This window comes from Phodopus roborovskii, unplaced genomic scaffold (assembly GCF_943737965.1).
Source record: "Phodopus roborovskii unplaced genomic scaffold, PHOROB, whole genome shotgun sequence".
NCBI lineage: Eukaryota > Metazoa > Chordata > Mammalia > Rodentia > Cricetidae > Phodopus > Phodopus roborovskii.
The window spans coordinates 6,760,124-6,861,538 of NW_026125397.1; the positions used below are offsets into that span (position 1 = coordinate 6,760,124).

At 40.3% G+C, this 101,415-nt stretch overlaps 1 protein-coding gene across 1 annotated transcript; it reads right to left on the minus strand.

The window, feature by feature from the left end:
* Positions 1-5,935: 5,935 nt before the first annotated feature.
* On the minus strand, positions 5,936-77,495 carry Enpp3 (ectonucleotide pyrophosphatase/phosphodiesterase 3). The gene is made up of 25 exons (XM_051175398.1): positions 77,290-77,495; positions 73,194-73,269; positions 65,984-66,106; positions 64,690-64,815; positions 60,625-60,685; positions 55,550-55,647; positions 47,650-47,729; positions 45,096-45,215; positions 44,495-44,604; positions 42,311-42,376; positions 40,656-40,728; positions 37,304-37,412; positions 33,483-33,611; positions 33,089-33,120; positions 30,263-30,390; positions 29,816-29,882; positions 28,020-28,107; positions 23,755-23,933; positions 22,236-22,287; positions 20,590-20,744; positions 12,090-12,225; positions 11,269-11,346; positions 9,734-9,866; positions 7,686-7,842; positions 5,936-6,196 (listed from the first exon to the last, which is right to left on the minus strand). The coding sequence occupies exons 1-25, from the start codon at positions 77,365-77,367 to the stop codon at positions 6,026-6,028; spliced, it is 2,625 nt and encodes an 874-aa protein (XP_051031355.1). The 5' UTR covers positions 77,368-77,495; the 3' UTR covers positions 5,936-6,025.
* Between the last annotated feature and the right edge of the window lie 23,920 nt (positions 77,496-101,415).

The following is a 101,415-nucleotide window of genomic DNA, read 5'->3' on the forward strand; positions in this document are numbered from 1 at the left end:
GAGGGGGCTGAGCCATGGTCACTTAGGAAACCACACTGTCTCTCAGGGTTATGTAGAAAAAACTAGACTGTGTTAATGCTAAACACTAAAGCCCTGTGTGCACATGTAACAGCCAATGACATCTGAACAAGGACCATGGGACAGTTAGCAGTAACGTGTCGTTTCTTGGGTTTGACACTTTACTCTAGGCACTTAAGATGTGAACACTGGAGAAGCCAGGCCAAGGACAACCTGGGTCTTTGAACTATTTTTTTTTAACTTCTTGTCAACGTACAACAATTTTAATAATACATCTTTGAAAATTCCAGAAGACATTTAAAAATCTTCCCAGAAGTGTCCATCACACCAAAGAAATAATATTAAAAATTTAGCTTGCCTCACTTCTGGTATATTTTTATGTCCCTAAGTACTATGCCTACCGCACTTTATTGAAAATGAATGTTTTTATATAAGATATTCTGATCATGTTTTTTCCCTCCCCCAATACCTCCCAGATCCTCCAAGCCTTCCAACATTGGTCATTTAGATCCCTTAGTGCCCAAAATACAAAAGATTAAATAAACACTAAAAGAAGCAATGAATGCAATGAACTTCTGAATCGGCTAGACATGGCCTGAGGGACTGAATGAGGCAGGCGACCCCAGACAGGAAGCGGAGTGAGACAGACAGCACAGACTTTGTGGATGGATTTCCTCACGTCAGGTGAAGATGCCAGTCTAAATTGCTGTTCTTGAGTTGTGCGAGTTCTGTTTACACACTGCGAGAGACTGAAAGCAGAACCCCAGGGGACAGCTGATGGAATCCTTGAAGAACAAGCATGTTTTCCAGCTGTGGCCAGATCACCTGAAACACTTAGCTGGATTGACTGCCATGTCCAGTTTGTCTGAGCCACTGTGCAAATGTTCGATTTTGTTTTTAATATGTTTGAGTGGCAGGATTAGTCTGGAGATGATTATTTTCTGTCTGTGAATGTGGGGGATTAAATTATCCTTAAAATTTAAGGATATACCAGGGAGTAGGGATTGTCATTGACACTGGCCAGAGCTAAAGCTCAGGGCAACCACAAACAGGATGGAGGATGCTTTTAGTGTGACTGACTCACCCTGCAGGAAATAAGGGAGTCAAACTTCCATATCGGAGGCAACAAGCACCAGGCACAGTCCACAGATCTGCTGACACTGTGCCTAACTCAAGTAGAAGCATTTTTCTGGTTACTACCGGGAGTTTCATATGCCACCAAGAACGCATAACGCTACCTTGTGGCACCCGCTCAGTATTTAGTAACTTATTCCCTGTGAAGTAGGCACTGAGCAACCACCTTTCACCTAAAGGAGAAAACTCAGTTGTAGAATACAAGGAGTCTGCATGGGACACACCAGCAGGGAGACAGAATTTAGCCCCATTCTACTGTCTATAACTTAAGGATGAAATCATAGCCTCTACCCCAGCAGTTCTCCATTTGTTGGAAGTGACCCCTTCACAGTTACTGTCTAAAACCACAGGAAAACACAGACGTTTACATTGCAGTTCACAACAGTAGCAAAACTGCAGCAATGTAAGTTTATGGTTGGGGTGCGGTCACCACAACATGAGGAAGTGTATTATAGGGTTGCAGCGTTAGGAAGGATGAGAACCACTGCTCTGGACACCTCTGTCTGATGATACCCAAGTGAGGATGACATGTGGATAAGGTTTTAGAAGAATATCAGCAACAAGTAGAGCACATACCATATTAGAGAAACAAACAGAAGAATTCATTGCAGTAATCACTAGGCAAATTTCCCTAACTTAAAAAAATAAACTAATTGCTTTAGAGTACTTCATGGCTTCCACACATTGCTGTTATAGACAGTTCAGCAATGTACTGGCCTCCCAGACTTCTAATCCTATGAACCTTAATTTGCACATTAAGAAATATAAAAATACCAGGATAAAGGAGTTCCTTTAACTCCACATTCAGTGGCATACTTCACTAGTTGTTATCCCAGCTACATTCATCCTGTGGGTTTGGGATGAGTCTAAATTGCCCCGATGCTCTGTCATTGAAGGGCTGAGGTTTGCTGCTGTCTGGGTGTTTATCCAAATCCTAGGCCCCTGAGTGAGGGAGTGATTGTGGTCCACCAGGGACACAGTGTAAAAAGGAAGTCATTTCCTCCAAGAGCCTTGTTTGTGTTTTTGACAACTGTTTCAGTTTATCATCCATTTCCATTCCCATACCCAACCCTCCGAAAGTAAACAGACGACAAGTCATGGTGATGTAGGGGTGTGGGTGGAAGAGGAGGGAAGAAAGAGATTTCCCCAGAGCAAGAGGACATTTCAGGGAACCAAAATTTAATTTGGAAATAAACTCAAGTGCCCAAACCAGAGAGAGCTGACATGATCAGCCCAGGTTGTAAGCACAAACATCGCCCCCAGAAACTCCATTTGCTGGTACAGAATGGTCAGACACTCACGAATGGGCACTTTTACATTAGTGGCTAAAGATGAACTTCTCCATGTGAACAGACACACCTCTTTAGCCCATGTGTCCTCTTCTGTTACTCAGCCACACACAGCGGGGAAGGTGGTCTCTACTGGGCCAGAAAATGGCAGTTATATCTGATTCTTTGTGGGAAAACAGACTCTTCTTTTCTTCTCAAACTATGACACTGAAAACCCTCCCTGCTGGAAGTGGTTTTGTTTCTTGTTTTTGTTTTTTTTAGGATACAATTTCACTAAGAAAATACATTTTCAAAACTTGAACTAAATTTAGAAAATGAGCCAACTTTGAGAGTTTCTCTTCCTTCCAACTCTGTTCCCAAGACCTTAGCTGGCCTCTTTGTGTTAGGAAGAGCACTCTCTACAATGATAATTCATTTTAATTCTTGATTTGGTAAAATTGGAGTTCACAGAAATATCCCTTTTACATATGCCTATTTATCAAACTACACGTAACCCCAACTACCAGTACCCCAAAGTCTGTCCATTCCATCATAGGCATGTCAGCTGTGTTAAATACCCATCTATGAGAAAAGGCTCACAAATCATCTTTGATGCCAATTCTAAGTGGTCTGAACCTTCTCCTGGCTGCCACAGGTCCAGGTATGCAAGTGGTACACCGATACATGCACACCCAGGCCAAAAAAAAAAAAAAAAATCGCAAAATAAAACTTTTAAGCCTTTTGAAATTTGTTTGATTACATATTTCACTGGCAACAGAAAGAAAATGAACAGCCACGTTGCCGGAGATGACAGAATTCTATTATAAAAATAAATTATTTTTTTGCACCACAACCATGCCATTTGCCATGAGCCATCAACCACACATGTCGTTTACTGAAATGTCACACAGCAGTTACTTTGCTCACTTCAGAAATTTCCATTTCCTGATAGAAAGGGCTTTCTTTTGTTTTCCCGTATTTTAAATGAGCATACATTGATTATGTAGCAGACATTATTGTGGAATTTTGTGCATGTCCACAATGTATTTTGGGCGTATTTACTCCATTACCCTATTCCTTTTCCACCCCCTCTGACTGATCTCTTCCTCCTCCAACCAGGTCCTTGTTCCTTCTATGTCCTTTTCTTTTTAAGAAACAGATTTCTAAATCTTCAATACACATTTTCCTAGAAATAAGAAATTGCCTGGGGCAAAAATTGCATCTGACCTATAGCAACACAAATGGACATTTCCCCAAATCCCATATTTAAGAACTAAGTTTCAAAGGAGAGTTATGCCAAAAAGGTCATGGGTCAATAGGCTTTAATCATTATATACATTGATTGAGAAGATTACATATGAGTTTAATATTTATACATGTAAATGTATAATTAATTTGTTATTTAATACATAATAAATATTTATATATTGTATGGGTGGTCTTATAAAATAGTTACTACTTTTAAAATGAAAATTTCCATTTTTGGTTGGGTTGAAAGCCATGTTTCAGTGAACTCAGAACTGAAAACAAAAAGCCTGATAAAATCTGTAACAAATGCTCTAGTTTTATTTAAAAATGTAGATATACATATTACCCATTTTAAGGAACTAACCTAGAAAATACACTTCCACAAACATAAAACTTTGTATTTGTAATGTTATTCATTGCTGCATCTTCATAATTATATTGGGAACAACCTAAACATACTATGTATAGGATCTCAATAGTCTCCACACATAACGGCACACATTATAAAGGAAAAATGTTGTGTTTACTTAATAGATGTCTGTAACCACCAACTCAACCAAGTGAGCCATGTGGCTCAATAACAACCATACAAATCAACACTGTGTATTTCTGCCAAGTATCAAGTGCTGAGGACAAATGCTACCAGTGTAATGTCACTGCTCAATGTGGAAAGCAGGAGACTAATCATGAGGAAATGCCACACAAATACTCATGGACAGGAGGCCAGGATTCTTCAAAACTATCAATGCTCTCTGTTAAAATCTGAGAAATGAATGCATGCACTTTTTTTTTCTTCCTTCCTTTCTTTCTTTCTTTCGAGACAGGTAACCTCAAACAGAAGAGAATGTTTAGTGCAGTGAATGAATCTGCTTCAGACTCTGGACCAGAAAAGAAACTATTATGAATGATATCATCTAGTTGTAAAATTTCATAGTCAATAAAGTATATGTCAGTTCAATCTTGACATTAAATTTCCTGGTTGATTGTGTTAGTACCCTTGATCTTAGGAAATATGCACTGAAAGATTGGCAATAAATGGATCAGATGACTGCAATGAACTTTCATAAGTTTATTTTAATATATTTATATGATATATATACACTCATCTATAGTGCAAATGTTCACAATTGGTGAAGCTCAAATGAAGGCTACACAAGAGTGCTTTATGCTAGTTTTTCAACTTTCCATGTATTTAATAGTCTTTCTAAATAAAAGTTTTATTTCAGCTAACTTTAATGTTTATATTTTTGGATATAAAATGTATTCATTCTTTCAGAATAGTATTTCTCCAGTGTTTCTTTTTTCTGTCCTTTTCTTTGTTTCATTTTTATTTATTTATTTTTTTCTTCTTCCTCTGCCAGTGCTGGAGACTGAGCCTGGAATCTTGCAAATGCTAGGAAAGCAAGCTCCCATCACGGAGCTTCAGCCCAGCTTTACATATTTCTAAGGTTTTTCTTTTGTTGCTTAAGAGACAAGTTCTCACTATATAGCCTTGGCAGGGTTTGGAATTCACTATACAGACCAGGATGACCACAAAGTCAGAAATTCTCCTGCTTCTGCATCCCAAGTGCAGGTTAAATGTAGGCCATGCTGGTCTACATGTTTCTTTATGACAAATAATGAGTTACAAAAGGAAGGTACAGCTCTACATAATCTCTAGGTGGATCTCCAGGTGGAACCAAGATTAACTAACTTTTCTCAGACTGGCCTTCATTTCTAAGTGAAGCACTCACCAGTTTAGCCATCAGCTGAGACTCTTATAGGCAAACTGAGTTTCCAGGGCTACACACAGTTTAGGGTTGTAAATGTTCAGCACTTATCTCCAAATAGAGAGGGATCTAAAGTCCAGAAATTATCATCTATATTGGAGCCATGTTGGAACAGTGGAAATGGAAGGGATTGTGTCTACGCATAGAATCTCATCATGTTGCTGGACACAAGGAAGGAATTTCCCGTTTGAGCCTTGTCTCTCACTGAATAACATTTTGTACTAGGGCTGGGAAGATGGCTCAGTGTTTAAGAGCACATGCAATTCTTGAAAGGGACCCAGGATCCCTTCCCATCACCCACACCAACAGGTCACGACCACCTGTAACTTCAGCTCTAGGGGACACAATGCTCTCTTCTGGCCTCCTTGGGCACCAGCACACATGTATATACGGGGCGTGGGGGGATGGTAAATAAAATTATATTCAAAATGATGTTCTAACAACTGTTTATAGAAATGAAAAAGATTACAATGAAAATATGCAATAGGAGTCTAAGGATTAAGGAAAAATAGAAAATTTTATTTTATGACTTTTTGATTTTTTGATAGAGAATGTCCTCATTTTTGTCAAATTGCTTTATACATTCATTCAAATAATGGTTTCAAACGTGGGTAAATATGTCTTCAGTTGCAAAATTTCTGAGACAGGCTGTGCTTTTTCCTGATAAAAGTCAAGGCCGGTAAGGAGTTCTACGTCACGGACCCGGGCAATGTGTGCTTTAAACCTGTCTTCCACCCAAAGGTCTTCTGTTTTGTTTCCCTGAAAAATGAAACACAGGACTATTTTCCACACAACGTACCTTTTCCTTGGCATGAAGATATTTTATTACTTAGGTATCCTTTTGTAACTTTTTTTATGGCCATGATTGTTCATCAGCTCATACCCACAGTGTACATGCCGCAGTCACGTTTGTGCACGTGTGGCATACATGTTAATGTGTGTACATGTGTGCACATGCATGTGGAGACCAGATGTTGATATTGTGTTTCTTCATCAGTCGTTCCCCCCATTATTCTTTAGGGTCACTCACTGAACCTGGAACTCATGGCTTGGTTGCTCTGGCTGGCCCCAAGCTCCAGGGATCTTCTTGCTTCTGCCTTCTAGTGTTAGGATTGCATGTGTACAACACACCTTCCAGCTTTTTAGGCAGGTGGTGAAGATCTGAACTCAGGTCCTCAAGCTTGCCTGGAAAGTGCTTTATCAACTGAGCTTTTCCCCTAGCCCCTAGATGCAATATTTTTAAAGAAATGATTATAGGTGCTGTTGTTTTGTCCTTAGGTTCAGAGCTAACATTACTAACTTACATGAGTCAATGTGGGTCTAAACAGCTCTTTACCTGTTAATACATAGCAGTATATGGTACACAGCATTGCTTTGTGTTTTCAAACTTACACCAAGGGCACTGAATGTTCTCTCTTCCAGTTATTTCTCATTCACACAAGGTTTATAATTTATCCATAATGTTGTGTCCAGATCTAAATGGGCCATTTGTTTTAGCTGAAATCTCTGGTGTTTTTTCATCATAACTTAATGCAGCTTTTCAAAATTACCAAGCTGACAGGAATGGGTAATTTCACTGTTATGACTAAAACTGTGGTGAATAACTTGGAATGTTCTCCTTGTGTTTAAGAGCATAGATTGGAGCATATGTAAATGGAGTCATTAAATTATTAAACATATGTAATTATAACTCTACAAAATATCTTTAAGTATAACATTCCTTAAAATGTTTATGCCAGTTTACAATCTTGTGAAATAGCATTAATTGGTTCTTGTTTTTTAAACCATCACATTAGTGTCTTATAATTATCATTATAAATATCTCACCATTTCCTCCCCTTACCTCCCTCATCCCCCCCCCTCTCTCTCTCTCTCTGTGTGTGTGTGTGTGTGTGTGTTTAACACTTCATGCTTCAAGGTTTCAAGTACTGGAATTTTTATTTACATACTCATATAGGGAAACATTAATTTAATGTAATCTATAGTGTAAAATTTCAATGCTTGTATCCATAGTAAAAAATGAGTTATAATACCCTAGTGAGTATCACAGACACACACACACACACAGACCATCATATATAAATACTAAATACTTTTGATACATACTGATTCATGTTTGATATTAATTCTATAGATCATAATCTATAGACAAGAAAACTCTATCCACGAAAACTAAAACAGCCCAAATGAAATAGATGTGAGTAATCATTTTCATTTTCTGGGCCCAGACTCTCCCAGGCATACTCACAGGGCAGCTTTCCATGTTGGTGGGTCGGTGAGGGATGATGAAAGGCAGGACGTCCAGCCACCCAGGGCAGTCCTGGGGCGTGTAGGCTTTGTCTTTACAACTTGTCAGCACCACAAAGTAGTGTGTTGGGATAGGAACATCAGTGTTGGCTACATGTCTGAAAACATAAATTAAAATGAGTCGTCATCATAACAAATGTCATATATATGAAAATGCCAAGGGGAAGTCCCGCAAAAAGGAATAAGTGAACAGCAAAGATTGCATGGAAAGTGTAGTTCTATCTTATATGTCTTCCACTTCAGTTAACCAGAAATTCCTAGTTGAATAGCAAAATCCTAGAATACAAGGGATCTGCCTTCTGTGTTTCCCAAGTCTCAGGCCTCATGAGTCAGAGGGGTGCCTCCTAATGGGGTAGGCGCTGGGAACAAAGGATCCCACCCGAGGCTGTGCTCTTCCACTGCATGTGAGGAGTCATCTGCCCCTGTCGGACTCGTATTTAATCATCTTGAACATGGAGGTGTCCACAGGGCTCACCTGGAGGTAAATTCAGATAACTGGTGGTGCACCAGTGTCCTTTTCGGTAACAAATATCTTTTAAAGTTTTGAGTGAAAAATAAGGGTAACCTGTTAGTTGAGCCACTAGAAGAAATGTGGGACCTGGGATAGACAGCAACACATCCCTAATTCAGAGTTAGACTGTCTAAGTTCTGCCTTTTCCAACTTAGTAGGTAAAGAATCTACTGCAAAAGTTCTTAATCTCTCAGCCCTGGCTTCCTCATTTCTAACGATGGGCTATGGGAACTTAACATCAAGTTGTTTTGTAGATCAAGCAAAACTGTGTATGCAAATGCTTAGAAAAGTACCTCCTATGTAGTAAAGAGCTCTCAAGATATCTGTTAGACTATTTCAATGAGAATACTTGATGTTAGCAAATGATGAGAAGCAGAATCAACTAAACCGTGAAACGCCAAGTCAGGCATGGTGGCACATGCCTATAACTCAGCACTCAGGAGACAGAAGCAAGGGGAGCTCAAGTACAACCTCTGTAACATAAAGAGTTCAAGGCCAGCCTGGGTTGCATGTGGCCTTTCTCAAAATCAAACCAATAGAAAGCAGTGAAATGAAAGGCTAAGAAACAGCATAGGGGCTGGCTCCATGCTTAGTCTGAGTTTTACTTTATCGGAAGGCATAAGTAGAAGCCAAGCTTTCAAGATCTGGGCTGGGATGTTGCAGACATTCAGTTTTGTTTTATTTGTTTGGTTGGTTTTTGTTTGGTTTTTATTTGTTTATTTTATTTTATTTTATTTTATTTGAGACAGAGTTTCTCTGTGTAACCATCCTGGTTATCCTGGAACTTGACTTGTAGACTAGGCTGGCCTTGAACTCACTGAGAGCTGCCTACCTCTGCCTCCCACGTGCTGGGATTAAAGGTGTGCGCCACCACCACCTGGCTGCAGTCCTTCAGTTTTATCCTTAACGACATTTTGATAATAAAAGGAGCAATGGATGAGACTTCTCTCTGAAACAGTTGAATGCTAACAGACACTGAAGTACAGTAGCAACTCCTAAGAGTCTACTATAACTGGGGTTAGTATGAAGGTGTATAGTTTGGTTTCTCTGGTTTTCTACTGAAATCTATTTACATCCTCTATTGGAAAATACTTTTGTGGATTGCCCACTGAATCTGTGAAATTTTAGTAAGGTAAACTTAGTCTTTACTTGATTTTTTTCTCAATTATAGTTGGTTGGAATCTTTATTTATTGATATTACTCTGATTCTCTATATCTCTTTCAGAAAATCTTGTCTTGGGCCAATAAAAATTTTTATTAATCTTTTCCTGGAAACTTTCGCAGAAGCAATTAGTTTAAATTTTGGCCATATGTTTTTGGGTTGGGGGAGAGTTGATAAATATTTAAGGAATTTAAGTTGAAAATTGGCAGCAATTATGTATAAACAATGTTATATAGAGATTATACAGTACCTAAAGTATTGAGATTTTTTTCCCTTGCAATACTTTATTGCTAAATCAAAAAGTCAAATTACTTACTGTGTAATTTCATCTGGAGCATCAAAATGGCCATCATAATTATAATCAAATATTGGTCCACTAACCACATTCACTCCATTTCTTTCCATGGCATATTTTATAAGGATAACCTCATGGAAGTAGTCCCACATTTCTAAAAAGAAATGAAAGAATGAAGTGTGGGTATCCAGGCATCCGTACTGCCCTGTCCTTGGGGTCCTGACAGGATACGCCCTCAGCTGCAGCCACTAAGAGCACCACCTGTGCACATTCACTGTGTTCCCTTATAAAGGGCCCCGCCCCCTCCTTGTGTCTTTCTCTCTCCCCTCTTTCCTCTTTCCTCCTGCTCCTGTCTCCTGAGGTCGGTTTCCCTCCTTCCCTTCCCCCCCCCACTTTTTTGGGGGGGTCTCTTTTTTATTATTATTATTATTTCTTATTTTACATATTGATTCCAGTTCCCTCTCCTCCCCTCCCTCCATGCCCCCCAACCCCTCTCATCCCACCCACCCCCCCACTCCAGAGGAAGGGTGATGCCTTCCAGGAGGGGTCAACAAAATCTGTCAAGTCATTTGGAGTAGGGTCTAGGCCCTCCCTCCTGCCTCTAGGCTAAGGGAGTGTCCCTCCATGGGGAATATACTCCCAAAGTCCTTTCGAGCACCAGTGCTGATCCCTTTCCCTAATAAAAATAAAACCCTCCACTTGAACCCTGCCACATGGTGTCTTTTCTTAAATTACAACATAAGGTATTTTAAAATATCTACTTCTCTTGAACATTTACTAGTGTTTTCTATTGTTGATGCATTTAAATAGCATCACATTCCACTTCAGTAACTAACACTGGTGACTGCATGATTCTACAAGGTAGTTCATGCAGCAGAAACAAGCAGCCATATTGATAATAACTCTTTATTTCTTTAGTTTTAGACTTGAAATTAGAGCAAAACATGTCTTCAAATACCTTCAACTGTGAAACAATAGTCAGAACACACATGCTGCCTTGTTATGCCATCACCGTGGAACATATTTGCATTACTTATATGAACATTAGTAAAATTCAGCTTTATAAATAGCTCTTAACAGTTAAGAGATTAAAAACAGAATTTAAAAAAATCATCAAATTCTAGCAGCAAGTCAAAATTGCAGTTAGTTGAAATTATATCAAGAGTTTTGCACCTGTATTTAAACTAACAGAATAAAATGATTCAAGATCAGTAACAACTTGTAGTAATAAAACATAGGTTCAGTTTGGCATTCCAAGGAGTTATGTTATTAGTTTAAGGTTAATATGTATGTAACAACAAGTCTGTAATCCCAGCTACTCTATGGGATCAGGAAAAAATATATATATAACAAGGTCAAGGCCTGCCTGAAGTACAAAGTGAGTTCAAGGTCAGTCTAGTGAACTTATCAAGACCCTATTCCAAAATGAAGCCTAACAATGGACTGAGCACACAGGTCAGGGCAGAGTTATGTGTGAAGACAGCGTGCTTGTCCAGTGCATGTGAGACCCTGAGCGTAACAGCCACTATGGGGGACTGCAGAGACTTGGCACTTACTTTTGAATTCTTCATACATCGGAACCAAGTTACTTGTAATTAAAGCATCATACTGACTCTCAGAATTTCCTTTGATTGCTGTAAAACAAATGTACATATACTTTACTGCAGGGTTTCAGTTGACTCGGCCTTTGCTTTCATTAAGCCTCTTTCTACTAGAAGTCTCCAAATCTCCAAAGGAAGAATCTATTAGAGTCACATGCCAAAAGCAAACCCATTCCCAGAAACTGAAATAGTTGAAATTCTCATGGATATATGAAAATGACATTCCTTGACAAATGGGGGGGAAAAAATGAAAGACTCGAGTTTTAGAAAAATTCCACTGGTTTTCATGTGACTCCAGGAGAGACCCTATCTTTAAAAAAACAAAACAAACAAACAAACAGTTTGAGATTCATTTGGCTGATTAATGTATAGACCGAAGCTCACAGACTAAGCACCAAGCAGACAGGCCAGGGTCCAGCCCCAGTTCTTTGCACCAAGAAGCAGTTGCATTCTCTGCAAGGACCTGAGCTCAGGCAGGATGCCAGAGATAACGCTGTCTTAGATGATTGTGTCACTTTCCCAACACCCTTCAGTTGTAAAATTAAACTTAAACCTGCTGAACCCTCCAAACATCTGGGCCTGATTAGAAGTTCCACAGAAACATTTATTAATCTTTAAGGAAGCTGTTATACCACTGCTGGCCAGCCCGTGACCGCCGAAGCCGCTTAGGCAGCCCAAGCAGGTCATTTGGGTGGGGAATATATGCTTAAAACACACACCACATCCAGCTGATTGAGGGCTTTCTAGCTGTCGCTCTAAAAAAGAGTTTCACTAACCAGGAGGATAGAGGAAGCCATGGGTGATATTCTTGTCTGCTAAATAGAAGGAACACTTTTGGCTCTCAGAAGGAGCAACCCTGACATCAGCCCGCAGACAGTCTGGGACAGTGGGAGGAAGGGATGATGTGTCTCCCTGTTGAAAGAGAAAAAAGGAGAAGAAAAATTACACCCACAGTTGTGGCTCACCCATTGCCTTATTGGGTTTACGACTTCCCTAGTCTGTTTTTCATTTACCCTCTTCCTATTTTCTTAGTGAATCAGGTCGACGCCAGCAGCGGGAATGGATGTATTCGGCTATGTGTTCTTGTGTGGTTCCCTTCTGGTTAGGGAACACTGGGAGGACAAATCAAACATGCCTTAGAAAAGGACATTTGCAGAATCAATCCTGAACAAAGGAAGCATGGGAACTATTGCTGAAAAACAAAATCTTTTTCAGGATTGAACTTTTCTGTAGGGATATGTAGTACATGCAAATGAGAGGTGGGTGGAAAGCGTTGGGGCAGGAGGGATGGCTCAGTGGTTAACACTGGCTGCCCTTCAGTTCAGTTCCCAGCATCCACATGGCAGCTCACAACTGTCTGTAACTTCAGTTCCAGGCAATTTGACACTCTCTTCTGGCCTTGTGGGCACAGGCAGACAGTTGGCGTACGTACATATATACATGTAGATAAGAATTCGATACGTTATTTCTAAACTGGGCAAGAAGTTATAATTAGCCTACAAATAGTTATAGCTATATAAACATATAATATATAAATATGTTTATATATTATACATAACAACGTGTTCTAACACACATAACATACACGACTATATATATATGTGTGTGTGTGTATATATATATATATATATATATATATATATATATATATATATGGGGGGAATCTCAAGTATGCCTGGTTGGTCTTAAACTTGCTATTTAGCCAAGGATGACTTTTAATTCTTGATCCCCATACCTCTACCTTTCAAGGTATTACAGGCATGTTCTACCAAGTCTTATTTATATGGTGGTGGAGAATGAACCTGGAGTTTAACCCTGCTGGACAAGCACTCTCACAACTGAACTTCATCCCCAGCCTCCAAACATCCTTATTTTTGGAGTAAAATCGGTTTGCAAAATAAATCACAAAATAGATTTAAAAGGTATAATTTCCCTTTTAATCACATTTAAAGAATAATGCTGGCCCTCATGCGCAGGACTCTTCTGCAAATGTGACTGATGCTGGAGCTCCACAAGCACCATAATGATGTGTTATGTGGTTACATTTGATGAGCACATACCCATAAATAAATAAAAATGTAATACTGTTTATTCTGTACCATATTTGGTGGACATTTTCCTAAAATAAAATACTTGAGATAATACATTTTAAAAAATTATAATAAATAAAATATATAAATATAATATAAAATAAATAAATAAATAAATAAAAATAATATACTGTTTATTCTGTACTATATTTGGTGGACATTTTCCTAAAATAAAATACTTGAGATAATACATTTTAAAAAATTATGCTGTTTGCCCTGTTTCTTATTCACTGTGCTGTGCTTTCAGGAAATGTTAGCTATGAGTCAGCATTGGAAATGCTGGCACACTGCAATGCTTCAGTAAGAAAGCACTTCCCAGGAGCTCAGTACAGTTCTCATCTTGATTAAACATATACTATTATCTTTGCTGCTTTCTTCTAAAGCTCATGAAGAAACATTAATAATGAAGACACAGTAGAGATTACAAGAAGCATTCAGAAGTTGGATAAAAACAGGGTGGAACTTCCTTTAAAAGCAAACAACTAAAAGCCTGATCTACCGTATCTGGGACTCTCGTCTACTACTAGGTGTTTGCCTAAAGTGCTCCTAGACAATGCATCACTGAAGAGTTAAATGCCGGTGTTTACTGCAGTATGATTCACTAGAACTGTGCAGAGGCAGAGAGAAAGAAAACATGCTACATATGCACCATGGAATTTACTCAGTCATAAAGAAGAACAAAGAGATGCTGTTGTGAGAAAAGTAGATGCAACAAGAGATGATTATATTAAGCAAATTCTGACAGTCTCTAAAAGGCAAATAGTGTATGTTTTCTCTTATGTATAGCTGTTAGATTTATATAAATACGTAAAATTATGCATGTATTGACCTGTCAGATCTACATGACCCCAACTGGATGGCATTCCCCTACATATGGAATTGGGGTGGGGGGATGGGAGGGGAGGGTGGTTAGAGTGCATGTGAGAGGGCAGAGAGGGAGGGAGGGAAGGAGGGAGGGAGGGATGGAGGGAGGGAGGAAGGGAGGGAAGGAGAGGGAACTGGGATCGACATGTAAAATAATAAATTAAATTTAAAAAAATGCTTTGACTCCAAAATTTAAGTTGAAGGACAAGTTACTGGGGAAAAGGATTTCTATTTTTGTTTCCACAGAAAATGAAAAGATGTGGATTCCTTCCAGACTAATGTGGTTTGATCACGCCAGACTGCCTGAAACAGAGTACCAGGTGATCCTACATTCAAAACAGCTGGACAAAACAGCTCTACAGACTACAGCCAGGATATCTGAATCTTCTTCGAATCCCCCATGACAGCACCCCTTACCAGCAGGAAGTAGTTTGGAAAGAACCACGCCCAAATTCCCAAATATTGTGTATAAATGTTTGTTTTCATTTAATTGGACTTTGTTATATAAAATAAAATAAAATAATAAAATAAAATAAAATAAAATATGCATGTATATATGATGTGAAAGGAAAGACCAACCTATCTAGCCAGTGGTTCTTAACCTGTGGGTCACATATCAAATATTTATATTACAATTCATACCAGTAGCAAAATTAGTAATGAAGTAGCAATGAAATAATTTTATGGCTGGGGGTCACCACAACGTGAGGATCTGTATTAAAGGGTCTCAGCATCCGGAAGGTTGAGATGCACTGACCTGGGGGATGAAAGGACTAACGGGATGGGGGAGACGCGAGGAGGTGGGTGAAGATGTTCTGTAAATAGTGTCTGTGTGTGTGTGTGTGTCTGTGTGTGTTTGTGTGTGTGTGTGTGTGTGTGTGTGTGTGTGAAAATGTTCTTGTGAGCACAGTACCATGTACAGTGACTATGCAAAGTGAAAATTTAAATGTGATAAAGAGAAAATAAAATACATAGATGTTAGAAAGCAGATAAACAGGAACCAGGCAGAAAAGCAGAAAGGGCCAGTGAAAACTAAAAACCAACAACCTATGCTCTGGGGAAGCACAGAATCACCGCAGGAGTTCGGAAGGGTGGAATTTGAAGTCCCCTAAAAACAGAGGAAAATGGAAGCCTGACTGAATGCAAGAGGAGAGCTTAAAAATATATGAAGTGGGGGATACAAATAGAACACTTCCCTTCTGGGCAGCTTAGAGTGCAGACTACCATAGTAAAGGGCCTGGTGTTCATACAGCAACGGGCAGACATGTGTATGAATAAGAACAAGATGAAACTCTGCTTAACCTATAATAGGACCCAATCCCCATTCCATTACCCCACACAGACTGTAGATCACACACATGGGTGGGTTAGATCACAAATGTCCTTTCTTCGGAAAAAAGTTAGTCTGATAATACAACTTAATATTTACAGTTGGAAGTACATGACAAGATGGTTGCTCTTCTTTTTAAGCAAACTGTGGAGTCCTGTGAGTTAGAAAGCATCATCCGCATAGTTCAGTGCCTTATACCTAAAAAGTAAGTCCACAGACAAGAAATATCCAAAAGATATTTGGTGAAGGGCAGAAAGAGGAATCGAGAAGGTAATATAGAAAGCAGAAGAAAACCTGGAGACAGGTATGGGGATATATAGCATCTATATGCTAAAAAATGAAAGTAAACATAATATGATCTAAAAGATGATGTTGAAGATATGTCTCATATCTTCACATATAAAGATATGGCCCATTAATATAATATTCTGTAAATTTAGAGAGGAAAAAAATCCTTTAAAATTCAAAAACCTGCTAAACTACCAAACAAGTATAAAGTCAGAATAAAAACATTTTGAGATATGTATAGTGTCCTAATTGGATCACCTTAGGCTAGGGATATAATCCATTAAGTTGTGGGGTGTTTGTCTAGCATGCTGTGGGTTCAGTTCCTATCATCTCACAAAACTGTATGTGCAAGCACAGGCCTGTAATCCCATCATTCAGGGGGTGAAGACAAACAGGAGGACAAGAAGTCTGGGGTAACTCTGGGCTACATGAGACTCACTATCAAGAAAAAAGTGTGCCTTTTATTCTTCCTTTCTAAGAAAGCAGAAAGAAGCAGACTGAGACATGGGAAGATGTTTGGCTAAATGCAGTAAATTAACAATCACCTTTTTGGGGAAAAAAAAAAACCTACTTTAAGGTCTGGAAAACTCATTTATTTCAAAAGCATCAGAAAATGTTCTAAATGACCATTTCCTCCACTTGGCAATAAGAAGACACATGGCTGTGTTGGGAACTGGGACAACCTTGAGTGAGCCAGCCAGCTCCATAAACACCTGGGACATTGTGAGATTGTGAGATTTTAGATAGGTTACACATTACATGATTATATTTTAACACCTCCCATGGTTACTAAGTTTTTCTTTTGAATAAAGCTATTAGCATGCAATTCCCCAAAACTGCAATCATGACAATGTTGAGGAGGGAAGGCCATTGTGATGCAGAAGGGGACTGGAGCTTAAAATGTGTGCCCAAGTGTTTACCGAACCATCAGAGTCGGGTATGGATAGGATGGCTGATGCTCAAAAGTGTTAAAACATCGTCATACACTTCCTGCTAACTGAATATTTTCAGACTGATTTTCATATATCAATCTTGAAGCTACAAAAGGCCATTCATTAAGACTGGGAATAACAGGACACAGCCTGGTTTCTGAAGGTAAGATGAGGCAAGACACAGCCCAGTCCTAGAAGACAGCAGGGGTTCAATCATGCCCTCCCAGCGAGTCATGTCCTATGAAAAGAGATGGTGATGAGTCCCTCCTACCACTCACCATCTCCACCTCGTCCCTGCCCAGCACCCCTGCAAAGCTTCAACCCCACATCTTTCCAGAGACCCTGAGATGTTTGAACTCCAAAGAGAAGCAGGAAAAGCAATAAAGAAAATGCTGTCAGAGACTGAGAAAATACAGACCTCCCATCTCTCAAAATCCTTCAAGAAAAGTAAAAATGAGCTTGGAAAACAGAGATGATTTTTCTTTCCATTCTGGTGTGGGGACCGAACAGATCTTGATCAGCAAGTAAAAATAGTTCCACTAAAGTGATAGATGTCCATTACCCGTGGGCTCCTCACAAAAACTATAATGTGTCTTGTGGTAAAGTCAACAACTGCACACAGCTGGTTGCCTGATTGTATAATTTATTTTTCTATGGAAAAATGACTTGTAGTTCAAAAGAAGTCTGGGACATGCATTGGCCCTAGTTACTTAAAAACTTACAAACATGATTAGGTCATAATTTATAGAACCCATATAACCCAAGAGGGCCTTTTCAATAGTTCCTACTCAGAGATAGGGAGTTGGGACTTGGAACAAGTGTGAAGTCCTGAGTTCTGATCCCAACAACTCACACAAAGCCCAGCACTGTAGTACATGTCTACAATCCCAGGACCCCTGCAGCAAGATGGGGAGGTGGCAGGAGAGACTCTGGAAGCTTGAGGTCCAGCTCTCCTCTCTTACTCAGCCACAGACAACATTGGCTCTGTCTCAAATAAGGCAGAAGGTGAGGACCAATATATAAGTTTGCCCTTTGATCTCCACACATGTTTCCACACTTACATATGAACATACAGACACACACACACATACACACATACACATCACAAGAGAGAGAGAAAAAGAGAGAGTTTTTAACAGTCCCAATGATGTGGGAGATGTGTATACATACTATGTAATATATATATTTTGTCCGTATATATGTATATTTAATTGGACTTTGTTATATAAAATAAAATAAAAGAATATATATATATACATACATATATATAATATAGAATGATAGTATTTTTCAATATTACCTTTTTAATCAATAAAAGGTTCAATTTCATACTAAATTAATGCAGTATATCCTTTAAACAACCTCCATGATTCTTGCTTTATTTTCATCATTTTGTTTTGTTTTTGTTTTTATCTAGTTAGAAAAGTAACTCAGAGCTTACGACTGAGTAGGCCCAGAAACAACATTCGAGTTAACCCTGACCAGATTTAATGCCCCAGAAGTTGTTGTGGGAGGCCCATGATTCCAAGTCACAATTCCTCCCCCAAAACTCTTCTGTGATAACAACCAAAATAACAACACCCACCAAAACCACAGAAAAACAAAGACACCATAAAACTTAAAGACAAACCAATTGTACCCATGCTCCAAAAGCGCTTATTTGAAGCCTGATTTCTCAGACACAGAGCTGATCCCCGACATTTTATGTGAAGCTCCAAACATCCTCCTGTGTAATTTTCTTCAACCACAACACACAGACAGAGTAATTTCCGAATTAGAAAGCAGAAAATTGCTGGAATCCCATCCGGTCACGTGGAGGGGAAACACACAAGCACCTCTGTGGGGTCGGAGAATGGACAGGGCCTTTTGGTAACAAACTCTTAGCTTTAGACTATAACAAAGGCCAGCACTAATCACCTAGCATGAGCCCAGGTACAATCTCTCTGCCTTTGACATCCTCCACTGCTCTAGTAAATTCAGGGATGCCAGAAGGCAAGGAGAAGCGTCAAAAAACTCCAGCAAGTCCTGCCTGTCTGGACTTTTCATGGCCAGGGACTGGGTAAGAAGACTGACCTTGAACATTCTGGCCCTCTCAAAAGCAAACACAAACTAGAGATTATTTTAAGGAACACTGAAGAAAAACACAAACACCTGGATAGCATGCCCATTAAGAGAGTAATGGGGCCACCAGCCTACATAGGAACTCGGGTAACAGTATAATATTTACCACACTGGGAAACAAACATTAGCATCCTGTTAGCAATGGTCACAACTGTATCATTCACTGTTGGTTGTGAAGCTGCCTTTCAGGACCCAGACAGCTTTAATTGGTAGTAGAAAAAAATAGGCTTATTTTTCTGCAAATTCTCTTACTTGGACCAAAAAAGAGTAGGTAAACTAGATGCAGCCAGTTATGTCCTCTTTGTAAAAGGAAGTGGTACCCTTAGCAAGAGCAGGGATAGAGTATTTTCTACACACACACACACACACACACACACCCTGATTGCTTCCTGGCTATTTTTTCACTTAACCCTTAGCAAGAGCAGGGATAGAGTATTTTACACACACACACACACACACACACACACACACACACACACACACACACACACACCCCCTGATTGCTTCCTGGCTATTTTTTCACCCTTCTGCTTGGTGGTATAGCTTTGTCCTTAGAGTGTTGAGAATAATTCACCTAATACATTGCATCTATTCCCAGATGGTGCTGTTGTCCTGTAGACTTGAAATAAAACCCTCCCTTCTCCTAAAAGAGATCATGGTTGGATTTGGGGCAGACTTTGATTTCCTCTACAGTTCCCTGGTTGCTGATATTGAATGACTCGAATCATTTTTTACTGTGTATTTAATAAGCCATTTGCCAATCTCTAGTCTATGTATAGGGGTTAGTTATCTGTCTTAGACCCTAATTACTACTTGTGATACTCATAACTTGTTTCTATACCTAATGCAAATGTATTGTCCCATCTATATTTTCCTTTCCACACATGTTAGCATGGATATAGCCTAATTAAATTCCCTTGTAATTTTGTTAATTATTACTTCCCAAAGCCCCAAGCTCATAAAAATATAAGTAAAAAATATGGATTTGCTATTTGTATTTAGGCCTGTAAGTCAGTCAGGAAGTTAGCTTTGTATATAGTATGAGGCAGGGATTTTAATGGGTACCTAACTATCCCAGCACCATTTGAAGGATTGGGAGTTTGCCAATAGTGGATAGGGAAGGAGATTTATACAAGCAGGTTTTCTAAAGACACCTGTGACACAAAACTTAAGGTACATATCATGTTCTAGGGCACTAGATCCTTCAAGGGACGTTAGATAGCATTTACATTGTGCCTTTCACAGCTCTCCCACATAGGAAAATGCTTACTAAATAATCAAAGAAACAAAGAGTCCTTTATAAGTCATCATCACCTCCAAGGTGCACCTGGCACCTACTCCAGGGAGAACGGGCAGATGGTGTGACCACCCTTTTGCTTCTGTTTGAAACATCCTTCTCTCCCTCCTTACCAGTCAGCAAACTGGCCTAAACTGTTATTTCTAATTTCTCCAGGTACAACACAATGTCTTCCTTTTCTGTATCCACATGCCACCTATAAGGGCCTTTGTGTCATAACTGCAGCATTTCCTTATAAGTGACAGGGCGTCAGTACTCATTTTGTGAACTCTTCAGCAAAACAGAATTCAGCCCTAACAGCGTCCAGAGCTAGAATCTTCCCACCATGCACTGATCACCAGGCTCAATGCTTACCGGCTTGGGAAGTGTGTATGAGCTCCACATGGCCATCTTCATAGCCTTGCTAAATCCACTGATGTATTCCCTGTGGTAAAGGAGACAGTGCTCCTTGTTCTTCTGAGTCACCCTGGGCCTTCCAAATGGTACATTGACTTTCACTGTTGCTGAGACTAAAATAAAAATGACATAAAACATTTGTGACATCAACAAAATGGCACAGTGATTACCACTCTCCAATTGTGGATTATACAGCAGGTAATTGGATTAATATTTTACAGCAACCATATGAGATAGGTTATCATCTCATTATGCCTATCACAAAAGTAAAGTTCAGACAAGTAATTGAGCAAACCCAGGGGCTCAGCAGAGGCCTGAAGCCTGCCTTCTTTAGCTCCTTCTTGTTGAAGAGCTCACAAGATAAAGGTTAAGAGAAAACGAGACTCTAAACCAAAAGTGCATGTTTTGCTGGGCAGATAATCCACCTCAATAACTGTCACACTCATGGTGACGTCCTGTCCCCCAGGGGGATAGTGTTTGGAGCTGAAGCCTTTAGGTGGTGATTTAGGTCATGAAGTGTAACCCTCAAAAAGGAGATTTGACACTCAAAGGTGAGACCATGGAGTGATGTGTTATCCATTCCCACTGTGTGAGGTTAGGACCAGGAAGCAGGGCCTGGGCTGACATGGAATCTACTGGCACCTTGACTTTGAATTTTATTTCTAGACCTTAGTGAAGCAAATTTTTGTTGTTAAGTCAGCTTGTTTACAGTGTTTTAACATCCTGTATGGCTGAAGAGAGTTTACTTATTTATTTATTCATTTATTTCTGTGTCTGTGCTTATATGTTGCCATATAACTCAGCCATTAACAGCTTAACAATATCTAGAAAACTTACAATTGAACTGTACATATGCAATATCTAGAAAATTTATAGTTGAACAATATCTAGAAAACTTATCATCCACCCCTGGATAATATACCACAATAACTATTCTGATGGCATGTATATCATTATCAAGTATTATGTCATTCAAAAATGGTTTAAAGTTTATGCAGGGATATGCTGAAGTCACATGCACATACCACACCACTGTCTATAGGGAGTCGGCATCCTCAGATCCAGGGTACCCACAAGGGGTCCAAAAACAATCCCCTATAAAGACTAGGGATGATTGTATCCCTAATTTATAAATGATGTAACTGAGGTACCATGAGTTTAATACTTACACAATAATACATAATAGTAATTTGAATGGAGAAGGCACTTGTAAATTCTCTGCATGGGCTTTAAAAATAATCTTTACAACAATGTGAGGTAGGTAATTACTGTATATGAAGACACAGAGGCACAAGAAAATTAGATTTGCCCCAGGCTAGACAGTAGGGAAGCTGCAAAGCTCAGGTGCAAACAGCGTTTTAACCTGATCACATCTTAGAAAGGCAACAGAATACACGGATAGGGCACAGCCATATCAAGGATGCTCCTGGGGACTCCAGGCTAGCTACCCTGGCATTAGAATTATATGTTTGTTTGCCTGCTTCTCTTGTATATTGTTCATAAAATCTACATTCAAAGGTCTTTGTGAGTTTAGTTTGGAAAACCTTCAAAGGGCAATGTTGTGTATTGTCAGCTCTAAGTATTTACAGTTCCCCCTGACTTACTGTCTCCTTCGGTGAGATTTAGCATTTGATTGACATGTTCTACATGAGCATCCTGTAAGAAAGATAAGAGAGAGATTGGGGAATAAGTCAGCGTGTTAAGGATGAGAGGGAGAAACAGGATGGAGGGGATAAATCAGCGTTTTAAAGAATAACCACGAATAGTTCTGCAGTGATGGCACAGGGTGTTTTACTACTGAATAAAGAAGCCAGACTAAGTTGTGATTACTTTCTATTGTGTTGCCACTCAGAAACACAGAGGTATTTGTGTGTGTGTGTGTGTGTGTGTGTGTGTGTGTGTGTGTGTGTGTGTGTGTGTGGGCATCTGTGCGTGTTTGCAAAGATATAGTTAATGGGAAGAAGTATCTTGATAACAGCTGGGATTAAGTTGGGATTTGGATTCTGATTCAGCAAGCCTGGGGGTTGGCCTGAGATCCCATGTGCCTTTCCAACTTAGAAGAGATGCATAGGCTAGTTCTGAGGCCACATTTTGAACAGCAGAGGCATTCTTTACAGAGAGGGTCTCTGCAGTTACAGGCAGATAGACTAGGCTTGCAAGACCTTAAATGGTAGTAAACCTGACTTCTTTTAAGCTCCTTTATCTCTAAACTATGGAACAAATTACCCATTTATATTATTAATGACTTTTCATGGCAGTTTCAGTGACGCTATCTGGAACAGGAGTAGGAAAACACCATCTGAAGATACATACATACATACACACACACACACACACAGAGAGAGAGAGAGAGAGAGAGAGAGAGAGAGAGAGAGAGAGAGAGAGAGAGAGAGAGAGAACTTCACACTGGAATCTTTCCCCATTTTTGAGAAATTTTTATTGGACTTCTATCCTTTAACATCTTCACCCATAGCAATGAGGAACAAGCCCTACCCATACCACTTATATTTTAGGTTACTCTTCTGGTTCCTGTCCTTGGGTCCCCTCCTAGTAGTGAAATTTTATTTTATCAACACTGTCCTGGGATCTGAAGCCTAACTTCTGGACTCAGCCCAGAGCCCAATCTATTTAAAAAAGACCATCTCAGTATATACTGTCTGTTTTCCCAGTGTTCAACTGCTTCCTAATAGCTGCTTCAACAGCACCACTGTTGAAAAAAGTGTCACACAGAACACATCCTGCTTAGTGTTTCAAAGCCAGATTACAATCCTGCTCCCATTGGTCTAAGTGGCTGAGGAGAGCATCTGATTCTTAAACTGTAAGAAAATGGTTTGCAAGGGAACTCAAGAGAGTGCCATGATTACTATTTTGGATGTCTAAAGTGAGTTAATATATATATATATATATATATATATATATGATATATATAATATATAACATAACAATAAAATGTAAAATGATACTGTCTAGTTCACTGAGCATGCTCACATACTTAACCTTATAGAGCATCCACTAAGACAAAGGTCAGAGAAACAACAGACAGCTACCCAGTGAACAGCCAAGCCAGAATGCAAACTCAATGGCCCTTTTACATTCTCATAAAGACATGAAACTGTTACTTACAGACTGTAGCACCCTGCATAAGCAGCCCAGTGCATCTTCAGGCAATGCAGTAGTAAAGCCACAGGCAGAAGGTGTAGACAACTCTCTTGCATGGGATGGCTCATAAAACGGTGCCTTCAGAAGATGGTTTAGACTACCATGTGTACCATTGTTTGGTGCTGGTTGAATGTGTAGAAGATCTGTTTTTAAAAAGTAAGAATAATAAGTTCAAATTAGCTTGGACATGGAAGGTAACAACTCCTTTGGGGGGGGTATGCAGGGACACTCAGAGTTTAATGCCTGTTATAAAGTCTGTTGCTGTGTAGCTCCATTTTGCAGATATGACTTAGACTGACCTCCATTCCCCAAAGCCTTCAGCCTCTTGCCTGTTTACACTGATGCACTATGGTAACCTCCATGAACTTCTATTCCTCTAAAGAAGAATGTCATTTTGTCCCTTACACATGCCATGAGTGTTAGGTACTGAAAATTATACTCCTTGTTGTTTGTTTATACTTTATTTGTTTGCTTGTTGTTTGTTGTTGTTATTTGTTGTTGTTGTTGAGACAGACTTGCTGTATAGCCCTGGCTGACTTGGAACTGGCTGTATAGACCAGGCTGGCCTAGAATTCAGAAATCCACCTGCCTCTGCCTCCCTAGTGCTGGGATTAGAGGTATGTCCCACCATGCTTGACCAAGGATGATGTTCTCAGGGAAGGAGAAATGGCTGCTGTTGCAGAAGACCCTAGTTTAATTTCCAGACTCTGTATGGCAGTTCCCAGCTGCCTGTGACCCTACTTCCTGGGGACCCAACCTCTAGCCTCTGCAGGTTCCTGTACATACATGGTGCCCAAACATTCATGTAGGTGCACATATATACACATAAAGAAAATTTTTAAAAAACTTTTTAAAAAGTTATACTATTAATAAAAACATGTTTCTGGCAGTTAATTTGAAATCTTACAGTCTATATAATTACAAAAACTTCTTTAAGGCTGAATATTTTTTTAAACTTAAAATAGAGGCCAGTGAGATGGCTCAGTAGGCAAAGGTACTTGCTGCCAAGCCTTATGATTTGAGTTGGATCCCCAGGACCCATGTGACTCCTGTAAGTTGTCATTTGGCTTCCACAGGTGCTCTGTATCACACACAGGTGCATATGAGTACACACACACACACACACACACACTTAGCATAATAAAATAATTAAACTAGCAAATTTTGTTCTCTTTTAGTGAACTTTCTATTTGTCTTGTAAAAACAAATCATATAATATTTTATATGCATTGTCATTTTAGAAGCTGAATGATAACAGGGTCATTTGAAACTGGGCCTAACTATCTCTTTTTGGTGGAGAAGATCTTCTTCTGGTCTAGTTAATTAGCTTTGGTGAGACAGATGCCAGCAAACCACTTTTCCCTGGGGTACTGGGCAGGTATTTATATTGTCAAAGCTGTTGAACTCTATTAAAATATCATCTTTAGGGTTAATAATAAATTCTTTGTTTTCCTCTAAATGAGCAAAGACAGCTAGCAGCTGTTGGATTGTCTCTTGCTGTCCTGCCTGCTTGGAGTGAAAGGACGCCACTTAACGAATGCTTTTATGGCAACACCAGTTATTCCAAACACTTGACAGATGCCTTCCTGCTGAAGACTGTAGAGGATGTCCGCGGCCCCTGAAGGCCGAGCGGCAGCCATGTTTCCAATCCTTCCTAATGAACTTTTGCATCGTCACAATCCACTAGGAACTGTAGTTGGTCCTGCAGTCATTGCCACCTGGTCACAGAGGCACCACCTCTCTTCCTATCTAGCTGTGACTGGGACTACAATTGGTAAGAAGCACAAGTCTGGAAAACTGTGATTGGTGCTAGGAGACAAAGCTGTGATTGGCCCAACAAATGGGTGTGTCTGGTCCAAACAGGTTGCAGTTCACTCCGTGAGTGGGCTGGAAGGTTATCTCCCGCACCGCCTCCCCTGATGCTGCAGTATAAGCCCTCCACCCCCAAGGCTTGTCTTGCTTGAGTTGTCCTTTTGACCTATTGTCAGTATTGCAGACTGCGCTTCTAGCACATAGAAAACAGCCACAGGGACAATGGCGGAGACAGCTGAAGAAGGCAGAAGCAATGGTGTCCAGCCTCCTGAGTGACCTGGCTAGATGCCCCACACAGTCCCGGCAGAGGCAGCTACCCAGAGTAGTCTGGCGCCAACCAAGCTGAGGAAACAGCCTGGGCAGAGATAAAAAGCCATGGGAAGAGGAAAAAGATACACATGGTGAGAAAGTGGACAGTCAATACTGGCGAAGGATAAACAGCTATATGGAGTCAGAGAACAGAATAAGTGGACTTGGGCCACCAAACGTGTTCCAAAGGGCTGCCAAAAACTCACAAACCCCTGGCTGCCAAGGGCCAAGAAGGCCTGATACACAAGACCTGCATGAGGACCGAACACTAGAGGGCGCCACTTGACTGCTGCAGTTGATGCTGCCACTCCTGCTCACCAAACTGGTAGAACTAGATAGAAACAAGTTTTGAGAAGCCACAGAGTGCTTGAAGAGCTCCTTCCTGTCTACCCAGGCCTTCTATCCGGGTAGAGCAAAGGACCAGCAGACAACTGCAGGCAACTAACACTCAGGGTGATGGCAAAAAACAAAGTCCATTATGGGACCCTCAGAACAAAAAGCACATATCTCCTGGAATGTGTAAGATCACACCAGCACTCAGATTTCTGACCCTTGTCTCTCTGGCCTGCCCCTCTCTCTTCCTAAAAGCTCTTTGTACCCCAAATATGGGATGGGGTCTCGTATGTCTTTTTCAGAGCCAGTTTGAGTGAGCATGCTCCCTTCCACAAACTTCTTCAACATGGTTTTGTTTGTTTTCCACAAACATCTTCAACATGGTTTTATTTGTTTGTTTTTCACGAACTTCTTCAACATGGTTTCGTTTTGGTTTGGCTTTTTTTCTGTAGATTCCTCAGATTCCTGTGACAATCTGCCACCTAAGACCTCCTCAAGTCCTGTCCAGTTCCTTCTGATCACCCCAACAAAGCCAGCATCCCTGACCCAAGCCCAGCTTTGGGAACCAAGAATTTAAATTGTTAAAACTGTGACAAATAAGGCTGTTTTAAGGTTTTGGACATTTATGTATGTGTCTACTTAGTTACTTTATTTATTTATTGTGATGCGGGAGGGGCATGCATTTGGGGATCAGAAGACAGCTTGTGGGAAGCAGTTCTCTCCTTCCACCATGGCTGTCCCAGGACTGAACTCAGAAGGCACCTCTACCTGCTGTGCCACCTCGACAGCCCCCACCTTGTGTTTAAATAGAGACTTTTGTCCTCCTAAGTCACATTCAGTTATGACAAGCCAACAGCAAGATTAAGGAAAACAATAGTCAATCTGTCCATGCCCACCTGACAGTGAAATCGCAGCCCCTCCCTCCTCATACGGTCTAAGCCAATGACCTGTTGATATGGTAGACTAAGGCAAGTAAGTAGAAGGAGATTTGGTTCCTAAAACACTGATTCTTTATAGTCTTTTTTTTTTTTTTAACACTAATTAGTGTAATAACAAGTGTCTTGCAAAATGAGACTTTATTACCCCTTTTAGTTCCAGATGTGTTTTCCTTTTAGCTGAATTTGTGTGTATATGTATGTATGCATGTGTGTGTATGTGTGTGTGTGTGTGTGTTTGTATATGTAAATAAGGGTGAAGGTGTCAATGTATGTGTGTTCATGTAGAAACCAAAAACTGATATCAGGTTTCTCCTTCAACCTCTTTAAACTTTACTTTTTGAGACATGGTCTCTCAGTGAGGCTGAGTCAGTTGGCCAGACTGGCTGGCAAGTGAGACCCAGGGATCTGGCTGAGTCTGTTCTATCAGTAACTACGATGAACCACTTTACCCCAGGTGCTGAGGACCTGAATTCAAGTCTCAATGCTTATACAACAAGAAGTTTCCTGACTAACATATCTCTGAGGACTCAGGTATGTTTACCTTTTCAAAAATTAGAATTGTTATTTCATTTTTCTAATTTTTAAAAAACTTATCATTTAGTCATTAAAATATTAAAAAGAAAAAATTTGCCTTCCTAAGATACAAAATTTATCATTATTTGTAAAACAAGAGGAGTTACTTAAGTAACCAAAACTCTGAACAAGAAATTCTCCTTATCTTTCCAGTTCCCATCTTCTTAACACAGAGCAGGCTGCCTTCAATTTATCCCCAATTTCAAATCAGAAATATATTACAAATACTCCACCCTTGCTGTGATCTGACTTAAACATACTCACCACACAGTAGATTATAGACTTCAATATTTTCAAATGGTTCGATTTCAATGTTCTCTTTAAAGCTGGGTCCGTGAGCCAAAAAGATCGCCTACATGGTAAGAGTTACGTTATTACTAGATGACGTCTAACTCACAAGTGTAGAAAGAGACAAACGTACTTTTGTTTATGCTGTGAAGATGTGGCTTTGCCAAGGCACCTTCTGATTGGTTTAATAAAGAGCTAAGTGGCCAATAGCTAGGCAGGGAAAGGTTAGACAGGACTTCTGGGGACAGAGAGGACTATCAGAAGGAGAAAGGAGGAATGAGCCTGGCCTACAGAATGGGATAATATAAGAGCCACATGGTAGAATGTGGATAATGCAAATACGGGTTAATTTAAGTAATAAGAGCTAATTGAAAACCAGTCTCAGCTGAAGGCCAAGCTTTCTTAATTAAAAAGTCTCTGTGTCATTATTTGGGAGCTGGCTGTCAGGACAGAGAAAGACTCATTACCTGTTTTCTTCTGAGACAACCCCCTATTTGTTCCTTAGGCCTCTGTAAGAATTTCTTTTTAGGGATGAGAAATGTTTTTTAAAACAGTTTCCACCTGTGGTGTGTGCAATTGCACTCAACTGTGAGTCGGGCTGTATTTACACTGCTTTACCCTGCTTCCCCAGCTCCTCACACGCAACACATCAGGAGGAAGCAAGCGACAGTAGGAAGCCTATTGTCAGCATATTTCTTGGACATTTAGAAGGTAGAACATTGGTCTTAGCACACTATACGCTCTTCCTATTTCTTGCATGTCGGTGCTCAAAGATTGCAATGCATGAGGATTTGGAAATGCTGGCCCTTTCGGAGCTAAACACTTGCACAAATTTCTAAACCTGCCTCTTCTCTGACACCTCTTCATGTACTTGTGGGGTAGAGGGGGCTAAATGTTTCCTATTCGTATTTAATTAATTAAATAATTCACATTTATACCATTATTTAAGGTCACAAACAAGTAAAGCGACAAACACAGAATTCTTTTCGATTCGTGGAATACCCCAGTTTTTCTAAGGGAGGAGAATCGGGTTGCAGGGACCACAAGTTCGGTGTGGTTTTGCCACGGAGGAGTGTGAGCCGGGCTTTCTCAGGCTCTCCTTCCCTGGGCCTCAGACCTGTACATACTCCTCAGTGTCCCCCACTGCTCTGTCCTTTTGCTTGTGATTGCTTCCTCAAGTTTCCTCACAGAGATGTCCTGCACGAGTCCATGCTTTCTCTGTATTTGAACTCAACCCCCAAGTGCAGCGCCTTGACCTCTGTGTTTTAAACTGTTTCTGTGCCCGAGACTCGGGTTTTATTTCCAGCACAGACTGTTGAATCACCTCTCATTGCACATTTACTATGCACTTCAGACTTGCATGCCCAGCTTTTCTCCTGCTTCCTCCTTCCCAGCCAACAGCAAGCATGGTCAAACACCTTCCGGTAGTTTGCCAAGGCTCTCTTGTCCCCAAAAAATGATGAACGCCCCAAAGTAGGGCTCCCACACTGGTTACTTCTTCTGCATGGGGCACTTGCTGTTCCCTCAATACTGGACAACATTGTGTCATCTTGGAGTCTCTGCTCAAATGTCACCTGGGCACCTCCAGCTCTTTCAGTCTAGATTAAGCTGCATCCCACCCTCAAAGAAACCTACCCCAAACCTTACCCTGCTCTACTTTTCCTGTGTGCACAACAGCACTTCACCTGCCATGGCAAAGCACACATTCCTCCTGTATGAGTTACTTCTCATCTCACTGTCCATTTGTTTCTATTTAAAAGTTGCAGTGTTACCTCCATGCTCTTAAACTCGTTGTTGTAGCCGTGTGTCCCTCCTCCACAGCTTGAACTTGACGTGCTCCTGTGGAGAGGTGACACCATTATACACTCGTCTGTATTTGTTCTCCGGCTCATTTACTCGGAGATAAGGCAGCTAACCATCCCAGTGGTCACTCTCAGCCCGGATGATGAGAGCCTTTACTCATGTGTCAGGGTGGAAATGTGCTGTCACTCAAAACCTCCACAGCACTTGTAAGCAGTTTCAACCTCCATCTTTTGATCTGTATTATGAAAACTAAGACCCTAAGAGCAACCCTGTACCAGAAATATCAGCAACCAGGAAGTGCTGGGTAACATGAAAGGGCCAAAGCCTTGTGAGTGTTTGGAGAAGTTAACCCCTAGCAGGAGAGGAGCACTAAAGGAATACAGGGCCAAAGGTTTCTGCTGGGGGTAGACACAGACCTCATAGCCAGCCACTGTCGATCCACCATGAGATGAGCTTTGTCGATCCTGACATTTTTGGCATAGTGCAGTCGTTTCGGCAAGTCAGGAGTCAAGTAGGGTTTGAAATGTTGATCCGGTTTCCGGCACTGAAAAAAAAAATGGGGGGCGGTTTGAGCGTTTCTCCGTTGTGACAGGTCAAATCTGCAGACTAACTTTTAAAACTTCAATTTAAACTGGGTGGTGGTGGCTCACACCTTTAATCCCAGGCAAAGACAAGCAGGTATTTGTGAGTTCGAGGCCAGCTTGGTCTGCAAAGTGAGTTCCAGGACAGAGAAAACCTGTCTAACTCCTGTTACACAGAAAAGCCCTGTCTAAACCTTAAGTTTTTAGCAATTTTTAGAGGTGGCTTTGGTGCTGGAGTAATGGCTTCAGCAGTGAGAGCACTTGCTGTGTCTGCCAAAGACCCAGGTTCAGTTCCCAGCTCCTTCATGGTGGCTCACAACCACCTATATCTCCAGTTCCTAGGACCCCAATACCTCTTCTGACTTCCTCAGGATCCTATAAGCACATGGACACATAAACCCATTCAGGCAAACATACACAAACATTTTTTAAAAAGTCTTTTCTAAGTGGCTTTAATATTAGCTAATAAACGAGGAATATTAACCCTATTATCCCAAGGCCAAATATAACAATCATGTTATAGTTATCATTATCACAATCATTATATTGAAATTTAAATTTTAAGAAAATGTTTAAACTTTTTCTTAAATTTTTATTCTTCAGTACTGATCTTATGATACCACAAATTTCTCCTTCCTTTTTTGACAGTAAGTTATGTGTAGATTTATAGTGACAAGTTCATTTTTTTTGAGTCTAAATTATATATGTTAGTAGATATGGACACAAATACACATGTTAATTTAATTGTACCCAAAAATCCTATTAAAATTGACTCATCTGATCTTTTTAACAACTATTTCCTTAGCGCTCAAGTCACTTAAGTAGCATTTGAGACTAAAGACACTCTTCTATTTGTGAAAGGTTCATAGGTTCATCACAAATTAATAAAATTTTATTAAACAATTGTTTGATAATCACTACTTTAAAACCTTAAAGATGAAAATTACATTAGTGTCTGTTCATGCAAAGAAAAAAGGAAGAATTGAGAAACAGAATTACAAAGAAACTTTCATAAACTGAGAAACAAAATGGGAAAAAGTAAACATATAAGTAAGACTATGAAGAAATGAAACTTCCTTTCTTATTCTCGTGTATTTTGAACCATAGTATCTCATCTTACTTATCCAGCTTGTGTCACTATTATCTCTTAGGCAATTGCAGAAGAAACATGAGAACAAAGGAAAGAGGAAAGTGGCGGCTCGCTAATGACCCCAAGCATTGCAAACATGGTGCCAGCAGGGTGTGCTCTTTCTCCTCCCCTCTCCCTTGCTGAACTTGCTAGATTACATTACTAAAGCTAGCCTCCAAGGTCCATTGCCTCATCTGGCCCCCAACTCATTCCTGAGACTGAACACCAAGGTCCAGCCATTAAAATTCATTGTTTGCTACATTGGCTAACCTGTCCGATCAGGACTTAACCAACTCACACTAGCAAAGACTTGTTTGTCCTTTTCTCCTTAAGAAAGATCCAGATGCAGCCCCCCTCCCCTCTTCCCGCTTGCCCCTCTGGGGTAATAAACCTCCTTGAAGCTGAGAATTTGGTGTCTGGGTGTGTTCTGCACCGACCCCGGGGCCCCTTACCAAAAGAAAGTATTTATTGGACAACTCTGCCAGGTATTTGTTTGTTCTGTTGTTGTTTTGGTTTTGTTTGACTATTTCAGTATCTTTCTAGACTTCTTACTATCTACCTCGGTATTTTTGTCGCTCCCTGGCAGGCACACAACAATGCTGAGTACAGCTCCCCACAAGACAACAGAGCACGCCTCTGAGATCCGCAGGTAACTGACTGATCACTCGTTTCCTCAAGATGTGCAGTTGGGGTAAATCCGGAGAAGATGGGTTAGCCTAAGTCGGCTTCTAATAAAGCACCTGGTTATTCTTTGTGTTTCAGAATTTGGTGCATAGACATCAGATTTAAGACTAAAACGTGTCTCTCATCATCATTAGCACAGTGTGGAGGTTCCAGTTCAGGTCTGCTTGAGACTGCGCTACTGCATTTTTCCAGGAATAACAAACCTCTTGGAGAACCAAAGCTCTGTTCCCCCACGCTATGTAGTTCCACACCTAACCTGCATGTGTGATGCCGTAGAGAAGGACCTCAAAGCATGAGCTCCTCAACCCTTTGCGCCTCTCGGATATTAGAGACGTGTTCCTCTTCCACAGCAGAACTTCAACTGCAAATAGATCATTAAGTAATAGAACGCAAAAAAAAAAAAAAAAAAAAAAAAAAAAAAAAAAAAAAAAAAAACAAGCGTACTTAGAGAGGCCTGAAGTAATTTGGAAGCCCTAGGCCTTGCAGTTTGAGCACTGCATTATGTAGTTCACCGGTAGGGGGCGAAGTTGATTATCAGTGCTAAAGGTTTCTGTGCTAGCATCGCTTTGAATTTGCAAGAGGTTCCAGATGACTTTAACCACTGTGTATTTTTACTCAGTGTTTCTTTATCCTCAGTAGTTTGTATTCCATCATCCCGGCTTTGTTCTGACTGCTGCTTACAGTGCATACTTGAAACAATTTAGCGTCATTTGTTTCATTAATAAACAATAAATCCCATACAATAGGTATGTATCTGTGGCCTAATTTTTACAGCAGTAGCAGCATCAACAACAACAATATATCTTAGACACATAAACATATCATAAAAACTTCTAAAAGGGACTTACACTGAGGTTCCTGACAATTTCTTCAGAATTAACTGTTTCAAAACAAAAGGATAAATCACATTACACATAAATCACTGCCAAAGAATGCACACAACTATAGCAAATTTGACACGCACATTTATTTATCAATAACTGTGATTTAGAAAAATTAGTTAAAAAATTCTTAAATCAAAACATCACTTTAGAAATGAAGGCTGGAGTACAATCTGTTTTGACCCAACAGTGTGAGCCAGCGAGCACCATAGATCATGTAGACTAACTACACTTAAACGTGGAGATTTCTCACATGCTTTTGTGTGGTTTTCCCCAAAAGACACAAAGCAGCCCATAGTCTCAACGGGATGCCAGAACCTGGTAACTACAGTTACTCCTGGAACATTTCCTTCATACTTACAGGTGAAAAAGTCCTGAGGGATGTTACGCGACCTGATGCGAGGGGCAGGTCCTTGGTACATATAGAAGTTTATTTGAGGGAAATAATCTGTCATGTATTCTACCTTGTCACAGTAGGTCTGGTCCATCCCTAAAATAAAAGAAAAACTGCATTGGCCGTGTATGTAAATGGTAACAATTGTCTGTCTTCGGAATGTCAAATACAGGTTTCAAACGCAAGTAAGGTGAGGACTTGTACAACGTATTCAATTATTATTCTGCAAATGTCAGAGTTTGAAATGGGAGGCACTGTGTAGGAAAACTCAGGAATAGAGACTCGGTGGGAAAAAATAAGTAAATCATTTGTTTAGTGCAGATGGATTAAAGGACTGAAAGGACTTGCTTTAGAAGGTACATTTGAAGTTCAGTTAGATACCATGTTCTCTAGAACCCACTGTTAATGAGTATTTGTTTTTACTTTTTTTTTTTTTTTTTTTTTTGGTTTTGTTTTTATGGGAAGATTCTTAAGACTGCACACAAATTTTAATTTTAACATCTTCCTTTAATAAGATTCTCATGACAATTCTTCCTGTAGTTTCAAGTCAGCAGGCAAAGATATAGGAAACCACTTTGGAAGCTTTAAGTGCATATTACAGTGGGAGTTGGTGGGGCATGGAGGTGGTTTTATGGTGAGTGCATTGGTGTGCAGGAAGAGGGGTCTGCTTCCTGTCCTAATGAGCACAAACAAACTCAAGAGTTAACCTGGAGCTGGGAAACAAGAGGAGACAGGGCTCTGAAATACAAGACTAATGCTTACACACAGAGTGGCCACATAGTTTAAGAAATACAAGGAGCTCAGTAAGACTTCCCTGTGCAGTAAGTGCAGCAGCCATTAAACACAGCCAGCTGTGGCAAAGAAATCATGACTAAAAGGCAGCCTGGAACCCTTTTAGACTAGTAACAACTGGCCCACATCTCTGATAACTACTATCAACTCTACTTGACTTTACTTCTCAGAAAATAAAGCATATGGACTGACTTGGCTGTGGGCCCAGGCTGGCAGGAAAGTGCTAGCAACAAAATGGCACCCGCAACGTGGGTACTAAGAACATGCACTTAAAACACTTGACAAAAGCTTAAAAAGGGATTTTAAAAACAAAAGAACAGAGACAAGCAAGGCTTCTTGGCAGCAGCATTTTTCTCGGGTGGGCTCTATTTTGTTAGAGACAAGCAGAGATTTGCGTGGCTGCTTTCTTGACTGGGCATAAGTGGCAAACCCTGTTAACAACTTAATGGTGTGTATGAGAGCTAGCAATGGTAGTGAACACGTCTCCAAGCTGGCAGCATGCTGCTGGATGGTAGCACAGACCGAGGCAGTGAGCACGGATCTCAGTGCTGGTGGTAAAATTACTCCTGCCATATTGGAAAGCCAGCCACAAAAACAACCACCTCTTTAATTTTAACAATGTTGTTTTTAACAGATAAAAGACTCATGGCCAGAAAAAGATAAAGATTTACAGTAAAGGCACATTAAGATAAAAACCTCTGAAGGTTTAGAGTGTGTTTTAAAATATACTTAGGCTTGGGAGAGAAACAGAAACAGGATAAACTGACTTTAAAAAAGAAAAAGAAAGAGAGTAGCTAGGTGTGGTGGCTCACGCCTTTAATTCCAGCACTTGGGGGGGGGGGCAGAAGCAAGCAGATCTCTGTGATTTCAAGGCCAGCCTTGTGTACAGAGTGAATTCCAGGGCAGCCAAAGTTACACAGAGAAACCATCTCAAAAAATGAAAAAATAAAAATAAAAGAAATAGAGTAATAAAAAAGCTACCTAAAGATGGGAAATACACAGAGTCTGGATACTGTATTTTATTGTGTTGTCTTTGAATTGCTCAATTGCTAAGGAACGAACAACAACTGCTAAAACACACTTGATTATCAATGCTGCTGAATTAATCTAACTTATATATTTTAAAAGGGTTTTGACTTCAAATTTTAAGTCTAAGGACAGGTTACTGGGGAAAAGAATTTCTATTTTTGTTTCCACAGAAAATGAGAAGCTGTGGATTCCTTCCATATTAACATGGTTTAAGTAAGACCCCCCTGAAGCAGTGTTCCAGGTAATCCAACATTCAAAACAGCTGGGACAAGGCAGCCTTGCAGACTACAGCCAGCATTTCCTATGGTATTACAGTGTCCCTACCCAGCAGGAAGCAGTTTGAAAAGAACAATGCCCAAATTCACAAATATTGTCTATAAATGTTTGTTTTCATTTAATTGGAGTTGGTTATAAATGGTTAATGATCACAACCAATCTCTTTTTAAAGGTAAAAAGGAGATTGTGGTATAGAAATGAATACTTTGTTTTGGAATGGATTTTCATTTATTGATACAAATTTAAGGTCAATTTTGTGATAAATATATTTCTCCTCTTGTTTAAGTATTGTGTTTATATAGCCCATTAACGATGTAACATATAATTAAGTACAAATTACAGATAGTTACCTATGATAGTCAAAGCTTATAGTTAGGTTGGTTAGATTTTCTAGATATATACAGATATGTTTCAATTGGATATTCTTCAAACCTTTCAAAGACCTACAGAATATGACATTTATTTAGGGTTTTTCTTAAAAGTGAAGCACAACTGCTCCTGGTAACACCAACTGTGTCAGAAAGGAAAATGGACATCGGAGAAACTCATTATGGAGTTTACTCTCAATATGGCAAGACTAACCTTTTGGGCAAGAAACTGCTCTTGTCTGGACTGTTTGACTTTATGCTGTATAAACTGGACATGCAGGACCCACAGAAAATGACTGCTGATACAAGATGAACATTTGCTACAGGGTTCCTGCTTCATGAAAGAGTCTGCCAGATAGTCTACAGGACACAGAGGAAAAAGTGGCTGACAAACTGCCAATACAGGTGGACAGTTTAAAGTTTCCTGTTTTGCTGAGGGAGTCTCCAGACACCCTATGGCCTATAGGCTGAAAATGGAACATTACAGAAGAACTTCAGGTGACTGACCAGGTGAGTTGTCTCTGTCATTTCTAGAGTTTATATATTATCCTTCTGTGGTCTTTGATGGAGTTGAAGACAGATGGTTATGGTTATAGCTTTCCTTAGTTAGGATTAAAGATAAGTTACATATAAGACTTTGGACTCACAAAGATAGGATAGATGATAGAACATTTTCTTTTATTCCTGATGATGTTAATGGACTAAATGTTGTTAACTATAGTTCTTATTTGATAACTGTTTTGCTATATATTTTACTGTGTTAAAGTTAAAACCCTTCTTTTATTTTAGACAGAAAAGAGATGATAGGAGATGTCATTCTGTAAATATGTTTCTCTTATTGGTTAATGAATAAAGCCTAGTTGGCCTATAGGAAAGCAAGATAGGTGGGACTAGGAAACTAGGAGAACTGGGGGATTTAGTAGAGGAGGCGCAAGATGTAGGACGTAAGGTAAGACCACGTGGAAACACTTAGATTGATAGAAATGAGTTAATATTTAAGACAGAACTAGACAATAAAAAATGCTAGTAACTGGCCAATATTTTCATAATTAATATAGTGTCTCTGTATATTACCTTGAGGCTGATGTGGCTGTGGGATCAGGCTGTAGGGAACATGTTCATAATAAAATGGACAGATATCAGAACTATTAAATAATTAAGGTAGAAATTTTATACCTCTTTCCATGATCTACATAAAATTCATTTACTTTCTCAATAGCATCTACATCTGGAAATCCAGATTTAAAATAGCACCACCATTTTTATTGTTGGAGGGATAAGATGTAGTCAGTGATAAAATATAATTTTAATAAAAGGACATACCATGATCAGCCAGAAGGATTATATTGACACAGTTGTGTAAATTCCTCTGCTTCAGACCCTCCATCAACATTCCAAAGGCACCATCAACTAACTGCAAGGCTTGAATTACCTGAAAAGAATTTTTTTTTTAGAGTTAAAGTTGCCATTTTATGTTGTCTCAGCAACTGAATAATTACCCAATCAAGCAAAAAAAATTAAGCATATTTTCTTCTCTAAAATTGTTGGGACTTGAAATACAACCCCAGAGACAGTACCTGTGTCACCACAGTTACCAAATGCAAGTTCTGTCACTTTCTATAAATAGCAACAACAAAGTTGAATCACGTTTCCTATAAAGAAAGTCTGACTAAAGGCTTATAAGGTATGAAAGAATATTGAATATCAACAAATACCATTCAGCTACAGATGTTTTCATAAGTGGTACGAATCTTCATATTCCTAAAAGAACCAAAGGGTTGCAAACATTTTGAAGGGTAATATAACAGTGATAACCAGACTGTTAAAAGGGAATATAGTTCATAACCCAGTAATTCTATTTCTATGTAAACATTACATGCAAAGAAACTCATCATGTTGTTGACTTGTAGTTATAATTCTAGGAAAAATTTTATGCACAAATTTTATGATGCACATGCTACAGTCCTTACAAGGTCTCTCTCTCTGTCTGTCTGTCTGTCTCTCTCTCTCTCTCTCTCTCTCTCTCTCTCTCTCTGTGTGTGTGTGTGTGTGTGTGTGTGTGTGTGTGTGTGTGTTGCTGCAGATCAGACACAAACATGCTAAGCAAGCTGAACTACTCTCCCTACCCATAAAAGAACAAAGGCATACGCAAGTGCTCACAACACCATATTAAACATTAACAAAAGAAAATCAAATTGTAAACTTGGTTATTCATATTACATAACCCTGGTTTTGTATGTAAGCATCTCACCCTTTCTAAGTAAAAACAAATGAATAGGAAACTAAAAGAAATGCATGAAGTCACATCAACAATGCTTGCTTTTGACCAGTGAATTGAATTGGGATTCATTTTCATTTAATTGTTTATAGTCTTTTTTTTAACTTTATATAATTTACTTTATATAATTTTTTTTTACTTTATCAAAATAGTACAATGCAGTGACATAAAGTTTAATGAAATTTCTAAGTTGTCACTTTTCAGTATTCTTAGTGAAAAGGGAAGTATTATAGTAATAGATTGTGGAAATGTGTTTTGTCTCTCATACTATTACAACAATTAGTCTTTGTTTTCTTCTTTAGAGAGAGTATTTCACAAATCCGACAGAGTTAAAGACATTAGCTAATTCTCACATAAAATCCTCACAGAAAACACTCATGGATGTGGAATGTCCTCTTGTAAAGACTTAGCATGTTCATGGGCCCACAGTTGCTAAGAGGCAAAAATACTGGAACCAGCCCATGATCTGTCTTATACCAATCTATCACCAACTCCAAGATGCTCATCTGACTCAGTCTCAAGGGGTTTACAGTCTACTTTTTCTGTCACTGTCCCAGATCCCAGTGTCCCTTTCCATGTCACCATCCTATCCACATCCCCCACGCACACCAAGAGCCAGTTATCATTCTGTGACCTCTCCTAGCCCTTGCTACATTGTCGCCACTGGACTTCCCACAGTCTTGATATCACTTGTGCCTGTATCCATCCCCCTTTAAGGTTGATATGAGCTGTTGCAGGGCAGGAGCCATATATCCCAACTCATCACATGTCTGCTAACTCCCCTTGGCATCTTTTAAGAATCTATACTCTGTAGAAGGAAAAAGTGGGCAGATCTTCTAATGCGGTTGGTTTTAATGTCATCTTGGCACAAATTAAAATAGTCTGAATAGGAAGTCTTGCCTGAGGAACTGTCCTGACCGATGTGGAAAGGCCCACCTCGACAGTGGGCAGCTCTTGCAAGCTGATTTGCCCTGTTGTTGCTTCTCACTTTCTAGGTTCTCAATTCCTGACTGAGAACACTGAGGCATCTCGCCTTATGGACTGAGGAGCTGACTGCGGTGGCTCCCTAGCAAGAAACAGCCATTCTGGAATTATTCCAGTTACTAAGGAACCGAGCTTCCAGGACAAAACAATTCCTGTGTGGTTTGGATGTCATTACTTTTGTAAAGCCCACTTAATAAATGATTTTTGGATGTGTGTGTGTGTGTGTGTGTGTGTGTGTGTCCATCCCCTTGATTCTGTTCCTCTAGAGAACCCTGACAGAGCCCTCTTCCAGGAAGCCACAATCCCACCCACATCACTGGAACAGGGCCTCTGCATAGAGACCGCTGAGAATCAGGGTTTCTTCATTTGCAGCACATCCCGTGATTACTCCGAGAGCTTAAACTCCATACTTTTAAAACTAGAGCACAGACAGTTAATGGTATCCAATCTAAGTCAAATGCAGAGGTGGATACATGCAGGACAGCGTTCCTCCTCAAATGATTTATCTTATCAAATGTGTAGCAGCAATCATAGAGAACGGTTAAACTAGGGAACAAACAGAAGGAAGGTTTTGGATTTAGTGAGTTATTCACCCCTCAGATACACCAGAGTAAGTGTAAAATGCTTCATTCTCCAGGATGGTACCAGAAGGCTAAACAGGCCCCCGGGTTGTGAGAACTGAGCAGGGCCTTGCATTAGGAGCCATTTTGGATTAATAGGAGAAAAGTAAAAGAACCTCACTGGTAAATAGCAAAGGAAGAGGCCCAAGCAAACATGCTCACATTCCCATAGGGCACCTTACTCCTGGAAGCTCTGAAAGCTTCACATAATGGCCAAAACCACAGAGGTTCAGTGGGGTTTAGAAAGCACTATGGCTTTGTTCATTGAGAATAGACTGTAAGTACAATAGCCATGTGGAAAAATTGTATGAGAATGGTCTAGCTAATGAAGAACTTGTCATTAGCAGCCACTCCAGTGGTACCTAGGGCTCTGAGAGGAATCAGTCCCAGAGGTGCTTGTGAGGAGCTATGAGTGACGGGGTATGAGAGACAGCTGGGGCACACCGCAAGAGTCGGGCAAGTGACTTCGCTTGAAATGTCCACATTACAGTGCTGAGTATCTGGCTTTGAGTTCTCAGTATGTGAATTAACAATGCCACGCCAAAGTCTCCATCAGATTGTCAATCAAAAGGATTAAGAAATGATTAACCAGGCAGTTATCTTTCCAGAACTTTCAACTATTTCACTATTAAACTAAAATGTTGACTTTAGGCTTTTGAGCATTTGATCTTGTGTGTTTCTTCAATGTGTGTGTTCACTAGAGGTTTTAAGAATCCAGTCTTATTTTGTAGGTTAGGGCTGAATGAGTCTCCATTTGTTTAGAAACAAAAATCAAGCAAACAAAACCACTTACTCCAGCACTGACTGGTCCACTCTTATGCCCTGCAGAATCAGGTTCTTCCACATAGATGGTATAAAAACTGGGTCTAGGGGTAAAATCGAGAGAAAGGAAGACATTAACCATGGGATTAACCAAGACATTAAGCCTAGGGATGGTTTTTAGCATCTTGTAGTTCATGAACATGCTGGCTCTTTCACTCTGTGAGGCCCTCATCCAGATGAGTGGATGCACTTGGTTTGAGTAGAGCTGAGTCTTCTAATGAGAAGTAAACAATTCTTTCCCAGAATAAGCACTATTGTGGCTTAGTTGTGAAAACATACCTGGCTCTTGTAAGACCTCTCTCAATGTGCCTAGCCCTTTCTACTTCCTGGTGTCTGGCCTTTGGTGACTCTCTGTTCTATGCCTAGTTTCTTTGTCAGCATCTGGTTTCTGATGGAATGGTTTCTGTTTACCTGGTGCTCCCTTTCTTATGCCCTGACTCCAGTCTGTGGCCTGGGCCTTGCACCTGCCCTTCAAGCTCCTGAAGTCTATCCTCAGAGACAGGTGCAAGAGTCTCTAACATTTCTGACTCCGCTCGATCTTTGTATATCTGCCTCTGCTTTTGGGGATTGACTCTATCTACCTTTATTGAAAACGTCAACAAGCCCCCTCTCCAAACACTTGTTCTCAGCAATAATTCTTGAAAAGTGCTCATTATAAAGCAACGCCAATAGCTAGTATAGTGACACATACCCGTGTCAACTCCAAACACATGTGTCACCTCAAAGAGTCATGATAAAAGAGCTTATTGTGAAGCCAAATATTTGTGACCATGGCCTCAGGGCATAGATTTAGTTTACCTCACATTCTACATTCCAAAAGGGAAGCAGTCTCATGAAGTTCATACAGTATCAGAACTGAGAAAGCCGTGGATCAAGACATTTTCAAACACATTGGTGAGAACACCAAAGACATGGGTTACAGCAAAAATGGAAACAACTCTGCTATCAATTCTAGAAGCTACTGATCACATTCTTAGCCCATCGATTGGTAGAAACTGGAGTCTTGTTAAGTTAATATATTCCAAAGGTTTTTTTTTTTTTTTTTTTTCATGTGAGTAGCCGGATGTTAGGTCTGACAAAGATATGGACAAGGAGTGGCAATTTATAGGGCTATGTCTAGCTTAAAATAAATTGTAATTTGGTTCTAGACATCTCCAAATCTTCATAATCATTGATGTGCTAATGAATTAATCAGTCTTAGAGAAGGTTCTTGTTGGAAAGGATAATTTCTTTCTAGAACATCTGCTCATATCTGTAATCTCAGCACTCAATAAGTAGAGGCAGGAGGATTTCAAGAAGTTCAAGGGAGCCTTATCTATATAGTGAGTTTCGGACTAGCAAATACCTACACCAATCAAAATACCAGAAGGGGTTAGAAGGAGGAAAAGGAGGAGGAGGCAAGAGGAAGGAGGGAAAAAGACAGACAACAAGCAAGAAAGAAGGAAGGGAGGGAGGGAAGGAGGGAGGGAAGGAGGGAGGGAGAGGCAGAGGGCAGGAGGGAGGAAGGAAAGGAAGAAAGAAAGAAGGACAGACAGGGAATTCCAAGGTTTTGATAAATCAACAGTGACGGTACAGAAAGGCCCAGCTTCACCCATATGTGCATCACAATGGACCACAAAGGAGTACCTTTCAGCTTTGGGCAGATCCAGCCATTTTAACAATGTAGAGATCCTTCTTTCATATGGTACCGAACTGGAATAAAAAGTTTTGAAAATGTAATCAGATAATTGCAATATATTCTCCCTTAGGGAGGGGAGTTAATACCTTCAGGCATTCATTCTTAGAGCATGAGAACATTGAAAGGGTGTGACATACTCAAAGGGCCCCATTGTCAGGGCTCAGTTCAGTAAGACTTTCAACAAACTCTGTAAGCAAGACAGATTTCTTACTTTCCTCCTTACTCATTTCCCCTATAATTTTCCACAACTAAAATGAAAACCATCCATTACCAATAATTAATTCTATAAACCATTGTTTATTTATGCATTCACACTTATTGGTTGTCTATTGGCAGACAGTATACATGCACTTGAAATAGAATTTAATCAGTGAGTGGGGGAGGGGTCCTTGAAGACTTTATCTTCAGTGGACACAGTGTGAGGATTGGTTTTATGTGTCAACTTGTCACTTAGAATCACTTGAGTGGGATATCAATTAAGGAACTGTCTATACCAAGGTGGTCTGTAATTACATCTTGTCTTGATTGTGGATTGATGTAAGAGGGCCCAGACACTGTAGGTGGTACTATCCCTAGGCAGATGGATTAAAAAAGTTAGCTAAGCATGAGCCTGTGGGCAAAGCAGCAAGCAGCATCCCTCCATGGTTTCTGCTTCAAAGCTCTTGTTTGGGTGCCTGCCCCGACTTCCCTCAATGGTGGACTGTGAAGTGGAAGTATAAGAAAAAATAAACCTTTTCCTGTTGTAGGCTGGCTTTGGTCATAGTGTTGCTTATCACAGCAGCAGAGAAGAAGCTAGAATACATAAGAATCCATTGAAACTGATTCAAAACAGTGTCTGTGGCCACCTCTCTTCAATACTGCTCTTACCAGCTCTCCTAGAATAATCAGGAATATACAGAGTGTGCATAGAAAGAAGGGTCTGAACAAGATCTAAATGTCTTTCTGTGAATGTCACATTAGTGCCTTTCTGGCTACAACTCTTTCAATGCGGCCTTTGCACACTCCCTTTGAACATGATGCCTTTGAAGCTATATACAGAACATGCGCACAGAAAGCCATTGAAATTGTTGATGCAAAACAGTGCTGTTGTTGGACTTGTACTTTAAGGGAACCAATCTGACTGATGAATGAGAATGTATTGGGGGATAAGAAGCAGAAGGGTATCTGGAAATGATCTCCCAGGATGCAGGCAAGGAGATGGAAGCCCAAAGCAGAGTGATAATAAAAGATTGTCAGATCGCATAGTCTGTGAAGTAGAGTCAGAAACATGGACTGACTGACTGGACAAGGGATATAAGGAACAGAAACAACGGCTCAAACATCTTGGGCCTCAATAACTGCAAGCAGAGAATTATGACCACAATTAAGACAAAATGGGGCCAGACTGCAACTCAGTGGTAAAGTGTAGGTTTAACATGCATGTGACCCAGGATTCGGTTACTAACACTGAAAAGAAAAAGAAAGGGAACAATGGAATGGGGATATGGTCATTACTTTTAATTGTCATCCTAGAATCACCTGGAAAGAAATATTAATGAAGGATTCACTACATCATTAACTACATCATTGACTACATTGATTGATGGGAGGAAATTGAAACCAATGTGGATAACACTGGCAGGAACTCCTGAACTCTGTAAGGATGGAGAAACTGAGCTCAGCACAAGCAAGCAGGTGAGCATGGATGCATTCTTCCTCTCCCAGCTCTTGACTATGGCTATGACGCTACCAGCTGTCTCATGCTCCTGCCTTCTGTGACAGATTTTAACCCAGAAATGTGAGCGTAAGTAAACCCCTTTCTCCCATCATTGATTTCTGTCAGGATAAGCAACAAAACGGCAAGAAAGAGAAAGCTACATCAGATAAGGTGCCTGCCAGTGAGCCACATGACCTGGGTTCAATCTCTGGAGCCCATATGATAAAAGAAGACAACTAATTCTTGAAATGTATTCCCTAATTTCCACAGGCACACTTGAACACAAAACACACACACACACACACACACACACACACACACACACACACACACCAAACAAACAAGTGGGAAGAAAATCTTTAAGACAAATAAATAAACGAGAAAGACAATCCTACAGATCTCTGCCTAGATGCTTATCTGGAGACACTTTGACTACCTGCTGTAATTCTTGTATATGGTAGGGTAGGAGCCGTTGATAGCCACATCTGATCCTGGCCAGTAGTAGGCAGCAGCTTTTAAACCTTGATATATTGCCGTTAGCCAAATCTATAAAGAGTGAAAGCCAATGGGATAACTGTTTAGGTACAAACACTATATAACTTACTGTTAAAAAACTATTTTGACCAACAATTTGTTCACAATCATTACATTTTTTTCTTTACAGTAACTTAAAATTTATAATCAGTCAATCTGCCTCAAAGATAGAACATGTAGTAAGGTAGTTAAAAGTTCATTATTTCTCTCACACAGATAAGATTGCATAATTCTTCACCTCTGAAGGAACTGTAAAACAGCATGGGGAAATAGATATCTTTCTGAGAAGGTTGAGTTTGGTATGATGTTACAATACCCACATTTTACATAAACAACTATACATTTTTTTAAAAATTCAAATGGTAATAATCAACAGTAATAATCAACATCTTCAGTCACTAGAAAGTACATGGGTGTTGAGAAACTCAGGGTAAACTGAGTAGACACAGCGAGTCTCATGGGGAAAAGAGAGGCTTGGAGACCAGGTGGAGAATGGTACATACCGGCTGCCCACTCCACCAGGCGGGATTGTTTTTCTCTACTGAAGAAAGTGAAAAATTCTTGTTGAAGTACACATCATACATGTTATTGTCAATGATGCCGTGTGATTCTGGATACAAGCCCTACATTTTTATTAGAAAAATAAGATTATGAAGACGTGTACTTTAGTAACTAAGGCAGGTTGTAATAGCAACATATCTGAACTCGTACCTGGGAAGGGTATCATACTTTTCAATGTAAAAGTCAAGCCCCAAAACTAAATATCAGGAAGATACACGGATCCTTATCCTATAAGCCTGTTTCTTGGCTTCAGTGGCAAATTAATGACATCCAGCAGATGGTTTACATTGATACCTGTGGTTTCGCTGTTAAATGTTCCACAAAGGCTCAGTTGTTTCAACATTTGGCTCCTGGTTCATAGTACTATTCTGGAAGGCTGCAAAACCTTTAAAAGGCACAGTGTTGATGGAAGAAGTGGGAAGTGGGTCGTTGGGTATGGTTCTGGAGGTGTGTGCTTATTTACATATTTATTATCTGTGTATGTGCATGTGTGTGTGTGTGTGTGTGTGTGTGTGTGTGTGTGTGTGTGTGTGTGTTGTGGTTATATGAACTGGCCACTGCAAGCATGAAGAAGTAAGAGGACAATTTACAGGGGTCAAGTTCTCTCCTGTCATCGGGAGGATCTTTGCCATTGGCCATGCCAGAGGAGCAGTGAGTGGCAACTCAAGTTCCAGGTGTCAGCCACCAGAAGGAAAATCTCTGATGGGCCAATCTCATTGTGTCAAGGCCACAGAACTGCAGCCCTCAGAATGTCTTTTGCTTCTGCTCTGCCTTTACATGTTTGCTGCAGCGATCTTTCTCTGGTATCTAGCATGGTGTGAGTGGATGTGGGGAGACCTCCACTGTCTGTAATTTAATGTGTTTATCTATTGGAAACATCCTGTTCTACTGGCCGTTTTTAATCTGCTGATTGTTGAAAAAGATGACCTCTCCCTAATCTGCTGTCTAATTTGATAATAATAATGTAGCTAGCCTATGTAGAATTTTGATGAATAAAAATAAATACAAGGTTATATTTCACAGCTAAGGCCTGTGAGTTCCACCTTAGGAGCTGCTAGGGTTAATGATTAAGGAGAGCGCCTGAGTCCAGGAGCCAGGCTGGCTCTGATTCTCTTCATGCTGAAAAGAGGCAGTCAGGTGCCATTAGCTAAAACAAAGCTTCAAAAAACTTCTGGAGAAAACTGATTCTACAGATATGTCCAGAGACCTACAAGGATGACCCCAACTAACAATCTGAGCAACAGAGGAAAGGCTTCCCTGATAATGAGATTGATAACTAATTTATATGCCATTATAGAGGCTTCATCTAGTAGCTGATGGAAACAGAAGCAGACACCCACAGCTAAACACTGAGCTGAACTCCTGGAATCCAGTTGCAGAGAGGGAGGAATGATAAGAAAATGAGTCAATACCAGGTTACAGAAACCCACAGAGACAGCTGACCTGAACAAGGGGGAGCTCATGGACCGCCCCCCCCCCAAGACTGATAGCTGGGAATCCAGCATTGGACCGACTCTGACCTCCTGAACATGGGTCTCAGTTAAAAGGTGGCCCAGAAAACAAACTAAAGTTCACAAGGACACATAGCTGAGCTGTCTGGCTCATTAGACTAGGGTCAAAAGTACAAAATGGCTTGATTGTTGCTAGCTCTCCTTGCTAGGTTTGGTTAATGACCAAAGGTGATGATTAATTCCTTATATCCATTTCTGCCTTTATTCTCCTGATATAAAAATCTAGGTGGTTGCACACCTTTAATCCCAGCACTCAGGAAGTAGAAGCAGGCAGATCTCTGTGAGTATAAGGCCAGCCTAGTCTACAGAGCTAGTTCCAGGACAGGCTCAAAAGCAATACAGAGAAACCCTGTCTCAGAAAACAAAACAAAACAAAAAAACAAAAACAAAAAATAACAAAAACAAACAAACAAGCAAACAAAAACCTATTGATGAGTGGGTTGTACCCTAAAGATTTAAAGAGAGCTGACTGATTATTTTTTATATATAAAAGTTTAGTTTTGTGATTCCATGATTCCTTCAAGGTTCCTCATAAGATTACCTTTTTAAAGTGTCACTAGAATGAGTCCATTTATGAAACAAAATTCTATCAAGTAAAAATCATGAAAAAATCCAAAGAGAATAAAATTTTCCACATAGAGTGCCTGTGCTTATATATTGCCTACTGTTCCCAACAGACCTTCAGTTAAGTAAAGGGCAATCAAAAAGTCCAGGAGAATGATATTTCTCACAGGACAGAGATTGCCGTGGTCGCGCAAAGGTAAGCTAACCTAATGCTAGGTATTTTTGGTTGAGAATGGCTCATAGCACTCTATTGGCCTCACACTGAACCATGCCTTTCCGGCCTGAATTCAGTCACGTACAATTACACACGAACTTATGAAGTACATGGCACAAGCTTGCCCAGTTCTTGCTCAATATTTCTGTGTAATATAGTCAGTTTCCTGTCCATGGCATCAACTTTCCACTAAGGCCAAGCACTTACCGTGACAATAGTGTAGTGATTTGGGAAGGTTTTGGTAGGATACATTGCTCTCATGTATTTAGAGTGAATTCCACATGTTTCTGCAAGAAAATATAGTCAGAAATTAGAGAGTCATTTCTTTCTCAGAAATATTTTGGATAACTAAGCTCCAATATGATCCTATAAGATCAGAAAACTGAAAAGTGGGTTAAAGATCGAAAGAGGTTGGAATTCTGACTCCAAATCTTTGTCCATTACTAAAAAAAAAAAGTTCACTTTTAGGAGATGAGTGGGATCTTTTGTGGGAGGAGCCAGGTGGCTTTGCAAGGCCATGTGGTTTCTGCTACAGCAGCCAAGCTCTGAGTTTGGCTCCGTAGGTAATCCACGCACAAATGAGTGCGGTCACAGTACAATAAATGTTATTGGTGGCCATCAAAATTTGTTTCATACAATTTTACATGCTGAAAGATTTCTTCATCTCTTTTAAATCATTTAAAAAGTTTTTTTTTAAGCTATTGTTAGCCTTTGTCAGACAAAATGAAGTAAAGCTGATTGACCATAATTTAACTCAGGAGCCCCAGATACTGCCCTTTAAGATACTAAACTATTCTCTACCGGCATGGCTTTCATTGGCTTCCTCTCTTTATATCTTTGGTCATTACAGCAACTATTTCCACACAGCATTTATCTCACAACTGACAGTTTCCGTATTTATAATAATCATCATAGATAGCAAAGGTCGTCAGACCTGTCTACACACCTGAAAAAGGCATTTGAAGTGTACAGCTGCAAACACCCATGCCACAAAGTCATGTTTGCAAAACATGAGTTCATTCTACTGCTTACTATTTTGGGGGCAGTTTCCATCTGATCTGTGAAGTGTCCAGTAAGCTGTTTTTCACTAAGTGTGGCGTTAATTGTGTTCCCATTGTTCTTCTGCTTGTGAGAGGGGGGGGTAAGCATTGAGGGAGAACATTGCTATTTCCTTTACAGCAGCATAGCACATGGAATGCTTCCATACCAAGTGTCGTGACCTCTCCTAAAAGCCAGAGCTCCCATCACAGATTCTATTTAAGTTAAAACACAAAGTGAAATTGGTTGGTGGCCAAAATGCCACATGCTCTGCAGCTGAGAACAATGTTCTTCCAAACAGACACGAGCTTGGACTGCTTTCCAGCCTTTGTCTGGTGTTCTTTTTGATAGGATCCAGAATGTTCCCCCTTCAGAATATCCTGGGGACCCACCCATATTGAGTCCACTGTGTGGGGCCCTTGATGGGAAGGTATCACCTCTGTAGGACGTTATAAATTGGGTAGTCATGAAGTTCTATGGTAAAATGAGATCTAATCTACTTTCATCATTAAAAGATGACATGAGAGAAAAACTTTATTCCATGAGCAGAAAAGTAGACTCAGTTCCCATTTTTATTTCCTTAGAACATGGGTGGGGCGACTCGAGTTTCTAAATGCTTATAGATGCTGTCTATAAATGAACTGTAGTTAAACTGCCACCACCCTGGTTACAATGTCCCAAACAGGACACATCTGTGTCCTTCAGACCCAGGCTATGGCTTTACATCATGTTTTATAACCAGGACTCTAGAGGACAGGTTGCAGAAAGAATGACCTCCTAGCAGTGTTTTTCCTGAATGGAAATTATAATCCAATTGAATGCTTCTCAAAGGACATGATGGGTTGCTTCCACAAGGAAAGAAAAGCTCTTGGGGCAAGGTTTGATTTGACTATGTACTTACTAATATTGCTTAAAAATATTACTTGTGCACATAATTTACTTACAAAAACATTTCCAGAGAAACAAAGTTTTAGGGATGGGGAGATGGCTCAGTTAGCTGCATGAGCAAGAGAAACTGAGTCTGGACCTGCAGCACCCACATAAAAAGCTGGGCATGGCCATGCACACCATTAACTCCAAGCCTGGGGAGGCAGAGACAGGTAGATCCTTGGAAGTCATAGGCCCATTATTCCTGGTGAACTGACATGCTCTAGGATCAGCCAGAGATCCTCTCTCAGAAATTAAGATAGAATTCCACTGAGGAAAATGACTGATTCAACTTCTGGCTTCTGCATACAAAAGCACACATTATACATCTGCATATACAAGCACACAAGCACTTATACCATTCACAAGAAAGAAAAGAAAAATTCTAAATAAAAACAATCCAAAAATGTAAGCAGGGTCATTACCTATAACTAGACTTACAGTGTTTACAACTATCAGGGCAGAAAATTAAATGAAGAACAGACTAAGTCAAGGAATGGGCAGATTGGATCTTTAAAGCAGTCTTGATAAAATATTATTTTTGTGTCATATATGTATGCCACAAACTGATGGCATACAGACATCTTAGCAGCACTCACAAACTCAAGACATGTGCCTTCCATTTTTCACAGATCTTGTACTCACTGGAGAAACTAGTCAAATGGGCTAACCTATGTCTTATCCAGAGCTCAGTGGACTCCTGTAAGCTCTGTAGGGTGTTGATCTCCCAGTGGTTGCAAGTGTGTGTCCAAGCCCATAGCACAGGGAGAAGGCAAGATTAAAGAGTGAGTGATGCTAGAAACTTGAAAGAGTAGGATGTTCTGCTCCTCTCTATTACACCACAGGCACAGTCATGCAGTAGCAACTGAATCATTCTCCCGTGTGAGAACTCCAGAAGGACCGGCTCCTGAAGGGCAGGCAAAGGCTGGCAGAACCACCTGGTAACTGCTGTAATTGCTTCTCACTCAACATGGTACCATATCCCATATGATCCATTTGGAACCTCTAGGTTCCAGCTCCCCCCAGGGAGGAAGACAATTAGACCCACAAACTTCCCAGTTAAAATCCAAGTGGCAAGGTTCTGTCTCACCTTATTTGAAGAACTGGGGTGACTTATATTTCTCCAGGGATCAAAGAGGACAAGAAGGATTGAGCTAGTGTACACATTCACCCCAACTCCTCACTCTGCCTTAGCCCAGAGAGAGTAAGGAGTGAACCCCAGTTCAGAACTTCCCCCTGGATTATGTTCAATCACTTATCTCTTTCAGGGTGTCCTCAAAGGAATGGTTTCTGTTTGCCCATTGTCTTAGTTACTTTTCCTGACACTAAAATAAAATACCCCCTACCAAAGCAGCTTAAGGAAAAAGGGGTTTGCTTTGGCTCACAGCCTTTTGTTGTGGGGAATTCAAACCAGCAAGAACTTGAGGTGGTTGGCCTCGCTGTATCCAAAGTTAGGAAACAGAATAGTGAATGCTTGTGCTTGGCTCTGTTTTTTGTTTGTTCGTTTTTTGTTTTTTGTTTTGTTTTTTCCCCCTTCAATCTGCATTTCAGGGTTCTACCTCAGAGAATGGTTCTACCCCTTTTGTGTATATGTTTCCACATCAACTAACCTGCTCAAGAGACTCCCCACAAGCCACCCCAAAGGCCCATCTCCCAGATGGTTCTAAACCTCATGAAGATAACAACTGAGATTCATCATCAAACCTGCACTGGAACACCAGTCTACTAACCTGGAAGCCAGTGAGAGCAAAGACGATGGATTCTTCTAGAACACTAATTAGCAAGCTGCCATTCCCTTATCACAAGGAAAACATGCAAAAATACGGGATTTCATCTTATTTTTCTGGGGTCTGAAAGAGTTAAAGAAATGCTTGATAATGATGAAACTGTTTTGGTTTTGCTTGTTTTTATGGGACCTCATATATATTTGATATTGACACATCCTCTAAAGGCAAAGAAATAAACTGAAACTAACATGAGGATTTGAGAAGCCTCTAGCGATATGAACAGGCTAATTGTTAAATTTCTTATATACAAGGCCAATAGACTATGACTAAAGGAAGTGACTGTCTTATCCAATTATAGACATCAATACAGTCTATATTATTAGTAAATAAAGACAGTAAGGAAATAAGTTCAAGACAATGCAACAGGACAAATTTTCAGAAGCTGACTGTAAGGAATCAGCAAAGTATGATTTGCTAACCTTTTGCAAAGATGTGCATTATTGATACATGTACAAAAGCAGAATTTTAGAAAAGACATAGACAGTATTCAAATTTACCAAACAGAAATCTTGCAACCAAACAATGCAATGACTGTAGTGAAATTTTCACTAGAGAACTACAAACTCAGACTAGATCTAGAAGAAATGGCCAGAAACTTGAGGATTTCACAGGAAATTATTCATACAGAAGAACAAAATTTAAAAAATAATGACAAAGAGAAAATAAAGATAAACTGTCTTACAATACATAATTAAGAGGACCAATATACACACCATGGGATTTCCATAGAAGGAAGAGAAAGAGAAGGAACTAAGAAGTTTATTCAAAGAAATAAAGGCCAACACACCCAAACCTGGGAAAGAGTACATATATCCAATTACAAAACACCTATAGAAACCCAGAAGACAGGAATCCAAAAGGCCACACCATTACATGTCACAATAAAATTATCAAAGGATAAACAAATTGAAAGCACCAGAGGAAAAGTGACTTAGCACTCCCAGGGAACACCTGTAGGACTGTAAGTAGTTTTGTTTTGTTTTATTTCAGAATAAAATCAGAAGTGAGTAGAATAATGAATTCAAAGTACTAAAAGAAAAAGAGTAAAAACCTACTAAACAAGAACACTCTATATAGAAAAAATTCTCTGTGCAAAGATGAAGAACAGAGGAAATGAGATAAAGAACAAAGGAGAGAGAGAGAGAGCCAGGTTTCCAGACAAACTGAGTTCATTAGACTAGACTTGCCTTGGAAAGAATGCTGAGATTCCATCACATGAAAAGGTAAGAGAGCATGGGCAGAGGTAAACATGTAGACAAATACAGAATATCTTAATTCTATGCAAGTAGCAGGTAAAGCATATTTAATGCCAACATAAAAGGTAAAACAAAATAATAACTAACTAAATGATAAAATGATAGATATATACTATGTGTAGGTATACAATATGATATATATTGTGTGTTGAGGGGAAAATGTAGAGTTTGGACACATTTAAAATTGGTGGTTATAATAATATGATAAAAAGTATGACCAGGTGGTGGTGACACATGCCTTTACTCCCAGCACTTGAGAGGTAGAGGCAGGCGGATCTCAGTAAGTCTGAGGCCAACCTGGTCTACAAAGTGAGTTTCAGGACATCCAGAACTGTTACACCGAGAAACCCTGTCTCAAAAAAAAACCTTCAAAAAAATGTATAAATTTCCATAGTAACCACAAAGAATATATGTACAGAAATTATACAAAGTAAAATGAAAAAAAAAAAAAACCAAAGCAGATTGTAAAAATTCAGCACCAAAGTCAACAAAAGAGGGGAAAGGAAAGAATAGAATGAATGTCGGGCAGAAAGCAATGAGTAAAATGGAAATAAGGAATCTTTTCATATCAATGTTCATGTGAAATGTATACACCCAATAAAAGATGGAATGTGGTGAATATATTAAAAACAAACAAACAAGTGTATGTTAACTACAAAACTCAGCATACGAACTATGGAAAAGGCTATCAAATTGTGAACCAGTTTACACAAAATTTGCTGTGTAAAATGAGTGTTTTAGAGGTCCCCTGTAAACATTGTGCTCACAGACAACATTGTCTCATTGGATGGTAGATAGAGTGCCAACTGTTTATCAAAGTACAGCAGAAGGCAGAGAGCAAGTGGCCTGTTGCAGAGAATTGTCTGTAAATGCCAGCCAATTTGAGTCCCCCAAAAATTCAACAAAAGGAAACTGCTGAATTTTTACTGTCTACCAGACACCTGTAGTGTTATTTTAGCCTCAGTTTCCCATCTAACTTTCCAACCCAAGGCAGGTCCATTCCAACTCACTGGAAAAGTTCCCAGTCTTGTCTCTAGCCATTCTATAGCCTTCCACGCTAATATGAAGTAATGTCATAAGCCCATTACAGTATGAGTCTGGATGCCATATCCTCATCCACTTAGTAGTTATTGATATGACACACTGCTGTGTGGTTTGAGTTCATGCTCGGTTTCTATAAGCATTAGTTCAACCTCAGCAGCTTGATGGGATGCTAGGGAGGGGGACTTGGACTTCCTATTTCATCTGAAGGTTACCATAATGTTGACCCTATTTCATTATATCTGCTCTTAATCCATAGTTGGCTTTCTGTCAGTGTGACCAAAACCTGGTTAAACAACAAGAAAAATCAGGATTTAGTTTGGCTTGTGTTCTACGAGGATTCAGTGTGCAGCCCTTGGCTACTGGGTTCTGTGAGAGAGCAGAACACACAAGAACGTGTACTGAGGAAATTCTATTTCTCCTGTCAGGAAAGAAGTGGCAAGGAAGGGGCAAGAAGTAGCCAGAAACAATACTCCAAGGACATGCTGGATTACTTCTTCCAGCTAAGCTCCAAACTTTTTGCAAAAGTTTCCAAACATCTTGTAACAAAGCCATCAGCTGAGACCCAAGTGTTCAAAACACAGGCCTGTGGGGGAGTGGTTCATCAGATCCAAACCATAATACTCCAGTTCCCTAGAAACTAACAAGGGGGGGGTGTGTTGGCAGAGTTAAGAAGTAAAGTCTTCATGCATAGACTATCAAGATGGACTAAGTATGTGACAAACTGTATTTAAAGTAGAAACCAGAAATCTCTGGTTGAAATCTTACACACACACACACACACACACACACACACACACACACACACACACACTTTGCCATTTCTGCTTCTCAGTGGGATGAGAAAACCAACTCCACTTGAAAAGACTTTCAGTTCAGCCTTCTATTAATTCCCTGTTGAACACGTACCCATATTATCATATAGATTCAGATAATGAGGTAAAAACTGAGAGGTGTCGGTCAACTTTCCAGACCCAAGTAGCTCAGCAGAGAGTGGCAAGCTCTGCACATGGAAAATTCTCAGTCTCTTTGCCAAAGATCTGTCTGAATGTGGGGAAGCTGAAGGCTTGAGGCTGCTGTGTTGCAGAGAGAGGCAGGCTGCCTCTCCATATTAACTGAAGAAATCATCAACTCTTGTCTTCTCATTTTACCAGCAAGGAAACAGAGGCTCAGAACATTTAATCTGCTTACTCAGACTTAGAAAGCCATTTCCTAATAATTTGAAGAAAAACCCAAACAAGAAACCAATAGAATTGTGACTATATTGGAGAATTAGGGAGATAAAAGAAAGTCTGGGAAAAAGAAACGAAGGACAGGAATTGCTGAGCAGTGAATGCTGAGTCTTGGAGATTGCTCTCAGGCTGTGACCTCGGGCACTCAGTTTTTATTTATTGTTATTGTGTTGAGTTTTGTGAGGGCCAAGTACCCTAACTCAGAAGCATAGTGCTGTGATAATAAGAACTTAGAACCCTGCAGTGAGCTGACAGCAATACAACCTGCCAGAGGATGGCCATCTTACAGAGAAACATACGATTGTTGCAAGGGAAAGGTGTACCTGCCTGAAGGTTCGTATCCATGAATGGTGGAGCTGGTTCCTACTCAGCCTAATACCAGAACTGGAGATGGGAGCCTGAACACTGGAGGTTCTGGTGAAGGATTAACAGATGCCAGATCTACCCAGCAGCCCAGGCTCCTTCAAGCTTTCGTCTTCCTGAGCAAATCACAGCCACTGAGACTCGGAACTGAGTTCTGACAAACATCAGGTTTGAGTTGTATTAGATAATGGATTTCCGTGGTTCAGAAATTACCTTCAAACATGGAACACACCCAACTAAACATAATGATGGCATCCTACTTAGAAAAAGGCAGGGAGAACTGACACGTAGGGAAAAAATTTCCCTAGTGAAAATATATAGATCACAGGGGTAAATCCCTGAAGTCTTGAGAGGACCCGGGCCTGAGATGAACCAGTGATGCTGCTAGAGGGGAAGTCCTCCTCCAGACACAGGGTGAGTGGGTGGCTGTGTCATCTGCACTCAGTCAGCTCTCAGGACTTACTCAGTTTGTTGATATTCGGCATGAGAGTACTCCATGTTTGTAAATACTCAGCTCTGAAGCCGTCCATGGAAAACAAGATGACCGGTGGCAGGTCAAACCTGAAAATGGAAAACAGAAACTCTACCCATGGTCTCGTACTACCTACCATTCTCTCCATTAGAAAACAGAAAATAAAGAAGACAATGGTCCCGAGTCAAGCAACAGTCTCTGAATTTCAACCACCTTCTCGATGTTCCCATGAAATAGATTTGATAACTATTTTGTGATGTGTTTCTCACTCTAAAGTTTCATTCTTTGACTTTGTGCTCATATCTTAGGATATTAACAGGTAGCCCCAAATTTTAAAGCCTTTCTACCCCAGTATTTGCCATAAAAGGATAAACACCAATTTTGGAGTTATAGCCATAAGCTGTATTTTCAAAATTTGTTATTTATCTTCACTTTTTGACTTTTGCTTACATGATACACATGTCTTGCATAACTTCAAACATTTTTGCTAGCTAAATTCTGCCATGTAGCCATCACTGAGATCAATAAACAGAACATCAATAATGGCCCAGATTCCTTCTCACTGACCTCAGCAAACCCCATCTCCAACCAGGATAAGCAGTTCCTTGATTTTTAGGAACAATTGTTCCCACTTCAGTACTGAATTTATATATAAATTGAATCATACAGTATATATTGTGTGGCCTATACTCCCTTTTGCTTGGCCTTCATCATTTTTGAAAGTAATCAGTCTTGAGACTTAAAATAAAAAAAGCATCCCTTGTAACTTGTGTTTAGTTTTCATGCATGAATGAATCACAACACATTCCTTTCTCTGTTGACAGGCATTTGGACGTTTTGAATGTGGGTTTGTCATGAACAGCAACTATGAACACAGATTTGTTTTTCACAAGAGTGCTTGAAGAATGGGTACTATGCCAGGCAGAGGCAGGAGAACATCTTGAGTTCAAGGCCAGTCTACAAAGTGAGTTCCAGGAAAGCGATGGCTGTAGAAGAGAAATCTTGTCTCAAAAATGAGAGAGAGGGAGAGAGAGACAGAGACAGAGAAAGACAGAGACAGAGAGAGACACACAGAGATACACACACAGAGAGAGAGAGGTATGGCAAAGCAAGTTTCACCTCTGTGCTCAGTTATATATCCCATTGCTTTTAGCAAAAACATGCTATTTTTTTTTTTAAAAAAAATTGACTAGAGTAAATCCTTAAAATTCTGATAAATTACCCAAATATGACTGAAAACAAAAGTCCTCCATATGACTGAGTCAAGCTAAAACTTGTGTGGCCATCACTTTCATATTGTAGAATTATGAAGGGGATCTAGAAAAACAGTTTGTATGGTTGCTTAGAATATTTATTTACTGCAGAATAAATAACAGATTTTTGTCTAAGCCATTGTGTAGATGCTGAATTGAAAGGTATAAAGGAGTCCCAGGAAATGAAATCCAGAGGTGGCGTGCAATGGCCAAGGGCTGGTTCCCTTTACAGAGTCAAGCACACAGAAGACCAGATTCAGTCTCTATGAGATGAGGACAGGCTTTCTAGGAGGTGTGACTGCTGAATGACCAGTAGAGATCATACAAGAGAATGGGACAAATGTCCAACTGGAGCAGTACGCTGCACATGTGCCTAGAGAGAGCTGATACCTACAAACACGCTTGAGTCTCAAAAGCATTGTGCTAAGCCAGGGGAACCGAATATGAGAGGATATAAAGCATGGTTCCATTAATGGGGAAAAGTAAATCAGGGCTCCATGGCAAAAGAGACCAGAAGCCTTTAGAGGAGAGCCTGAGAAGGGACATGAGGCGTTTTATTGTGGTGGGAAAATATCTGATGTCTTGTAAGTGTTCTGACTGCTAGTGACTGAGACTTGTGAGTTTCCAAGTTTTATTGTATCATATACTTAAAACAGGAGCATATAGGAAGCATGTCTTGACTAGTAAATAAAAATGAAAAACTGGGACTGTTTGAACTGCGATATGTAGAAAACACATACATTAAAAAAAAAAAAGATGTTGGGGGCACACACCTTTAACCCCAGCACTCGGGGATGGGGGCAGACAGACCTCTGTGAGTTCATGGCCAGCCTGGTCTACAGAATTATGTCCAGGACAGCCAGGGCTACACAGAGAAACCCTGTCTCAAAAACAAACAAACAAACAAAAATACGGGTTAGAGAGATGGCTTAGCAGCTTAGAGTGCATACTATCCTTCAGAGGGTCTGAATTCAGTTCCCAGCATCCATGACAGATGATACATAAGTAATTCCAGCTGCAGGAATCCAATATCATCCTCCAGTTTTTATAGCCACTGTAGTCATGTGCATGTATCCCCATACAGCACATACCCATATGCATGATTACAAATTAAAAATAAGTATTTTTTAAAAATAAAGTGGCACGGTCGTTATATTAGAAAATATATGGGCACCAAACTTGGGTGTTCTAAGAGGGCAGCAAGCACTATTGATCCCTGAGCCATCTCCCCGGCCCAATATTAATATTCATCTTTATGGATAAAGCTCCAACAAGTGCCGAGTGCAAAACCCCATGGGCAAAACCAGCACTCAAGCTTTGTTGTCCATCCGTGCTGTTCTTCTAGAGGCTGCTGAAGAGGGCTGTTGAATCTAAGAGTTGGCATAAGCCAAATAGTGTGTCATAGAGCCAGACATGTTGCCTCTCAATGAGGGTTTCCCTAAATTTAACCAAGAGAAGGGAGATTAATCAGTTACATGGCCAAAGTAAAAGGATGATTTGTCCTGAATGTAGGGAAGGTGTTGTTGTTTTGGTAGATGGATATGCTGTGTCTATCAGATTGTCTTCTAAGTTGCTTTGATTATGTTGTTTATAGAAAAGGACTGTAATCAATTTGGGTCAGAGAACTATCCTTTGCAGTGGTCAGTGGTTAATTCAGAGACTTGTAACTGGTCAAAATGATGACAGAAAATTTTTAAATGCTTAGTCACAAATGAGATGTGTGTGTCACCCACTCGAAGGCTCAGGAAACATTGTGAAAAGGGGGACAGATAGGACATAAAAACCACATGAGGGTGTGAGAGGTGTGTGTGCGTGCGTGCGTGTGTCTGTGTCTGTGTGATACATGTAATACTGACTTTCCAGAAACGACTGTTGCAATCTTGAACTCACTATAGCCATGATTATCTTCACAAAATCTCCACATGACCCTGGTGTGGAATGGGGAACTGCTTACAAGCCCTCATTCCTTCCCCAAGCATATCTGCAGATAATGGTTGATGGGGAAGGAGAGATTTTCTTGAGTGCTGTAGACATGATGAAGTGCACACGCTCTTGTGAACTAACTCCCACCCACACCCTTACAAAACAGCCCCAATCAAACGCAATGGGTCACATCCATGCACACAAAAGACCTGAAAGTGGGTTGAGGGAAGCCAGTTGGGGAGAAAAGAGGGGTTAACAGGAGTGAAAGAGACTAGAGAGAGGGTGAAGGTGTGTGAATACTGAGGGGAAACCTATAGTTGTCCTGGCAGGGAAACAAACCTCAAAGAGGTCCACCTACCTGCCAGTCAACCTGTATCAGACTTGGGGAGACTGATACCAATCGGTTCATTGTCAGCATATTTAAAGCACAGTACAATTAAGAACAAAAATTTCCAGGTAACACTCATTCCAGATACACAATAAAGTTTAAGGCGTGACGACTTAGAATCTCCTTCACAAAATGCGTGTGACCATGAGGGTGGGTTCTATGGCTAAAAAGCCTAGACTCCAGTGTGGTCCCTGACTGACAGCACATAGACGTCAGAGGCCGTGAAGAGCTTATGACATCTCCACTAAGGATGGGGTCTGTTAACTGGGAACTAGGGAGGGATAGAGTCCCCTCTGTGTCTACCATTCCTGGTTTCCCTAGTGATCTACCGTCAAAAAGAGCTTTGTGGCCCCCCAACAGAATACAATCAAAATACATTATGTATATGTACGAAAATGTCAAAGTGGAATCCATTATTACAGATAACTAACATACTTGATAAATATTTTATAAACTTAACTCAGATACTATCCTTGTCTCCTCTGTATTTCTGTGTTCTTTAATGTACATATAAATTAAAAATACTCTGCTCTCTTCTTTGTACCAATGAAGCCTTTCAAACTTCTATTTTTCTTTTCTGCTAAAAGTTGTGGGTTCTTATCCAAGACCCTGGTCTTTACAGGCTAAAATCTGTCATGTCAGACCTTTTATTTCCAAGATCTGTCTCAAGAGCTGTGATTTAATGCGATGCAGTTTTTTAGAGAAAGACATCACACTCTAGGTTGCTCCAAGTGATCCCACTGCCTCAGTTTCCCAAGCAAATGGGACTGCTAATACTGGCATACCACAGTGTCCGGCTCCACACATACTGTTTTTTAATAAAATGACACTATGTTTAAAATGCTGATTCTTCATAAATCCAGCTATTGTTTTCTTCTTTTGCCACCCTTCTGCCAGCCCCAACTGCTGGGCCCAGAAAATGTAGGGTAGGGGACAAAGGAAGGAAGGGAAGCTCACCCTGAATGCAAGGTGATAAGGGGCATGTCTCTAGGCATCACCGAAGTCCTGGGAGCAATGGCCATACACATGGGAGGAGAAGCGTGGTGGATGGACTTCCTTAACAAAGGTCCTCCTGTCACAGTGGACCTTTCTTTCCATGAAGCTCGTCTCCTCCCTTCATTTGGAAGATTGTTTCTTGTAAGGATGTTAATTGACTGAAAACAGTCCTGGCAGGAGTAAATTTAGTCTGAATTTCATTCTTGCCCATAGGACCCTGGGAATGTGATTACATGCCAGCAAATATGTTTAAGTTACTGTGTGGCATCAATAGTAAAATAGTTATTGTATTATAAGAAAATAATACATTAATGTGTCAACAGCAAAGCAAGCAAACGTCTGTTGTGTGTGGGTGCACAAGGGGTCCAAACTTCTGTTAACGATTATATTTTGAGATGAACGTGTGGAAAGTCTACTTAGCCTCGCTGTCAAGGCTATGTGTTTGTTACTAAAGGCCATGTGTTTGTTACTAAAGGAGACTAAGTAATCATACCATTCCTGCTTACCCTTCTGGACACTGGGGCTCCTGGGGTGTGGCACAGGCTTCTGTCACCCACGGGCTTTCTCCTGCAAAGCAGATCATATTGTTTAAGACAGCTGTGCCACATACAAACAGAAAGAAGCAGGGATTTGCTGGCTTGTCTTCTCCAACATTTGACTATTGTCACTCAGATGATTAACTTCTTCCAGAGCATAGCATGCTCTGCCTCCTGCGGTGACAAGGGCAGTGGCCTCTAAAGACTTGACATCTACATTGCTGAGTGTCAGGAAGGAAAGCCTCTCCAGCCAGAAAAAAATGAAAGGAGAATCCATAAATGGAAAGACTATTTCTTCATTAATGGGTTTGTTTTTCTCACACTTCACCTGAAGGATATTTTCACAATGGCTGTAATGATAATTCATTTAATAAATACTGACACAACACCTAAAGAAGAGAGGAAGAAAATCATGAAGAAAAGAAATAGCTAACTGGAATGCTTAGCATCAAACAGAAAATACTGAGAATTCTTAACATCTAAAGTTTCCTTTAGAGAACATTCCAGCTAACAAAGTGGTAATGACAGAAGATCCATGTGACCATAAGCAATTCCTCTTGACAACTCCCACAGAAGATACAAGCAGACGTAATGTGCACCAAGGTGGAGGCAACACCATTTCGTACAAAATGTAGTTTGCAATAAATCAATAAATACCAGAGTTTCAGCAGTTCTCTGGATCTGACTAGTAAGTTTCTGAAACTAAACAGAGTGATTAAATACTTTAATCAATGCATTAAATCAGAAAAACCTTGACAAGAACGTCTGTAGAACAAATGACCTCATTTTTCCAGTATTATAAAATGTCAAAGGCACAAAAAGGGGAAACATAGATTTTTCTCTAAAAGACTTGAAATATATCATTCACTTGCAGTAGCAAGCACCTATTTGCATTATGCTTCAATCTTTTAAAAAACTAATATGAAACAGAGAGAAGATTTTAACATAGATTAGAAATTTGATGAATAAAAATAATTATATATATATATAGGTAGTATTATAATGTTATTAAATTTTTATCTTTTTTAGACACATACAGAGCAGTGATGCTAATGCCAGCCTTGAAAGAGGTAGGGGGGGCAGGGAGGGAGAAGCAGAGACAGAGATGAGCAAAGACAGAGATAGACAAAGAGACACAGAGGAGAGAAGGGGGTAAGAAAATGATGTGTATAATTTTGTTTTAAAAAATTAAAATAAAGGAAACAAGGCTGAAGAGATGGCTCAGCAGTTAAGAGCACTAGCTGCTCTTGCAGAGGATCAGACTTCAATTCCCAGACCCACGTGGAGGTTCACACCCTCTTTGACTTCGGTCTCTATGGAAAATGGTCACAGACATGGTACACAAACATACATGAGGCAAACACTCTTAAAACTATCTTAGAAAGCAAACGAAAAGGAAATGCAAGATTTGGAGATACGCAGATCATAGTCCTAGACTTCCTGCTAATTTCACACTGGGAACCATCTAAAAGGCCAGTCTATACATCACACAACTAGATTAGTATGAATCTAGATTACACCTTTGACAACTCATGGTAACACTTAACTAGTAATGAGCAAGAAAAAAAAATACAGTAAGTAATTCTTACATAACAGCAAATAAACCCCAAATTGCCTGTAAGAGGACAAGTAATTTGGACACCACCAGAGTCTGCAGATTTAATTTCAGTGTCCTTCCCATGCTTTCCATGCTCTTCCCTCTGAAGCAGGGTTACAATCTTGTTGCTTATCTTTCTGAGTCACTAAACCTTTGCCTCGCTCACTCTAACTTTATCTGTAAATCATGCTACCTTTATAAAAATGGTGCTTTGTCAGAATGAGATGGGATTGGCTGTGATATGATAAATGCTGAAGACAGGTGTGGGAAAACAGCAGATGACTCCCTCTACCTGTGTTTGATAGAAATTAATCATAGTTTTTCAAGTTTTCTAAATTTGCAAAATATAAAAGCCATGAACAGAATCTTGCCTCAAATGATTCTAATTCTCTTCAAATACTCTCTGAAGCTATTTATTTAAATCTAAAAAAAAAAAAAGACATGTCTTTAGAGTGAGAATGCACTAAATTCAATTGGAAAATAAACAGGTGACTAGCCCCACCAGACTAATGAATGCATATAAAGCTAAACTCCTGCCCTGCTTATAACAACCTCGTCTCCTGTAAAATAACAAGCAATGCTGCCCAAGGAACTTGGATGGAAATTTTATGTGATTTCAGCACAAGCCTTCAGATAAAATATTGAAGTCACAAAACTGGGAAAAGAGAAGGGAGACTGTAAGGACAAGAAAGATCACAGTCAGTGGGATTAGAAACTAAGCCAACCAGAAACCATACTTGCCTTTCCAGATACTCAGGAAAAATTTTATGACTCAATATTTACCACTAAGCATTTGGAAAATGTTACCATTTCAGGCTATTATCCAGCAAGCCTGATTTTTATTATCTTTAATTATTTTTCATATAAAGTGACTCATATATCAATTTAAAACATACTTTCTACTCTTGACTACAGTAATGTTTCTGAGACAGTTAAGGGTCACTGAAATGATAGACAACATGATAATGTGTTAGGAGGCTCATGTCCCAAGGCTCACACCCATTTTGTGCAGCCACAGAATGGTCATAAACAAGGAATGAAGTAAGGGCCCAGGGCACACCCCTATCCCCTGTGTTAAAAACACGGCAGTTGCAGATACATCCTATTCATGGAGAAGCAGAATATGCCTCTTGGAACCTGCCTTGCACTAGTAATCACTATTAACCAATAAACTCAGACATGGGCAAGTAGGAGTTGGACACTGCCAGTTGAAATTCATTGTTTGCACAAAAGATCTAGATGGGAACTTCTCTGGTAGCTGTGCTGTTTCTGTTTTGTAATTTTTCAGAACTGTGTGTATAAGTTGAAGAGTTGTCTTAACTTTAAAACCAAAGGTGCTTTGCCTGAAAGTCTCTTGGCCTGGGCTTGTGTGTTAGCTTCTCTCTCTCTATTTCTGTGGTTAAACATGGAGACCAAGATAACTTATAGAAGAGCTTATTTGAGCTTAAAGTTCAGAGGGATCTGAATTTGTTGTGGCAGAGAGGCTTAGACCCAAGTGGCACAGCAGCCAGAGGAAAAAGCTGAGAGCTCACATCCTCAACAAACTACAAAGCAGAGAGAGCAAACCGGAAGTGGTAAGGCGACGTTAGCTCTGAAATCCCACCCACAGTGACACACTTCCTCCAGCAAGGCCATAACTCCTGAACCTCCCCAAATAGCACCACCAACTGGGACAACCAAACATTTAAATTCCTGAGACTGTGGGGAACATTTCTCATTCAAACTGCCATACTTCTTTCTATCATTTCAAGACTAATAGAACCCAGCTGTAGCAACGCTTACATTCTACTTTCTGTCTCTTACTTCAAAACTTAGAATTCAATTTAAGTACTCTATTTTGTTTAAAAGCATTAACTCAGTATAGTATAGAGTCACAGGAACAGGATTTTTAGTGTGAAGAGTTTAGTGTCTGTGTAATATGAAATTTTCATAACTCATCAGGTGTTCTGAAGCATTCGTGAGCTTCTAACAACTTCAGATCGCTATAAAGCGAGCTGGTATAGCCAGGAGTCAGATGCTTGCTTTGAGGTCTTGAATTGGCAACATTTCCTTGAGGGCTCTTAGTCCTTAGATCACTCAGGACACAGATTGTTCAACATGTGTGTTATAACTATGTTGTGTAACCATCTCCACACACTTTAACTTTGGAATCTGCCATCCAGTGTCTTAAAGCATAAGTAAACAAATGGCATGCTCACTGGACTGGAAACACCTTGCATTGGACATGATGACTACATGCTCTTCTATCTAAGAAACAGACTTCCTTTCTAAACCCCATTTCATCTCACAGTAAACACATTACATCTTTTCCTGGATGTAGAGTAATAGCTAAATATTCTCTCTATATATCTTTAAAAATCTTCATAGCTCAGGATAGCCCTAAGAAGCTGCATTCCAGTGAACCCACTGAGGTAAATGTGCCGACATCCTCTGCTTACCTTGGCAAACAGTCTTGTAGTCAGCACAGCAGTCCTTCCTCTGCAAACAGTCATCTGCACAGGAGCAGAGGCTCGTCTCTAGTCTGCTCTCCCCACAGCGGAATGAATTGCACGTCCATATTTGAGCTGGAAAAGCATGCAAGTCAGTCCTAGGCACTTAAATGCATAAAACAAAGACTATAAATGCTATGCATTCCTCCCTGTATCCTTACAATACAAACTGTAGACTCCACTGCCCTTGCCTGGGTAGCAGAGAGCAATGAGACTTCATACATTGACCTTGTGCTCTGAGTTTGCAGATGTTCTGGACCCGGATCCTAGTCCCACTAGAGTGTAGGAATCCCCATGGTGAAACATCCTAACATCCTAGCATTGATGCAATATGAATGTACCCATGAGCAGCCTTGTCTAAGGACAGCCAATAAAGAAAGGAAAGCGGCGACAGAAGTAGTAGGAACGTTTAAAATTCCACGGAAACCCAGGCTGTTATATACCATTTTGCTTTTTGTATGGCCATCCCTCAAATGAAAAGTATGGGCTTCTATGTTTTGCACCAAGAAGGGGGAAATGGCAATAGGTAACCTTGTGCAGATATCCAGAATAGATGCTATGGGTTGAGTTGTACAGTCTTAAGAGATAATGAAGACCTAATCCTCATTATAGGTAAATATGACCTTATTTGTAAATATGTGCAAATTATTTGCAAAGAGTCAGGTAAAGTGAAGTCAGTGTGGCAATGCACAGTGCAACAGCTGGCCTTTCCCCCTTCCCTTTCTCTCCTCTCCCCCCTCTTTCTGTTTTGGTGCTGCTTTCCCTTGATATGCCTTCACCGTCGAGCCCAGTCTGGCCTCATCTTCATAGAAACCCTCTTGCTTTGCCTCGTGAGTACAGGGCATGGTAAGAACCACCATGCCCTGATTTGATTTATTTATGAAAGGGGGAAAGCTGGAGAGAAGCACACAGAGAGGAAGGTTGTGTGAAGAGATGCAGATCGTGTGACAGTGACAACAGAGTTTGAAGTTGTGGTATTGTCAAAGACTGTCAAAACTTGCCAATGACTAACCAGACCCTAGAAAAGAGGCATAAAACCCATCCCCTCACAAATAATGCCACCAACGCCTAGATCTTGGATTTCTAGCCCCCACGCTGGACAGAAAAGATTTCAGGATTTTAAGCTACCAAGACTATGGTACTTTGTTATGGTAGTCCTGGAAACCAAGATGTGGTGGAAGGTTGTGATGCCAGAATGACGGTGGTATAACTAACGTTAGAGGACAGACTGTCAAAGCCGTACTTGACTTCACACAGGTGTCTTCAAAGTCCCAGCAGCAGTCCCCTCGGTCAGTACATCCTGAGTCACATCGGCAGCCTTCCAGTCCTCTGTGCGATGAATCAAAGCATTTTTTCCGGCAGCTACCTGTCAAACAAAAGGCAAAATACAGCAACATTTAGAAGTCAGCCAGTGTTTCATCCCTAGATGGTGAGAACACATACACATGCTTAGCACAGACTAAGACTAGATTGATTTTGCTATAGTACAATATGATGAGTCTGCTGATTAAGCGAAATACAAGCCATGTATGAGAGCACGCAGGGTAGGGAGGTAGGACCAAAGTTAGCAAGGGGCAGGATGACTCCACCTAGTCTCAGGAAAGGGGCGGGCTTTTGCAAATTAGCAAAGCCTAGAAGATCAATGTGTAGTTCAGAATGGCTAACAGATTTCAAAAGTGAAGACAGACTGTTGCAGGGAGAGGAAAGCTGCTCATGCCAGGCTAAGAAGCATGAGGCCCAACTGTGTGTGCTAAAGGGAAGTTGCTAAGGAATGAGGAAAAAAAAAAAAAAAGAGCAACTCAGATTTGAATTTAGTGATAAGGGAATGAGAGGATTGAAACTCTCACTCAAACCCAGTAGGGGATTTTAACTCAAAGTAACAAACAGAAAGATGAGAATCTAAAGGAAGGTAAAGGCAGTGCACACAAAGAAGACACAAAGCTTTATATGTAGATACCGCCCCCACCCTCCCCCCCGAAAAGAGGAATAAGTTAACAAGGATTCCTGATATACATGGCAAGGGTTTCAAACAATCTAAGCTCAGTGCTTCTGTATTCTTGAGCAAATAGATACTTACTCAGTCCGACTACTGAGTCTGAACCTCAAGAACCTCAAGAGAGATAAACTAGTGACGCTGGTTTTGGAATCACCAGCATATTCATGGTTAAACAAGAAGGATGTTACAGTTATTTTTAATATAATTTATTATTTATTTGAGAATTTCATGAATGCACACAATGTTTTTGGATCATATTAACCTCATGTCTTATCCCTGACTACTCCCAGATACAGATCCAACCCCCAACTTTCTTTCCTTTTTTTTTTAATGGTTCACTGAATCCAATTTATGTAAACCATACACACATACAGGTATGGGGCCATCCACCAGATCGTGGCCATCCTATCAAGGGTCAAAACCTTAAAGAAACCTGATTCTTTCTCCCTTGCAACCAGCAGTTGTGAATAACTTTCCAACCAGGAGTGGGGAGTCCTATCCCACCCCCCACCGTCACCGCCACCTGTGCTGGCCTGTTGACAGGCATGATCTTGAGATGGGAAACTACAGCTGCTGTGGGTTCCTGGACCCCTTAGTCCTGTCATGTCCAGAAGACAGTTTCACCATAGTCCTCCCTGACTGCTGGTTCTTTGGACATTTCTGCCCTTTTTGATGTTCCCTAAGCCAAGTATGTGCAACGCTAAATATTAGTTCTCTTTACTATGAATTGAATGAGGGCCAAATAAATGCTTACTATGTACAATTTCCTTATGGCATTTGCTTTCTGCTTTGCATTCCCTGAAAGTCACCTGAAGACAAAGACTACACACAGTAGTATATTTGGGTGAATTTAGCATTCTCTTCATTCCTTGGAAACCACTATATACTTTAAGGTTTGTTTGTTTGTTTGTCACTCAAAATTATATTTTTGAGGCAGGGTGTCATGTGGCCCAGACTGTTGTCAAACTCTCAATAACCAAAGGTAACTTTGAACTCCTGGTCCTCTTGACTCACCCTCCTGACTGTTGGGATAAGAGACTCGCCACCACTTCCATGTTACAGGGTGCTGAGGATTGAACACTATAGCCTTAAGCATGGTAGGCAAGTAATTTACCAACTACATCCATAGCACACAAACATGTTATTTTAGCATTGTTACATTTCAAACAATATGATGAGCATTGAAGTAAAGTGGTAGGGAAAATAAAACCAAAAGCATGGGCATAGAGACTTTACAATAATAAAAGACTTTTTAAATACCTGATGTTAACAAAGTAATGATGAGTTTCATTATATTAAAACAACTGATCAGTTGCAAGGAAAGAGATAGAGTCTCTTTGTATTCTTGCTCATATACAAAAATCAGTAACTATAGAGGCCAAACAAAACTATACTGTCTTGGAAGTCAAGGAGCATATTCTAGACCATCCATTTCAAAATGCATAAAAACAAGTTTAAAAAGGAAGGAGAGTAAGAAGGTAAGATGAAGACAGTGGTACAAGGTATGGGGATGAATGTTTCTCAAAGTGGCAGACCTCTCGAACTCACCTACTCCATTTTTGGCCCCAAAACATATGAAACAGAATATTCTGATTATTTGTATTATCATTACAAAAGTTTGGTGAATATATGAAAAACCAAGTGATATCAATAGATATATAGTTACTGGTATAAATAGGTAAAACAGCTGGAAAAGTTATAGGACAACATGAAACAAAGGACTCAAGTGTTAATTTAAAAAGGTGGGAGAAGAAAGGAAAAGGGAAAGAAGGAGGAGAAAAGTCAGTTGAGTGTGTGCAAAAATATTACATTAATATAGTATATTATCATGCAATTAATATAATATTGTTTAATATATTATTTTACACATTAAAATAATATATACACATAAAATTCCTATAAGAACATAATAATAATAATCTCAGAGGAGGGAACATAGTAGCTGTGCCAAGATGGCAGGAAATATCATTGTGAATAGATGATGGGATTATATTATCCAGTCAAAGCAACGGCTTTTAAACTATAAAAAGGGACAGTTTTCTGTTTTAGAATATTTATTCCTAAAATTATAGTGATTTTTTTTTCTTTTTCCTTTTTTTGGTTTTTCAAGACGGGATTTCTCTGTGTTGCTTTGAAGCCTCTCCTGGCACTCACTCTGTAGACCAGGCTGGCCTCGAACTCACAGAGATCTACTTGCCTCTGCCTCCCGAGTGCTGGGATTAAAGGTGTGCGCCACCACCACCTGACCTAATTACATTTTAAAGAAAAGATCTTATGTATTTTAGAAACACACTCTGAAATATTTTTGGAAATGAAATTATGTCAGGCTTTTGTTTCAAGATAATATTAAAGGGAGACAGTAGATAGATGTAAAAATAAAACAAGATTGGTCACGAACTACTAGTTATATAAACATTTTAAATTATACTTGCGTACATGCTTAAAATTTGGGTCAATTAAAAAAAATTATTTTCATGCTTTTGTTTGTTTTTCAAGACAGGGTTTCTCTGTGCATCCCTGGCTTTCCTGAAACTCACTTCTTAGACCAGGCAGAAGCAGGAGAAAAACTAGAAAGAGAAATATCAGAAAGAAGGAATCAGCAAGTGCACTCAATAGGAGGATGTCTAGGGAAAGGCCAGGGTTTTGCCCCAGAATTCTAAAAACAGGGGACCAGTGATGGGGGCGCCTAGCACCATTGAAAGGGTAGATATCGGCGAACAGGTAAAACAAAATCAGAAGGTGGGCCAGGGATTAGCCACTCTGCTGTCCACTCCGGACTCCAAGACTCAGACTCTGATGGAATTTAGGAGTACTGGCTGTTAAGGAAAGACAACACAGAAAATAGCTGGGCGGGAGGCAACCATGGTACAGTGTAATATGAACAGATGGTCACTGGCCACTGGAGGATGCCAGGGCAGCAAATCCTTAGATTTCTGGAATTTCCTACATCTCCCAATTGTTCAAGGTTCATTTACTCCAGTCACATGACTTGGAATCCCACAGAGGATACTGATAATCACCGCAGTGTATCTCCAGGTAAAACTTAACCCCAGAAGCCAATCTCAGATACCAACTTCCTTCATGACTTCGCCTCCGGGACATCTAAATGACATTTCAAATTTAGCATGTTCAAAATTGAGCAATAGTATCTTTTTATCTACACTAGTGCTACCCAAAGCCCCACCTCCCTGCTATACCCAAATATGAAAACTTTTATATTTCCAGATCTCCATGCAAACAAAAACAAAAACAAAAACAAAAACAAAACACTCATGGGATCATTCTTGAGTCATCTCTTTTTCACTTTATACCCAGTTTGTTAATGTTTGAGGTATAACCCATACAAATGGTCCCAGAATCCAAGAATTTATCGCCACCTGCTTCAAGACAAGGTTCATGTGGATGATTATCCCAGTCCCCAAATTGTCCTCTCTTCTTCTGTTCTTACTTTCCATGTTTGGAACACAGCAGCCTTGGCTCATGCAACAGTTGGAAATGAACCAGATTACACCATTCCTCAGCTTGCTTCCAGTCAATTCCCATTGTACAAAGACCAAGCTTTGATATACCAACCCCTGCAGATTAGCTCTTCTACCAGGCTAAACCCAGCGTGGGTCTGCCTCCCTCTGGTCCTATTAAGTCTAACTCATGACCTCCCTGTTACCCTTTCAGTGGAACACACCAGTCATTCTCCTGAATTAGGCATTTGCATTTGCTCTAGCTACCTAGAATGGTCTTCTGTTGGAATACATTGATGGCTGGTTAGAGGTCACCTTCTGCTATAGCCTGGCAGCTTTCTATAAGCTCAGCAATATGGAAACTCCCTCCCTTCCCAGCAAGGCTTCTGGCTCTCTACCTGCCCTTGTCTATTTGGAGAAAGTTCCTGGGCCTGGCAGACTGGCCTTATCTAATAGCTGTCTCTAAACCAGATGTCTGATTAAACTTTATGTTAATCCTTGGCACGGATTCTTGCTAAAAAGACTTGTGCTAGAAGCTCTGCTATAGGATCTTACTTCCACACACTAAGCCTCGTGATAGGAACAAGCCACTTAATGCAAATTAATGTTTGTACCCCTGGCTCCCCAATCCTGGATATCCTTTATATTCTAGAATAAAGTTAAGCTGATCCACCAAAGTCTGTCTCCACAGGCCTCCCTCTGTTTGTGCTCATGAGCCACGTACAAAGCTTTCTGTCACCTCTTTTGTCTCTTTCCCCTCTCAGATTGATGGCCAACAGGCCAACAGGGAAAGAACACCCCCACATTCTTCCTTGGAGAGTATCCCCTCTTCTTTACTTCCATGAGCTCCTAACTCAAAAGTGTCTTCTTACCCACACCCATTCCCACACACTAGCCTGACTTCCCATTTCATTTTCTTGGTTTGGGTTTCACTCATCATTCCCTAGAAACTGCCCCCTCCTCCTCCTCGCTATATGGCTGAAGATTGCCTTCAACATCTGATCCCCCTGCTTACTCCCCTCTTGGTGCTGGGACCACATGTGCTCCACCACATCCAGTTTTCCTGAATCCTAAACTCTGAACTTCATGCATGCTAAGCAAGGACTAGACCAACTGTATCTTTTCAGGTACATCTTCAGCCTAGAAATGTACACTCTTGAAAGGACTTTTGTCTGTTCTCTTCGCCACTATATCCTAATTAGAAAAACTCAGAGCCCAAGACAATGTTCAGTTTTTAGAGACTAAGTAAAAGATACGTGTACACATGACAATAAAGTTTGTACGAATACACACGCTTTTTAAAAATCCACATGAGGAAGAATTTACATTGCAAATGAGGAAGGGATACATGGAGTAGAGAATGGTTAAAATTGTTCCACACTCAGGCTGAAGGGTTCAAGCACAGAGTGAATAAAAAGAAACCGGGCTGACTGTGCTAAATGTCAAGGAATATTGAAAAGAATGAACAAGGTGGAACGGGTCCTGTGTGGGAAAGGAAGAAAGGTGGAGATGCTTGTAGGAGGGCTGAGAACCTGAGATGAGATAAGGGGAACCATGCCGGGAAGCCAGCCAGGAGCATAAGGAAGTAAGAAACAGGGGAGAGATCTGAGACAATAGGGGATTTTGTTCAGACACTAGCATATGCCTTTTGCAGTCAACTTGTGTGATTTGGAGGATAAAATAACTAAGAAACGATGCCTATTTGTATGCATCAACACCAAAATGGCACCACTGAAAGAGTTTGCCAACATTCATTCCAGCCAGGAACAGCAGCCCCCCTCACAGACACAGCAGTCTGGTGACCACAAGATGGCAGGAATTTTCCAGCTAATAATTTGTAAATTTCTGCTGTGTTCCTGTGTTGCATGGAAGAACTATGTAAATTCTTAAATGATGGCAAGGCTGGAGAATTGTCAGTTAACTTCCCCAAGAGCCTGCTTGATACAGAGATGCTAAGATTTTTCTCAGTGGAGCCAAATGGAATATATTTATCATATTGAAAGAGTTATCAGATGAGTTAAAAACAGACTTGTACTTCACTTTAGTGAAAACACCAACACAATCTATTAAAAATTATAGAAGACCGGCTAATAAGATGACTCGGGAAGCTAAGGAACTTCTCACATAAGCTTGAAGACCTGAGTTCAGTCCTGAGAACACCAGAATGAGTAAGAGAACAAACTCCCCAGATTCTTGTCTTCTGCTCTCTACATGTGTGCTGTGTGTGTGTGTGCGCGTGCACACACACACACACACACACACACACACACACACACCATCATCACCACCACCACATACACACATATCATGCACATATGCATGAGACAAAATAATTTTTTAAAAAAATTATAGAAAATGCTGATATCATCACTTATCAATGATATATTTGCTATTTACTTCAGAAGGATAAAAACAAAGGAAGCTGTCGGTAGTGGTGCATGCCTTTAATCCCAGCACTTGGGAGGGAGAGGCAGGTGGATCTCTGTGAGTTCGAGGCCAGCCTGGGCCAACCTAGTCAACTGAGTGAGTTCTAGGACAGCCTCCAAAGCTACAGAGAAACCCTGTTACAGAAAACCACACACACACACACACACACACACACACACACACACACACACACACACAGCAAAGGGAATGTGATTTTATAGTTAGAGGCATGTATCTCCTATTTTTCTTTGCTTCTTACAAAAATAATGAAGCTTTTATTATGTTCTACTTTTTAAGAATTTGATATTGAGACATGCTGTCTGCAACTAGTTTCCGGAGTTTTTTTTTTTTTTTTTTTACTTTGTTTTCCATTTTGTATGTGAGGGTGAAAGAGTAAAGTCCAGAAAGAACAATGAATAATGTTGATTATGAAGGGGGAGTATTATGGAGGGGGCGCAAAGCAACTTGGGAAAAGACAAGTTGGAATGAATTAAAGGCAGAAGAATGAAGAGACTGTTTATTTTGTTTGTTCAGTTTGGGTTTTGGTTTTTATAAAATGGTGGGAGGTATACCTTGCTGTTCAGGTTTCCTGAGCCCAAGTCCCAGGCCTAATCCAAGCGACACAATCACCAACAAAGCAAGAAGAACCTATTATGAAAAGAAAGAGAAGTCATCTCTATGGTTTTTCAAAAATATAGACAAAATGATAGACAAGTACTTTTCCTTTATAGGTCAATACTAGGCACTCTTGGCTTACAAAATTAAAATAGCTGCACCTTATCACAAAACATACCAGATGCAATAGATGACAACAAAAGCAATGTATTTTATTCAATATCTGATAAAAAGGGGATTTGGACAAATCACTGATTTTTATTTGTGTCTGCTTTTGAAAGACGTTCTTATGTAACCTAGGTCACTCACTGAGTAGTCAAGGATGACCTTAAACTATTCATGGGATTACAGGTTTGTGCCACCACGCCTGCCTTACACAGTGATGGTGAGCAATCTCAGGACTCCATGCATGCTAGACGACTACTCTAGTAACTAAGATACATCCTAATCCCATGAGAAAACGTTTTGTGCATCATTTATTATAGATGTCCAAATTCAACCACTCTGATAATCCAAATATATGTTTGACTCCAGATTGAGTGAAAGCAGAAATTAAAACCACAGGAGTTATTTACCTCCTCCTCCACCAACTGTTTTTCTAACTAGGCTTTTCCTTGGAGCAGAGTTTTCAGGAAAGGATTGTGGCATCCAGCAGAACTATGAAACTCTTAATTGCCACCTAGCCATGTCTTTCATTATGTCTGTCACAGGACCAGGGAAATAACATGAGTCAGCATAGAGCGTGAAAGTGATTAGCTGGAAGGATCTGCTTTGCTCTTCAGTTCATACACACAGCTTCATATGATAGAAACTTCTTGACCATAGACTGGTAAGGTCACTGTGATAACTACTGCTGACAAAGCTATGCAGTACAGGAGACTCCCTGCTCCCATCGGTTAAATGTGACGTGATTAGATTCTTTTACCTAAACAATGAATTCAAATGATAAGAGTAATGGCCAATAGGGTTGGTCATGCTGTACGTGGACACAAAGAATGGTAACAGGGTCCAGTGAGATGGCTCAGCGGCTAAAGGTGATTGCTGCCAAGCCTGATTATCTGAGTTTGGTCTCTGGATCCCACAGAGTGGAAGGAGAAAACAAAACCCCAAAAGTGTGTTGTATTTAGATTTCTGTGCACGTGCTATATGGTGCTATATGGTAACAGACATAAGTTCAAATTACTTTTAAAAATAAAATGATTTTGATTGTAATTTAAAGGCAAACAATAAATCTTGCAAAAGAACAAGTATAGTATCCAAATTGTTCACACAATAAAGAACTGCACAAACTACTGACTTTGAGGAATTTGTATTTTGAAAAATCAACTGAAAATTACATTAACTTTTACCATAAAAGTAAATACAGTGACCAAGAAAGCACATTAATATAATATTAAAACAATTCTCCCATGAAGTCTCAAACTGTACTCAAGTATCAGTGAGAGATCTTTGAATACGTTTTGAATATGAATATGAATTTGCTCAATGAGGCAGTGAGTGCAAATAACTACTTAAGAATAACATTAGTGGGTAGCACACACCTTTGATTCCAGTATTCAGGAAGCAGAGGCAGGCAGATCTCTGATTTCAAGGCCAGTTTGGTCTACAGAGTGAGTTTCAGGACAGCCAGGGCTACACCTAGAAACCCTGTCTCATAAAACAAACAAGCAAACAAACAAGTTAACCCTTAGTCACAGTGCCCAGGAACCACAGATGGCCCCTACTATAATTATTAAAAAGCCTAAGGCTAACTTTGGTCAACTCCTTATGGTAAACCTAGTACATTACAGATTTACAGATTAATACCTTTTGGCCTATATCTTTTCTTTTGTATTTTATCCACTTAAACTTGGAAAAACAACAACAACCAGTGTCTGTCTACGCTTACTATGCTTTAAAATTTTGTAATGCTAAGATTTACATTTTTCATGATTTTGTATTTACTCCATGTATTTATGGTTTCCTTTCTTTTTTCTTGCTAATTCTGTAAATTCCTTGGCAGCCTTAGATTCATAATCACTTTTGGTGTGCAATTTATTTAAATCTTCTTGGTTTTGAAGTACACATGCATTTTAAGCTGCCTTATACTGAGCACAAAGTAGACAGAGGATTCTGGACTCCAAAACTTACCAAGATCTCAGCACCTGGCTTCAGCTTCACTGGATAATGTATAAGAGGAATGTATAGAAACCTTTAAATATTTTTTTGTTTTGTTTTGTTTTGTTTTTTTTTTTTTTTTTTTTTTTTTTTTAGTTTAGTTTTGTTTTTGAGATGGGGTCTCAAGGAGATCAGGCCAGCCAACCTCAAAGTCCATATGTGGCTGTGGATGACCTTGAACACCTGATTCTACTGCCTCTCCGATGTTTTCTGATTACAGACATGTACATCATACCCACTAAAATCAAGAAAGACAGAGAGAGACAGAGAGAACCATTAGAGTCACTTTTAAGGTATAATTTAAAAATAGTGAACTTTGTAATATATGGGGCAGAAAAAAAATATGCCAGAAAGATTTAAAAAGAAATCCCCAGTATTAGAGAGATAGCTTAGTCAGTAAACTGTGTACGTTATGAACACAAGGACCTGAGATCAATACCCAGAACCCAAATGTGGCCTAGCGGTATGCTCTGCTGGGGAAAAGGCAGAGGATCATCACTGAGGCTCCACAGCCAGCAGACTCTCCTAATTAGCAAGCCCAGGTCTTGGTGAAAATGCCCTGTCTCAAAAAGTAAAAGAAATGGAAGCATCCTGCGAGACGAGACCTATGCTTGTGCCTCAGCAAGAAAAGGAATGAAAAATACAGGAAGCACCCAAGTTTTGTTCCCAAGGGATTTTGACTCCTTGAGTTTGTAGGGTGGGATAAAGATAACATAAAACCTACAAGGAGTGCTCTGTAATTCCTAGAGAGATGAAGCCTGAGAACTTACTGAGGGTTTCATTCATCGTCGTCACTGGGCTCAATGCCCAGGCATTGTTTCCCTTATACTGGAGAAAGGTGTGGTGACAAATGCTAGGCCTGAGGAGTCAGAGGAAAGCCAGAGCAAGATCGACATGAGGCTGAGCAAGAAACTGTGGAAGTCGAGGGGATAAGACCTGGCAAGAAGTCAGAGATCCTGGCTTATGGCTTAGGAGGAAGTCTTGGGCTGGGGGCAGGTGTGACTCAATATCACAACACCAATATTGCCTAAAGCAAAGATCACCAGATAAGATGGGGGGAGGAGGTGTATTTTATAAAGATAAAGGGAAATCAGTCAAAAAAAAAAAGTAAGTTTTAAACATGAGCATTTCTATATTGTCAAGGAAGAATGGGGAGAGAACATTTAAAAAGGAACTCAACAACATCCATGTATTGTTAGGGCCAGGGCCATTCAAACTGGAAACAGGATTGGGGGAGTGAGCAGGGAAGAGATGGATTAGCCAACTGCTGAGGAAGCATTTCATTATGGGGAAAAAAGCCAGAGCAGGCATTTGAATGAGCCATGGGGCATCAGGGTGCTGGACAGAGTCCCCTACTCCTCCCAAGGCGCAACGAAGGACAAAAACTGACTAATAAAACCGAAGGGTTTTTAACATTATAATTTGGGACAGGGTAGACAGTAGATAAACTATATAAAAAGGTAAAAGTGTAAAAGTGAGGGGAGAGACCAAAGAAACCTATTTCTACATGGAAGTTAACTAGCAGAAAATATTACTAAAATCTGCAGTTCCTCAAAGGGCATCTGATAATGAATTCCACTCACTATATCCTTGTTCTTACAATATTCATACCATTCAAAAGTGACTTGAGCCCTAACTATAAATATGTGGGAAAAAATTACTGCAAAGTGTTCGCATAGTTTCCATCTTCTAGTGGAATACTAACCAGCTGTAATTCGAAGTTCTGGTAGGATGTAATTAATAATGCTAACTTACATTACAGCCAGAAGGGATAAAGCTGGACACAGTTACTTAACATTTTAACCTACATAGCAACACAAACAAACACAAGCGGAGAGTCATGCACCCTGCATCTACTACCAAGCTTATAAGACTAAAATTAAGAGCTGTACTCACCAAACAAAGGATTTTGTACTTCCTGACACTTCCTTTCCTAATGGGCTCCTCCGTGGCTAAGGCTAGCCTGGAGTCCATTGTTCCTGTAGCCTTGTAAACCTGTTTCTCCAGAAAACAATTATGTTCTTTCTTCCCTCTAGTCAGGGAAAAAGAAACTGTCCTGAGCGCCACAGCTGTGACTGCTTTTAACCCGGAGAAGAACAGAGAGCTCTGTAGTGATTGGGTAATCCAAGAGGGGAAAGTCTGGATCTAAAAGGATTGCCCACAGAGTAAAGTCCGTTTCTCAGACCTTGTGGGCCAGTTGCTCTTTACATCCTGAGATATTCTAGTCTATAGTAAACAGGATGTGTAAGGGGCATGAATAATAACATTTTTAAAGTCTAATCATTTGTTTGCTTGTGGCAGGATCTCATGTCACCCCAACCCTCTCCAAGTGCTAGGATTATACAGCATGAGCCACCAGGCTCAATTTACAGAGCGCTGGGAATTGAACTCAGGGCTTCATACTAGCTACCAAACACTCTACTCCCCAGCTCCATGGTTTTCTGGGTTTTGATTTTGTTGTCCTTCTGAGGCAGGATGTATACAGTAGTCTGGGTGGCCTCAAGTTTTCCAAGTGCTGACATTAGAGACATGAGAAACTGACCGTTTATTTTCCTTAATAGTGACCTCGAGGAAGAAGCCCTGTGATGGGGAGTTTGTGCTTTTATATAGACATCATGTTGCATTTAATAAGGTGCTTGGGGGCTGGAGAGATGGCTTGGCAGTTTTAAACATACTCTGCTTTTGCAGAGAGTTTAGAACCCAGCACCCATATCAGGCTGCTCACACCTGCCAGCAACTCCAGCTGCCCTCCTCTGGCCGTCAGAAGCACTAGATAACACACGTGCATGCAGATATAATACACAAACAGTGCTCCAAGAACACCACTTTGTGCATACACACACACACACACACACACACACACACACACACACACACACATGCACACAAATAAAAATTAACTACTTGAGAAATGCAGGGGCTAATGAGAGGGTTCAGCAATTAAGAGTGTATCTTGCTTTTGTAGAGGACTTATCTTGGATTTCCATCATGAAATTCCTACATCACAATGGTTACACATGCCTATAACTCCAGCTTCTGGGGGATTCCCAGCCTCTGACCTTCAAGGGCACCTGCATTCATGAACGCATAACAACCCCCCACATATACATAATTAAGTAAATAAATTGATTAAAATAAAATAGTCTTTGTAATGGAAATTCTGAAACTATCATAAAGTCTTTCAATTCTGTGAAGATTGTGTCTTACATTTTATAATTTCCACAATTTAAGAATTATTTTAAAGCAAACAACAAAATGGTATGTGTGTTGATTTCAAAAATAATGGTCCCTATGGGTTTATATATTGCATGCATACTCACCAGGAATTGGTGTTATTTGGAAGGATTAGGAGGTGTGGACTTGTTGGATGAAGCATGTTCCTGGGGCTGGCCTTTGAGGTTTCAAAAGCCCATGCCAGATAGTCTTTCACTCCTCCCTCCCTCCCTCCCTCCCTCCCTCCCTCCCTCCCTCCCTCTCTCTCTCTCTCTCTCTCTCTCTCTCTCTCTCTCTCTCTGCTAATGTATCAAGATGGAGAATTTCCTTGTCATCATGGTGTCTCTTCACAGCAATAGAACAGTGACTAAGACTGTTTTTTCACTGATTTCTGCGTTATATGGTATTAAACAGCTTTCCAATTAGGAGGAGGTTGGACTGAACCGTTTTTATTATCCACCAGGATACTATGAATATGGACTGAACCAGTTTTGTTATCCACCAGGATACTATGAATATGGATGAGAATGTGACACAGATTTGCTTCATGACTCTAAGGCTGGACCTCGCAACTGATGATCGCCAAACTCGAGTCTTTGATGTTTTCTTCCCTTCTCTGTCTCCTTCCACATCACTGGGCCCTCTCGTGTCATTGGCATCTTTGTAGTCCAATTATTGGCTTCCTTTGGTTTCCAGCCAAAAGGAGCTCCCTGGTCCCAGGTAGAAGATCGTTCCTTCACTCTACAAGCTGACCTGATTGATAAAGGAGAGCGCATTCCTGGTAGCTGGAGGTTGTTCAACCCTGTTTGAGTGGATACAGTCTTTCATGGCAAGAAAGGGCTTGATGGCTCTGTGGTGACTGCTTTCTCACATCTTAAGAAATGTTTTGATATACATTATCTGATGTTTGCTCAGTGGTGAAATGATTGCTTAGTATGTGTAAGATCCTGGGTTCAGTTTAACTACTTAAAAGGGACATGCGTCCCTTAATAATGATTTTATTTTTATCTCTTAAGTGAGTATAAGGCTCTTGTTGTTTAAATCATGTGACTTACTCTCTCAGTACTGCATATTAACTAAACACCAGAATTAGACCTAGAACTCCAGTCTTCTGATCCCCCAATCCAAGCCTATTTTAACCAGTGAACCATAGGGTTCTTGTTGTAGTTTTGCTAAAAATAGCCCATGTAGGCTCCTACATTAGAATGCTTGGTTATCAGGGAGTGGAATTACTTGAGAGGGATTAGGAGGTGTGGCCTTGTTGGGTAGGTGTGGCTTTGTTGGAGGAAGTATGTCACTGGGAGTGGGCTTTGGGGTTTTAAAAGGTCAACCCAGGCCCAGTGTCTCTCTCTTCCTGCTGCCTCTGGATCCAGATGCAGAACCCCCAGCTCCTTCTCCAGCACTGTCTGCCAGCATGCTGTCATGCTACCTACCATACTGATAAAGGACTCAAGCACTGAAACTGGAAGCCAGGCTCAATTAAATGCTTTTCTTTTATAAGAAAATTAGACACTGAGTAAGACAGCTCTGTTTTCCAATATGTATAGACTGAAGTTTATAGTGTGTTTTCTCTGTGCTGAGGTTCAGGTTTATAGGAAAGCTCAATTAATAACAGTGGGGTCAAAAGTCATAGCAAACTCTTCAAGTCTTGATGACACTAAACCAGTAACTCTCAAAGTGTGGTGTTGTGGTTAAACAAACCATGAGGACTTGTATAAAGATTATTTAAAATCCTTAAAGATGGAGTAAACCCTATGGAAAACACTGCTCTGGATAAACCTGTCCAACTATGACACAGTGGAAGATAAATATGAAAAGAATATGCTTGTTATATAAATACTCAGAAATGTTAGAATAGCTCTAAAAATCATATCAGACCCCTTCTTCTGTTATTAAAGCCACTCTCTCAAGTGAAACATCTGAAGCACAAAGCCAGTTTCTTGTGATGGCTTTGTAGTTTTGTCTAATTCATTTCTATCATTTCCTTAGCTTATCATGTGTCTTGTACTCAAGCCTGATCTGTAGAAGCAGATTCGTTAACTGCTAAAACAAAAGAAACACTTTCAGAATCTGAAGATTCCTTTGATATCATCAGATTCAGGGATTGCATATATTTTAAATTAATAAAATCGGTTCCTTGACAATTTTACACATGCATATAATGTATTCTGGTTATTCTCCCCTGATACTCCCTCTCTTACCTCCATTTTACTCCATTAATCTCCCTTCTTCCCCACAAATCTCTTTTTTTCCATATTCATGGCCTTTTGTCTTGTTTTATATCTCAGAGTTTGATAAGGTCTGTCTGTGTGATCACAGGTTTGGAACTATCCATTAGAGCCTGGTAGACTCATTGAAAAGTATACAGAATGCATTAGTTGCTCATAGTTCATCAGTGAAGAATAGAGTCCTATGGCTCCTTTCCCCATCATGGCTGATGTTTTCTGGGCTTTATTTGTGTAGATCCAGTATCAATAAGCACACACCTACCATGAGTTCCTGATTGCCATAGTCATGTGATATTTAGAAGACAGCACTTCACAACTCTTCTCTCTGTCTTCTGGCTCATTCTTCCTGCCTTCTCTTCTGCAATGTTCCCTGATCCTTAAGTATGTGTGTAAGAAGAAAGGTTTTTCCATCCACCGCCGGTATGGTCCTGCCGCCACGACAGCCCCAAATAATGCAGAGACTCTGTATAGATATAATGCTGTTGGCCAGTTACTTGTTTCTTATTGGCTGGCTCTGTCTTAATTATTAACCCATTTCTATGTATTTCCACGTGGTCTTACCGAGAGCGGAGGAACAGCAGTTCTGCTTTCTCCAGACTCTCCATCTTGACTCCTCCTTATTACTTCCTCTTTCCTCCTTGTCTCCTAGTCCCTCCTATCTTCCTTTCCTATTGGCCAACAGTGCTTTATTCATTAACCAGTATGAGAAACATATTTACAGAATGACATCTCCCATCATCTCCTCTTTTTTGTCTAAATAAAAAGGTTTTTAACCTTAACATAGCAAAATATATCACACAACAGTTATCAAAAAAGAATCACAGTTAATAATATTTAGTCCATTAACATTTAGTAAGATTAAAATAAACTATTCTATCATCTATCCTATATTTGTGAGTCTAAAGTCCTATATGTAACTTATCTTTAAGCTTAACTAAGAAAAACTATAACCATAACTATCTGTCTTCAACTCCTTCAAAGGCCACAGAAGAGTATATAAACTCTAGAAATGACAGAGACATCTTGCCTTTGTCAGTCACCTGAAGTTCTTTTGTAATCTTCCATCTTCAGCCCATAGGCCATAGTGTGTCTAGCAGACTCTTCAGCAAAGTAGGAAACTTTAAACTGTCTTCTTGTATTGGCAGTTTGTCGATCATTTTTCTCTGTGTCCTGTAGACTGTCTGGCAGACTCTTCCATGAAACAGGAATTTTGTAGCAATGTCCATCTTGAATCAGTAGTCATTTTTCTGTGGGTCCTGCATGTCCAGTTTATACAGCATAATGTCAAACAGTCCAGACAAGAGCAGTATCTTTTCCAAATGGCTACTCTTGCCATATTGAAAGCAAACTCCATAACACATTTCTTTAAGACCCATCTTCCTTTCTGAGGCAGGTGGTGTTGCCAGGAGCAGTTATGTCTCACTGTCAAGAAAAACCCTAAACCATTTTAAATGTCATATTTTGTAGGTCTTTGAAAGGTTTGAAGAATTCCTATCTATCTCAAATACATCTCTATATATCTAGAAAACCTAACTCACCTAGCTATAAGTTTTTACTATTATAGGTAACTATCTAAAATCTGTATTAAATTATACATTACATTTTTAAATGAGCTATATAAACACAATACCTAAACAAAAGAAGAATATACACATCACAAAATTGACCTTCAATTGTATCAATAAATGAAAATCCATTCCAAAACAAAGTATTAATTTCTATGCCACAAATGGTATAAGTAGGCAGCCACTAGTCTCTACCCTCACCTATTTCCATTCACTGCAATCAGAAGCTTCTCTGGTTAAGGCTGAGACTACCCTTTGCTTGCATGTATTAATGCAGATGTTCATAAGGAAATTTGATGCTGTTCCAACTCAGCTAAACACTGCTAGTTTATTTTATGCTATTTAGCCATGAGGTCTTGACCTGGTACACAATCTGAGCATGGATTCCCTCTCATAGGGTGGGTCATAAGTCTAAGTGGGGAGCAGTTAATTACCTCCGTAATACTTGTGCCACTACTGCATCAAGGGTCACATTTGCCTTGCAGTATGTTATTGTAGTTCAGTGTGCAGAGCTCTTCCTCCCTGGCAGGCTACATGGTATCATTTGACACTATGAAAGTCATCTAACACAGAAAGGACATGGCCATCTCCATTACAGCTTGGTTTACTTAAATTTTCTATTCAAAATGTTTAGTATCTCTGACAGTAGGATCATCTTATCTATTTCTGGTGGACAATCAAGTGTAATTACAAAAACCTACATTGGGGGAGAGGAGTTTGGAGCCTCCCTGACCAACAACTTCCATGGAGGGATCCCATAACTGGCACTGGAGTTTTCCTTTAGTGACCCACTAATCATAGGATCGACATTACTTAGCCATCTGCCACCAAACTCTATTTTATGTTTTTAATCAGTTAACCAGATAGTAGGTGCCCTACTCTGCTTTCTAGCATTGTGATAAGCACCATAGTAATACTACTACTACTAATAATAATAATAAACAATATTGGCAGGAAAAGGTTAATTTCATCTAAAACTTTACAACCAATCCTTAAGGGAAATCAGGTCAGGAGCTCAAGGTAGGAACTGAAGCAGAGGACATGGAGGATGCTGCTTACTGGCTTGCTTCTCCTGGCTTGCTCATCTTGCTTCCGTATACACCCAAGGTCACCTGCCCAGATATGGCACTACCTATAGTAACTTGGACCCGCCCACATCAATCATTGATAAAGAAAATGCTCCCCAAACTTGCATACAGGCCAAATCCTTGAGATTCTCTCTTTCCAAATATATCTAGGTTGTGTCAAGTTGACAAAAAGAAAAAACAAAAACAAAAAACAATGAGCACAGTAGGTTTGCATATTGGGTTTTCACAGTCCCCTTCATATTAACTTACATTCCTTTTACGTTGTAGTCCAGAGAGGGCCAAGAAGCCATCACAAGCTGGCAGAACTTGATATTGTGTCTTCATTCTAGTCACATCAGAGATGTAGGATTGCTGAGGGTAGTGATGGCACATATCTTTTATCCCAGCACTTGCAGGTAGGTCTCTGAGTTCAAGGCCAGCCTCATCTACAGAGTGAGTTCCAGGAAAGCCATGACTACACATGAAACCCTGTCTCAAAAGAACGGAAAAAAAAAAAAGAGCATCTGAGGTTAGGCACTGTGAGAACTAGGGAAGGTCATAGGCTGAAGGGCAGCCACAGTCACGATGGAGGTCTTGGGATTGCAGAGGTCGTGGAGAGAAGCTGAGGCTTGGAACCATGTGGTGGAGTCAGAGCCCTTGACAGGAAGCCAGAGGCCACTGGTGTGCGTGCAGCATGTAGAGATTCCCACCTATCGGAGTTGCCAGGCCTGGGGACGAACACCAGGAGCTGTGGAGCAGACCCGACCTATAAAATAAGCTGTGTGTTCCATGAATGGGCAGAGCCAGAGAAGTGGAGCCATCCAGGCCTTTGGAGTTCAGAAAATTGTGTGTCAGCCCCAGACATCAGACTCTCAGCTGTTTTCTCTGTTGGGCTTGGTTTTTCTTGGACTTGATTTTAACTGTGCCCAGGCTCTTCCCTCTTGTAAGAAGAAAATCTTTAACTTGCCTTTTATTTTACGGGAGCCTACAGTAGAAAGACTTTGTACTTGTAAAGAGACCTTCAACTTTTTATTTAAATACTTTTTTTATTTATTTTACACACCAACAAGTTTCCCCTCTCTCCCTCCCCAACCCTCCCCTTTCCCATCTATCCCCCCTCCTCATCCACACCTCCTCCATCTCCATTCAGAAAGGGACACTTAAGTCATTGGAATTTTTAAAGGCTGTGGGACTTTTAAAAAGTTGTTTAGTGGTGATATATTTTTGTGGCAAGTTCACAGGGAGTCAATTGTGCTGGCTAGTTTTTTCTCAATCTGACACAAACTAGAGTCACCTGGGAAAAGAGAATCCCAACTGAGAAAATGTTTCCATTAGATTGTCTGTAGACAGGACTGTGAGGCATCTTCTGGATTAATGATTGATGCCCAACACTCTACCGGCAATGTCAATCCTGGACAGTCGGTCAGTGGAGTTTATTGAGAGAAGGGAGAGAAAGAGGGGGTAGCTGGTGGTCAACCGAAAGCAGGAAGAGAGAGAGACAGAGACAGAAAGAGAGAGAGAGCGTGCGAGAGCGAGAGGGGGCAAGAGAGAGACCAGAGAGAGGTGAGCTTGCTTTAAAAGGGGGCTTTGCGCATGCGTAACTGAGTCCTCTGGCAGCCAGGTAAAGCTTGAGCTGCCAGGTAAGGCTGAGGTTGTGATGAGAAGGCCATGAGAGTCCCGCCCATCGTCAGGGGCGGAGGTCAGCTGGCTGCTAGTTCCTAACAAGAATCTTCTAGAGTTTTGCTAAGTCGGTAGTATTTCTAATATCCCTCCAAGGATTTTACATGTAGCCAGTGCTGGTTTAAATGTTTTCTTTTTTAAATTATGGATTCATTTTCAAATTCCCTGCAGCAAACATCCCCTCTAAGTAATCAAACCAGAAGATATTACAGATAAAGTCAGAAAGGTCTGGTAGTTGTGTAAGATTTCCTGGCTAGTGATATCTCAGAAATAAGATACAATTTAAACTGTTGCATAATTTTAGGAAAGATTGAGCCTGTATCAAAAGGTGCCTTAAAAGCTGGGGTGGGGGTGGGGGTCACTAAGTCTTAGAGCGTTAAGTATTTTGATGTGGCTTGAATTCTCACGGGCTTCTGGCTTCTGAAAGCCTCTACCACTTGTGACATGCTTGGGGTTCCTTGCATCTCTGATGGTTAATTTTAATTGTCAACTTGGAGAAGCTATAATGTTGTTATTGAATCTAGTCCTATTCTAGGATGTTACTGTGATGATATTTTGTAGGTGTGGTAATAAGTATAATCAATTGATTAAAAAATAAATAAAAAAAACTACCTTCAATCATGTAAGTAAAGGCTGCAGAGGCGACTGAGTGGTAAGAGTGGTTGATGCTCTTCCAGAGGATGATGGGGCTGTAAGTGGTCCTTCTTTAATTGCTCAGAAGTGGTCACAGTAAAACCTGGGAACTAAGCCTTACCTCAATTGGTAGAGCGATTACCTAGAATTTGCAAAGCCCTGGTTTCATTCCTCAGCATCACATGACACCCGGCATTATGATGACAAATACTTGTAAAAATATGGGTTGATTAAGTTATAAGAGCTAATGGGGAAAATCCTAAGCTAAAGCCAAGCTTTCGTAATTAATAATAAGTCTCCAGGTCATTATTTGCAGGCTGGCAAGAAAGCTTGTTGCAGGGTGGTCTTGCAGGTGTCAGACAGAGAATTGAACCTATGAAGAGATGAGAGTGAAAACCCGATGCAGACTAACTTCATCAATCTGTACTTATGAGTAGTGAAAGCTTCTCTCTACGTATTTGAGGGCTTCATGGCCCAGGATACTTGCAGTCTGAAAGGCAGATATCCTGCATCCTCATCCTGCACCAGCCAAAAGCATAGATACTTCACATGCTATACAAGTTCGGAAGACTTTAGGGAGTTTCTCCAAGGTCACAGAAAACCCATTTGTTGCTGTTCAGGAGCCCCAGATGTCACTGCATTTCTCCAAGTCTCAGAAACCTTAACTTCCTGGTCAGTGCTAGAACTTAAATGGTAGCTGGACAAGCTGGACTAGGAGAGTTCGCGGAAACTAAACACGCTAAAGGAAAGCAGACTAAACCCAGAAAAACAAATAGGGAAGGAATAGTCTCTCAAAAAATGGCTTTGTGGGCAGGTGGTCAGCTTCAGGGAAGGTAAGTTACACGGAAAAGACAGAAAAATATATAAGAAGATTGATAAATGGAAAACCAGGAGCAAAATAACCAGTTTGGTTATCAGTTGGCACAGACCAAGGATGAATGTTGGATCTGTAGCATGGAGTGAGTTTAGAATTAATTGTCTAGAGGAGCCTGGTTGTCATCAATATCAGACCAAGACCAGGAGGCAATGGTACGCAATACAGAGATCACAACACGGAATGGAAGACACAAACTTGTACAAGTGAAATAAATAAAGTGATGCGTTACCAGACATCCAAGCAATGGTGCTTAATAGATTAGAACCAATAACTGGGCCAAGATAACAGTGTTTAGTAGCACCTGTGTAATAAGATATGTGTTAGTATTTAGGCATTTGTACTGCCTGCAGTAGGAGTTCTGACAGGACATGCCCTCAGCTGCTGCCACTAAGCACGACCTGTGCCTATTCACCATCCCTTTTAAACGGGCCCTGCCCACCGCCCATCTCTCTCTTTCTCTCCCTCTGTCTGCCTGCCTGCCTATCATTCTCTCTCTCTCTCTCTCTCTCTCTCTCTCTCTCTCTCTCTCTCTCTCTCTCTACCTCTCTCTCCCTTTCTCTCCTCTTCTCCCTTTCTTTCCTCTCTTTCTTTATTCCCCTGATGCTCCTGTCCCCAGAGGCCAGTCTCCCCCTCCCCTTTCTCCTTTTTACCATCCTTTTTGCTTAATAAAAACTCTTCTCTTTGAACTCTGTTGCATGGTGTCTTTCTCTCTTGAGCCGCTCTTTAAAGTTATAGTAACATGAGAACATGAAATGTATAATCAATCACCCAATCAATCTCTGTCTCCTCTCCTTTCTCTGCCCCCTCTTCAAAACAGGGTTTCTCTGAGTAACAGCCTTATCTGTCTTGGAACTCACTTTGTAGACCAGGCTGACCTTGAACTCACAGATATTCATCTGCCTCTGCCTCTGCCTTTGCCTCCTGAGTGCTGGGATTAAAGACATGTAGTACCATGCCAAGCTCAAAATGTACAATTTCTTTATGGGTCAGTGTATATTGACATTTTAATGACTCCCAGAGCACTGTTCTGGTTCTCTGTGAAGCATTCAACACCTCTAACCTATTCTCTGAGCCCAGAATTACATACTGTGTCCTACTTTGTCTCAAGGGCAGAAGCTCACCCTAGCCTCAATAAAGTTTTTGAAAACATTTCTTGTTCATCTGATTTTTTTTTCTTTTTTGTTTGTTATTTTTTGTCGAGGAAGGGATTCTCTGTGTAACAGCTCTGGTTGTCTTAGGACTTGCTCTGTAGACCAGGCTGGCCTTGAACTCATAGAGATCTGCCTGCCTCTCCCTCCCAAATGGCAAGATTAAGGGTGTGGCCATCTGAAATTCCAGGAGTAATTTTATTTCTTTCTTTTTTTTTTAATTCGTTAAGTTTATTTATTTTATGTAAGCAGGGCCCTATCTGCATATACTCCTGAACACCAGAAGAGGGCATCTGTCCTCACTACAGATGGTTGTGAGCTTTCTCTCTGCCTCTGGCTAGTGACCCCTCTGCCTCCACCCTTCCTCAATACATTCTCTCTGCCCTGAAAATCTTGTTTAGCTATCAGTCAATCAGCTTTTTATTAGCAATGAGAGCAATATATGATCACAGTGCACAGAAGGATTATTCCACAGCATTTTCCCATTTTTGCTTAATTAAAAAAAGAAAGAAAGGTTTCAACTCTAACATAATGAAACTACACTAAATAAGAACAATTATCAGGTAAAAATTACATTTACAATTTTTAAATGAGCTGCATAAGCACAATATCTCAAGCAAGAATAGAAACATACATATAGTATAGCAAAAATAACTTTAAGTTTGTATCAATAAACCAAAATCAATACTAATATAAAATATTTTGAGATTAATGGTTCCTTTTAGGATTGAAGTAGATTCAATAATCTACCTTTTCCCCTACCATTCCTATATCATATCCCCCTTTTTTTCCCTTTAAAAACAGATCTTTGAATTTAACTCCTTTGGCTAGCATTTTTCCTAACTATGACCAATAACAATTTGTAACCAACCCCCATTAAATGTCAACAAATGTCCATAACCCATCTTTTGGAAATGTGTGCATTGTTTTTGTCTAGACTACTTCCTGTTGTCTGGGGGCACTGGCATCTTTGGGAGAACCTGAGAAAATTTAGGATAATAGTTAAGACTTGGCTTGAGTATTCTGTGAGGCTAGATCATCTCAGCCAGCAGCCTTGAAGCTGTTCTGGATGCAGCACTCTAAGGAATACAACAGAGGCATTTTGAGATGCTGGATTATCTTGGCCATTCATCTTTATTGGTTTCTATTCCCCTTGTTATGAAAATATATAAAGTTTCAATAGTTTATTTTAAGTTTATTTCTTTATATTTGTAGGTTAAAATTTTCAGGGAGTCTTCCTCTATTGATAGACCCCCAAGAGACCCCAAGAGTTTGGAGCCTGTCAGGGGGAAGGCCCTTGCCCCCAAGAGACGAGACCAGACCACTGGATGCAAATGCAAGAGGTTGTTTATTGTTTACACAGGTACCTGTGGACGCTTCAGTCTTTCGGGGGACTGAGCATGCCGAGGTTAAAACTCAGGCAGTTTATATAGGGTTGGGGTGGCAAGAAGCAGGCTTACAGAAGCAGAAGCATGGTTACAGGGATTTCATTGTTTCATCTAAATGTAGCAGTTGTACGTTGGGCACAAAGAATACAAAGAATTCAGTTATGACTATCTCAGCATACTGGACACTGTCCTGCTGACCTTGCTTTGGTCCAAGCTGCAGACCACAGATATCTGGTTGGCGTTGGATGAGAGCAGCCCCTGGTTCCCTCCTGTACTTTTCTCATGACTTGACCTTGGCAAATTAGTAAGAGCAATTTAAACAGGCAATAAGCATAGTGGGGGTCTTTCACTATAAAACCTGATCATCTTTAACTTTGAATCCACAGCTTTTCATTTTCTGTGGGAACAAAAGCAGAACCTTTTTCCCAAATCAACATATCTTTTGAATTCCATTTTGAAGGCAAGATATTTTTAAAAATATATAGGTTGGTTTAAACTAGTAGCTTTCATAATCCAATGTGTTTTAGCAGCTGTCACTCATTCCTTGGCAATCAAAAACTTAAAGACAACACAATAACATACAGGATCAAGACTTCCTATACATTTTCCATCTTTTTGTGGCTTATTTTTATTACTTTATTCCTTTTTAAGGGCTTTATTATTTTTAAACTATTTTTAATTCTATGACTGTATATATTCTTCTTTTCTTCCAAGGCTTTGTATATCTTTAAACATACTGTCACTAGTTTAGTGGTTTCTTTCATTTGGATCTGTCTTTATTGAACATCTGTATTTCCTTTTCATCACATGAGATGAATATTAAATTGCTAAGCCAGCTAACTGCTCAGCTTAGCACACAGCAGTAGCTCACAATGGCTGGCAGCTGCCAGGAGAGATGTGTCTTTGTACTGTGGCCTGCATGAGACTGTGAGACTAGGTAGCCATTCTTGTCTCTGTGTTTGTATGTTTGGAACCTTTTTTAAAAATTAAGTTTTCTCAGGTTTTATGTGGAAATAGGTACTAAACATTTGGGTGCCGTTTGTTGGCAGAAGTTTCTGTGTCTTGTTGATCAGCTCTGTCCTGCCAGCTGCTCTCAAGTAATCATACAGAGACTTAATGTGAATTAGAAATGATTGGCTGATAGCTTAGGCTTATATTTTGCTAGCTCTTATAACATACATTAATCCATTTCTAATCTATGTGCTGAGCCAAGGCTCAAATACCTCATCTTCTTACTTCCCCTGCTGCTTCTACAGTGTCTCTTGGTGTCTCCTCAGACTCTGCCTTTCTTCTTCCCAGCATCTGGCTCTTCCACTCAATCTCTTCCTGCCAATCCCTAGGCCAGTCAGTTCTTCATAAACCAGTGAGAGTAGTACATATTCACAGGGCATAAAGATTGTTCCACTGCAATTTTGAAAACATTAATAGGCATAATTTTGTTGGGGATCCCATCTTTTTCAACCCTCGGAACTCTAGAACTAGCTATTATCTTAGAGGAAGCCATACCCAAGAAATGAAGGGACTTTGAAGGCCCTTATGCCATCTAGAGTAATGAATAATAATTGTGAACCACCAAGCCACAAACTTAGTGCTGGGTCTTAGCAGGTGTAAGAATGTTGAGCCTCTTAATTTCCTTTACAGAGTTTTAATCTGAAGAAACAGTGTAGGCCATAGTATAGTGTGGTGCATGCTGTACACGTAATGTTGAGGTACCAAGGGAACAATGGAAAGGGTTTCTAAGGAAAAGGATTCATAGAAATAATCAATCTCCTTTTCAGTCTGCTAAGATATAAAAGCAGTATCTATCTATCTATCCATCTGTGTGTATAGTACTTATATATTACATATAAACAGGTTGGTAGAGATTCTGCACACATTGAAAGCTGAAAACAAAGGCCTCTTATTCCATTTGGAAGCAGAGATCTGGTAGCCTTCAAAATGTAATCCGCCTACATCACACTGACGATGTCTGTTCTGATGACTCAGACCTGCCAAAGAAGGAAACCTAGAATGCTCAACTTTGGGAATTTCCCCGAAGCCATCCCGTATTGGTGTTTAAAGTCAACCTGCCCATCGGCTCAGAGTTTCCAAGAAACTCTTTCTATCTCTACTTTCAATCATGGACGCACAGGAAGAACTTCTGGGCAGCTGAAGAAAGGCAATGACAATGAAAATAAGGAAACAAGGAGTATGCAGGGAGTGGAGGGGCCTAAAAACTGCCACTAAAGTGGCAATACCTATAATTCCAGCACTATGAGGCAGGAGGACCTCAGGTTTGAGGCCAGCTTAAGTTACATAGTGATTATCTATCTATCTATCTACCATCTATCTATGGAGTAGTAAAATAAAAGTTTCAAATTGCACCAGTGGTTGAGGAATCTAGTAAACATAAGAAGAATTAATGGATTCTTGGTTGGGAATGTAACTTAACTGATAGAGTGCTTACCTAGCATGCCCTTAGCCCTGAGTTCAATGCTCAATACCACGTAAGCAGGGTGTGGTGCTGAAAACCACAACCTAACACTAGGAATGTAAAAGCAAGACAACCGAGTGTTCAAGATAACCCTCAACTACATACTTAGTTTGCGGACAGCTTTGGCTACATGATACCCTGTCAAGAAAAAAACAAAGGAAGGAAAGAGGGAAAAGAGAAGGAAGAAAAAGAGAGTATAAAAAGAGGTACAAGGAGAGTTTTTAGAGGAAAACAAATTTAACATATTTTAGATACTTGGTACACTAATTTGCTTTTTCACTACTGTGATAAAACACTGACCAGAAGAAATTTCATGAAGAAAGTTTTTTTCCCCTCCTACTGTTTATGACCTATCATTGAGGGACTCCAAGGCAGCACCTCAAGCAAGAGCTTGAAGCAGAAACAACAGAGAATCACTGCGTATTGGGTTGTTCTCCACAGCTCACTTGGCTGGCTTCCTTACACAACCCAGGCCCACTTGCTTGGGGGCAGCACCACCCACAGTGGGCTGGGCTCTCCTTCAATAGTTAATCAAGAAAATGCCCTCACTGATATGCACAGGGTAAGCTGCTGGAGATGACCCTTCAATTGAGTGTCTCTTTTCCTTAGTGACTCAAGTTTGTGTCTAATTGATGAAAACTAACCAGCACATAGGGTAACAGATATTTAAACTTTAACATAGAGATATTTAAATGTTAACGTAGCTGCCTTCTATCAAATAATAAATGTTGAAGTGAGACAGAAGTAAAATGGGAAAGAAAAATCACCCACAAAAGAGTTGAGAACATTTTTCTAGAGCCAAAGGAAATGAGTTTTATGGCTTAGAAGGCCATTGCATGCCCAATTAATGAATAGAATACAGGTATCTACCAAAACTCTCTATAGTGATGGTTGGATCTCCTAAGCTTCAGGCAAGAGAAAAGTTGGTATCTGTAATGTTTCTAGAATCAAAAGTTTAAGATTTCCCAACAGCCACGATGAAAGAGAGAGAATAGTAGAATAACACCTTATCTTCAAACTATAATTTCACACAGTCCACACTCTTGTTCAAGTGGAAAATACAAGAAGAACTTTGTTCTACACCTTCATTTGTAACAAAGCAAGACAGTACACTATAGAACAAGGAGACACTGCTTACAGGAAGCTGCTATTCTGACATTAGATCAAAGCAGAACAGCCCAGAAATTAAACAAAAAGATACAAAGGAAAATAAAGCACAACAGATGTGAAGGGACAAAGAAAGAAACCAGTTCAGCTGGTAGAGAGTGACCCTAGAGTCTGGTGGTGTGGCCAGCTGTCCAAGGAGGCTGCACTTTGTGCGGTGAGTAACCCTGCTTAGCCAGGTTCTTAGGAAACTCTCCCTCACCTATGGTGATCTCACTGCTTAAGTAAGGAAAATACAAGAAGGGAAGGACAGTCATTGCATTTCATTGCACAGGAAAATCACCTCTGAGATCTAGAGGCAACTACATACGATTAGAAACTGGGAAACATATAATAGCTCACTCCAATGGCTGCTTTCACACTATCTATTCAACAGGCAGTGTGGGACACTCAGAGTGCTGAGTACTCTGCATTTCCAAGACTCTGCTCTGTCCTACTGACTTTTCCCAGAAGGGAAATCCCCATTGCAAACCTCTTGGAAACCAAAGCTAGGCTCTGGCTGAGACACCTTGCCCAGCTTATGTTCTCCTGGGAGATTTTATTAGCAATGGTAGCATAGTCCTTACTTTACACCTCATTTTTCCTTTGCTACTCACCTTTGGTAAATGAAAACACATATGTTAGGGGAAGAAAATATAAATACAGTGGAGTGAATGAACAGCCTCTAAGAGTCAGGATAGTGTTGCCTCTAGGGGGGAGAAACGAGTTGCTACTAAGGAGAATGGCACTAGGGTATTGGCAATGTTCCTCCCTTCACCCAGTCCTAAAATATTTTGTCCCAAAATATTTGCTTTATTATTACTACTGCTATCATTATTGGGTTTTATATGAAAGAGACAGGGCCTCGTGTTACCCAGGATAGTATCAAACTCCTTATGCAGCTGAAGACGGTTTTGAACTTTTGGTTTTTCTGTGTATACCTCCTGATGCTGTATTGCAGGGTACCGCCATGCACAGGCTCTACATGGCTGGAGCACTGAATCCAGGACTTTGTACATGCTAAGCAAACACTTTAGCAGCTGAACTATATACCTCACCCTCCATTAGGGAATGTTAATAGGCCTTAGATCTGGTTATTGTTCTTAAGTTGTGAATAATTTTCTTCCTTGTGGGTGACAGATTTTTATTGGTGAAAATATAATAAACTCAAGGACATTGTTTACACCTAACGCTAAGGCATAAAATAACAAATTTGAGTCCTTTAGAGGTCTCCCTGACAGAAGTCATATCTTACTGCCAGTTCTATGAGACATATTTCCCCACCTTGTTTTTGAATATTTGTTTGTTAAGACACTGTCTGACTGTGTACCCCAGCTCACCTTGACCTTGCCATCCTCCTGTCTCTCCCTCCTGAGAGCCAGAATTATAGAATATTTAGGGTGAAGAAAGCCGGTGAGCAAACAAGGATCCATGCATTTACTTTGTCTGCTCTTGACTGTATTGCATTAAGTCCCTACCTTTTCTTCCCTGTAATAATGTACTATAACATGGAACTGTAAGCCAAATAAACACTTTCTTCCCTTAAGTTGCTTTGGGTCAGGGTATTTGTCATAGCAACAGAAATGAAGGCAGGGTAGGACTTCTTCACATAGACATCATTTAACAACTTATGCCCCTCATCTCAGCTTTCAGTTTCTCCAGAGGTTGAAGTGGTACTTCATCCTCTACCCTTGATTCATATTCTTAGACCAACTAAGTGACCCACGGCCCTAGAGAAGCCAAATTACTTCTACCAGACTTCACCTTCCAAGGTCATGGTCTCCTAGACATCAAGGTGAAGGCCAAGTCTCTTTTTTATTAAAACCAAGTTCTTTACAAGGTCACTTAATACTACTGTGTAACCTCACTTGCATCAACCTGCATTGTTTATCAAACACAGACACTGAACTGACTACATTCTGCATAACCTATACAAGGTTATCCAGAATGTTTCTCCAGTAATGTCTTTCCAACTCCACAACTATAGCTATGTGTTTGTACATGTGCATTTGTGTGTGTGGTTATATGTACATACATTTATTACGTGTGTGTACATGTATACCTGTATGCATATAGTTTGCTCCAATCATTCAGCCAGCTTGACTCAGGTGAGTATGAGACTTTTGCAGATCTATGTCATTTTAACCTATTAATTAATCTCACCACTAGCTCTTACCTTAATGTAAATGTTTTAAAGATAGTTTATTTTACTTCCCATTCCAAATCCCAGAAATATTTGCTTCCAGCATTTCTGATTGGTAGTGAAGAAAGACCTCACATTCCCTATATTTCTCTACCCTCGCTGTGGTTCAGTCCTCAGTACTAGGTCCAAGTTACTGTAGCAGTTAATTTTATGCCAACTTGAGTGGATTAAGTAATGTCCAGAGAGCTGGTAAAATTTTATTTCTGGTTGTGTTTGGTAAACAGTTTAGCCTTTTCATTAATTAGTAGGCTGAGAAAAGAACCTTGAGTTTTGCAAACAAAATAGAAGAAAGGAAAATCTCATTTCTTGTTTAAATGGGATCATTTACCTTCCCAAGAGTCAGAAAAGGATGTTAGTAAAGGAAAAAGCTCAAAAATCTGGGAAGCTATTAGCTAAATAATTGTGTGGCTTCCAATAAAGCCAGAAAGAGCATAATACAAATTCTTTCCTAGCAAGTACAGAGAGGAATCCAGGCATCTTGATAACTGGACTTTTGCCTGGAGTGATTAATACTGGACCTATAATCAACAGAACTATAACATCATAAATTTGTTAGATGCATCCATGGCAACTTGAAATAGCAATAGCAGAAGACTGTTTTTGTAAAACTTGTGTTGTTTAAGCACTTCAATGGCAATTTGAAATATCAGTATCAGAAAGTTGGTTTTGCTGAGCTAAGGCTATGCTTTGCGCACAGTTTCTCTACCTCCTACAAAACAATGGCTTTTCAGGGTGTCCCCTGCCCTAGGGGACTCCATTTTACAGGCAGCTTTGCCTCCATTTTGACATTGTGGGATGATTATACACCAGGGTGGGTACAGAAACAACACAAACAACGCAACCAATTCAGAACCACCTACATATCACAGACTGATAAATGGCTTGTTCTTGAAAGCAGAAAGGATGCCACCCTCTAAATTTCTCATATTGACTTGAGATTGTAGAGACATATGGGCATATTAAAATTGTGTCAGAGAAACCAAGCACAATAACTTATCTGACATGTTGGACTAAGGAAAGTGTGTAGCTCCCTCATCTGAGTCCCACAAATTGATAAATAACTAGGAAGGTGATCCAATGGCCCCCCACACCCACCTGTCGTCTGATAGGAGGCAAGTGTGAGTCAGGGACCAACAGAGAACTCTCAAGTATTCTGAGGTTTAAGCTCAGCTCTGCCCATCTTTTGACAGACTAGAAGTCTGTCTGCTGCTTATCTGCTCACCCATTTGGACATGGCCCTGCAGGTTCTGTTCTGGACCCAGTCTGCAGTAATTTCTCTGCAGCAACAGCTTCTTCCTGCAGCTGGTTTGAGTTCATTTTCTTATCAATACAGACAATACATGAATTCCTGCCGAACTCTGTTGTAGTGTCTTTAACTTGCATTCATTGTGCAACTCACATTAATTAATTCATATTTACTGTGATATGTAATATGAGAGTTAATATTACTAACTGAGACTAGAGTAAAAGAAAAGGCGAGGAGGATCACTTGGAAAACTGCTACCATTAAAACCAATGCACCTTGTGAATATATTGTTATTCAGCAAATTCTGACATTGGTGTGTGTGTGTGTATGTGTGTGTGTGTGTGTGTGTGTGTGTGTGTGTGTGTGTTTGCATACATGCCATAGCACACATGCCATGGTATAGGACACTTGGCAGAAATCAGTTCTCCTGTCCTGTCAGATGGGCTCAGAAAGGGGCCGGGGGTTCAGGTGTCAGGGATAGAGCTTAGTTGGCTTCATGTTTGTGTTTAGATTTTTTTTCTCTCCTCTTGCTCTCTTTTTTACCCTGCTCTTTCTCCTGTAGGACCTCCCTCTCTCCTTCTTCATCTCCTCTCTCCTCCTACCTTTATCTATAAAATAAAAGAAAAAGAAAGTATTTGTTTAACTATTCCTTACTTTTACATGGGTTTTCTTTCTCCTCTCTCTCCTCTCTCTCTCTCTCTCTCGTGTGTATGTCTGTAACACATAATATGCACAGTGACAGGTGTAGAAACTGTCCTACAATCCATTTGCATTCAAACCTCTATTGCCTTTTGTGACAAAAATTCATTGGCTTCACTGAACATTTCTATTTATTATAAAATTGCATACTTCATGTTCTATACCACTACATGTGTGCTGTGGCATGTATGCAAACACACACACACACACACACACACACACACACACACACACACCAGAAGATGCTGTGGGTTTGATGGTAGCAGTTTGCCACTTTACATACCGAGCCACTTTGCCTGCCTAAAACACTTTCTCCAGAGAATGGTAGGGCAGTGTTCACAAACACAATGGTTTATGGGGGAACATTCCACATCCAAACTACAACACTGTTCTGCCTTCAATGGTTCCCCCCATTGAAAACATACAAGCTTTGGCACTGAGTTGCCACAAGTTGCCAACCTTTTCTTAGATTTTCTGCACTACTTACTATTCTGAAAATAAAGGCCATAACTATCAAAACCAGGGACAAACATTGGTCTTCATCTACCATCTACTCTTCAGTTGTCCTTTGGGTTTTTTCAACTTGTCTTTTAGTGTAAGTTTTGTGACAGACATTTTTTGTGTTTAACTGTTGTTGAATAGATCTTTCATTCTCAAAGTCTTTCTCAACCATTCCTTACCTCTCTTAACTCTGACGCTTTGAATACTACAGACCAGTTGGTTTGTAGAATGCCCATTAATCTTAGCTTTATATTTCTCCATAAAGTATACAGTTGCTTTGGAGAATGTCCCTAAGTATTCAGTCTCATATTTCTTTATAAAGTGGATTAACAATGTGCAGTGTTGGCAGAAAAGAAAAGAAATGAGCAATGTCCTCATGACATCCTATCAGGTTGGTGCATGATTCACATTTTCTCATTGCTGATAATGTAATGTTTGATCACCTGGTTTAGGCGGTGTCAGCTAGCCTTCTCTGCTGTGGTCTCTGTCTGTCTCCCCTCCTTCTCCTCGCCTTCTTTCTTTCCCTCCTTCTTTCTTTCTTTTTTTCTTTGTTTGTTGTTGTCTCTTCTGAAAGCATTGGTGATTGAACTCTGGGCCTTGAGCATACTTGACAAATGCTCAACCACTGAACTACATCCTCAGCCTTGAATTTCATTTTGTCCTTTTGTATTAAGAAGTACTGCTTGAGTATTCTGCTGACAGAAGTGGCCAGGATAACATTCCTGGGCACGGAAATCTCAGTTGTGTGATCTGTTATTGGTAAGCTACATAAGCTACATAAGAGAGAAGAAATTTAAGAAGGCTGGGGAAGAATGATTGTACATAATTTTCATTTATGGCTGGGATGGGGATATATCCATGTTGTCACCCTCAGCAACTTGAGTAGTTCCCTTAACTTTTTAGGGAACCTCAACTGAGATAAGACCGGATCCTTGGATTTAAATCAGAAAATGTTTTCAGAAGAAATAAGTACAAAGTAGAGTTGGGGTTTATTTTAAATAGAGGGCCAGCAAGATGGCTCAGCAGGTAAAGGCAAATCTGAGTTCAGTCCCTGGGACCCACGTGCTCTTCTCTGACCACTCCAGTCATGTCACAGCACTTTCACATGGACACATAGAGAAATGTGCAATTTTATCTTTAATGTTTTTATTTTTGAGACTTTCATATATGTATACACTGAAATATGATCCTATTTATCCCCATTTGCCCCTCCAATTTTCCCCATATCGTCTCAACATGCCCCCCGCCACATTTCATGTCTTATTCTTTTTATAACTCACTGGATCTAGTTAGAACTGATCACATGTGCATGGATGTAGCACAATCCACTAGAGCATGGAAAGCCTGCCAGTGACCTATCTTCAAAAAGAAAGGATTCTCCTGTTATGAGTGCTCTCATGCCAGCCTGGTCCCACAACTACGTCAGCCCCAAATAACACACAGAGACGCCATATAAACTATGAAACTGTTGGCCATTGGCTATGGTTTCTTATTGGCTAGCTCTTACTTAGCTATTAACACATTTTTCTATCAATCTAAGTGTTTCCAGGTAGTCTTATCTTACCAGAGAGAGGGTCCAGACCTCTTCCCTCATGCCCTACATCTTGACCTCTCTACATCTCTCAGAATTCTCTTAATCCCGCCTACCTTGTTTTCCTATTGGCCAGCAGGGCTTTACTCATTAACCAATGAGAGAAACATATTTACAGAATGACATCTCCCTTTGCTCACCTGACATGTGGCAGTATGGGCGGAGAAGAAATGCCCTCCTCCCACCCCTGCCCATCAATATCTGAGACAGGTGCAGGAGCTGGCCCTGGGGTCATAAGAGCAGGAGAGCTGTCCCTGTCTCTCGCCAGCTGCAGCACTCGGGAGAATGGCTCCTGCCCCTCACCTGGGCAACACAATAGGCAATGTAAAGGTGAGAGAGCCAAACCTGAGGATGTGAAAGCAGGAGAACTGGCCCCACCCCTCATTCATTTTTACAGCAAGCGAATTAGCTGGGACGATGCTGGAGAGAGAGCTCACCCTGGTGGTCATGAGAGGAGAACTGGAGGGGGACCAACCCTGCAGTTTCCCAGGACCTAACATCTTCCCTAACATCTATTCCATGTATGATCTGCTATAGCACGGGAAGGCATCTGACCCACAGACCCAAAGCTGTAGGATCTCCACAAAACAGGGTGCCAGAGGGATGTCCAAGAAGAGTCTCAGTGAGGACCTGGACTTGATATTGTAGGAGAAACCAGAGGTCTAGAACCATTGCAATGACTCCATGCAATGAGCACTTGCAAGTAATGGTATATGGACAAATGGGTTTACATTGTGTCTCGTGTCACACTGCAGCTTCCATGATGAGATTTTTATTTTTTTGTCCTTTCTTATATTCCTCTTAAATTTTGTTTTATTCAGGGGGTGGTGTTCAGGGATGGAGGGTGGATGTTAAGGGATAGGGAAATGGATGGGATCAAGATGCAAGAAGTAAGCCAGGCAGTGGTGGTACAAGCCTTTAATCCCAGCACTCGAGAGGCAGAGGCAGGTGGATCTCGGTGAGTTCGAGACCAGCCTGGTCTACCAGAGCTAATTCCAGGCCAGCCTCCAAAGCCACAGAGACACTCTGTCTCAGAGGAAAAAAAAAAGATATGCATGATGTAAAAGACACATAGAATAAGTAAAATGAAAGGTTAAAAAAGAAACCAGTCCCAACTTCACTTTCATCTTAGACTTCTAGCCTCCAGAATTGTGACAACACAAATTTCTATTGCTTAAACTTCCCAGTTTTTCTTACCGCATCCCTAGCAAACAACATAGTGGACATAATTCTTCAGGTTATTCCCTACCAGGAAAATTGAATAGTTCATCTCAGTGTTTAGGAGCTATGGCATAGCAAACAATGATATACAGTGGTTGTATGTGCCCATTACACCTGCTGGGAAACTAAGTTTCTGCCTGGCTATTCTGAGAATTCACCAGCTTCCTGCCTAGCAGATCTCAGGGAGTAGCACATGCTTAGCAGTCTGTAATATTACACAGCACCCCTGCCCCACAAAAAGGGTTAAAGGAACTTTATAAGCCTATGACTCCAACCAGTAATCTCATGAATTAAAGCAAGTTGATCATCTAAAAGACATAAGAGATAAACAGGAAAACATTTGGCAAATTTCCACATTTACTAACAATAAATTCTCAGTAATGAAGTCAGTCATGATGACATATATCTGTAATCTCAGCAGGCTGATATCATGGTTTAATAAGGGTCAGGAGAAACAAATAGCCCGAACAGACATTTATTCAGGGACAAATAACTTACAACATAGACAGATGAACACCAGCGTGTTCCTGGTCCTAAAGATGCCTCCAGATGCTCTGCTGTCCCAGAGCCCCTTCCTCAGAATTAGTTCCCCCAGGTCACATCCACCTCCAATGGGTGTGGTCTGTGCCACAGGTGCTAACAAAGTGAATATCTCACTAAAGACTGAAGCAGGAGTTTGAGACTGTCAAAGCAGAGGACTATCAGTTGCCAGCATAAAGCCCATATGTGGGCTAGGGATGTGTTTTAGTTGCTAGACTACTTGTCTAGCAAGCATTAAGCCCTGAGTTCAGTCATTAGCACCACATAAATAAGGTATGCAACACAAACTTGTAATCTCAGCATTCAGGAGGTGGATACAGTATGGTACAGGCCTTCTCATAAGTAAGGAGATGGCAATATGACATAATTAATATCTATTTGGCTGTTAATGACTCTGTCATGGCCCTGTAACATAGGTCACCTAATCTGAATGCATGTTACCATGTAAGGAAGACAAAGGGGAACCTACTTCAAATGACTTGACAGATTTAGATGACCCCTGCAGGAAGGCATCACCCTCCATGTGGAGTTGGGGGAGGTGGATGGGATGGGAGGGTGGTTGGGGGTTATGGAAATGTGGAAGAGAAGGAGGGAGGGAGGGATGGA

Bases quoted from the DNA above. Each gene is read 5' to 3' on its own strand.
- Enpp3 (XM_051175398.1), bottom strand. From the start codon at position 77,367: ATGGACTCCAGGCTAGCCTTAGCCACGGAGGAGCCCATTAGGAAAGGA. The intron at 66,107-73,193 runs GTATACCTCCCA...TTTGTTTGACAG, and splicing joins CAGGAAACCTGAACAGCAAG to GTAGCTGCCGGAAAAAATGC. The intron at 60,686-64,689 runs GTAAGCAGAGGA...TCTGCTTTGCAG, and splicing joins CTACAAGACTGTTTGCCAAG to GAGAAAGCCCGTGGGTGACA.